Source organism: Dicentrarchus labrax, unplaced genomic scaffold (genome assembly GCF_905237075.1).
Source record: "Dicentrarchus labrax unplaced genomic scaffold, dlabrax2021, whole genome shotgun sequence".
In the NCBI taxonomy this organism is placed as follows: Eukaryota; Metazoa; Chordata; class Actinopteri; family Moronidae; genus Dicentrarchus; species Dicentrarchus labrax.
The window spans coordinates 13,729,334-13,842,601 of NW_026136714.1; the positions used below are offsets into that span (position 1 = coordinate 13,729,334).

Here is a 113,268-nt window from a genome sequence, read left to right on the forward strand (position 1 = left end):
ACCAGCTTTTGCTCTTTATGAGCCCTCGCCCCTTCTTCTTCTTGTCTGACTGCCTTTATGATTTTCACATCTTTTTACTCTCCATCTGTTCCCCAATTCTCTCTCCTTTCTTGGCCTTTTATTTGTCTCTTTTTGCTCTTTTGATAGCTCCGCATCACTCTCAATTCATTTTCTCTCACAGATTCAGAGAACTCAGGGGTCCCTCTTTCTGAGACCTTTTGTTGAGTCTGCAGCTGATCTCTAGATTGCAACAGAGATATGATATACCCACTGCTGCTTTCACAGACAGACTAGAGATTGAACCAGAGGAAGATCTCCAGTGAGTTTTTAGCAAGAGGGGAGAGGGACTAACTGTGTATTGTAAGCCTGAAAGCACAGTCTAATGTGTGTCAAAAATACAGCTAAAATCTGGGGCACACTGTAATGCAATATAGATGTTATGTTAACATGAATATTTCATGATACAACAATGTACTGTAATGGAATAATGTATGGGTATTGACTAAACTGAGCAACAGAGGTGATAATTTGATGTCTTTATATTCTGTGTCTTGCAAAAAACTGAAATCTTTTAGCCATCATCACGATAGCGGCCTCAAACAAAGAGCAAACATTATTCACTCAATTCAACAGCACTTCAATATTCTAGCATGATGATTCAATATTTTAGCATTTTACCCCACTCAAAACTGGAAATGAGTGATTTGCATTTTACTTATCATATTTGAAATGCACCAAGTTGTACTTTATTCTGCAGATCTCTCCTGGTTTTGAGCGCTAGGAATCTCTGTGGTTGACACAAATTTGAGATGGATTTGTCTAGATGTGTTTTGACTTAATTTGAGCTCAGGTCTCTTCATCATCAGATGCTTTGGCGTCCTTCTTTGTCTGACTGGCTCCTCCTGTCTGAGAAAATGTGGAGTGAACTTGCTTAATGAGGAGACAAGAATATTTTTACATGATTTAAACAGAGATCACAGAGCAGACGTCCAGAACACATCTCTCTCAAACAACACACATCTGATAACAAATCCGACACTGTAGAGCATGTAGATTAAAAACATTTACCACAGGGAGCTTTTCTGTCTCCTCTGCTTCTGTCATAACACACTACACACACACACACACATATATAAAGTGATGTCCAAATTCACTACATGTGAGAAGGAGTGGCATTGACAGAGACATTTCTAACAAGTATACAACTACAAGTGCAGACTTTATATCACCTTCACTTATATTATCCATAAGTTAGGTGAATATCGTGTTGCTAAACACAGTTCACTCTAGTTGATCCCATATCAAGAATCACATCATGTTTAAACACTAAACTGTCCATATTTTCTACAACATCTAATTATCTGTTCGTAGTAAAATGTGCAATCCAGCATTGAAGGGCTATGACAGATTGTTGAGTTACGGCTGTTGAATATACCTGTAATGGCTCTCGTTGGGCCATTATCCTCAATGATATCAGGTTATTATCCCTGTCTGATTTATACTGCTTCTGTCGACCCTCACCCACGGTGACCTACATTCACTTTCATCTAACCCATCAATCATTCAGCAGTTCAAAGCCGAGGTCTGTCTGTGGAGGAACGCAGAGGGCTTGATCATAATGGCATTAATTCTCCAATGACAACTTAAAAAAGTGCCCAATATTATGTATCTAAATGTGCTGTCACTGTACCGCTGTGGATTAAACGGAATACAAACTACAAAACATCAAGAGAAGTTAAATGGGAAGCAGATTGTTTTGGCAATTGTCTTCAATGAGTAGAGTTATCCAGCTGGCATCAAGGCCTGCAGTAAATGCAAATATAGTGGCTTTTCAAGGTCAAAGACCAATTTCAACAAATGATTCTCCCTCCTGTAATATGGACTTCCCATCCATTCTCCCCCGAACCACAACAAACAACTACTGTGAAGAGATAAACATAAACACAGACATAGACTGATGGACAGGCAGACAGAATGGGAGATGGAAAGACAGAGAAATGCCCTGGACTGAAAAATAGATGAGTACTATGGGTGCGTAAGAAGAGGCTGGATGACTTATTCAGTAGGGACTGTGTGTACGTGTCATTAAATCAGCTGCTACACCCACATCCAGCCGCCCAGGTGAAGTTAAAACTGAAACTCAGGGAGAGAATTGAGACACTGGGGTTGAATCTGGATCTGGATTTGGACCTGGATCAAGATGGGAATAATAATATGCAATGTCAGGGGAGCAACTGCTTCCACTTTGTATGCCATTGTAGTTCTTCGGAGCTATACTGTGCTCTGCAGCATCATTTCCTCATAAAATCAATTGCACTCAACACCTCATAGGCATTCGTAGGTGAAACAAGGTAAGCAAAAGTACACTTGCATGGTGTGGCCACAAATATCTTGCTTGCTCATGTAAAGAGAGCAAGGAGGTCAGCTATGCTTCCTGCAAACATATTCGATAGAATGTGGACAAAGTTTTCAAAAATCAACAATAAATAATATTGTTTTATGAACTCATACCCATAGATACATCAAACAGGTTAAGCCACTACATGTTTGCCTGAGGTTGTGTCTTGATTGACATAATATGAGAATGGGATAAGAACTGGCAGAGGACAGATAAGTGGCCAAAGATGAAGCTGAGCTGCAGTAGCGAGGGCTTGTCTGGCCTGTACTTTTCCACAGCTTGTCTGGCTATAAAAATACATCATGTCTTCAAAGGGGTTTGAAGCTGGCAAAAACTGGCAATTTATACTTCACATCTTGTTAAAGTTTCTTTTGGCGCATCAGTTCCCCCACACAGCAACTGATAGAGGGAAAAAAGAGAACATACAGGCCCAGACTCAAAACAGGATATTTGATAAATTATTGGTAAACAACTGACAACAACAATTCAATACACCCCATCGTGATGGATACAGCTTAAAGCTCAGATGGCCATGACCACTTGTTATCACTTGACCAAAGTTTCTTACATACCGTAGTTCATGTGATAACACTTCCATCCGCTGAAAAATGGAATATGGTCAACATTTCTGGAACATAAAGGAAGTGAACCTTGACATTAGAATATTTTGTCAAACATAAATTAGAATTATCCCAGTTTGTTTATGTGATGACCCATTTTGTATACCTGAACCTTCAGTGGTATTCCCTCTCCACCTGACGTCGACAACCTCTTTCTCTCTCTTTCAGACCTCATCAGCAGCATGATGTCCATTTGTGAGGTAGATGAGAGAAGGGGGAGGACACAGGCTCACATGCACTCAGCCCCCCACCCCACCCACACCCACACACACTTACACACAGACACACACTGAGTCCCATCTGAGATTCTAGAGACTATGCTCTCTAACTGTCACTCCTAGTTACAGACCTATCATGCAGAAATGTTGACTTATTCATGGCTTTCATGCAAACCTGGATGCACAGAGGAAACTGAAGCTGGCTGGGGCGAGGCCCAGCAGGCTGGTGTGTGTCTATGTGCGCATAGTCTGTCTTACAGTTCTTTGCTCACTATACCTTACTCAGTCATGCTTTACATCATTTTGCCATTACAGGTCACACAAACACACACACACACACACACACACACACACACACACACACACACACACACACACACACACACGCACACACACACACATTCATATATATGCTGACATAGATGCCTCTGGCTTACACTATGAGCCACTTTCTAATAAAGCTTTTAATATTTTGGCAACTGATGACAGGATAGAAATGCAGTTTTTGCAGTGAGTAAGGGAGAATAAATTCTATCCCTGTATTATCTCATCGTATTTTCATATTACAGCATATTCAGAGCATGCACCACTCAGATAATGACACCTCTGCTGGTTTAGAAATGCGCAGTCAAATAAAGTCGGCTACTGTTAGTTGCCAGTATGCAACAATAAAGCAGCATAAAATTGATGCCAACAGGTTAACTTTAATTAACGGTGTTAAATAAACATTAACATCAACCAAAGTTTGCCTACTTGTTGCCTATTCTTGGCAATGTTTTGAAGTGAAAATAGTGATAAGTAGTTAATGTTTATGTAGCTGTATGAAAGTTTAGCAGCATTCAATCATCTCTGAATACAAATCAGTTACTCAAAACCTTTTGCCACCAGCAGTGCTGCTTGAACGAGTAGCTGATGGAGGGAAAAAAAGATTCCCTCAACTAGAATTTTCTTGGAGACCAATTAAAATGGTGTGAAAGTGTTGCTTGCCAATTGGATGGCGCTAAAAAAATGTGAACGCTCTTCCTGTGACACTGGGTGATTCTTATTTCCTGTTATTCTTTCTTTGTGTTCTAATTATTAGGATACGTAACCACCAAAACTCTCTCACTCTCTTTCCTTATATATGTATAAATGTATATATGCATATACATATGTTTATATATATACGTACTGCACGTATACTGTGTGTGTGTGGGTGAGGGAACATTAAATTCATATCTAGGGCAACTGACTGTCACTCTCTTCAGGGTTTTCTTCCATGTTCCAAGCTCCACTTACAACTTCAGGTACTGTATGCATGCATGTTAACCTGTGTCAGTATGCATATGTGCACACATACATGCATATAAGTGCACATGTGAGTGACATCTGTCTACTGTCAAGCATCTAATGATCATAATTCAGCTGCTGCAGTGTCTCAGTTTATTCTGTTATTTTTATTTCCTGCCTTTATGTAGAAACTGACACTCCAGGATCTGTTAAATATGGCTCTTGATGTGAGGTATTTGACAGTCAACTCACACAGAGAAGATGACATATCAGATGTATAGTAAACATAAACGCACAAACAAAATAATCAGAGGAATACACAGAGTATCTGCCAACCAATTCTTTGTTTTGTGCAGTTATTGCTATGTACATACATATATATACACTATCCACATATATTTATATATATATATATATATATATATATATATATATATAAATATGGATGTGTCAATAGACTATTTTACATGTATAACTACTTCTCTGTCCCTTATTAACAGGAGTTATGTAGCTAATTAAATCAGATTCAGCTTTGGATATTGTAATACAATAATTGTGGGCTGTGTGCTAATTGTTAAAAAAACACACATTGTGTTAAAATACACTTAATTACACTTAATTACCTCAGTTCTTGCTGTTTAAACACCTATGAATTATTATTATTGTATAACTTCTAGAGTTCAGTTCATTTATTAGTTCAGTTTTAATATTGTTTGATGAACCTCTACACCTAGAAACAGACTGGAGGGTTTTGCAGTGAAAAATGCACATGTGACAACAGCTAAATAATATCCCTTTATCAAGCCTAAGTGCCTGAAATACAGCTGGGACACCTGTGTAGACTGCTGAGAAAAACACTTCATTTTACTATGCTCTGTGTGTGTTTGTATAATTATTTATTTTAAAAGTTCTGGGCTCCACATTTTCTGATTTGGTAATACACCACAAACAGCACATTTAGATGGAAATTTCTTCAAAATATCTACAATATGGGACACTTTGGCAAGTATTCCAAAGAACATTTGGGTCCTGAGAAAACTGTTTCTAAAATGGAAAGGACAAATGAAGTGAATGATGGAACTATGATTTAATTCCCATCAGTCTTGGTATCTTGTGATTGTACAGTAGTTGAGTATTTCTTGACGTGTTTTTGACTATTTTAGCTGTTTTCCCCTTATATTTGGTAGCTTATACTTGGTAATATATGACATTTTGGCAGAAGGATTTTGTTAACTTTCCAGCTGTCCAATCACATCACAGACTCTGCTGATAAACTGGCCTGGTGCCGTTTACAGTGAACAACAGTCACTCATTAGGGATGCATCGGGCCAAACATCGGTATCAGCCGATATATTCACCTTGTTGACTGACATCGGCCTATCTGCAAATAGGATAGCGTTCACCAAAGTCAGTGGCTGATATTTATCGGGTATGTTGCATCAATTCTGCACTGGCAAAATGTTGCGTTGGTTATTTTCAACTCAGATACTGGAGAAATAATCACCTCCGTTTTGCAGCACTGGCACAAATTGCATGCAAATACCTATGTGCTCAAAACAGCAGCACGGATGGTGGGCGACTGTTCAGCTCTGTGTGTCACATCTTGGATGAGAAGTGAAAGAGACTGTGCTCCACCGAGGCAGAGATGCTTATCTTTTTAGATTTCTTGGTTTCCCTGGTGCAAAAGAGTGAATGAAAAACAACAAAAAACATCGATATTGACATCAACTACTGGCCAAAATTTTTTTTTACAATGGTTTCGGCCCAGAAGTGGTGCATCCCTATTACTCCTATTTGATTTTTTTTTCCAGATTTCTGTAGTAGATTTCTTCAGTAACACTTTAAATTAGCTACTTTCTTTTTTTAACTGAATTTTACTTTAATACATATATTTTCATCCTTATAGAAGTGCTGCAAACTCATAATACAGTGTACTGAACCAATGTTTCCTAAAACCCACAGTATCGCTTTCAAGCCTGTAGCTATTTACCAGAGTTACACTAGATCCTTATAATCCCCACTTTTCTGTCTGTTTTCAGCATGATCCACAAGTGAATATCAATTATGAGATGACAGAAACAGCAAAATACAGGCCATGCTTTGAATACAGATACAGCTGTCGTGCTCCCAGAAGCCCCACATGGAAAGGTTTAGCAATCAGCAGTATGTTAGCCACAAATTTTAGATGTAACTCCAAGTTTACTCTTTTCCACTTTACACCCTTTGGGGAAAATAAACAGGCCGGAGTGCCCATTAAAGTACTAAGAGGAGAGGTAGCAGACAGATTCAGTGATTGGCCTGCAACAGTACAATGGCAGTTACCACTGTAAATGGGCTCTGTTCCTTTCTCAGCTTCCTGTATGATCCACAGGTGAGCAGCAGCCATTAGGACTCATGGCAGCAGCAGCAGTGGCAGTTCTAACAAATGATGCTCCTCCAGCGGCCCAGCTGTAAAACACACAGCTCAGCAGGCTTCGAATAGACATCCTATCACCTACATCATATTGTGATATAAAGGCACAACAAAACTCCAGTGACTCCAGCAGGCTGAGCCCCCAAACCTGCTGAGGCCCGTGGTCTGGCTGTCTGCGGGTTTATTCTTTCTTAACAAGCTTTTTCTGAAACTATTAAGGTTTTGCTTTGAACTATTGCACTCTTTTTTTTTTTAACCACAATTCTGTCACTTGTTACGTTCAGAGTCTGATTTTACCCATAAACATCTTATCAAACATAATTTATTGATTAAACTACCCAATAGTATATACAGTTATAGAGATTAGTTCTACCTTGACCAGCTACGAAAGTAAATGCTTGATGCAGGCATCAGTAATAATAAAACAATAAAAACACTACCTTGTATAATGAGTAATTTTACTTTAAGTATATATTACTGATCATACCTCAGGATTTTGAATGCAAGACTTCCACCTGTAGTTAATTAGTTTTACATGAATGTATTGGTACTTTCACTTACAATATGAGTGCTTCTTCCACCACTGAGGAGAAGAGGGGTGAAGTGTCAGAGGCACAGGAAATTGCTGCATGTTGTTACAAAGATTTTAATGATACTCACTGTCTAGAGGAAGGTGGGCGCAGTTTCTTTAGTATCATTTCAGGCCAGCACAAAGGTGTGAATTAGTTGTAGGACATTGCTGGAAGCCAGTAAAATGAGCAGGAGATGTCTGTGACACTGGCAAAGTAATGTTTAGATCAAGTTCCAGGGGTTGGACAGGAGACAGGCGGGTATAAGTGCAGCTGTAGTCTAGTCTGGAGATGAAAAAAAGCCTGGATATGGAGCTGAGCTGAGTCCCTGAAGAATGGCTGCTGTGTGCATGCTGTCTGTCCCAGCCGGGGATGTGATGGTTGCTCTATTTCAACCGCCTCTCCTCCACACAGTCCTAATGCGCCTGGGACAACTTTAGCAAGATAAGCGAGATAAGCTCTGACACGAGCATATTTCCAGAGTTCAAACTAACTGGTGTGTATCTTGACATTATTGAGCTCGAATTATACCCTGCCCGCCTCCCACACTTAGCAACACTTCCACTTCAAAGTGTGTGTGAGAGAGTGAGAGAGAGCGAGGGAGATAGAGAGGGAGAGATTAAAGAATATAAAGACAGTGTGCGAAATACAGGAGGGTTCTATAGTTTGTTTTGGTTAGAGGCTTGCAGCATTTGCATGCCTATTGATGTTAGCAGATCAAAATGCTTTTTTCGCATCTGCTTTTGCGTATAGTATCCATAATGGTTCACCTGTATGTGCCGACAGCAGAGGGTAAACTTGCACTCAAACACATCTCTCACACAGAATTTTAATGAACTCGAAACAAGCCTGCAGTACCTTATACTGTAAGACGAGATGTATGATATATGAATGCAATCCAGGCTGTTAATTGCCAAAGAAGGTCTTGTATTTGCATATGCCTCAACCACGGTTTAAATAGTCTGTTTATGATAAGGTATTTTTAAACATATTACACAAACAGAATCCAAGTCTGACAGAGTGAATGATTTAAAAACCACTCAGTGATTATGTTTTCTCCATCATGTGCACATGCCCTTCGTGATGGTTCAGTTGCACAACCGTAAATTACTTTTGTTTTTAAAGCAAATCAAATGATAACAGATGAAGAAAGGATTGGCAGACATAAGTTTACATTAAAGATCAACAGTGTAGTGTTTGGCATTGTGCCTGTGGACGCAGCACTGTACTCTGTACTGAGTTGTTACAGTAACAAGACAGCAATAGTGCCTGACAGGCCACTACTCAGGAGCACAATTACACACACACACACACACACACACACACACACACTCATGCTACTGCTTTAACAGGTGGTCTATTTTTATATAATGATAAGCCCAAAGCCTCACACACGTTAGCTCTGTCCCACTAGAGCTTATATATCTTATTCGATCTGGATGTCTATACTCAGGTGTGTGTGAGCACTGTAATATAATGTGTGTTTGTGTCTGAGAACATGTGCAAGTAGTTACGTTTGTGTTTTGTGGCAGATTTGCAGTTTTCAATCTAACAAATTGATGTTGATTTTGGCTTGGTCTAAGGCTAGGAAGGTGTGTGTGTGTGTGTGTGTGTGTGTGTGTGTGTGTGTGTGTGTGTGAGCATTCATCCCTGACATCGGACTGTAGTCTAAATGTACCATAAATTTAAGCAAAAACTTTTTGAACTTTACTGTTGTTTCCAAAATATTTACCCGATGGCCCCTCTGATGAGATCAGGGCCAATTAAAGTAAGGGCCCATTTGTAAAAACTCAGCGACTGTGGGAGGCATGTGTGTCTGTGTGCATGCGCGCACATGCCAGCCTGGGACCAGAAGGGACCACCAGGGAAGGAAAGGCGGTCCAGAGACCAGAGACAACAGACAAGAGAAGCTTTGAACCTGGTCATGACATACCGATTCGCATCGGCTGCGCACAAAAAAGGCACAAAGTGCGGCAAAGGAGGACCTGCATCTTTTTTTGTGTCTTTCAAAATTACCACTGACAGTTTGCATGACACAGAGCCAGCAGAGCAGAATGCGTCTCTACAAAATGACAGTTAATCTTATGTGAATTAGCAACTAACCTTTAAACATTTACCATTCCCCCCTTGCCAGTGTGAAAACTAGTAATCGCTTTCTCCTTCTCCAACGCGCATTCCTATGAAATGCCGCTGCGTAAAAATAGAAATACAGTTGTCCATAACTGGCACCCATTGACACAATGCCTCCCGTTCCAGAGACGTAGCTCCTCCCTATGTATGTGTGAGAGCGTGTGTGTGTAGCGGGTGGGTGACAGCTGGGCTCGCTGCGCTGCGCTCCAGTCTGGTAAGAAGCTTCATCTCCAAATAGGATGACCGTCGGCTTTTGTGGAAGGGACTGCATTCAGCTCCGTAGCTAGTTCTGGGACACCCGGTTGGTTCCGTGCATTCAGTTAACCTGAAGGGGAGTTTAAAGGCCAAATAACGTCGTTTCTTTTCCCTCTAGTGTGGATTTCGGATGGATATTCCCATTTGAAGAGGTGTGATTTCAGCGCGGCATGTAACAAAAAGAAGCGCAAGAGAAAAGTAGCGCTCGTATTGTTATTCTGAAACGAGCACCGTCTGAACTGCTTTGAGAGCCGTATCTCATGGATTACTAAAAGACAGAGCTGTGAAACCACTCCGAGGCATTACCATTCATGAGCTGAAGGTAAGATTTCTTTGTTTATTTCAAACTTTAGGTGCGCTTATAGCCTGTACCAGTCTTTCTCGAGCCCCGGAGGCTTGTTTTATGTACAGCCAGGCTGCCGGGCGACAAGTGCACACGATTCATAGGGTTACTTTATCAACTTAGGTTGGTTTCGCGTATTTATATAGCATTTATAAAGTTATAAAAAATTTGAAAGTGCATATTTTTTCCAGTTAAAATGAGAACTGAGATGCTTTCCTTCTCCCGAAATAAACAAACCACAGTTTAGTGCGTAATCCCTCTTATGCTGTTTACCCATTTGGAATAAAGAAGTGCCCGTCAAGGAGGACCTATTGCGGATCGCATTGAGTTTAAACAGAAGGAAAACAATGTCAGTATCATTTCGGGTAGCAGGTACATGTACGGCAAATAAGAAATATGCTATGGGAACTTGCTTGATGGGACTCCGACCGACTGTTGTTCCCTTCCTCCTCCGTCTAGCAGTGCTTTTTTCAACCTCACTGACTCTCTAAATATGTTGTAAAACTACAGCCACTAAACTGCCAGTTGTACATTTTGAATAAAAATAAAAATTTTACTCATTATAAGAGCCCAAAAACATATTCATGCCGGATTTGTTGTGAAAACGCACAAACACTGAAGCGCTTGCTCCATTGCTACAGTGCATGATGGGATTTGTATTTGCCATTTTTTTCTCACATGATTGGAAATTCAGAATTAGAGCATCAATTTACACGTAAAGTAAAGATACAGCCTGTGTTTGCAATCTCTCTTTCTGTTTTCATTCTTTTTATACAGCTCTAATCTTAATCACAGAGATTCGATGTGTATTAATAAGTCATTTTACAGGCAGATTCTTAAGTGAGTTGCTCTGCACGCTGAGACTTTTCCTCTGTCTGTTTCACACACACACACACACACACACACACACACACACAGACAGACACACACACACACACACACACACACACACTAGGGTGTGTTCAGGGATGTCAAGCTACACCAGGAGGCAGAGTGGTCACTATTACTCTGGTCCGAAAGATCAATCAAATGTTTGTAATTCTGACCAGGAGACAAAATTGCACCAGTCTTCAGAAGTGGATTTGCCATTAAATGAAGTGCTGCTTCACATTATTTCTTTAACAAGCTGGGAGAGGAGATAGAGGCCTCAAAACCACATCCAGCAGCCCGATTGCCAACACCCAGTCACTGCCACTGGTTTTTCTCTCCTCTCCTCTTCCAGTATGAAATACCCCCCCCCCCCACACACACACACACCCCGCCCCAGAGGCACTGGGAAAAAGCTGAAAAAAGGATTCAGCAACTCTAAATGTAGGTTATAGATTATCAAGTGTGCAAGGGTGATGATATAAATGGGTGAATCTAAGGAGTATTGAATGCCCAAAGCAAAAATGTGCCTCTTGTCAGCTGATTTTCAGCAGCAGGACATGGTGTTTTGGAAATATGATTCCAGTATCAGCCTTTACAAAAATAAAAAAAAAGATTGAGAGATTTCATGCCAGGGGAAAGGGTGTTGTATTTCATCTATTTTTCCTGAAATCATTGGGAAAAAAATGGTAGGCTGCTCCTGTATGTTGCAGTTTTTGTTTTTGCTGTCAGTATACATATATAATGTGCTGAAGATTACACATAGATCTTGAATATGAAATAGCGTCATGTTTTAACATTTTACCACTGCTCCTCCTACAACATTAGCCTCAAGGCATTCAAATGTCCTGGAGGCATTTTTTGAGATGCTACACAGGCTGTAAATCCCACCACACTGTTTCATAAAGGCTACAACACCACAAACCAGAGTGCAAATCCTGCTATTAACACATTATACAATGACATGTTGTGGTACTGATACACGAATTACAGCATGATTACCTTTGTGACAGCAGCCTGCCTGTTCTTTTCCTGGAGAGGCAGAATAGAGCAGAGCGACCAGAGTTGTTGCTTATATTTGGAGCAATGCCCCATGGAGCGTTTGATCTGCCGATCCTTTAACAATAGCAATGGGGATGGCATTGTGTGTGACTGATGTGGATTTGTCACACTGTGTGTGTGTGTGTGTGAGAGAGAGAGAGAGAGAGAGAGAGAGAGAGAGAGAGAGAGAGAGAGAGAGAGAGAGAGAGAGAGAGAGAGGAAGAGAGGGAGAGTTTGTATTTACCTTTGTCAGTTAAGGACAGATACAGATGCAGCCTGAATACAGTAGCTTTGAATAATTGATAAATGGCTTTGCTCCTGTTCAAATGAATTGGCCTTCAATTATAAACACCGAGACCGGTCAGCTGCTGTTAACCATTGGTCCCCATTCAGTCGGTGTCAATACCAAGCATTCAGTAGTGTGTGTATTTATGCATATTTTATAAAAAGCCATGTTTTATTGATGCGCGTCCTACGTGTGTGGGCTGCTGTTTTTTTTTTCCAAACAATTAGAGTGCGAGAAATCATCAAACCCCACTCACTCATCTGGATGTGATTTATTGATGCTTAACCCATTTTCCAGATTCCACATCTTTCTAAATTGCTGCCGCTTCAATTACACTGCCTGAACGCTAAATGACAAACCTGCTCCAGTAGCTGAACATTAAAAAAAAAAAAAAAAAAGGATAATCATGAGTCTGCGAACGTGTTTTAGCACATTTCTATTTAGAAATACAGGTCAGCATAATCAAAGAAGCTTGTGCTTTAATGGAACTGTCGATCACAGATTATACACGGCACATTCACTGATTTTAGCTGTTCTCAAGTTGGCTCTCTTTTCTAAGTCAGTGTGAGTCTCTTGTGATTCAGGAGGTTGAAAAAAAAAGATATTTTACCCTACTGTAACAAATTGCACAACCCCCCCTCTGTATAAACATTTTACCTAACCTCTCTCATTCTTTTTTTTTGGTTCTGATTTCTCTGACCCTCTTAAATTGAACTCATTATTTGATGAATGCCTTTTATTTGATATAAGGAAACATACTGCGTTATACAGGATTAGAGGAGATGGCAGAGTATGTCTAAATGTCCATGTATCTGCTTTGTTGATATATTTGATTTGCTAAAGAGCCTGCAGTGTATTTGCTCACTTCCCCCCTCCCATCCTTTCCAGTAAAGTTGGAACATATCACCCACTGTTTATAGGAGATGATAAATGATATTCAGTGTACTATAGAGACCTAATACATCTCACCATGCAGTATGGTCCAGTATGCTCTATGCACAGCATGGCTCATTGAAAATGTAATCACTCGCTAATCACTTGCTTCAGCGTGTTGTTCCATGTTCTCTGTGTCTTTCACACAAACACACATACAAACATACCTACACCTACACACACACACACATGGATGGATGGATGGATGCGTGGTGTTCCAGTTTCCAAGTTTCATTGTGTTGTTCTAACTGGCTGCTTTCCTCCACTTAGCCTTAACCCTTCCGGCTCCCTATAAATGACTCTACAGTGCTTCCATTGAATTAACCGTCCATGTGTTAAACACTCTTCATACTCGTTACATTAGCATAATTGATTGAGCGTGTTGTCTATGCCAAGAAAGCCAGAGGCATGAAGGACCAGGCAAAAGGCTTATTTGGGCAGGGCGCCGCCAGTCAGTGGTAGAATTGGCGGAGTGTCTGTTGGTGTTTTGGCTGTTGGTCCTTGGCAAAGCTTTGTTGTTAGAAATTAAGTGAATTAGAAAGTGATAGCCAGCCCATCTAGGAGAAAATTGTTGAGGAGCCAAACTTTACTGCATGAGTGCCAAATGAAAACACAGCAAGAACATTTCAAATCAGCTCATAACATCAGGTTTCTCTCCATCCAATGTTGTATTTTAAATACTTAGTACATGTGACATTAACATGCCGTAATACCTTTGTTACAGCTGAGTTTGGTTGCCTGTCATTACTCAAATGGAATGGAAGGGAAATGCATTTGCAGGGATAATCCAAAAGCAGCAGGGCTTTGTGTGATTGCCTGGGAGATGGATGAATGTCTGGCCTTGAAAAGAGCCAAGTCTTGTACTACAGATCAGATGATGTAAATCGTGGTACTCTGCGTAAAAAAATATGATGTCCTAATTCCCGTCCTGCTGTTGTGCTTTTACAGGTGAGAGCAACCAGCTGTGAGTCATGGAGACAGCCACAGTCTGTTAAGACTCATTAGGGCCGCATCCGCTGCTGAGGCTGTGGTTATTTCTGTGGTTAGTTTGCTTGTTGGCAGCCAATAAGTAGGTGTGTGTCCTGGAGATGTTAAGCATCGGAAAAACTCTGCCGCCTCTTCGTTCGCTCTTTCAGCCCTAACTCTTCTGTAATGCATGTGTCTCTTTGTGGCGTGTAAGTCAGACCCTTTCCCATTTTCTGTGTGTATATTACCACAAAGCACAGAGGGTGGCTAATGGTGGGGGGGTTTGAGCGTGTGTACTCAGTGTGTGTACTATGCGTGCATGTTTACGTGGCGTTGTTTGAGTGCATCTGTCCCTCCTCCCCAGGCCCCAGCGATTGGCACTGCATCTCTCATCTATTAATCATAGAGAGCGCTTGCTCTCTCATTCCGTTGCCATAGTTTCAGGACCTGAGACAGTGTTGGGGTGCCTGGCTGCCTAGAGAGAGGAGAAGAGAGAGGAAGAGGAGCAGTAGAGAGGAGGAAAGGAAAGGAGAGGAAAGGAAAGGAAAGGAAAGGAAAGGAAAGAGGTGTGACTATGGAGGAAAGGAGGAAATTATATAAACATTGTAGCGAGGGCAAGGCGGAACAATTGAAATAGAGCAGAGGAGGAAAGCGGGGAAGTGATTGAAAGAGCAATGGCAGGCTAACACACCAAGCAGGTCCTCACACCGTGGATGAGTGTGCTTCAAGAACCAAAATGGATTCCATTTTTATCTCAGCAGTGAACCCTCTATCTCCTTTTCAGTCTCTCTCACGCACACACATATAAACTCTCTCCATCTCTGCGTTCTCCTTCCTAAAGAGAGCAGAAGAATATTTTCACAGTAGGCATCATCTTGTGAATAGCGCGCTCTGGGGCTGGTGCATCTCCAGTGTGTTACAGTACATTGAACGGCTGTTATTTCACCGTGCTTTACAATGGAAAAGCCTTCCACTGGGCTGAGATGGAAGATGGGCCAGGGCCTCCTGTTTCATGCTCAGTTGGATGTTTTGATGGTAAATCATGCTGAATTCATGTGTTATTCAATGATGGATTACAACGGAAATCGACCACTATGGAAATTTCCAAGGCAGGGAATACCTCTTTCTATCAAGCCTTGTCTCCCTGTCTCTGTCTCTCTATATTTATCTGCATGTCCTTCTCTGTCTCTTCCTTTTCCTGTTCTGTTTTCTTTCTTTCTACCTTCCTCCTCATTTAGATTTTTTCCCCTTCCTATGCACAAGGAACACTAAACATGTGCCCTTACTTTCAGAGAGAAGGGGTTCTTGTTTTGGCTGTAGTCTTTGTACCTCCCATATGATCTCATAATCTCATTTAGGTCTTTTAATGGCTAACCATGCACTAATGTGGTGGTTGTATTATCGCCTTGTCTCATCACATCATACCCTGCTTGTGAGAATTTCCAATGGGAGCTTTTGGCAAGCAAGCAACCAGCAGTACTGCAATCATGGGATTCTCAGCACACACAACCACCTTTCACTAAAATGCGTGTGCACAATTACAGATGAACTCACTCATACACACAAAAGACACATGTGAATGCACACAAATTTGTGCACCAGGGCAGTTTCTTTCATGTCACTAAGAGGGAAGAAAGCTCACAGTCATTGTTACAGTGTTGCACAGTGAGTGCCAATGGGCAGAAACCCAAGAATACCTGATTGTGGAGTACACTATGTAATTCTCCCTTCACCGTGTATGGACTTTCTGCAGGGGAATTACCATTAGGGGACAGAAGGACAAAGGAGGAAGTGAGAGGGTGCGTTTGCTCTTTGTGCTGATGGCACCAAGGCGCTTTTGTTGCCTTTGAAGTGATGGGATTGCAGGTGACATCATAGCGGGCACATTCTCAGGTGCAGCAGGTGAATTAATCCAGGTGGGGGATGAGGTAAAGGTCTATGTGTGTCTGTATGTGCAAATCCGCCGTGTTAATGCTCTTGAGTATCTGTGGAAGCAGGCATGCATGGCTGTGTGTGTGGATGTGCATGTGTGTTCGTGTGTGTGTGTGTATGTGCATCAGTCATCAAAGCAGAGGAAAGCCAGTGTGTAAGGTGATCTGTATGCTCATGGCAGAGCAGCAGTCATACTCTCCCAGAGGCTATAAGCCTCACTGAATGTGGAACAGCAGCTTCTTCTTCCAAAAGCCCCACTGCTGGTTTCCATGTGAGGGCCAAACGAGGCTAGACAGATTTAGTTTATTATCCATGTTTTTTGGATTTCCTCCACAGCAACATTTCTGTTCAACTGATCTGTCAGCAGGGATACAGTTTCACATAATCTAATATTGCTTTCTATCTCGTGATGCAAACATTTATTAGCAGGCCCTAAACCTGGCAAGACGAGCTCAGCTCAAATAAGCATCGATATTCTAGACAGCAGGTAATTTGTAACAACCATCCCTAGCTCATCTGACACACTAATGATGATGATAGATTGCTTGTAATGGGCCCTGCGTGAATATTAATTCTTTCCAGGTGACTGGTTAATCTTTACAATGACCTGTAGTTATTCTGACATAAACATGAAACATAATATGGAAAGACTTTTAGATTCAGTCATATGAAAGCAATCAAAACAATTTGGATGCTTTCAAGTTGTACATATTAGTCGCTAATATCTAAAACCTTACACAACCAACATTATTTTAGTTGATATCCACAGTGTTCCTCAAAGCAAATAGAAAAATACAGACTACACGTGTTTCTTCAGAGTTTCCCTCAAACCTTGTTAAGAAATCAGCCCTCTCCTGGTCACAGTGGCTGGCAGACTACAAGTGATTCCCCTGAGGGTCCTCTATTTCAGAATCCAATCAGGCAGAACTCGGAAACAATATTACCTCTGTGTGTGTGTGTACATTTATTACATAGCTAATGAACAAATTGCAGCCATGTGGCATGGCCTGGTGGCTGGTGAAAAAAGAAACACACACACACACACACACACACGCATACACAGACTCACACCGAGCACACACTCCAGTCCCCAGCCACCGTCTTCTCCTTTTTCCCTCTTTTCACCACAATACACACACATGCGCCCAACCACAAGGCCCCCAGTGTTCTTGGCCTGTCTGTCCATCAGCTCATGCGGAGCGCTGGGCTGGGAGTACTTATCATCCCTCTGCTGAATGGAGGCCTCACAAAGGCCCACTCACATCACACACACACACACACACCCACACACACACACACACACACACACACACACACACAGACAGACACACGCATGCAATTCAGTCAGCTCAGGGAGACTGCCTACTATAGCTAGGCTGATTAAATGTATGGTGTGACAGCAGCCTGAGCCAACACTGGGAGGAAAGGAGCCTGATAGGAAAATGGAGACTAGCAGGCAGGTAGACAGGTAGGAGGGCAAAGCTATCTCCAATGAAAAAAAATGTAAATACTTTTAATTTGCTTTGCCAAATATCTCATGGAGGAAATGTAATTGCGGTCTGAATTACATTCACTGGGAATGCAATCCAGGAAGTGTAACATCCTTATATTGCTGAGAAGTGAAAAGGTCAAGGTAAATAGTTGTACATGCCAAACCCAGGAGTTTGACACCAGTAGTCCTGTAGTTTAGGCTAATAAAACACTTGGTTTATAGAAACACTCTCTCGCTCTCTCAGTGCCTCATGTTTCAAGTCAGTGTTGACTTTTTCAGTATTTAGCCTGACTTAAGGAAGTTACTGCGTCCTGTAACACCCCATAAAACCACAAGGTATCTTCAGCTTTTGCACAGGTTAAACAAACCAAATATAATGTGTTAATTTGGGAAGATTTGGTTACTTTTGGACACAGACAGACTGTCCGTTTCCCCTGTTTTTAATCTTTGTGCTAAGATAACCAACTACTGGCTGTAGTTTCATATTTACTGCCCAGACATGAGATTTCCACATCTACCTCCAGGCAACAAAGAGACTAAGCATTACCCAAAACAATGCCTTTAATCATGTTTCAGTTGCAAAGTTACAATACAAATATGTGCAATATGCAATATTTTAAATGTTTATTTCTATTATATTTATATATTTGTACAAAACATATTTGTTAATGTAAATTATAAATGTAATTTTTAGGGAATTCTGGGAAATAGACACACTGGAAAAATGTGAAAGAGACAGACAGTGATGGAGATATCCAGTAGAAGCAGATATTCAGGGGTTTGGGGGCATAGAGGAATGTACAGACTCACTAACTAAGGTAACTGGCATATTTAGGTAGACAGGCACAGGGGAAGACAGCCTACCAGAGAGAGTAATAGAAATAGGCTGGACAGTTAGCAGGAGAGGCAGTGAGGTTTTGAGGCTCATGCAGAGTAAAAAAAACTCCACACATCTCCTTTTCAAAATGAATTCTTGTGAAAAGAAATCATATTTCACCTTGCCTCCATCCATGCCCCTTTAATCTGGACAAAAGGTGCTCTGTATGTGGGCAGGTAATCAGGCAAGCAGGTTGATAGGCAGGAAGACAGACAAGCTGTGAGGCAGCGAAAGAGAAGTTGTGCCTTGCATGATAATGTATTCATTCATCCCCCACTCTGATAATGTTCACAGCATGTTTGGCTTGATTCATTCATCACAGTCTACTGGGGGCCTTTTTACGTTATTTGTTAAAAAGCTTCTTTGCTTTTCTAAACCTCTAAAAACTTTTGATTTGTGTGCTTACTGGGTTATTCAGGAGGGGTTTGCTTTTGGGTTTGTGGAGGTGTGTGACGCTATGTGCATGTATTTGAGTGCCTTGTTTGTGTATGTATGTCCTTGCATGAATTGGTATGTGTGGAGACTAGAATGAGGCCTATTTTGGTCTCTGAGTAGTTTAGTTTGATTGGGCAGTGCAGCAGCTGCATACTGAAACGCTGTGTCTTTTGATCTACTCACATCCTCAACTAATCTGGGACTGTCTCATCTGTTTCACTGATAAGTTCTCTGTATTTGTTTCTTGTGGGATCTGTTTAATTTCATTCAAATAACCAAGAAATCCTCTGTTTATTGATTGTGGTGTTATACAGCAATTGAACCCTTGATTATTTAATTGGGTTTGGAGTCTGAGTGAGGAGGCATGGCTATGCGCCCAGCTCCTCTGAAGAGAGTTTGATGAGTCAAAACTGGTCAGAAATGCTCACAGAGAATTATTCCTATTTTTGGAAGAGATTATTAGAATGTGTGGTTGTGTGTGTGTGTGTGTGTGTGTGTGTGTGTGTGTGTGTGTGTGTTTTCTCAGTATTGAATCATGTTTGCATAAAGGATTTAAACTGCTGCTCTCAGCTGTTTGACAGGTAGAAAAAACACAAGACAGCCAATTCATTAGTCACCCCCTCTTCAGTTTCTCTCCTCCTCCCTATCTTTCTTTCTCCACCTGTGTGTCAGAGTACATCTGAGCTAACACCGGGTGCATGAGATCTAGTAATGCTAGCTAGTCTAGTAATGCTAGCCTGGTAACTAGATAGGAACAGAGGACTCTAGGTGAGGCTATCTAGACCAACTGTCCGTTAATCATTTACATGGTGTAGCTGGGTCAACGAGGAATGGCTCTTTTTACAAATTTACTCTACTAACTTATATCCACATCATGAAATTTGAGTACACGTAGCCAGGTTTTCAGCTGTTTTTAAACTTGGATTCCAGGGTTTATCACATTGGGAATTAGAAAACCACAATCTTTCTAGGTTTTGAAACATTATTTTTTAGTTACTCCTCAATGACTCAGTTATTAGAGAGAGTAGTGCTGCTATGAGTGTTTTCAACAGGCAGCTTAGCTACCTGGTCTCCATCTTGAGTTTACACTGTAAAGTTACAGTATGTTACATCACCGAACATGACAACAAAGAAATCACACAGCAAGGAAAAGAGATGGGATGAGTCTTTGGAGGTGCAGCTCTGACCTAGATAAGATTTGGAGTTTGAGTTGATCCTGTGGTGTAGGCTTATTGTTGTCATTCAGTCTGTACCATTGATCTTCATCCTTCCCCTGTGCTGCGGTGGATTTGCGTCTCTGTTCAGCCCTGTGAGGAGCAGTCATCCAGGTCCGGCTGAATTCCCTCAAGCTGACGGGTTGATTGTTGCAGACTCTATCTAGAACAAACAGGTTTTCATGCAGCCAGCCGATAAGATGGGACATGGTGGTGTGTCCACACTGGCGCCACTGCAGCAGTCATTTGTTTCACACATCAACAGGTGAAGGACTTAGTGTGTGTTTGCAAGTGTGTTTGTCTTTTTGTGTGTGTGTGCTCTTGCGTTAGTCAAGCTGTCTAACTCTGGGTGACCCAGACTTTGGTAAATGAACAGACACAGATAGCACAGAGTACTCAGACAAAGATGTTTGATTCATTACAACGCTGTGAAGAATGAGGACATGGTTACAAATAATTAGATCATTTGTGTACATTACCAATGACGCACTGTATACTCATATACACACAGGTCTACATACTCCTTACACACACACACATAGAAATGCACAAACAAACATAAACATGTGAACTCAATAAAGCAAGACCTAAAGGCAATAAACCTGTGACAGCTGAGCAATTAAATGATAGGTTTGAAATACATCCCATGGTTCCACCTTTTTATGGCTACCATGATTTTATGTGCTTCTAGTGGTACATGCTGACCATAACTTCGTACTATATGTGGTGCAGTTGTTCTTGTAGAAAATAATGAGAAAAGCTTATTTAAGCCATGTACAAGCATGTTATTTAAATTTCATAGAGGTGACTCACTCACCTATAGTGTAACACTTGTAATTCCCTCTTTTCTGATATTTGAATAGTTCATTTTTTATCTGGACTGTGAGATATGCTGATTACGGAGGGCAGACCACTGCGGGGTTTCAGCTATTTTTCACATTTCCACTTTACACCATTGTCTCAGTCCTGGCGGGGGTGATTGTCTGTAAGAAGCAGCCTACATGGCCTCAATTACCTTGGGAGGCTGTATTTCTTACCTCCACCACTTGCATAATAAGGCGTGACTTTCTATTTGAGTGCTCTCATTGCCTGTCCCACCCTGGAGGCAGTCAGATAGTTATTCCTTCATCACGGGGATTTCCATGCTTGTAACACTAGGCTAATTACTATAGTAAATACTGCCTGGGCTGTGACTACAGCATCAACTGAATGGAAGGGGTGAGCACAGGGGAGATGCATTTAATTAATTGATTGTTATTTGGAAACCTCTCCGAATGATTGGAGTCAGTCTGACACTATTGAGGAAAAGTGGCACTATTTTTATCCAAAGCACCTTACTGGATAGCAACTGAGTGGATTTTTTAGCATGGATGAATCAGTCCGAACCAGTTAACAAACTGCGGTAGAGTGCAAACTTTGGATAGGTGCTAGGGTGTAGTGGCAGTGCTTCAGTCAATTTAGGATAATCCAAAAGGAGCAGAGTCTTCCATTCTGTTCTGACTGAGCAATTTCTCATCCGCTTTTCATCCTTAATTCTTTGTGCCACTATATTGAGATTAAATAAAGATTGTGGTTGGGGGAGATATTGATTTTAGTGGCTAGAACGTTAGCTGATTCTCAGGAGCTTTTTATAGCCATTAGCAATAGTTATTCATTCCCTGGGATGCATTGTGTTACATCTAAAGAGGGTGTAGGAGCGGATGGCAAGATTGTGATCAATAGCAGCATTAATACTGTGTTTGCCCTGCATGTCTTTCCTCTTCCTCCTCTTGACCGCTGCCTTCCTCTTTTATACGAAACTGCACCTATCATGAGTTCAGCTCATCGTTCAAATGTGCTTGAATACTGTCATCATATGATTTGGTCATAAGAGTGTAGTTACTAAACCTTGGCGGAAGGTTAGTCATAGGAACAGCTTGCTGACTACAGTAGGCCTGCCATATGCCTCAAGTAAACAGAGCTAAAAGGAGATATTATTCACAGTGGGATGTAATGAGGAGCTGAATGCAGAGAAAAGAGGGGAACCCGACAAGTGAAGAGGCTTTGGTTACCCTTTTAACTGATAGCTATCTCTCAAATGGACAGAGAGAGAAGCGCACCTGTATTGCAGCCATTTGTATAAGAGGACAAATAGCGTATTTTATTACCTGGAGGATGATGGAACTTTATCTACCTCTGAGGGGTTTTATGGTGGAGTTTGAAGAACAAATATGTGTGAGAGATAACAAGCTTTAGACAAGCTTTTATGGCATTTTGACGGTTAGCCGGATATTCTAGATGATGTGCGCGCACACACACACACACACACACACACATAGGTACACATATGCATATACACACGCTTAGGCATGCGGGTATGTGCACCCAAGCAATCATATATCATAGATACAGCCTCTCAATGTCACACACACATCCAGAGCTTCACAGCAGCACACATAGCCTCAGGGTGAAGACACGCTATGCTATGGGCTGGGTTGCCTATGTGTCCCTCTCTGGTATCTACTATCAGGGTTTTGGGCTGGGTTCTGTGTATCAAGTGTCGGTGGGTCGGACATGTGCTGGGAGTCAGATGACTCTGTGGTCAGATGAAGATCTGATCCGTGAGAAGCCTGATTCTCTGACTCAGGTTTTCTTTGTTTTGTTAGCATCAGATGCCGGCTGGAGACCACAATTAAATGATGAAAAGAAGTCAGCCAGGATGTATGGGTTAAACTGAAACTGTTAGTGGATTAATAGATTTCAGTCATTTTTGTTCCAGCTCTTTAATAATGAGGATATGATGTTTTTCTTTGTCATATATGATAGTAAACAGAATATATTTTGGTTTTGGACTGTTGTCCCCTTGAGTTCTGTGAAATTATGGTGGCATTTTTCACAAGACAAAATGATAGATTGATCAATGGAGAAAATAATAAGTGCAATATAATTAATCTAATGCTTTAGGCTCAGAGAGACTAGTAAACCTCACACACTTAACAGAAAAGAAGAACAGAAGATTCTTCTGCCTGATGATTTTTGGCACCATTACTCCCTACAACTCAACTGGGAACACTAAAACAAGGTATGAAACAATATTGCTGCATAATATAACACTTTGTCACACCATCTGTTGTTTGCAATTTCTTTCAATTACAATATGTTTGTGAATTTGAACATCAAAGTGCAGCCAAACTAAGAACATTGAGTCATGGTTTCTAACAGCATGACTATTTTCTCAATTACAGATTTTGGCAGTGTGGTCAATGTAGCGTTTCTCTCTCTTTGTGATGTGATGAAAAGACATGTCACACTGAGTGTAGGTAGATCTGATTGCAGGGTGTGTTATGTGTTTCCTGGATTGAAACATATTATAGATCTGATTTTTCATGTTCAAACACAGAAGAACATGATTCCACTGAGTGCTGAGTTAAACGTTCAATCGAACCAATCTGATTGTGTTTCTGCCCACCCACCCTGCAGGCCAAAGCCGTAAGCTATAGTGGTCGATCACAAAGATCCATTCAACAGAACTTCCTCCCCCAAACAGATCAAATGTATAGATAACCTAATCACATGATATTTCCCCCTTCTCTGTTTCAGTCAATGTTCAGTTCTTTTGAATGTAGCAAGCCTGTTCTCTCCACCTTTAAGGTATAGACATGCAGAAGAAAGTATCAGGTCACGAGACAAGCTGAACTACCTGCCTGCAGGGTGTGAATTCCAGTCACCACAGGAAATATTACTAACATTTACAGTTTGCCCTTGTGCACGCACAGATATTTTGACCAGGTAAGACAAGACAGGAACATATAGTGAAATGTTTGGTTATAAATAGTTAAGGCTGTGCTGTATTTTAATGATACATTTAATCAGTTTAATTACATTTCTTTTGTTGCTCTCAGTCTTTTCAGCTACTGTGTGGTAACTTGTGCTAATTGCCCAGTTCTTTGTCTGTGTACTCTATACAAACCTGTTGTCAGAACCACATCTATTGCTGTGCATAAGAGGATGTTTCCGAGACAAGGTCCAACTTCCACTGGGTCTTTAGAAAAGCAAATTAAAAAAAGCTTTCATGAACAGGGCATAGCTTAATCAGAAATGTTGTAGTGGGCCGGAATCGTAGCAAAACAAACATGAAATTTACATGAAAATGTCTGAAACTACTTTGCAATAGAAGAAGTACCTGTTCTTTTCCTTCTTAAAGATTTCCGTTGCTGACACACTGTAAGATTTGAAGTGTTTCTGTGATGAGGAGGTGAATGAGGACAGAAAGAGAAATAGATCTGCCTTTGGTGGAGGTTGGCCTCTGAAGTGAACAGTGTGGTGCTCCTGTAGTTGAAAGTGTGTGCATGTTTTTGTGTGAACACGTGTGTGAGTGTCTGTACATCAAAGTTTTTGTTTCATGTATTTTCTCTGTGCTTATGCCCACCCCGCTGTGAGTGGTGTGTGTACTTAGGTGTGCGAGAGCGAGTGTCTTTGCTGCTCTGTCAACCCCCTATGAAGTAAATATTGCAGCGCTGGGAAAGCAGAGCCAGGAGGACCTGGCCAGAGCAGCAAAGGCAAAACAGGGCAGGCAACCTGCACACAGACCCTTCTTTATACCCCATTAATAACACAGTTCCACGAAGGACAGCCCGAGGCCAAAGAAGGTCTGTCAAGGTAGTTCATTGTGCGTTAGGAAGTGAGTTGTTCATATGGTAATAGCTGCTGGAGCGGGTTCCTTCAGAGCCTGTTTGTTTTAGTGTAAGTTGTAGTCACTCATTGAGGGGGACTGGATGGAATGTGACAGGGTGCACTGCTGTTTAGTTACTGTAGCTTAATTGACCCTGAGAAAGGCGAACGAAGGCGGGGGAAAGAGGGTGGGAGGAGGAGGAGGAGTAGGAGGAGGAGGGTTAGTGCAGAGAGAAGTAGAGGGAGAGGAAGAGGGAGGATGAAGGAAACGGACAGAACTGTGGGGGGGGGGGCAAAAAGGGAAAGCAGAAATTGATAGAGACAAAAGGAAAGAAAGAAAAGAGAGGACGCTTCATTATGGCAGAAGTAGCTCTCTGCTGGAATCTGTTTATCTGTTCAGTCGACAGGAAAAGTCTTATTGGTGAATGCACTGCACAATGAGACGGATTCCTCTGAAGTCCATTCTGCTAATGAGCCAACTTGTCCAGAATCATCATCTTTTTAATTATTTACTTCATTTTTATTTACGGTTCCATTTATGTTTTTTCTATTTATTGCATGCTGATCTGCTGTTTTATTTTCTGGGTCAGGCAAAAGCTGAGTCTTGTCTTTCCTCATTAAGCTACATTAAGATAACAGTCACAAAGATGTTGTGGCTCAGCAGGAAAACATGTTTGGAAGGTTTCTGCAAAATTGGAATTTCCCACCTAGATGGGATCATGGACCTGTACTTACAGAATGTGGTGCTCAGAGGAGCCTGACTTCATCTAGAAGTAGTCACACAAGCAGCTCTATTAGCTATATGCTAATGTCAGCATACTTAACTCCTCACAATGAAAGGCTGATGTGCAGTAATGTTTACAGTGGTCACCACCATCTTAGTTTAGCCTTTTAGCATTTGCTAATTAGCACTAAACACAAAGTTCAACTAAAGCTGATGGGAATGCCATTAGTTTTGCAGGTATTTAGTCACAATCTATTGTTGGTATTGGACAAATTATATATTTGACCTGATGGTGATGCTGGAAAAGGCAGGGGCCTGCTGCCTAGCAGTTCATCCTGTGGGGAATGTGAATGTGTATACCAGATTTTATGGGAATCTATCCAATACTTTTACTCAGAAGCAACTCATCTAGCGTCTGCTCGTAGTGCTAGATGAAAAGTCAGAGGATCACCAAAAGTCATCGGGATTATTCCTCTGGGGACCACGAATGTTTGTACAAAATTTCCTGGCAATCTATCCGATAGTTTTCTGAGATATTTCAGTCTGTACTGAGGTGGTTGATTAAACAACAGATTAACATTGCCATCTTTAGAGCCATGACACATGGCATACCATTTTTGGATGGAGTCATTACTGTTTTTTTCTATTACTACAGTAGTGTACCCACTGAAATCATTAATCTTATCTTAATGTGTACTCAGTCTCTGCTGCACCAGTCCCTTAGGAAGAGGAGGCTTTGATAATGCTTTATTTGTCTAAGCTTTCATATTCAATGTCAAGCTGTTTTTTTTTCTTCTAAAGAACACAAAGCATAAAGTGGACAGAGATATTGTGTGTGTGTGTGTGTGTGTGTGTGTGTGTGTGTCTGTCTGTGTGGGTGGGTGGGTGTCTGACATTCCCCTGAAGCCATTACTAGGTAGGTTTAATCTGACAGATGTGATGGATGATGACAGAGAAACTCCACACACACTCATACTTGGACACACAATACACACACACACACACACACACACACACACACACACACACAGACACACACACACAAAGACTTGTTGTGCGTGGGCTGCATTGCCACCTTACTCAAACATTCACCAAAACACTAGTTCAAGGCCACAGATGGCGACAGAGAGAGCAAGATAGTCAGTCCTGTCCCATTTTTCTATCTTCTCAGTATGAAATCTCTGTTCTGTCTCTGCTCTACCCGGAGGTCACTCGCTAATCAAAAATGTGGAGACCTCCACAGACCTTGGTCAGCCTCCCCATTATTTGGGTTAAAGCTGAGCTGCAATCGGTGGAGCTATTTTAAGGTGCTGGCTGCTGCTTGCCCTGTACTTCCTATATCTCTCAGTGGGAACACGGAGTCATTGATCTATTGCCTAGCAGCCCTCCTGCACCCCACCCCCCTCTCCCTTCCTCCTCTCAGTGAGAACCCACACAGCATCTCTACCCTGCAGCTTTCACCTTCAGATGGCATACCAGCTATACTGTGAGGAAATAAAATATCAGCGTGAAAGAAAATCAGTTGAAAATGCTTTAAATGATGCCATCAGCTTCACATCACAACACAATGAACGTTTTGAAAGACATTTCTGCTTAGTGTTTTGGGGACTATGAATTGTAGTTCATAAATCATAGACCCTGAGACCCTTGTCCTGTGTGGTGCTTGGGAATAGAAAAGTATTTCTCAGGTATGTGAACTGAAACCAAGATAAAATGCTGCCTGACTCTCCACCCAAGCATTAAATAGCCTGGCTGAGCACTACTGCTGATGATGATGAACAAAGAGTCCATGCCTCTCTCTTTGAGAGTAGATATTTTTCTGTTTCTGTTTTGCTGTGTAGCTGCTGTTCAGAGGGGAGTTGGTGGTTGTTTTTTAATCTAACGACTCTTTGGAGTGGATCATTTAACTTAAGAGTGACACACACATTTTCTGTGTTGGATAACTCGTTTCAGATGATTGGATTTAAAACAGTTTCTGTGGAAAATACACAGCCAAATTACTGATTACTTCATACGTTTTGGCAGCATAGTCATGTTTCCATCCAAATGTTGAACAAATTTGAACCAAACTTCCAGATCTCCAAATCTGGAAAAGAAAAAGCGTGTGTTTAATGTGCGTTTCTATCCACTACCATTATGCGAATGTTAGAAGTTGGGCGGTTTGAGAATAGCTGATCTGAATTAAAAGAACACCAGTCAAACCTTCAGCGACGGTAAATCATATAGAAAATCTGAGGGAAATGTGGCATTTATGTTTATGTATCAATTTCTGGAATGTCAGGATTTATTTTCTGTTGGGTTTCCATTGAGTTTTGTTGCATTTTGTTCAACTTTTTCACCTCAGCCAAGCATAAAAGCATTTTCTGGTGGTTCCACTGTGCTCTTTCAGTTCACTAATTAAGATAAATGCACATAAAAACAGGTGGATGGAAACACACTTATATTCTATATAACTCACAATAATACCTCTCAGGGGGTTATTTCCTATCATTTTGAATGTTTACTTGGGCAGATATGAGGTCATTTTGCAAGCTTCACCTGTTCTGGCAGCAGGAGAAGGGATTGCTGGAGAAAAAAAAAACGTCCACAAATATCCCACATTCATCTTCCTCTCTCTCTCTTTCTCTGTCTGCCTCAGTCTCTCTCTCTCTCTCTCTCTCTCTCTCTCTCTCTCTCTCTCTCTCGAGTTATGTTCTCTAAGGTCTCTGCTGATGGTCAAAGAGGTGAGAGAAGAAAATGCCACGCATAATCCTGGAGTGTGTGTGTATTAGTGTGTATTAGTGTGCTTAGTAAAAGTTGGTGCCAGACTGTCTGTGTGCAGCTCACACGTCTAATCTCTCACATAAAAAGTCAATAGAATCTAACAAATAGACATGGACTTAAGGGATGTTTGAATGTTAGAATAGTTGAAACGCAGAAGCTAAGTAATTCAAATAAAATCCTCTTGAGTCTGAGTTGAGATGTAATGTCTATGGATCATTTTGACTCATGAAAGCATTTACCCAAACTACAAGTTGGGAGAAATTTGTCTTTTCTGTAAATGCTAGTACTGAAATGAATGTAATCAGATGTCTTTCAAAACCCCTTTTTTCCCGTTAAAAGCTAATCCAGCCATAATAAGCAGTGGGGGAGGGGTTCGCTGAAGTGATAATGCAACTATTGAGACATCTCGTCACTGTGACATGTGTTTTGGTTCACCAGCAATTGAGGTTGTTCATTCAAAAGTTCCCCCTGTGCCTACTCAATCACCACTTTAGTTTACATAGCCTGTCCCTGCGTCTGAGGCTCCTGCTGCAGACTCTCCTGCTATGTCTTTGTTTGTTTTGGTAATGGATTCCAAGTTGCTATTGTTGTTTATGTCACTTGGTGATTGATGGGAAAAAATTCACCTTCTCTCAACCCCCCTTCCCTTCCAAAAGCCATCCTTGTATGCCTTCCAGGATGAACACACATTGTAAAGAACAAGTTCCATCCTATTCTCCTGACAAAGTGACTCACTGGCATCCGGATGCTCGCTTTTTTGGACCAGCGGGCCGTGCCTTTAAATCAAGAAGGAGACCTTTCTGAAAACAAGGTTGCATCTGTGTGGCTATGACAGTGCAGCCTCCAAAGGGAAGACTGAGATTATATGCGTGGACGGTTTGGGGGTCCCTCTATTCATCGGCCGTGTCACCCCATGGGGGAGGACTAATTGGTGGCCCCAAAGAGCCCCCTGTTTTGTCCCCGGTGCTCACAAAGACATCGGGGTGCGGTCGCGTAGAGGATGGGGGTGGAGGGAAGCAGCAGTGGGGACGGAGAGAGGAGCAGGTTTCCCATAGAATAGTTGGCTGGGATGAACTGGAGGGGGGCCTCGCCACTGGGTTGCAAGGGGACACGACACACTCATTCACTCACACACACTCAGTGGGGGATTCTGGTGCCAGTTGCTGGCCTCCTCCTCTACAAATGATCCAAGGCTGACCCACATAGTCAGCCATGTGTGAGGCTTCCCTTTATCCCGCAGCCCAGTTGAAACATTGAGTTATGGGTGTTCTCTGGTGCTCCCTGCCTTCTCGGCTGGGACTGCACTGGGGCCCCATGTGGGCTGACATTGTTCACCCCGACCCAAGGACAATGAAGCTGTTGGCTGGCCAGAGAGAAAGAGGGAGACAGGGAGAAAGAGATTGAGATGGACAGAGTGAATAATTGAGAGCGGAAGGGAGGGAAAGGTTGAGAGGTACTGATAGAAAGTGTTTGGGGTAAAAGCGACAGAGAGAGATTGCATCTTGGGTAGGGAGGAGATAAGAAACTTAGATGACAGAGGTGAAGGGAGAGCGAAAGATAGGCGTGAGAGATAAGAAGAGTGAGACAGATGGTGAGACAGACAGCGAGCAAAAGACTGAGCCAGTGTAAGAAAGTATTGATCGTAGCGTGTGCTGGGTGTCTTCAGCTGTCGTAGCTGGATCCAGAGCGAAGTCGTTAGTGTCTGCGAAGCATGGAGCCACGGACATTAGTGGCTCTTTAACAAACTCTGTATTGATTGGGACTTAGAGGAAGACTTACATGTATACCAAAGGATAATGTCCTGTATGTAATTAGCACCATTGCTCTAGTGACATTGCACAGGATATACAGGCTGGAGTAAAGGGGGGAACCATCATTTACAATCAGGAAGATTGTACTTTTTTTTTTTTCTCCAAAGTAAAAGCTTAATTTCATCATTTCTCCCCCAGCAGCTTTTATGAACCTTTTAGCCTATTCACCCTCACCAATATTCAGTCTAGAGTCAGGCATTTTATGCGGTTAAAAGCAGCTGATGAAGCTAATACTAATAGTTTATCTTAAAGGCATAAAGAGGATAAATCAGGGAATGGGAGCTACAACTGTGTCATGGATCATTTAACGCGTTCTCATTCTCTCCTCTCTCCACCATTTCTCCCTCTCCATTTAACCATGATTAGTGACTGGCCCGGCTCTCAAAGAGAGCAATATAATTGACAAATGACTTTAGCTAATCAAGTGATTGGTGGTGATGATTACTGAGAGAAAGTGTTGCCTTATATGCAACGTAGCAGGTCAAGCACGCACACAGTTAAAAAGTGCAAGTAGTACCTTTAGATGCAGATGTTGCAGGGATTTACATGTCTGCTGACCTGATATTACACTATTTGTTCCCTGCCATTCAGAGGGAATCTTTTTATATCTCACACAATGTAATGACGGTATGTGTATGATTGTATGCGTGCACACTTGCCAGCATAGCCACACATATGGAATAAGCTGTTTACATTACCCATCTGTCAGATCTCTCTTTGTTGAAGTAGTCCCTCTGAGCTATTTGTTTTGACATTTTGCAGCATTGGTGTCCACATCTATAGATGAAAGATGGTGCTAAATCAAATGATTAAAGCTGCCTGCTTTCGACAGCAATCTGATGCATGTCGGCTGTCATGTTTTTAGGTATATCTGCAAAGATGAAACACTTGTTCATGTTGGACAGTAAAGACTTTGTGCAAGTGTTAGTTGGCATCTTGAGTTTTGTATCAAAGCCTTTGTTGCAGTTAATTGGTTGTAGCATGAAAGAACGTATGGCTAAGTATTGATTTGCACGCTTTTGTTTGCTTCAGTCAGTATCTAACCCTTTTATGTTTTATTTCCTTAAAGTTCTTGTCTTATTCTCGGCCCACATTCCTACTTTTACTCACCGTAGCTCCTAACTTTACTTTTTTTTTAAAAACAAAGGATTACATGGTTCTGACTCAGTGTGTGTGAGGGTTTGTCGTTGATGAACAATCCTCGTATGCATCTTCCAGCACACACACACACACACACACACACACACACACACACACACACATACACCACACCAAACCAGTAGCATGTCATCAGAAGCTTAGACTTAAGCGCTGTGTGCGCAGCACGCTCGCTTCTGGAACCCATTTTAGAGTGGGGTAAAACCACATGAAAGGTCTACCCCTATCCTTCCGCCCATACCCCCATCACTCCTTTTTTTCCCCCTTCCCTGCCCTGCTGTTCGAAGATTAGACAACTTTACTGGATCTTATAATCAGTGATGTCAACCGCAGATGAAAATGCCCAGCCAAATGCATTTTGATAGCTCCCAAGAAGAAGGAGACATATGCAGGCCATTACGCTTTTTCCTCAAAGACAGCTGCTGCCTCTGGATCTCTGGACTCCCTGAAAGTCTCTGGCATAAATGGAAGGTAATTACCATATCAGAGATCAAGACTCTGGGCTCTGACACCACTTTTTCAATTACTCAGACAGGTTGTTAAGATGCAAATTCAACAAAATGGCTGAAACCCCCAGAGAGGGATACAGTTTCACACCCAAAGCTGCTTCTTGAGTTTCTTAGCTCATCAAATTTTGACAGACAAAGAGAGAGCGATAGAGAGAGAGATAGAGGTTGGGTGGGTTGATGCAGGATATCTATAATTCATTCTATTCGTTAGCGTGACAACCCAACATCTCATCTGAGTGTGTTTTCATTTCTAAGCATGCAAGATCACCTCATTCAATCTTGATTCAGGTCTAATTTTGTACTGATATTTTGAAGAGTTTGAAGTCTTAAAACTTGTACATGTCTTTTGGAACTGGAACTTTAATCCGTCCTCACGACATGAGTGGCTCTTTCATCAAATATACACATGGAAGTTTGTTTGTTCTTAAACAAAGATCTGTATTTTCCATTTAAAACTTGTCACTGGTATTCAGTTAGTGAGTGCTTCCATGCCATTGCATACAAAATCACCTCATTTAAATTTAATCTGTAAGTTTGTTTTCAGAGTCCTAATATTGAGTTTCCTTGGATGATACTTTGTAATGCAGATAAATTGTGAATCAGCAATGTCCAGAACGGCACCTCACTGTCTCCTGCCATAGCTATGTAAATCTGGGATTCTGCCTTCAGCACAAGTTCAGAGGAAATGATCCATAGTATATGTAAGGGAACATTTTATATAACACATGGAATACATGTACTCATGACAAACTGCACACAGATGAAAGAAAAATGTTTGCATTGGACGTGAAAAGATATTCTGGATGTGAAATTTCTAAAACCAAAAGTGGCTTGAGCTGACCACCTGATTGACATTCATTGTCGGCATCCTCATAAGCTCAGCGCTATTGCTTCTGTGGACAGAGCAAATATATGAATGATGTGAGTGAAACCGGCATAGCTTGTGTTTCTGGTCTTGGTCTGGTCATTTTACAGTTTCCAAGAGTTGAATAAAAGCAGAAAGTCAGTTTCAAACATGTCCAGGTAGCTGACAGCAAAAAACAAACAAACCATTATATGTCTACATTAGATATGATTGGACATTGTATTTTATTTCTTGTGGCTCCCCGTGGAATAAATACGGCAGTAAAACAGATGAGGGGAGACCCAAGAGGGAACCAATAAGAACAGTAATCTGGTAGAGCAGCCTGGTTTGACTGGCGCTGCCATGAGCACTGGAAGCACTGTGTGCGTGTGTGTGTGTGGGTGTCAGGGCCTGGGGGAGGGAAGTCTCTCACTGAGGTCATGCCATCTAGGCCTCTACACTGCGGCCCACCCTGCCACACACACACACACACACACACACACACACACACACACACACACACACACACACACACTGGGGTTAGTGCCAGATAGGGACTTGAGGAGACTCTACGGCTCTGTGTATGAATGGCTGTCTGTTAACTCTATGTTGCCCTCATCATGACGGCCTCATTATGATGGAGCTGAATTGTGTGGGTATGGGTGTAGTGTGTGTGTTTGTATAGTTGGAGGAAGAGTGAGAGAGAATGATACATAAAGGCCTTCATGTGTGTTCATGTGCAGCATGTTCATTTATTGTGTGTGTGTGTGTGTGTGTGTGTGTGTGTGTGTGGCCATGCTATTCTTATGTGCTGAAGTGCTGGAGTGTATCAACAGGATGTTTCTTCTCAGTGAACACTTAAGGTGGGATGTCTTCATACTGCGAAGGAAGAAAACTCCTACAGTTTCTAGGAAAGCACTGAAGGGCTTTCGTAATAATTCATTAGGACTACATATTATGCACATATACATAAAGTTCGCTTGCTTTCTATTGTTAGTGCCATGCCCAATTTTCCCCTTGACAATCTATACACAGGACTCATGCATTATGCAGATCGCACAAGAGCACTAGTTTGCTGTGTGAGGAACGAGAGAGAGAGAGAGAGAGAGAGAGAGGGGGGAAAGTATGACTCCATAGCGAATTATTATAGCACACACACATGCCACACTGTTGTTTACACATTCTTACATATTCAGAAAGAAAAGGCAAGATAAATGCGATGACTGGACTGGTGTTTTTTTTTTTTTACTTCTCCCTTGCCTCCCTCCATCTTTCATGCTGCTTTTTAGAGTTAATAAAAACACTTTGGTGGCAAGGGGGGATTTATTTGCATTTCCATGCCATGCTTTTCCGTGCCAGCCTTTGTTTTCCTTTAAGTAAACACGAGTGTATCCTGTGTGTAGCGCCCTCTCTTTCCTCACCCCTTCCTTCACCATCCCTCTCTCCTCTTCCTCCCCCCTCTCTAGTCTAGCACTTATCTCATTACTCCCATGTGTAGATTATTTGTGGTGCCCCCTCTCCTCACCCCTCTTCATCCCCCACACATTCACAAGAAAATTCTCATATTTACACCCCACTCTCTGCTCCCTCATGCCCTACTTTCTCCTCCCTCTTCTCTCAAGTAGTGTCATCCACCTTTGTATCCCATGTGCACACTCCCCTCTTTCTCGTCACCCATTTGTGCTATTTCCCTGTGGACAGAGCCCCCACGGCCCCACGTCTCCCATTCACTCACTGGTGCCATCGCTGCAGCATAATAACTTTTAATCGGCAGTGCTCCCAGTGCTCCCAGTGTTTCATTATGGCCTTGGCTCTGCTCCCGCTCCGAGCTGCTCTCAGTGAGCTTATGCTGGCCTCCCACTTGATTAGAAGAAAGAAAGAGTGACCACATGGGAGACTGAGGTGAGAAAGATAAAGACAGAAACTGAGCAAAAGATATATTTGCTCAGGGAAGAGCGTACTGCAGAGGAAGAGAAAGAGAGACAAACAATTAGAAAAGAGAAATGGCACCTCACACAGAGTTTGAGAGCGTTGGCCGGCCTGCACAGCGAGCCGGCGATAGACGTCACCTTTGCTTTTAAAATAGTTAATCTGCTCCTGGAGGGACAATGACTGCTTTAAGTCCCTCTCCTCTCTCCCTCTCTCTCATTTAAGTCCCTCCCATGAGCTAAACCCCTCTGAGGCACATTGCTTGGATTAGCTTGTGTTGTTGTTGCATCTCTTCAGCTCTATAGCACCAGCTCTAGATACAAACACAGCAGTTATATATGCTAGGAAAGCCAGTATATACATTATAAGAAGTCTGTGCACAGAGGGCGGTGATCATTTGGTAATCTGATCATGTATACACTATAAAAATAAAACCTAAATCTGGTGATGTTAAAGCTATTGAATATTGACAAAACATATGTTGTAGTATTGCTTTCAAAGGAGCAAACAAAATTTGAATGCTTCAGTCTTTGCTTCATGTGTCTTTGTTACACTTAGATGAAAAGCAACAAGAAAAATAGTTGAAATCACAGCTGTATTGCAATCTGTGGATCTCACATAATTTCACATTCAGTGTGTGCTCTCTTAAAAATAGTATTCAGTGTTCAAATAGAAGTCTTTGGGTACTCGCCCAGTGATGTTCTCTGGCTGGTTGGGAGGGTAATTTTACCCTGACCCATCTGAAAAGACAGATGTGGGTGGTTGAATTCTGATTTACATCACTTCTACAGCATTGTTCAGTATACTGGATTGCTTGTGCTGTCATTTGAGAAACAGTAATATCATTGGAGATAATGAAATGAACTGTACTGACATATCCTGTTTTTAAAACAGAGATTAGATCTTGATTATAAGAGATTATCCTGTCCATTTGGATTAATGTGATACACTGTGTGCATTTTAATGATCTGGTCATACACTTACAGAGTCACATGTAAATACACTGTAGGGACCGTTCAAATCTACAAGTCCTGTCCTCAAGTGGCCCTCATCCAACCCTGTCTCCTAGAAATTACGTTTATATACTTCTAATTTGTTTTTCCAATTATGTTTTGTACAGAAACATAATTGCTGCCTGAATTATGTTCCCTGGCAACGTTTTTTCTAGGAAGTGCACACAAGTCATAGGAAGGTGGTCTGGGTTAGTTGCTATGAGTAGATATTGTATGCAAGAGCAAATTTACACAAGTGCAGGCAAACAAGTGAAATATGTTGTCCGTAAACATTTTGCTGATACCTTCAGTATCAACATTTTGTGACTTGGCAAATCCGTTAATTAACAATGTGTTCTCATTATGCTGATAAATAATAAGTGGTTAGCATTACGTTTGTTTCAAAATGTATATTACTGGATTGCAGTTGTCAAATACATACAAACAAAAAAGTACAATATTTTCTTCCGAATTGTAGTGGAGTTGAAGTGTAAAGAAAATGGAAATACTCTAGTAAATTCCCTTTAAAATTACACTTGATTACTTGAGTAAATGTTCTTATCCACCATAGTAACTGTAAGTAGTATGGTTTTTACCTTAGAGTAAACTCTAGTGGGGCAAAAAGATTGTCCACTATACAGTTTTCCATGTTAATATAACATTTTTCCATGACAGCCTTTGTCTTTGAAACCTGTATACTTTACTTTTTTCCTCATCCAACCGCCCTCCAGCAAGTCAGCTGTGTATCCTCGTGGCACGCTCTACTGCTACAGCACGAGGGGATTAGCTGCTGCTACCCGTTGATGTTGTCTTGTCCAGCAACCAATCTCATCAGCCAGTCAACAGACAGTAAGGAGGCAACAGTGGACTTGTAGTTGATCAATGCTGCAGGGCCATTTTACTTCACATGGGCAGTTTTGACAGCACTTCAGTTGTCAGCTTCTGTCTTTTGACAGATGTAGAAATGATGTCAAAGGGGAAACCAGATGTCTGTGTGCTTCTGGATACATGTCAGACGTAGGCGTACTGTCCTGGACTGTTTCTACAGAAATGGCTTAGATTCAGTATGAAGTAGAAATGCAGACACTGTCTTTTTATATGCTTGTCACTGTATTCCCAAGACAGAAAATGCTTTGAGCAAGCTTTAATTCGAAGACAAAAGGTGGCCACAAAACATTCTCACTAGCCTCTACTGTAGATAACATTTGATATACAACCAGCTCTAAAATACAGTTCCCTGCCGGTTAATACTATGTAGACATACAAGGTCTGTGGTTGGACCTTCCTACCTGAATACCTTCCGCTACATCACCTCATAAGCATTCATAGTTATTGTCGCCTAACCTGTCAGTGCCTGGTTTTAATTCATCACATTAATATGCCACAAGAGAATGAATCTCTACAGCATCATTTCACAGATGGCTTATCTTTGCAGAAGAAAAATGAAAATGAAAAATGAAGTCTTCTGGAATGCTGCACTGAATTGGTTCCTTTGGAAACTGCCGAACTGAAGTGACTACCAATTAACAACAAGAACCGAGAAAGAAACAAAGATAGTGATTAGATGCACTGTATATAAATATGTTTTACACATGCTAATGATTTCTGTCTATTATAGTTGAAGTTCTTATCTTTTGGAATGATGCAGGTGTATTCAGGGCTTCTTGTAAAAACAGGCTTAGAGCAGAATGATTACTCGGTAGGGGACTTGTGGTTGATACCAGTCATGTCAGGATTGTGTCTGCAAACAGCTAAAGATAATATTCTAGTATTGCATAAAACTGGATTGTTTTTATACAAAACATTTCGCAACTGCTGGCTGCGGTTATACCAGCATCTGACTGCTACTGACTGTGCATGGGGAGTTCCGTTTACTAGTTATACACCAGATCTGTTGGATGTCATAGAGTCTACTGCATATATTTTACATTATTGCACAAAGGCAGAAAGCAGTTACATAGCTTGTCTCTTAAATAAATAAATAACACATATGTAACACTGAGACAGACCCCGGGTAGGTATTGTATTGTTCTGGGTAAGATAAAGTCCAGCTTTCATACTAATTATCCCATTGTTGTATTATCCTTCTTTTACACAGTTTTAAGGTCAAGATAGTAATCCCCAGATCCTCCTTCATCCACAAGACTAGATGCTGTGGAGGATCCGTACTGCTGCACTTCAGCTTAAGAGTCAATTACACAAAGACAAAGTTTGCATTAACTATAACAAGCTACTCTGAGTTTTGGTTTCAGGGAAAAAATGATGTTGAAGTCCGTAAAGAAACTTCACGAATTAATAAAAAACTCCCAAAAAAAGCAACTTTATGATTGCTAAGTTTGTTTCACATAAGTAGTCTTCTAAATTCTGCAGGAGTATTTTTGTTAAGCCAGCTTGATCAGGGTATTAAGCCTTAGCATTGTCTGACAAGATGGCTCCTTTGCATTGTTTTCTGTTTAAAAATTGCATGTTGTTGGAATTAAATGCACAAACAGTTAAATGGTTTAAGTTACCGGATGAGCAACTTGATCCTCTTATGTCTTTAGGGACCCTAACTATGTCAGTAAAGCACAGATTTCATTGTTGCAGCTAGCAGACTGTAAAGTGCTGTCTTGCTGGCTTTCTCTGTGATTGCGTGCATGTGAAGGTGCGTGTGCATGTGTGTGATGCTACAGGCCCTTGGATTAGAGATGGTGCTGGTGGTAATGGTTTGGATGGGCTCATATCTGGATGGATGAAAGGAGGATTGGAGGGATGGATGGATGGACGGGGAGGAGCGGGTTACCCCAGGGACTCATCAAAAGAAGACAGAATGAGGGAAACAAGAAGAAAGAAAAAAAAGGAGGACATTGCCTATCCTCTTTTTTTCTCTCCAAGGCCAGTGACAGCAGCTGAGGCCTGCTTACTGTTGTTGCCTTTTAGCTGAGTGGATATTTGAACCCTGAGCAACCCTGTCCCTCTCCTCTATCTCCGTCTATGTCCTCCTCCCTCCTGCTCCTCCTTGCTCCCTCATTTTGTGTCTTCAGTTCCATTAAGTTGATTTACATTATTCAGACAAACTAATTAATCACATTCTCCCGTGGATATAATCTGCTTGTCAATCTGAACCCTGGCGAGGGTGAGGAGAGGGAAGCAAAGAAAGAAAAAGAACGATTGAGGTAAAGGAAAAATTAGGTAGACAGATGGATTATGTTCTGCTGGAAGGTTGCTTGGGCTAAACAGCCAAACCAGTGCAGTTCACAGTGATTATGCTCATCTTTATAGATATTTTGTCTGCGTGAGGAGAGCCAGACTTGTGTTTATCTCAAGAGCCAGATAGACATGAGAGTGATAGAGAGAGGAAGGGAGAGGTAAAGACAGAGGCGGGGGCAGAAATGGGAATAGAGAAAGAAACTAGGAACTAGAGATGTGGAGTTGAGGGAGACTCAGGCCACAGTCTTTCAGTCGATGATGATGAATTACTTTGACAGAGACAATCAGGATGAAATGTTAATGCGAGTGTGCCAGAGGATGCAGTCACAGCCAGACTAAGTCCTCCTATGGGGAAATGAGATGGTTAGTTAGAGAGCACACACACAGACATACAGAGGCAGACACACTCAACTGTTTGCCCAGATATACAGTCATGCAACAAATCGCTAAGGAAATGGAAGTTATATTTGCTGGTGGTTCGTTCATGTATATATCAACGCAGTGAGGGATGAAATGTAAGAAATGCCACTGCTCTCCTGACCTTTGTACACAAGTAGGTGTGTGTATGTCTGGGCAGTGTTTGCTTCTCGAGCTAATATTCATACAGTGTACCAGAGGCTGCGTGGGCTGCTGCGTTTGTCTACAAATCCATATTTTCCATCTCAGGATGCGCTGTCACAAAACAATTGAACACTCTTGGGTACCGACATCTCTTATGCACTCTGTTTCCTCTCATTTTACTGTATCTCTTTCTAATGGTGGTAGTTTTGCAGTAGACCAGTGGAATAATGGCTACTTGTTTTACATGTTTGTTTTGATAAATACTGGAGAGGAGTGGATTTGGATGGATTAAAATTTTGTACAGTAAATCATGGTCCCCAGAGTAATAATCCTAAAGACTTTGAAGATCCTCTGACTTGTTCTGCATTGTAACAATATACCTTAAGCATGATACCGTTAACATTTAACTCAAAGCACTGCTTTGCATAAGTATAGCCTCACAGAGGCCGCTACCGTGGCTGTAGATTCTTAGTCTTGTTTAAGAAATCATCATTCATCTATAAAAGAATGTACTGCAAAATAAAGGTGTACAGGCCTGCTGCTGCGGCCATGAATCAACGTCGCCTGGCTCTCAATCATTTAAGTTTGATTCTTTTGTCTCTTTCAAATACCGAAGTGTTTGAGAAAAAAGGGGCCTCCCTCCACATGATTTATCAAACTCTCCTGAAAAGTGAACTGACATGATAACTCTCCATCCACTGAATAAACAGTTATGATAGATGTGTCTGCTTAAGTCTCTCTTAAATCCGCCCCTTCTGTAGCACACTTCAGCAACCATTCCCTAACTTCTCTTTAAACCCCCTTTTCAGATCTTTCCATGAACTAGGAGAGAGTATAATTAAAGAGAAGCTGGTTTAAAGCATTTTATACCTGACGTACTGTAGGTTTGTTGTCTGGCAGTCAGTCAGGCAGACAGAGTGGGAGACAAAGAGCCAGGCAGACAGGGAGATATATAGCTACATTCTTTTCTTGGTTTTGATTGAAAGGACGCAGTAATCTTGGCATTAGCTTAACATCACGGTGAGTGGGCTTGACAGGCTCCGGTTTCCTCTCTGTGTTTCCGCTGTGTAAAGCCTGGGAGCTGCAGGTAGGCACACGCCCACCATCTGACCGACTGACTGTAACACAACACCTGCAAGGGCAAGCACATAAGCACATGCTGGATCGCACAAACACGCACAACAGCCCATCACTGCGGTCTCTTTCCTCTGTCTCTTCACACTCCATCCTTCATTATCACTCAGACTGAGAACAATAGGTCAGGACTGAGGCTCTTGCCTCCTTTAGTCTGTTCCCTTTGCTCTTTTTTTCCCCTCCTCCGTCCTTATGCTGGTAGGAAGTCGTAAAAGCGGGTCTTTAGATGTTGCCCGAGTGGGGAAACGGAAGAGGTTACAAGGTTACAAGGTTAAAGATGAAAGCCGGAGAAATTGGTTGAGGTTTCAGGCAGAGGCCTCATGCATGTGGTATATTCTTATAAACTCTTTGCCTGCTTCAAGTGGTTGAAATTAAAGGTTCTTTTGGAAGTTTTTTCCAAAAAAGAAAAAAGAAGTAAGCATTATTTGTAAGCGTGAAACGGGAGGCTGTTAAAGCTTTTATCACTTGAGAGGAATAACACTTAGTGAGTAATGGTGTGAAAAAGAGAAAATAGATAAAGAATAATATCTTCCACCTTCCAGATTGCAAGTTTTCAGCAATTATGCAGAGTTATCATAAACTATAAACAGGGTTTTCTTCCAGTTCATTGCTCATTTGTACTCTGGAGATTGTTATTACTTCTACAAGTTCCATTTTATGATTTGGATTATGGATAGATTATGATGCATCTATTCTTTACTATTGACAGCTCATATTTTTCACTCTTGTCAGCCTTGATCAATAAACAAAAACAAACTGGTTTTATCATGATGACTGTTAATTTGAATGTGACTGCATAGTTAAAAAGGCTTATCCAATCCAATGACTGTAGAATTACCTTAACCTATCAAGTAAGTAATCCTTTAATTGAAGTTAAGCTTACAGAAGACTTTTGTTTTCCAGGACCCAGAAACATCAACATCAACAGCAGAGATTCTTTTTTTGCAGTACGTGGGCAGTTTTTAATTTCTATCTTTCTCTTTTTTGGTCCTCTCAGGTTATGAAGAAAGCATCAAACACAAACAGAGCCCTTTCATTTGTTGCCTCTTCCTTGAAAGCTAGCCTGGTTTGGCCTGGCCTGGTCCAGCTCAGCTCTAAGACCCCACAAGGGAAATTTACAGCCATGATGTATAGCCGTAGCCACTGAATTAATGCAACATTTCCATTAGAGAAATTGCATGACACAGCTGATATAAAAAGTTAGTGATCACAAAGAGGCTGTGACACAGCATGGAAAATTACTTATCGGAGAACCGTCATCTGCGCTTTGCTGAAATTTGTGACGGGAGGCAGAGACAGAGACTGCAATATATACGCCTGTGGAAGGGCAGAGCTGAGGGAGTCAGATGCTGAGGAGGATCTTGTAGCTTGTAAAAGTCTTATGTGACACTTAAAATAAATTTCAACACAAATGTCAATTAGGTTCTGCATATTTGAACACTTATAACATTGAAAGGAGGTGATTTGGATGTAATTTCATACTGTTCTCCAGCAGTTAGTTTGTGATTTTGATGTCTCTGAAGTACAACCAGTGTTCATTGAAACCGTACACTGTAATTACAGCATAATTACTGTGCATATGAGAAACAATGACATGGTTCGAAGAGCTCTTGAACAAATGCAAGGTCAGTACATACTGTACTGTATGTCTTATCTTTGTCTTTTTTCATTTTATTTTCTATTGTAAAATCTCACTTTTTGTCAAGTCTGGGAGCCCAAAGACCTCCCTTAAGAAAACAACATGTATTTTTAGTTGTCACACGCTGTTACATTTACAATTAGCATGTGTTTCGCTCATACTACCCAACCAGCCAAGCGTTTAAAGTGCCATGGGCACTTGCATTACCATTACATCACTTACAGTAGGCAACAACAGAGGACGAATATCGGGAGAATTGTATTTCTTTTCCCTATGCTGATCACATAACATTTTTAACTTGATTCATTTTTATCCCGGGGCTGTCTTTTACACTGCTGCACAAATGAACTTCAGAGCTGCAGAGCTGCTTCTCTGTATTGATTTTGTGGTCTCATTATAAAGAATGCACCTCTCTTGTGGCACCAGTATTCATACAGCTCATTACATGAACTTGGCATTCAGTGTTTATTAACTTATGCTCGAGTGCCAGTCATGCAAATGCTCTCAGTTTTATAACATCTTTGAAATTAAAACAACATCACATTCTATTTATAAGTTGTTGTTGCAATGTTAATTATTGTCAAATGAGCTCATACAAGACATGAGGTTATGTATGCACAGTAACCTTAAGACATATTGAGTTAACCGAGGTTAACTAACAATCCAGCCGCATGTACGTACAAACCTAAAAGGATTTTTGGTAGGCTCGTAGCTAACTGTTAATGGGTAATTAGCCTACACTAAGAAGGCTTTGTAGTTAATGGGTTCAGCATTTTACATATAGATTTATTTTTATTGTTAATGGCTGTTCCTTGATTGTAACACAGGTCACGGCCATGTTCGAGACATAAATTACCTACTTTCAATAGATAGGCAGCTTTTTGGATTGGATTGAACATAAATATATTTGTTGCCCTTCGGAGACAGTTGGGAGAAATACATTTTACTTGTGGTTTACAAGACGCTAAGACAGGGTAAGAGAAAGAATTTAAATTAGTTTATTTTCTATTAAAAATGTGTATGCTCAAAGGCTGTCACTGAGTGGGAGCTTGCCTATTGCTAGTCCTGTTTTCCTGTTGTCATGATCGTCTTACAACTATCTAGCAAAAGACATGCTAGTCTACAGCATTGTGGGTATATAGTGACACACTAAGTGGTCGAATTGCACTGATTGGCTTGGCTCTAATCAGGTTTAGAGCCAGAGACATTAGTTCCCTGAAGGATTACACGCTTATATCACTTCTCTTATGTATCTTTGAAAGAATCTTTCAGATAATAGAGTATCTTCCGTTTCTTAATTCCTCTCGTTTCTCCATATCTTTCCTGCTGTGAAATTTATTGGCAGTTAAATTAAAACACAAGCAAGCAATAGCCTTCAAAAGTTGTTCCCATGTTTCAGTTGATCACTGTACTTCTTGTACTGCGTTACCTCATCTTGGGACATAATGGTAATGGCAATCACCATTCTGCCGCAGGCTGTCAGAATTTATTTGCAAAAGGCTGTTCTGCATGTTATACATTTTCTTTTCATACATTTTGTTTTGCACACTGGCGAAGCGTCTCAATGATCTGCCTGCCTGAGCATTGTCATCTCGTTCATTAGTTTAGAGCTGGATGTGAGCTGCATCACTCCTACAATATGGTCTGTGGAGATAACAACATTCAGACATATTCATTCTGTATGTTGGCAGTACAACAGCTACTGTGGTACAATGTGTTGTCAGTCAGTGACTGTGGCCTTGTGCAGCAGCAGGATTGAATGTCCTGGTTTATCAGAGATGATTCATAATGCTATTGGATATGATGCACTAACAGAAAACAAGATACTCTGTTATCAGTATCACAATATCACAGGATAACAACACAGAACGTAATTGTGTTTAGTTTATTCCGTTCTCCATTATAAATATATGTTTCCTGTCATAGAGGAAAATGGAGAGAAACATCTGTGGGATGAGGTTTTATTCCATTCTGAAGATGTATGTGGTGTTTATTTGCAGGGAGGGCAGGGGAGCTGAGAGAAAAGAAAGAGAATGAGAAAATGTAATGAACAGAGACTGACTGCACAAGGTGGTTTGTACTCAGTGAATAAGAAACAGAGACGGATACTGAGAGAGAGAGAGAGAGAGACTAAGAACGTGTATGCTAGTGTGCTCTGCCCCGACCTGTAGCCAGCACATTACCTTAATAGAGATTAGCATCATGCTCAGTCAGATCTGATAGGCCCGTCGCTGTGGAACGGAAGACCAGCTAGCCAGTTATCAGTGAGGACACAGACTCAATCACTTAGCATAATGGAACCTGCATCAAATGAACTGGGAGCTCAACAAGAGAAATACCATTAACAGAACTGAAATGATTCTCTGTGATGGTAAAACAGCAAATGAAATCATGCTTCATTTGCAGACTTTATGACTGTAACAGATGCACATGGTATCTTGTGTTATCGAGCAGCATTATTTACAAGGTAACATTGCATTTTAATGGCTTTCACTTTCTTTCTTTGGTCACAAGTACATATAACTGATTAAATATACTTCCCAGAATTGCACTGCTAATCGTGCAGTGTACCAAAAATGCACAGTTGATACATTTTTGAAAAGCGGCAAAGTTCAACATGCTGCAAAGCTTGCTGAACAGCAGCAGATAGAGGATTGCATTAGGTGCACAATGAGGCACAGATAGAGATGGTATCACACCTTTTAAAACTCCGAAGCACACCTATTATGAAGAAGCAGGAGGCTGTGTGAGATGTGAAAACTGCACCAGATGGATACAACAACAGAAAACCATCACACCTCTTATTCAGTCCCTGCAGGCCACCCGCTTACATGCATTGATGCATATAATTTTCATTCTTCTTACATACATGCTGTATTGATTATAACTTTATGTCTACCTAGTCAAGGTCCAGCAAGGATAAAAAATTCCATTTATTTCCTCCAAATATCCTTGAGCCTGTTATATCCATAGTAAAAACCACTTAGTGAGCTGCCGTTAAATATCGACTTTGAGACTTTCCTCATTTACAGTCTGGGCCTGTCGAGGAAAAGGGTTTGCAACTATCCAGCTCTTGGGCCAGACAGCTATTGTTTTATTGATTCCTCATCCTCCTTTATTTGTGGGAAACCTACCCCAGGAACACGGTGTCCCTCTGCTTCTTCTCCCATACTCCTCTAAATACCCAAACTAATTTCTGCTATCACTCAAAGAACTTATGCATGAATTGCTTCAAGTCTATCAAGCTTTCCCCTCTTCCCCTTAGTGGACCAGTTTCTTTCCCCTCCTAGAAATGACATAAAAAACAATTTTAGGGCTCATGCATTTTGGATTTGGAAATACTTAACCAGAGACACACAGAAATGGGTTTCTCTGTTATGTTTCTCCCAGCTGATGGCTTAGCTGATGTTTACTGAGGACAAGAGCCTGAGGAGGATGTGCTTAACCCATTTCTTGAAAGCCTTATCTGCCCCTGCATTCAGTTCCTCCTGTATCGGACACACATTTCTAAACCTATTGTCATATGTTTTCAACCCCAGGCAGCCTACTTTAAAACATTACTTGACTCACCAACCTTGCAGGCTGGAAGTCCCAGGTCTGTATCATGACTAAGCATAGCATAGCATGGCGCAGCATCGCCTGAAGGCACCCCGCAGTCGGCCTTCATAATGCGAGTTTCCAAGTAAAAAGTGCATTATGGCGTGTGACAGTTTCAACACCCCCATTGCTGCTCCACAGGGCACTGTGCTTCAGTCATTCCAGCATCTCTCTCTCTCTGTGGAGTTAATGTGGCATTTAGCTCAGTGACATTCTGACATTTTTTGCTGGTATTTCTTCTCTGCTGCACCTCAGGAGAAACACTGAATCTCATTTTGTATCCTTCAGCTCCTTCTGCTCTTTTGGACAGGGTCAAACTCAACACTAGACAGATGATCTTTAGTCAATTTGACCAGCTACTGTATAGACTGACAAAAGTCTGGCCTTATGTTATGAGGTGTATAAAGAGAAAATAGATAAACAGGGTGATGTCAAACATCAAAAGGGCAGGAGTAGCATCAGACCAAAGAGATAATTGCATCAAACGGAAGACAGAGAAGGCTGTGTGCTACCAAGCATGTCCTTATCAGCAGCAATTTTCTCTGCTTTGCCCACACAGTTCTCTATCAGCTGCTTCCAGATTGATTAAATTGCCCCGCTTGTATCATCGTGAGCGATGATTGACAGACCTGGGGAAGGTTTTGATATTTAAATGTGTGATCTCGTTCTCTTTTTGGGGTCAATCTCTTAAGCAGCAGTTGTGTGTGTGATGTGAGTTGGGCTTTATGTAGTGTTTGGTTGTGTGGTTGAATGTGTGTCACTGAGAGGGGGCTTGTTTTGATTCATAAATGCTTTTTCCAGACAAAGCAAAGGAGCAGCCTGCAACACACTCACCTTTTTCTTCTTTGCTGCCATTCTCGGGAGTTGAAGAGAAGTGAAAAGAGAATTAGGAGGACAAAGATAGTGGAGAAAGGGAGGAATGATGGTGATACCATAACAAATGTTTTCATTAAGTCTGTGAGAGGTAGTGAGGGAACATAGAGGATAAATGGCTATGTGTGCCTGATAGACAGTAAACAAAACGTAGAGCTAGCAGCTCTGTGAGACTCAGGCACTGCAGTGTTTTAAATGCCAACAGTGACAATGCTCACAACGGCTAATATTCTGATGTTAATAATTAGAAATTATCCAGACGGGAACACGAATGTCCGTTCCAAATTGCATGGCAATCCATTCAGCAGTTGTCAAAACATTTAAGTAAAAAACAAAAATGTCACCCTTAATGTGGTGCTTGTGGAAAAGTCAGGGGATAACCAAAGTCCATTCATCCTCTGGGGACAACAAATATTTGCACACTTCATGGCAATAAGCCAAAAGTTGTTGAGATGTTTCAGTCTTGACCAAAATGGTGCTTGACTGACCGACATTGCCATTCCGAGAGCCACGGCTTAGCCATGGCTAAAAGAAAGAAACAGGGTCTGGGCTGTAATTGAACTGAATATTTTAAAACCCTCTTTTTGGAAATGTTTTAGTCTAATCTTACTCTGTGTAACATATTTTTTTTGTCTAGTGCTAAACCTTTAGCTGTCACATGTTCTCCGGAGTAATTTTCGGAGCTCATTTCAGCTCCAGCAGCCTCACAAGTTCTTGACCTACTTTCAAAAACAATGTAGTCAGTTGTAGGTAGTTATCTCCTCTCATCTTTCTCCTCGGGTGGATTTCTGCTGGTGGCAGGGTTGGTGTGATGTCAGTTTACTTTGGATCATTCTCAGACAGTGGCGACCCATTGACCTCCCCTCCTCTTCCCCTTTCTGGTTTGCTATCTTTTCCTTTCCTTTCCTTTCCTTTCCTCTCCTGTCACTTTTTCCTTTTTTATTCTTCTTATTCTAAATCTATGGTAATTTGCTACAAAGAGTGTCCTCAGTACATCCCGAAAAAGGATATTGCTTTACGACAGATAATTGTTTTTAATGATTAAGAAGCACAGAGGCATGTCCAGGCCTAATGGCTTTTAGATCACAGAGGCAGAGTTATAAAGATAGCAGCTTATCTCCAGTCACTGAATGTCTTTGTTAGGTTGCTGTTGTTCCAAGTTGGCACTTTGCCTCTGTTCTCTCGCTGTTCTTATGTCTCTCATTCCCTCTCTTTTCCCTCTCGTCTTTTGGAATCTTCTTTGGCCGGCTTCCAGAATCAATCCGTCACCTCTTTAAAGGGAGACGTTCTTGCATTTGGGCTTCTGTTTCAATAAAGGGCCTACAGCAACAGGGTGCCTCATTCATGTCCACTTCATTGTCTTTTAATAATCAAACCATGATGGATTACCTCCATACAGATATTCATTTGAAAAGGAACATCTAACGGATGTAAAATAGGGGAGGAAAAGGAAAACACCAGTATGCTTTTTGATAGTTCAAGGAGTATTTGTTGGAGTGTGCATGTGGATGTGTGTCTGTATTTGTGTGCTTATACTGGATGCTAGTTTGGCTCTTGATCTCAAAAAGACAGGCAGGTTCCTCCCTCTCGCTCCCTCTCCATTCCCTCTTCTTATCATGGCCTCCTGGGTTCAGGCAGACAGCTCCTCCTGTCTTTTCTCTCTGATTTATCAGGCCAGGGCTGACAAGTGTAAACACCTGCCAGAGTATCCTCCCCATTTGGGAGCCCCTAGGTGGTTGGATGTGTTCCATTTTTTATCCCCATTTGGTGGATCAATGCATTATTCTCACCTGGCTGTCTTTCCAATGTTCTCTGCTTGGTCCTTCTACTTTCACACCTCACCCAAAACCATTTCCTCCAGCCTGCCTATGAACATGTGTTACTCTGGATGGTGGTCCTCTGCTAGGTTTAGCAATATGGTATTTTTGTGTACAGTTTTAGTGTGGTCTGGTGTTGGGGGTGTTGTGTTCACACCCCCGTGTAAGGTCTGTTTCTGCTCTGTAACACTGTGAGATTGTCACACAGCAGAAACTTCTGAAGTTGCTGGAAGTTCCCTGCTGTCATGTCATCCACGTGTAAGATCACTTAGGCTTTTATTCAGTTCCAGCAACCATGAAAAGCAACTCACAGACCAACTACTTCTTTCTCCAACATCATTTTTACTACTTTTATTCATGTTTGAAACAATGGGTTTATCTCTAGTAGTATGGAAGCGTGCGGTTAGTTTTGATTTTATTTCGGCCAGGTTTTCTAGCTCCACTCAAACACAATGCAGGAGACTTGAATTGCTCACAGGATTAAAAAAAATCTGCAGTAAATTCTCTTTCCAGAAACATGTCTGGATAGTCCACAGAACATGTTGTGTACAGTTTTCTTTTTAACTACTTTCTACCAAAGAAATAGTCCTGTTGACTGTGATGTCTGTGCATTATAATGAGTAATAGGGACAAATATGTTTCCTCACAATTTGGTTGAACCAAAACATTTTGTTGCTGCTCAAAATTCCTGAAACTGAAACCAGAACACAAAAACTATGTACGGTATTCTGCTTGCATCATCTATTACAAAATTCGAATGAAAGAAACAAACAGCAGCATCTCCTCCAAATGTGGTGACTGTCCATAACTACAGACACGTAACAACACATTGCCAGTAAGCTATCCCCCTCTCTTTAGCATTCCTGTCATCTGTAAACCCTTCAGCACCAATCTGCGGACATTACCCAGACTGCCAAATATAAACACAAGCAGACTGCACTTGTATCAAAGCTGTCAGACAGCATTTATAAGAAGCTGCTACTTTAAAACCTTCATATGGAACACTTCCTCCAGACTAGACTACGATCAAAAACCCAATTGCAAAAAGACAACTTTCTGCCATTCTCAATAATGATAATGAAAACGTCATGTTGCACAATATGGTCATGCAACACTGCAATATCTTAAAACACAATATATAACCTTATATATGTCCTTAGGTCAACTATTCTGTACAGATTTGCTGTGTAATGCCACTTAGCAGCCACTCAGAGTATGTGACAAGGACTCAAGTACAGACTGATGGCCATGAAGCAAGCTGTAAAGAAAACACCAACAAATACAAACAGGTCCTTCAAGTTGTGCAACATTTTCTGATCTGATGCCACTATTGGCTACATCATTCAATAATAAACCCCATCATCTGAACTTACACAGCTGTGGTTAATGTTAAAAATAACTTGTTTAGGGAAAGAACAGCTGTCTTCTTTGTTAAAGTCTGACTTTTTATTAACTCGGTCACTTCCCTCAACAGACTTTGTGGCTCTGTAACAATGTCACGCTGCTTCCTCCTTTACTCCTAATGGACAACGCCGCTAGAGGGCTTAGTCACTTAGGCGTAAACATATGTCCTTTTGGACATTTGCTGAAATTACTGATGCTGTCGTTTTTTTGGGAGGACAGTTTTGAAAACACATTCACAAGTGTCAGTCATCATCAACAGGTTTACTCTGATGTAATTAAATAGCAGTCTCTCACTTCATTGCGCAGGCTGATGGCTGGCACAGTGGGGGCCTTCAGAAGATGAATGGCTGGGACCTTCTTAAGATTAACTCGTGTGTGTGCATGTGTGTGTGCATGGGAAAATCTGCCCAAGCAAGCTTGATTATGTGTGTCTGAACCTGTGTTTCTTGTTTGTTTGTGCGCTTAACTTGACTGACAAACTAAATGTCTAACTAAATGACGGGTTCCTTCCTTTTCCTCACCTGAAGCCTTCTGTGGCTGACCCTTTGACTCAAATAAACATGTGTTATTGTGTGTATGTTTAAGCTCCGAGCACCCGTAGCTAACATGTTGGTGCAACAGCAGCAATAACATCATTAAGCCTGATAATATGTTTATTGTTAAAGCTAATGCAGTTAGGGTCCGCTGTCCCCATGGGGCTGCTCAGTCTGGGGAGAGAAAGTGGCTAAGTGTGTTTGTGGTTTGTCGGTCTGCTGTGAGTTGTATGAATTTATTTGGGGTGAACATAGCTCGAGTTTATGTGTGTTTTCTTCAAGTTTTCTGATGCATTATGCTTCTTGCAAGGATACAAAGTGAGTGTGTGCACACATGTGTATAGTTATTCATAAGATGACGATGTATGTAGAGGGATTCTGGGGGGTCCTTGTGTTTTTATTACCTGCTGGTGGCCTCCTGCCAGCATCCAGCTTGATTAACTCAACCCTTTTTTGCTTTACACACACACAGATGCTTATGCACACACACAACCAGCTACTTTATCACTCAGAGTGCGCGGGAGGTGTGAGGGAATAGCAGCTAAGGTTCTCAAAATGTTATTATCTATTAAAAGCCTGAGGAGGAGGCACAGGGCGCCACTGTTACTCTTTATGTCTTCTCTTTGGTTGATTTCAAGGAGAGCTTTTAAAAGAGAGGAAATCCACACACTACCACCTGCGCAAATGTGGTTTTTGGTAGTCAGTGATTTATTGTTGAAGTTTGAACGTGTTTAAACCTTGATTCCTGGATACTGATGTTCTCAGTTCGTGTGTATTTAAACAGGCGTCTACAGTGCTGTACGACAGTAGCATTTCACATCAGGATTTAACACACATACACACACAGTCACACTCACAAGGAAGCAATTTGTTCTTTCACAAAAAGAGCGTAATTCGGTGAAGACAGACTGCGCCTAGCTCTCTCCTGTTACTCATGTGTGGCAGCTGGTAACGAAAGGGCCAGTGGAAGGCTTTGGGGTTTCACTTAAGTAATTTTGTGCTCAATTTATTTTGTGTATCACAGGAGGCACTGTGAGATGGTTCGACTAACAGTTTTTAGCATGCTATTATACCCCATTGATATAGATGGAGTATGTGGCTCGCCTTCAGCAGCCACTGACTCTCAATACGTGAAAGATACATTTCTGGAGTACGATTAACCCAGTGAGATTCATTTCAGCAAACAATAACACTACAACATTATTCATAAGGAAGAAACCCCTATTGTAGTTTCACATTTCACATATTCAAGTCCTATCTTAAAATTGAATTACAGGATTATTCCCATTTATTAGAGTCTAGTGAAGAGCCAAATCATGTCTTGTTTTCTTGCTCGGTACAACCTCCATCCATCATTCACTGTGTTAGCTCCCGCAGGGCTAACCTCTCTGCCTCATGCCACTTCCTGCTCATCAATCAGTCAATTACTGGAGAACTTCCGGGTCAAGGTTCAGAAGAGAAACACATTTCAGTCCTCTGCAGAGGTTTACTGTACTAGGTAGAGGGAAGAAAAAGCCAATTTTCATTGTAAATTTGGGTAAAGCCGGAACGCACAGTGCAACTGTAGCTCAGTCAACCTTCGCTGTATGATAAAGGTGAAGGTGGGGAAAAATCCATTTTAGTATTTTCTTTTCTTCATAAAATATAGAGTACAGGACAAAAAAGGAGTAAGGATAAGAGGAGTAGGCCAAGGAGTGAGAAAGGAGGGAGGGGGACAGAGCGGCTTGTGAGATCAAGGTCGTATCCAGGCTTTAGTATTGGTATTCTCCTCAGTGTTAAAGTGATTCTCCCAGTGAATAGTGTTTTCATTCCTCTCCTGAATGAGATTCACAGGAGCATGGAGAGAGAGAGAGAGAGAGAGAGAGAGAGAGAGAGAGAGAGAGAGAGAGAGAGAGACGTTGAGAGAGAAAGACGTTGAGAGAGAAAGAGAGAGGGAGAGACATGACAAAGAAAAGAGAGAGTAATTCCCCCTCTCTCCATCTCTTCCTCCCTCCTTCCTCCCCCCCGATCGTCTACCCCCCCCTCGGACATACAATAGCAAATGAAAATACAGCGTGGGATAAACAACTTTTATCAGACTGGAGCAAATGAAATCGAATATTTTATTCAATTCTTCATCCCTGAAGCATCCCTTACTCTATCTACCCAGCAACATCTCACCCCTGCAGCTTCAAGTGAGAAAAAAAGAACGTGCTTTATGCAAATTAAATGCTTTATTCTTGATTAGATTACAGACGCAATAATTGTCTTGGATGATTTATGAGTGTAATTTGTTGCCACAAACTGCAGTGGAAAAAGCTCAGTTGCCATGGTTTGTGCAATGAAGACATTAAATCAACACAATTTAGGGCATCATCTATAAAATCCACTTCACTGGTCACATATACATTACATTAGGAAATTAGCTTGTTGAGGACATTGTGTTTTCCAAGATTTTTTTTCCAAGGTAAATAATCAAGAAAAGGTATTTCTTTTCCAGGAAATTGGCAGTCGTCACACTTATTGAGTGAGAATAGAGAGTCAACAGTTGGCATTTAAGGTACAGCCAGAGTGCAATGAGAAATGAGATGAAGAGGAAAGAAAGGAAAGTACAAGCCTGCAGGTGGCTCTTAAACTATTGCTGTGGTAAATTGGAGTGTTTAATAGCCATACTGATGCACCAATTTAGCCGGTGGTAGTCATCGGCCTGTAGGAGTTAGAATGTGGGATTGCTACCCTTGTAGGAGACTGACAAGTGGGAAATTAGGTACTTGCCACACCATCCCGCCCCATCTCTAGGTACTGCTGATACTTTACAGCAGGCTAATCTCAACGAGAGCTCTCCCACTTCACTAAGACCCTGTCACAGAGAGAGAGAGAGAGGAAGAGAGAGGCTCTTCTTCTCTGCCTGACATCGATCTATGACGCATATTACCACCCTAATCCAATTAATTCTGTTTCGCTTGCAACATGGCTCACTTGAGTCATCAAAAATGCATATATAAATATATCTCTGACAGATTGCAATGGGCCGTGCAAAATGCACAAACAGCTAATTCAGATGGACTTGAATTTGTATGGCATACTCCTTCCCCCCCCCCCCCTTCCCCAGCTTCTACTTTTCTTTGTTTCACACAAAGAATGCAAAAAACAGAGCAGGGGAAGTAATTGAGGAGGCAGTCAGGTGAAAACAGATTTGTTTGACAAACTTTGTCTTTTTTCCCTCCTGCCTTTCCCTTCATCCCTCCCCATCTCCTCCTTCTCCTCCTCGTCTACCACTCTCTGTCTCCTTGTACAGGCTGAGGTAAATCTGTAGCAAGAGGACCAGCAGCAGCAGCAGCAGCAGCAGCAGCAGCAGCGTTGGTGCGACCATGAGGTCAGAGGCCTTGTTACTCTACTTCACGCTACTGCAAATAGCCGGGGCGGGCTTCCCCGAAGACAGCGAGCCTATTAGCATCTCACACGGCAACTGTAAGTATATCTTCCTCTCTTTTCTCTCTTTTCTCTCCTTTCTTTTTATTTTTCTTTCTTTCTTTCTTTCTTTCTTTCTTTCTTTCTTCATTTCTTCCTTTCTTTTTTCTTTCTTTCTCTTCTTGATCACCATCCCTCCTCTCATTACAAGTCCTCCCTCGCTCTCTCCCTGCACTCTTATGCCTCTCCTCTTTGTTTTCCACTTTGCAAATCCCCCTTTTGGTATCTCTCTCACTTGTTCTATCCCTTTGCTCCTCCACATCCCTCTCAACCCTTGCTTCCTCTGTAACCCCCACCTCCCCCTACACTGAATGCATTTTGAAGGCATGGAGTGTAATTTGGCGCCCAAGGATAGGCTCTCTACACACACAAAAATGAACGACTTAAAGCAGCATTTGAAACGGAGCCCACCCCACATCAAAGGATAATCCGCTATTTTTCTGTTGGGCTCCTAATGCTGTGTGTGATAGTCTAAATGCTGTTGCAGGCTATAAAGATACGGTCATTGTTCCCTCTGTTTTTCTCTGTGTTTCTCCCTCTGTCCTGCCCTGTCCTACTCTCTCTGGGGCTAAAGCTGTACCCAATGCCCCTGGCCAGGAGAGCCGAAAGAGAAGCCAGCCAGCCTCACATAGACCTGCTCCTCTGTCAGAGTGTTTGCACTTTCATCCAAAGCCGCTAACAATAGAACGATTGCATTTTACAGTGCAGCACATTTTTAGCCTATAATTTATGGTCACAGGAGGAGCTCAACCAACAACAGTGGTGGGGTTTGACACATGCAGGGATTCATTTGTGTTTTCTTCTTGCAGACACAAAGCAGTATCCAGCGTTTGTAGGCCACAAACCTGGCAGGAACAACACCCAGCGGCACAAACTGGACATCCAGCTCATCATGATCATGAACAGGACGTTATACATCGCTGCCAGGTGAGTGATAAGAGATATTTAGTCCAGTTTTTGAACATATGTTTTCTTCACACCCAGTAGGTCCTCAAATACTGTTGCCATTTCAGACAGAAACTTCCTGCAAGTTTGACTATTTTTCCTTCTAGAATAAAATTGCAGGCCGCTGTAGATTAGGATTAATTAAACTGAGCAAGTGTGCTTCCACCGGTATTATTGAATCCTTTATCATCCCCTCTCATATTACAGCTGCTGATTGAATTTGACTTTCAGCTCAGAATGATTCTCATCAATTATTGCCATTTGAGGATTGTGTGTACATGTGATCCCCTTTTAACTCGATAATTGCTGAAGGCTGTGGGATTCACAGCAGTTGGGCTACCGAACTGAACTTTGGAGCCCTGCTGTGCTGTTTTCTTTTAAAGTTTTAGGAATCAGGAGGGACTAATTCAGAGCAAAATGCTGAGACTTTAAAGCACTTTGCAGTCTGGACTTTTTCCTTCATTACGTCTTTGTTGTTTTCTATTTTGGGCTTACCGTCTGCCAAAACCCCCCTTTTACCTCGTATGATGTCCCTGAAGACTTGTGCCCTGTTTTGGTTTAACATCCAGACTGACATACAAATTCACCCCCACACACAAAGAGTTTCCAATTTGTTTTAGAAAAGACTACTTGATATTCTCCACATTTAGGGTAAGTGCACCATCTAGGCATCATTTAATGTACCTTCTGAGCTGTCGATACATAGTAATACAGGACTTATTGGGGAGTTTTGACTCCTTATTTGTTGGCAGCCTATTTGCCCTCGCAAATCGATTTTTGAAACTCTTTGTTTCTCTGCCTGGTTGTTTTTTGTCTGTCACCTGCCTTTATTGCTTTCTGTCTATCAGTCAATGTGTTTTTCAGTTGCTTGTCTTTATTTTTATGTGACTCAACTTTGAGAGATAATATAGCTCAATTACAGCATCTGGAGCCATGGAGAAAACCAGTATTGATTTTGCTTCCTCTGTTGTCATCAGTATTTTAGAAATGTTTATGTTGCTTCACTGCTGTAAAAACAGTCAGGTCCATGTCCAAGGCATCAACAGACAAGTTTACCTTCAGTGCAGTCTTGAATGTGAATTATAACGTTAAGGCAACATTGAAAAGGTCTTAATAAAATGGATCCTTAACCGTTTGTTCTGTTCCATCCATGGCTAATTGAGAGGCAGGCTTGATTGGATACTGTTAAAAGCCACAATAGGGGTCTTTCTTTGTTTTCCTCCCAAGCATGTCAAATTAAGTGGCTGAGAGAGGCTACTGCTTTAAGTGGCAGAGCTTTTTAACATATCTGTGGTCATTAAGAGGAGGTGTGGAGAGTGGGAAAGGAAACAGAGCAAGAGAGAGCCTGCGTGTGTGTGTTTATGTGTGTGTGGTGAGCCGCCAGAGACTTTGGTCTGCCTGTTGCCCACCTGCTCCACATGGGGTGGCAGGGACCTGAGGGGTAGGGCAGGAAAATGAGACACAGAAGGTTTATTGGAGGGGTGTGTACATGAGAGTGTGTGTGTGTGACCAGTTGTCGCATGGATTTAAAAGTGATTTCTTGTGTGTGCATATGCTTTTGGGATGGCAAACATGTGTTGGTGCATGTGCCTATTGGTGTGGGTACTACAGCCTCTGATCGTGTCTGCATATGTGCATGTGCGAGGTCACCTAGTTCGTCGGTCCCACACTTGCATACTTTCTTAAAGCAGACGGGAATCCTGACACATGGTCGAGGTATGTGACCCCTGAATAACTGGAATGGCTGCCTCAGATTAGACCGAGCCGGATGACCGCCATTGATCCTGACACAGAGAAGAATGTTGGAGTCGATTACATGGACACACAAATGACGGCCTGTGCACTAAAATCCATCGGCTCTAGCAGGATATCAATAAAGACATGTAAAAGTTGAATGACAAACAGTTTAAGGCGAACAGCGGAGACAATCACCACTTCAGAAATCAATGTGAAAGCGAGCCAACAGTCAACCCAGCAAGACTCGAGCCACGAAACAACGAACAATGCTGCAGAAAAAAAAACTAGGCAACATCAATAGTGGCTTTTATGATGGTTGTCCAGTCAAATGACTTGTTTATTCTGGGGCCAGCATCACACAGCTTTGCCATCATGCCTCTAGACCAGTGAGCCTCAGTTCTTGGTGTGCAGCAGCTTGCAGATGGCCACTGTGAACACAGTCCAAAGCTCAACACTGTTTCAGGCTGTTTTTTGAATGGCTGCTCAGTGTATTAAATCCCTTTGGCTCCTGTTTTGATGCTGGCAATAAAATCACAAGATTTTGAAGCTATGAGATGCATACAAACATAGCAACTGATGAAATTGTAAATAGACAAAAGTGGCTTAATCCATAGAGGGAAAGAGGCAATACTCTGGCAATGGAGTAACTCAGCAACAGATGCGGTGATTGATAATTCATCCTCGGGTTGGAGACTTGAATGAAATGTATTGATTTGCTGGAATCAGATGCTCTTTCTGCAGTTCTGTTTGGGCCATTATATGTAGACAGATATTGAAAAAAGTGTCATCTGTGGATGAGGTTATATATATTTTTTTCCAATATGAGACACATATATGCTGCCTGATAAGATCTCAGACTGCTGTCTTTTCATATGCAGGCTACAAAAAGACCTCTTGCTTGTTCAGTTTTAACATAGAGTCAGTATAATGCTGATTTATCCGACTTTTCCTCAAATACCGGCTCTTAAAAAGAGAGCATTGCACATTTTCTGCTAACAAGACCCTCTATAAATCACTCCATACATACAGATGCAATTTCACACAAAGAAAAATTGTTGTAAGTTACGAATCACAAGAGGTGTTTGTTTGTGATGGTGCTGACTACCATGAGATTCAACCTTGTATCAAGTTGGGTCACGTGCAGCTGCTGTTTCATACATTTTTATGGCAGCAATCAGCTGTACATTACCCATGATAAACTGAGACATGATGTATATTAAAGTACAAGTAATGAACATGAAAACTTCTTCATGCACAAGCTCAGTGGTTTATGTGTGTCTGCTGTCATGTGTGTTTTAGGTGTTTAGTAGCAGAGTCACGTTCAGTAAAAGCAATAAACTGTTCTTGATGCAGTGAAAGATGGACGCAGGAGGATTCCTATCCCAGCGGTCCATATTTCATGGTCAGGGTACACTATGTGCGGCATTCAGAGGGAATTCATCACAGTGCAATAGAAGATTTATCATTCTGATCACTAGAAAATATCTCTGTGAGCGTGCACGTCTGTGTGTGTGTGCATAAATATGGGTGTGTATGGCTGCAACCATAGCAAGGCATGTCATGTCACTCCTCTCCACTTTGAAGCCACTTTCCATGTAGAAGTCAGACAAACATATCCAAACTCTAATCTACATTCTCTCCTCTCTTTTTTTTGCTCATTGTTGATACCATGCGTTAATGTGAGATCCTGAACTCACACCTTTGTGAGAACTACTTTGACATTTAGAGTGTTTTAGAGTTTTAGAGACCTTTTCTTTTTTTCTTTTCTTCTTCAGCTGAAGAGGTCAAAGCTCCAGCAGCTGACAACAAAATTAAAAAGGTTAAAAAATATCAGAAGTCACCCATTTACACATACATATCAGCCACATATATGGGTGGGGTATATGATCATGTGGTTAAAGGCCAATCACATTCCCAAACTGGCAGAGAAGCAAGGGGTGTGCACAATAGTGGCCATGGGTGACTCCCATGCTCCCATGATACTTGATCCATAAACAGCAGAATCGCCTCTCTGGGGAAGTACTTAAGCTGGTATAGAGGAGGTGTAGAGAATACCAACAGCTCTCACTTATTCAAACTGCTTTGATGTTTAATATTTAGGTTACAAATACGAATTGGTTAAATTTCAATGTTTTAACCAAAGTGGGTCTTGTTTCTCATTTCTATCAGTTAGTATAGCACTGCACTCACAAAAGTAATTGCTGAGATGTGGTGACACTTCTGTACATACAAAAAGTTTGACAGGACAAGAGTTAGGTAGTCAGATGATTAGATATAAACAAGCCAACAGTAACAGTAACTTTATTTGGAGGTATACATTGAAACCAAAATTGTCAGTAAAAATCGCCCAAGAAAACTGTGTACCTGCACAATACAGTAGTTCAAAGGTGAACCAGGAGGTTGTTCTGTAAACATTTTAAACTGTTATGGATGTTAACAACAACAAATAATAATCTTTCATTTTTCCTATTTATTAAATTTTTAAGCAATATCACCAACTTTTAAGATCTGAGTAACTAACCTAATGTCATACAACATTATTATTACAAATATAAATTATGAATAAAACACAGGTTGTATGAAACCAGAATGTATCTTTGAGATTAGACTATGGTTTGAGGACATGAGGAGAAGAGACATGCAGAGAATGAGACAGTCCATACATAATTGTGCATGTGTGTGTGTATGTGTGTGTGTGTGTGTGTGTGTGTGTGTGTGTGTGTGTGTGTGTGTGTGTGTATGTGTGTGTGTGTCACTGTATAGCCTGCCTAGCGAGCATGCCCCAGGTCTCTCCACATGCAGGGCATAGTCGCCATTCCCGGCCCTCAGTCAGCTTTCACCATGGTAACACCAACCACACTCTGTTTACACCCCTCTATGAGGCTGGGAAGCATGGGAACCAGAGACAGAATGTATGTGTGTGTGGGAGAGAGAAAGACAGTGATAGACAGATCAGTGTGAGAGTGAAGGGACCCAAATTTGTAGTTGCCGTTAGCACTCACACAAGCACACAAAGATACACGCACACATACACACATACACACATACACACACAAAAATCCTGATTACCTTCTCTCAGTTGAGTCCTCTGGAACAGTTGTGCCTCTGTGACCGCTGTTCTTCCCTGTCGGGTCTCTTTGGGTCTCGCAGTGGAGGCCACTAGAGTCTCCATTATTGTAGCTACACCAAATCCTGTTAAAACCCACTAATGACTGGGATTACACGGTTGCCTCCTCTCCCTCTCCTCGCAGCACTAGCTACATCCAGCCACGTCCACACACTGAAACAAAGCTTGCAGCTCCAGTGATCATAATCACCTGAATTAAAAGTTGGAGCAAGTTTCCATTCAAAATATAACTGTAAAAGAATGTAGAATATTTTATTCTCATAAGGTTTTTTTAACAATTCATCCGGCAAAATTATACAGAGCCTGGAAATAGTCATTCATGCTCTCAAATTAGTGTCAAGTTATTAACAGCAGGAATAATTAGTTACCAGTTGTTGTGGCCCTTCTGGGTATTTAGGTAGGAGCACCCAGAGTGTTACTAGCAGTTGAGTTTTGATATTGAGGTTCTTATTTATTATTACTTATATATTATTTATATCTTATTTATTACATTATATACTTACTTTTTTATCTTATTTCCTTTATATCAACATTGTTAAGTTATTGCATTCATTACATTTGTTCTTGTCCCCTTGAAACTTGTTGCTATGATGATAGTTGCATTGTATATTGTTTCAGTTTTATTGGCTAGGTTTGGCTGCTAGCCTAAAGTTACTGCTGTGTGTAGCAATGGACAATGTCATCTAAATGAGTTGCTTGGGTTTTATTTTGAACAGAAATATGTAGATATACTTAGGATATTGTGTATTGAAACATGGTGTAATCCATGATATCTCTTTAGCATATGTAAAAATGTTAGCAAAATTACATAATGACATGTTGTGTTAGTTGGTGTGCATTTATGGTCACAGATTAAGTAATGGTTGAGAGCATTAATTACTAATTCCTTTACTTACTGGGCTGCCTAGCAATAAAAATGGTGATGTGGGAAACAATTTGATAATACTGGATCCATTTTAATCAATAAATGTAAAGAATACCCCATCTTTTATGCACTCATTATGCATGCCTGTCTAATTGAGCTAAGTGTGCATGCTCAAAACATGCCCCTCACCCCACTGAACCAGCTGCACACAAAAACACACATACACCCATATGCACAGACTCACAAAAGGATATGTGGAGAGAATGTAGAAAACCATAATGAGAGCTTCAACCTTCGAAAAGAACAACCTGCCTCAGCTTGGGGGTGAGTGAACTCTGGCTTGTTGTATTTCATGCCACCACATCACTGAGGGCCTCTCTGTGCCCTTAGCCCATTCAGAACCTCAACGACTCCCTTCACAGCCCAAAGGTGCCTGCTGGCTTCCTCAGTTCCCTCCCACCCATTTTGTGAAGAGGATTTGAACCAGGGAAAGCCAAAACAATGTACAATGGACCCTCCTCTACCACCCATGATCCAGTTATGAAGAGAGAGGAATATGGGTGAAGAGGGTGATGAGAGAGAAAGGGAGGGAGGTGGAGAGGAGGGTGGACGTGCAGGCATTTAGTTTGCGGAAAGAGGGGTGGTGGCAAAAGGTGCGGGGTGCATGCTAATCGCCTTCCTCTCTTTTCTGCTACTGGAGTGCAAGATAGTTTGACAAAGGCCCAGCAGATGGACCAAGCTGGTCCGCCGTCACCCTAGAAGAAATGCGCTGTTATGAAAACGACATTCTTCCACACAAAGCCTCTGTGTTCTCATGGCCACGCATGGCTACATGTCCGACGGAGACCCTCTATGTCACTCTATAGCACTCAATCTCACACTCTTGCCCACGCTCAGTTGGTCTACTGTCTTGCCTTGATCATTCAGCTCTTTCTCTCTGTCTGTACCCATCTTTTTTCAGTGCCTCCATATTTGTGTCTGAGAGGATATTTGCATACCTTCCGTCCTACTCATACATTTTTGTCACTGAATTTTCGGGAAATGCAAAGCCAACGCCAAGTGATTCACATTGACAGCCAATTGTCTGGAGGTTTCCTCTGAATCTCATGGTGTTTTGAATTTCATAATCCCTATATAGTAGACCCCTATGTTTTGGGCAACATCACTGTGCCATTTTTGGAGCATGTTTGATTCATAGTTTACAGCCGAGAGTGAGAAAATGATGGGAAAGAGAATGACATGTAGCAAAACATCTTTGGGCTGGATTTCAGTAAACATCACTCTTTGATAGGATTCAAGTAAAGGACTTCACTGTAAATATGAGTATGAGACAGATTTGAACCAGTTAGATTTGGGTCCAGTATTTGGCAAAGATCTGAGGTTTTCAAACATTGATTTGCGCCTCCCCAGGGGTCACTGGATAGTTGAAATGGGGGTGTGGAGGGAGCAACATGAGGCAAAGATACTGTGTAAGGTGAAAGGGACAGTTGTCCTCTGGTGTTCTAAAAAGTTAGTTATTGTAGTTTACTGCACAAATTTGGCCGGCTTACCAACCCGATCAGCAGTCGGAGCTGCAGCAGTGGCTGTGACACACAGTTAAGGACTTTAAAACCCTCAGCGCCTGATTGCTGCTATTTGTAAAAAATGACACTCGTTTTCTTTTACGTTTTCTTATGTATCAAAGTAATCCAGTGATGGTTGTTGTAAACATCCATGGGTGCATTTCACACAGGAACTGCTTAATGGTGTCAATTGTGCAATATATAAATAAATATAGGCTAAAGAAGAGGTCTCAAGTTTTAGCCCACAGGGATGGGCACAGTGGCAGACTTTGAAAGCCCATGGTATAGATTAATCATGATGCAGTTTGAATGGGCTCAAGACTACAGACATAAGCTTCCTGACAATTCCTGATAATTTTGTTGGACCCAGTCTGAAACATGTGGTGTGAGTGGCTCAAGATTCACCATGAAGTGTGACATTAACAGTTAGAGGGAGTTAAGCACATGGCGAAGAAGAGAATAAATATACTGGCATTGATTTTTATAAACAACAATTTTTACTCACATACTGTAAAAAGTATACAATTTTGAATATTCACAATTTATCTTGTTATGAACTTCATGTGTTATTACAAGACTTTATTTAAAGGAATTTACCTGATCAAAATGGCAGGTTTAGTCCACATATGCAAATTGAACGGAAGAACACTCATACAACATTTTTCATTCTCATGAATAATATTACAAGTGAAATGTAAATGTGTACATCTGTAATGTAAATATTTCTATTCCAGGAAACAATAAACAATAGAACAGTAATTTCTAAATTCCCACTGAACTGCTCGGTGCAATTGGAAACAGGCTGCTGCATAATAAAATTAGGTTGTTCTATTACTCTTCGCCACACTTTGGCCTTAACATGACAGCAGCTTTTACTCAGGCCAGTTGTTTAGTCTGAACTATGATCAGTGGGCAAAAACTTGTCTCGAAATCTGACCTCAGCTTTAGGCTGCTAGGTCAGTAGGTCGCCTGTCTTTTTTTAGGGTTTGAAGACTCATAACAAGAAAATATTTTAAAAAGCTGAAAAGATTAAACACTCGCCTATACTCTTCATGACCTCACTTTAGGTTTCTGTTATATATAAACTCCCTGTTGGTGCATGAGTGGAAAGTTTTACCAGCAACCTTTTTAAGGCAAGAAACTTACTTTACATTTAATTTTTCACCTCTTTTGTGATTTGTGATTTTGTTTCCTTCAGAGCTGTATTGATTTGTCGATTAGTTGATTGACTGAAGATTAATCAGCAACCATTTTAATAACTGATAGATTATTTCAATGCCAAATATTGTCTGGTGGCAGCTTCTCTCTCTGTTTTATGTGATTGTACACTGGATTTTTTCACAATTTTTTGACATTACATAAAATAAATGATTCATCGATTACTAAAAAGAAATAAAGAAAATAATAAGCAGATTAAATCAAAAGTGAAGCTAATTGTTAGTTTCGACCTTAGTTTCACAACTCCAATAATACTAATAATTTGTGAATGCAATCACATGTCACATCACACCTTATGACAATAATGTAACTTTGCCAGGAAATAAAGGCAATGAAATGTTGGCTGTGATGGATCGTGTATTTCAGGGTTTCAGCTCTCCGTAAGTTGATTTTCATAGGTTATTAAATAAACGGAAACCACCGGCTGCCTGGAAGGTAGGAAATCAATTTTAAAACTTCAGGTTTGCTTTGGAAAATGGTCTGCAATAATGTGAAGTATATTCACTCTGTAGTTAATGATCTGAAACATACAATACCACCAGTGTAGTCCTCGAAGACCGTGTCCTCTCTTGATGTGACTCACACACCAGAGGGAAGTGAATAAGTTGTAATATGAGTTCAGGTGCAGTGGTAAGGAGGTGAAAGGGTGCATGTGCATGTTTGTGTGAGTATCTCTCCTCCTTACACATGTGTGTGTTTAGAGAGCTGGTGTTGACACAGACACAGCCGCTCCATTGTCCTCCTCCATCTCTAGTCAGGATGTTTGAGGGACGCCTCATCGCTTGGCTCCCTCTAATCTCTGCTGGAACCAAAAACCCTGCGGCTGGAAGGCCTCGGCCCTTGAGGATGCTGTCAGCAGCAGGACAAGAGAGGCACAAGGCAGGGAGCATAGCTGGGAAGGTTACTGTAGAAAATTATGGAGCAGTCAATTATAGATTTCTCGTGAGCTGTTTTAAAATTGCAGGCAGTAAAATAACCCATGGGATTACACTAAATCCACCAAGTAATCCTCCGATTTAATAGCTTTTGATTTAGTTTTGTATTTTTAATATGAAGTTTGAATTTTAATATAAAGATATAAATGAAGTTAAACGAACAAGTCCCTGAACTTTAGGAGACATAGCTGAACATTATAGTGATATCATCCATCAGCGTTATCACCCATCATTTATTCCATTTAAATGTTTCTTCTTCTGTGTCTTTCCTCTATATTTGACGATTTACAGTTGCCATTTTAATAATCAAATTTACTGTAGCTCCATGACATGTATCCTGTTACCTTGGCAGCAAGGTGAAAGAAACACTGAAACACAGAAGGGCCGTTCAGGAACCCCCGGAAATTCAATCCAGATCAATTAGCCTGAGTAGTGCAATGGTAGTGCTAGCAGAGAGCTTTAATGAAAAACTTTTTTGCAGCAGAGTTTGCGGTTTTGAGCCTGAAATGCTCGATCTTTAGTCATGGCAGAGTGACAGTCAGCATCTGGAATTTGCTCAAGCAAGTGAACTTGAATCCAGGAAGGGCATGGGATCCATCTCAGTGACCTAAAGTTGACTTCCTTTTCTCCTTTCATGGCTGAATATTACATGAAAATGTTTTTGATTTCAGTCAGTTTCAAAGAACAGGATTTCTTTTAAAGACCGAATGGAAATTTAGTTATGGTTATCCATTGTGAGGGACCAAGCTGACAGGCATAGATGGATTTTCTATAAAAGAAGGTTTCATTTAACCAAAAATGAAGAAGGCAGTTTCCAAAATACACCAAAAAGTTCTGAGGTAGTTAAAGAGAAGTATAACAACAGAACTGAACTTTTTTAAAAGATGATGATAGTGTTATTTTATAGTACCTTAACTATAGCAACCTATAAGTCACATGACTGACCAATGCACTCTAAGGCTAGATAGCGTGTGTGATGTGTTATCATTCCCGTGTAGACATGGAAGGAAGGAGAACTGACAGAAAACACTGCAACAATTTCACTGACAGGTTTCGCCAATGGCCTCACCGGAAACGTGTCCTCTCCCACCGAGAAAGCAGTGCTGTTTTCTTAATTTCAACTGCTCTCAAAGATTAATTATTCAATTTAAGCGTCGGGGCTGATAATGTACAGTAGACTGAGTTTTATCCTCGAGGAGATGGAGGTTGCCCCCAGGAAAGCGATATAAGTGGATTCATTTCAAGATGCCTGTTCCTCCAAAGACTTTATTAGATTTAGTTAATGAGAGAGCAAGGCAGGCTGACTGGCTGAGCGCAGGTTGGGGAGCTGGAACGTAATTAAGCCGTGAGTCTGACGATGCCACTGTTATACACTTTGATTAAAAACACGTTCAACAGCTAATCTCTAACAAATTAAAGCAGCTACATCGTTTGGCACGGTCACCTTTGGTTCTCTCCTCAAACGAGAAAAATCTCGATTTCTTTCTGTCTCTTTTGCTCACACCACTTCTACACCTTCTACCCCCCCCAAACCCCGCTGCACCCTCCCTGTCTGCACCCTAATTCTCCATGGTAAGTAGGTGTAGCTACATGCCTGGTCCACCAGCCTGTCCGTCTGTCTGAGAGGTAGTTAACCCTTGTTGGTTTTATGTCTTCCATATGCCCTGCTGGGGCCTATATGGCTGGACTGTGTAATACAGGAGAAGCCTGTATATTTCCAGGCCAGCACACACAAGTCTTCTTGTCTGAGCTATAATGAGTGTTAGTATAGATTTCCTGTGGCTCAAACACTAGGCTTAATTGACCTGAACAGCTCTGAGTGACTTGGCACCTCCCGTCTCAACCTTCCCCTCCTCCCTTACACCCCCCCCACAAGACCTTTCTCTGGGACAAAGAGGCTTTGTCCCTGGGCCTGCGCCACAGCGCTCTAAACCTTTGTTGACTGTTTCTGTCTGACAGAGCAAATAGCTCTGGCCTCCTTTTGTTTATTGTCATTTTTGAAGTTTGAACAAAGTTTATACAAAGCCCCATTTTCTGACGTTGTATGCTGCCTGCAGGGGGAAAACAGAGGGAAGAAAAGAAATGGGTTTATTGTTTGTAGAATTTTTGACTGTCTGCTGTTGTCTGACCTTTTATCTTCTCATCTCTCTCTTTTCTCTCTTTCTCCCTCCATCGCTCGCAGGGATCACATATACACGGTGGACACAGACACTGCCAACAGTGACGAGATCTTTTTCAGTAAGGTGAGTGAGACGTCTGTCTATTTGAGGACGTGTTGTTCTCAGCATGCTGTGATTGACAACGTAACCCTAATAACCTGGCTCTGAGTGCCACTGTCTGTTTATGTGTGCACGTGGGTGTATATGTGTGCCTGCCAGCAGTCTTACTCACCCACTCACCGGTGTGAGCCTGCCGTGCTCGCCGTGCTGACCCCGTTAAGAAGATTATCCAATCAATCAGCTAGCAAAACGCCTGCGTCATTCACGCTCATCAGTGGGGCAGCAGGAAGGTCTGATGGGTGTGTAACGGAAGCTAAGCGGACAGTAGAGGAAGTGAGGGAAGAGGAGGAGGGGAAGTGGATAGAAGAAGATGGATCAGGAAAAAAAGAGGGGAAGAAAGGACAAAAAAGGGGGAAAGGTAAGATGAGATGAATTGCAGAAGGACGAGAAAGACAAGATGGATGTAGCCGGGAGGAAGACCCAGATTTCAAATTATTCAAAAAGCCTCTCATATTTACATAGGCCCTCGGCTGTAATAACCCACTCTCCATCCCATTCCAACCACTCCTCGCTGGCATCACTTGCCCTTAACGTAATGCATGCAAACAGAATTCAAACAAGGCCATTCTCATGTATACAACAACCCGCCTTTCTCTCCACCTCATCCACTTCAATGTCAAAGCCCGGCGAGTGGGTCTTAATGAGAGCAGGCTGCAGATGAAAGGCTGGTGGGAGACGCGCAGATTGATTGATGACTGTGGGTCTTTAATCAGTGGCCGAGCTCCAAACATGTTGTACAACAGTGGCGGGTACGCAGGTCTGAACCAGCGGCTCAGTGCTGACCCTCAGGCCACACAGGGGAGGGACGAAAAGTGGTGTGTGTGTGTGTGTGTGTGTGCATGGCTGGATACCAGATATAACTAAGCAATGACTGATAAGCGTGTGTGACAATGAAATAGGGCTTATAGGATTTTGTGTTTGTAGTTGACTGGCAGGTATTGGCCAGCGCTGACCTATAGGCCAAGGCAATGTATGAGTATGTGTGTGTGTGTGTATGTGTGTGTGTGTGTGTGTGTATGTGTGTGTGTGTGTGCAGAAGGATGGACAGCCTATCAATCCACAGAAATGAGCTCCCAGCTCTGAGGCGGGATCTGTCCTTGGACAGACTCTTTTCTGAACCGGGGTCAGCATCGTATTTCCTCCTCTCTGGGAGAGAATTAGAAGTTCAAGGAGGTAAACTGATCTCCAATCAGGGCTTAGAATAAAGTTCACCTCAGAGCACGTGCCTCATTAGGGGAATCAATGATGGACAATCTCAGATGATGATTATTGATCAAAGTATAGATTGGTTATTGAGCTCTATAGTGCCTTCTGTTTTTTTTCCCCTCTCCTGAAGGTTTATCTTTGTTGCTTTCTCTTCCTCTCCCTTTCTCTCATTTACTTCTCTCTTTATTTTACCAGAAAATGACATGGAAGTCCAGACAGGCAGATGTGGACACTTGCAGAATGAAAGGGAAGCATAAGGTAGAGCAAACACTCAGACTTCTGTGCTTACACCCTAACAACATTTATAGAACAAATGTCACCCTATTTCTTCACAAAACACTTAGCGAATCACACTTTATACAATGCAGACAAGGGGTAACAGATGTAATTTCTCACAGTCTCTGCTTCCTTCTCAGTCTCACACACACATTAACAGACACAGAGGACCCTGCAGGTGCAATAAAACATAACCTCCAGTAAATGTAACCTTCTGATATTGCAATTTATAGAGCACATCAGTGAGAATCTCCATATCAAATAGCAGCACAATTGTATTTCCTCTGGATTTACTGTAAGTTCTGACAAACTGTGCAAAATGAATAATGATTTCATTTTTGCTCTATAAAGACATGGGAAGGTGCATTGAAAATGCCTGTAAATATCACTTAATGTACCATGAGGAAATGCTACATAACACGATTGTATGCTTGATGTTTGTTAGAAATGCCTCTCATTTGTGTGTGGAGCACTACCTGCTGTACTTCAAAAGAAAGAAAAAGTAACATTTCGTTTCAAAAACTGCATGTGGCTTTCAGTGTAGAAGTGTCTATTATAAAAAGCACAAATGTCACAGTAGGTTTTCTGTTTTTCTTTCTCTCTTTCTTTCTCTCCTGGCTCCCTGAAGGACGAGTGTCACAATTTCATCAAAGTCCTCCTACAGCAAAATAACGACACCTTGTTTGTTTGTGGAACAAATGCTTTCAACCCCTCCTGTCGAACCTACAAGGTAGGGACACACACGCTCACACACACACACACACACACACACACACACACACACACACACACACACACACACACACACACACACACAGATAAACAGGTCTTTGGTGCTCTTTTCCGCTTTTTTGACCTCACTAATCTTCACTCTCACTTTTTCTCCTTTCCTCCATCACACACTCATACACACACTCAGGGATATTTTTCACATGCAACTTCAACCATGTGGGAGTTTAAGGGTGGGTTGAGCTATGAAGGGATGGACATAGATGGATGACTTTCATAACTCAGCAGACCCTCCTCCTGTGTCTTTATCTCCAGGTGTGCTTTGACACGCTCGATTTAGAAGCAGAGAAACCTAACTACCTTCCTTTTTGCATACACACTCACTTACTCACACGCGCACACACACTAAAGTGAAGGGCTGAAATCTGATTCAGCCCTCTCCTGTAAACAGATGCCTTGCTGGCCGTATTCAAGCGGGCATGTCTGGAATAGTTTCAAGATTCCTTCAGTAAAAAGCAAAAGCACCTTGTGAAGATGCATTCTTATGACCTCATGTCAAGAAAGTGCACAGGTAGACATAAAGATGGACTTGATGGACAAAAATAGAGGTGTCAAGAAAAGATAGACATTGGAGAAGAAGAGAAAGGAAGATTGGCAGACAGGGAAGCAGATGGACAAAAAAAGAAAAGAAAAACATACTCACAAAAAATAGATTTGAAGGCATACAGGCAGGCAGAAAGACAAACATAAAAAGCAGACGGGCTGTCATCAAACTTCTGATGAAAATGTCCCAATTCTTTTCTTCCCTAGTGACATAAATCTGATGTTTTTTTTATGCCTTAGTGTGAAAAGTGAGCAGCATTGCCATTACATTGAGTAAATCTTAGCTCATTCACAAGACAATTCTTCTGCAAGCTGCAGGAGCTGGACTGACCAATACATACGGGAAAAAAATTGCTCAGCTTAATTGGTAATTTTATTCAAGTGTCAGTGTGAGCTGTCATCCAGAGAAATCAGGTATGAACACATTGTACAGGCAAGAAAGAAAGAAAGATATAGGAACAATCACATGGACAGGCAGATAGTAAGAAAGACGGGAGGGCAGACGGAAAGACTCAGCAGAGGTTCTGTCCTCAAGGATGTTATTGTTCGGTTTGTTTGGATGTGATGCGATGGTCACAGCACATCTAGATGTTATCTAGGTGGCCTGTGGGGAAAACTCCCCTGCTTTGGTTCACTAGATCTGTTTACCAGAGAAACAAGACATCTCTGCTTCGTTGCCTTTGTGGTTCGGCATGCTAAGCACACAGAGTGGACGTCTTTCAATTCACTGGCTCCTCCTGCGGGGAAAGTGGAATTTATGTCTCTGCATTTATCAGGCGTGGTTAGTTTTTATAGGTCCTCCGGTTATGGTTTAAGGTTTGTGTTTTAGCTGCTACTGCGCTGATATTGCTGCTAGTCTGGTAAAGTTAAGGGGAAGTGTTGTAAAACACAGTGAGGCCTGGTAAAAGCAAACACACGCACGCTTGCCTGTGAATAAACATAAAAATCATTGTCCATAAATTACTGCACATGATAGGCAATGTTAACTCAAAATGAATGAGGAATGTTTGTGGAAAGAAATATTTAGGATGTTTTCGTGTTACAAATTTGCTCAGTCCAATCAGTCTTAATATATTTTAGTGAAACAGTTTAACGTGCGTCCAACTGCCCCTTAAAAAATAATTCCACTGACTACACTGAAATTATTTTAGCTGAATAAAATAGCATTTTTAGACCGGAAATAACCGGATCAACATTATATGTCTAAATAAATGCCAAGGCTGTTAAAAGAGTCAGATATTGACAGCATTTAAAATGTTGTAAGAATTAACACGGATCACTTGCACACAAACATGCAAATGCCCATACAAATGCCTGCATGGGCACATGTGTAGGGATGAAACAGAAGTGTGTACGCACCCACACAAATAGTGACAACTGTGCAAACAGGCAAACACACACATTTTACAAAATCACACACACACTGTATGCTGGAAGGCTGGCAGACTCTCTGGGCAGATACCAGGCCTTTTGATGGCGTGCTGGGTTCGTCCACTCTGCTTGGTCAAAAGTGTGTGTATGTGTGTGTGTGTGTGTTTGTGGTTAAATCCACCTTGGCCACAGTTTGCCTCTCCATCTCCCCAGTGTGACAGCGCTGAAAAGAGCTTCTGTTTCGGGGCCAGCCTCATCCCACATTAATCAACAACGCTGCAAGGGCGAGCGGGAGGGAAGAAGGGATGGAGGGGGAGTAGGAGTGGAGGGAGACAGAGGGGGCAGGGAGGGCTCCCGCCCAAACCAGCAACACCCCACGCTGTCTTCTGTTCCAACACCTTTCCTGCCTGGTTACCTCTTTATTTTTACCTCTGATTTTAGTGTTTTTTTACAAACCTACCAATTTTCTCTCTTCATTAGCTTCTTCTCGTTATCTGCCCCTTCACCTTGTGTTGGTAGTGTCAACACAAACACACACACATACACACACACACACACACACACACACACACACACACACACACACACACACACACACACACACACACACACGAAAAAAACACAGACAGACACCTTGGCAGCCATGGCACAGACCTCTCCCTCGGCACCTCACAGCACCCAACTACCCTCTCTTCTCCTATTCATCCTCCCTCTCGCCTCCTCTCCTGCCAGCCTTAATTCCTCTCCCCCTCCATTGCTCCCACCACTCCGCCATCTTTCCCTCTGTTGCTTTCTCCCTCTGTCACTCCCTTGCTGTGCTGTAATAATAAACAGCCCATCCAGCTGGGCTGATATATGGCTGGAGTCGGTTTCATCGCCTGTTGCCGGGCGAAGCGGGGGGAATCAGAGGGGAGGCCTGGAGGCAGTGGGTCCCAGGTGATGCATCCTCGACTTGATACTGGTGGACTGAGATGTACTGGGAAATTTCATCTGTGCCAAGTCTTTGTATTTGAAATATGATTAATGCACACAGAGGGATTTTTTGTAATCAACAAGGTGAAAATACATCCACACATGCCTTATATACAAACAGCTTTTCCAGGAGCTGTTTGACTGACATAATGGTCATTACAAAGAAAGACAATGGCATAAAACATAATTCATTAATATTTGTACAACAGTAAGGACACATAATTAACCCAATTATTGTCATATTTTTTGTTTACCATTCTTGTTACAAAAGATCAATCCTTTTAGAAGTTGAAGGTTTAGATAAATGGGGTTCTTCCTCTGTTGGCTAAAATAACACATTTCTTTCAACAGCTGCAAAGACTCCAGTTTCCTGCTCTGGTGTAAAAACTGGTCAGGGAAAGGGTTCATCCTCCCAGGGCTCAGAAACAGGTTGCAGAGAAATGGGCCATGACTATTAATCTCCCAGGGAGATGTGTCCTTGTTTGGTTTACACAACCGCTTCTGGCCCAGGTGTGATCTTGTGCTCTTGACCTTTATAGATGGTGAAGGTTGTGCAGGTGGAAATATGGACTGAATACAAAGAAATGTGTGGGGACTCAACACAGCTGCAAACTGCAGGACACCCATCTGAAAATGTATCAATATGCTAGAATCTGTAAAAGAAAGATTTTCCTTTTTTCCTTTGTAATGATTCATCCATCAGTGGTTTCCCATTATGATACCAACAAGTTGGTCAAAATCATAAATCCGAACCAGGTAACTTCTAATATTAATTTGGAATCGCTGTCATCCCAGAAATTATATTTGCATATGGACATGCCTCGGAAAAAATGCACTTCTTATGATATACAATAAACAAGGAAACTGTTTCAAGCAAACAGTTAATAAGTGGGACACTGGCTCAGTTTACCCTAAATTTGTCCTCAGGAGGATTTCACAAATCCCTCAGCAATGATAAATAAAGCCCATAAAGGACTCATAAAAACAACAGAGACGCAGAAGCAGAACATGTCCCTCACCCCGAGTATTGAAGCTGATGCTGAACCAATTATAACACTCCTGATGGGCATGTTTTGGATCTACATTGTGTTTGTCTAATTAATTAGCATATAGCCTATGGAAAGCACCAATGAGCTGTTGTAGTAATTAATTCATCTAGATACACAGCACCTCGAGCCAAGGTTACTGTACATTTGTCTGCTAAGCGACAGTAGATCCCTACAGAATGTTGTTAAGGCAGCGCTGACGAAGTGTGACAGCGCTACTGTTCCCTTCCCATTACTTTGAATTGTGTTTCTACAAAGCTGAAGCACTTCTTTATTTTTCGCAGCTAGTGGAGTTGACAGCGTAATACAGGTTGCCTGGTAAACAATCTAAAGACATCAAATTTTCTTTATGGTAATGTTTAGAAATGTTGTGGTTCAGCGTGGCAGTTTTATGGGTTGCTATTGCCTATTTTTAAAATATTGGATATTGCTTTGGACAAGGCTAACAGGAGCAAGGGAACACTCGGCTGTTGTTTTTCCATACATGCCAACTTGACAGGAGACAAGAGCTGTACGTATATCTGCGGCCGAGCTGGGAGTGTCCTCCTCTGCTCAAACGGCAGGAATAGATCGGTGACAGCCAGCCAAGTCCAGAAGACAGAGGTCACTGCCTCGGTGAGGGGATGGGGGGGGGTTGGGGGTAGCTGCTGTGGCGTGAGAGATATGCGAGTGTGTGTTTGTGATGTGTCAGAGAAGGAGGGAGTGTTTGGGTTAGGTAGCTGACACAGAAGCTGCTGACGTTTCAAGCTTAACCGAGTTTCCCTGTCGCTCTGTACATCCAGACACTCTGATTCAGTGGACGCACCTGACCTTCAGCTACTCACGTCCCTTATGATTAACTCAGCCTAATCTATAATTACAGTGTCCCCTGTCTAATAACAATATATATATCTTCTAACCAGCCTGCTTCCGTATATTATGCTCCTATAATTTCTGAAGAAACAGTAGGAATGAGAAATCGAGAAATGTGCTGCTGCTGGTGGTTCAGTGTTTGTTGTAAAAGGTCACTTGTAATTTTCTCTGCCAAATCAGCCTCAACAATTTCTCTGGCAGGCTTTTCCAGCATTGCGCCGGAGTGTGTGTGACCTTTTTAGTGGGCAGATGATAACCGTTTCCGCCGAGACAGGAATAGAAAACAAAATGACCTGTTTAGAGACCAGAAAAGGGCGGCGTAAGCAGTTTGCAGCCTTGGCAAGCTACGCTTCTCTTTGTCGAGAGAAAGGGAGAAAGTGAGGAAGCGAGGAAGTAGAGTAAGAGAGAGATAGAAACAGAGATAGAGAAGAAAAATTACTATGTATTGTGAACTCTGAAGGCAACAGTGTGTTCAGTAATCTTTCTTGACCTCAGCTTCTGGCCAGCGCAGTATGGCTTTTCTTCTCTTCTGTCTTGTGTGTGCCTGTTTGTGTGCATCTCTGGTAAGAGAGTGTCCTAAAGCATGCTGGGGAAGACAAGCCAACCCATGGTGGGATGATACTGACCTTTCACCCACATCTGATACTCCACCATGCCCCTGCCAATCGCACTGCAACCAAACTGGGCACAAAACAAGAAAATCTTGTCTAAATTCCAATTCACAGAGATCCCACTCAGCCCTAAACTAGACCAGTAGGGCTTCTTCAACAATGGACTATGCCTTAAAATAGCTCATGGAATTGGGACTGCTGAGTGACTGAATGACAAAATTAGCTAAGTTTGGATAAGCTACCCTCCCAGTGCTAAGAAAAGACAACTTTTATATTGTCCTGGTGCAGAATTAAAACAAGGATGTCTTCACCAAATCAGGGAACAAGTCTTGCCCAAGGGAAAGCTCTTAACACAAGACACAAGTTGAGGCTGCAAAATATAAAATAATGACTACTGTATGATCTACTATTTAAAGACTACTGTGGTTTAGCACAAATTTCTCACATTCCCCGCTCAGGGCCGTGTGCTCACCCACTTTTCCTCTGCCCATTTATTTCCTCTTCAAAGCAAAAGCTCAGACTATAGAAATCAGGGCAGGGAAGAGCACTGCAGTAAACGGGTTAAAGATCTCTCTTGAGGGTTGTTAAAACTCTTCTTTAACACCAGTACAGTTGACGAATAACAGAATGGCAGGGGGAAGCAAACCACATCCACCCATACTGTGGAACATGTTGCTGTGGAAAATGTTGCTGTGGAAAATGTCAGTTTTTTAAAAATTTCCCTCCTTGGCAGTTTCCCAGATACTCCCACATGGGCTGCTTTGACAGGTCTCAGTAGGACACCAGAGTGGCATCCACGGGATATTAGTTTAGGTCAGAGTTAGATGGACACACTCCTGGGCTGGGTACCACAGCTATTTTATTATGACTCACACCATACTTCTTCACTTTTCCACAGTATTTTTGTGGTAGTGCCTTCAAATTGTCATTTTTTTGACATTTCTCATTTTGCTCCTCTAGATCTTTTCCTCCAACTGGGAGCCGACATTGTCTGTCTTAGTTGTATTTCAAATCCATTGTTTGGTTTGACAACACTACATTGTCTTGACCCTCTGTTGACCTTTCACCTCATTTGCGACCCTAGATGGACACCCTGGAGGCTCTGGGAGAGGAGATCAGTGGAATGGCACGCTGCCCATATGATGCCAAGCACGCCAATGTTGCGCTCTTTGCTGGTAAGATTAAATGCATCTGTATGTGTCCAATTAACAATTTATTCATCCGTTTTCAAGTACTTAATTATATTTATCATCACTGTGATTTTTAATCAAGTCCTTTCCTGTGGCTTTACGTGAGAGAAACTCTTCACAAGTTTCCGTTAGGCAAAAATAGATTAAGTGTGTGTGATACTACTACTGCTCATTGACTGCCATGAGGCAAAAACATTCATCCTAATTTTCTCCTATCTGCACTCATTAAACATTGGAACACGTTTAAGCTAGATGGGAAAGTTGAGTCTATTTGAGCAAGGGGATTAGTTGCGGTTGTATTTAATATTGTTCTTAATGCCCTGCGGTTTATTATAATGGCAATACTCTGACAACATGTCAAGAGTGAAAGCCAATCTATGTTACATGCACTAGAGCAAATCATCAAACTCGAGGCCACATTTGCTCTGTGTCAGGAATTTGCTGCTTTTTAGAGCCATTTGGAAACACATCAATAGTATTGTGGCAACAGATTTATCTTTCTCTGACTTTTATTGTACTTTCCTGTCGACCACATTGTCTCTCGATCGCTTTCTTTCAAAATGCATAAAATTAAAAATAAGTCACAAACGGATGGGACCAGAATGAGTCAGCTTTCCATTGGCGGGGTGAGATTCTTCTGATGGTACGGAGCCACAGGCTGCTAAAGACATTTAGTCACCATTCATATTTGCTGTGAACCGATTTATGGCAGTATTGATGAGCTGTCCCTGCCTGTTAAAAGCCGAGGAGGAGAGTAAACGCCTTGCTCGACCAGTTAATGTGTAGCAGAGCTGCTTGGAAGGAGCTGGAAGCACTGAGTAATCAAGAGGGTTCCTCTGACTGCTATCCTTTCAATTATGTAGTTTGAGTTTCCACTGTGGTTATAGCCAAGGCAGGCTGAGGTCATGCTGGTGGTGGATTGTGTTGGTGAAGCATGTGTGTGTACGTACGTGTGTGTAACTGTGGCTTTCTTTGGGGCTCTCAGACTGTGTGTGTGTGTGTGTGTGTGTGTGTGTGTGTGTGTGTGTGTGTGTGTGTGTGTGTGTCTGTGAATGCAGGGCTTCAGTGTGCTTTTAAAGTGTGTTTGCCGGAGTGAGCAATTACAAATGTGCAACATGTTTAAGTGTGTGTACAGCCTGTTTGTTGTCCATCAGAGAGTCTCTTTGGTTTGCGTGATTCATTCATTTTCCAAGTCGGAGCCATCTGAAACATGTTTGTGTACCCAGCCACAGAGAGCAGGAGTCTCTGAGTGGCTTTATGTGTTTTTCTTTTGACTGAACCTTACTCTCTTCACCTTTTTCCTCTTTCCTTTATGGCTCTCTCTCTCTCTCTGTCTTTCTCTTTCCATTCTTCTTCACACACCATCTCCATCTTTCCTTCTTATTGCTCTTTTCGTCTCTGTATTCCCATTCCAGATGGCAAGCTGTACTCGGCCACCGTAACAGACTTTCTTGCGATCGATGCGGTCATCTATCGTAGCCTAGGAGACAGCCCGACTCTGCGCACTGTCAAACACGACTCCAAATGGCTGAAAGGTGAGTTGGAGACACAAACAAGTTCTATGTGGTTGGAAAGCACCGAGCTGATTGACAAGTTAGAAAACAAACTCGAGTTTCGACATGCATGCCTGACCATGTGTTTGTGTGATTTATGATTTGTGTGTATGTGTGTCCTTTGTGCCTCTGTGAATGAATCCAGGTATGAAGTGCAAGAGCACTTATGCTAATGCCACACGCTCTGTTTGATGCAGTACATTTTGCCAACCTGCCCTGGTAGAGTTGATGTAGCCAGGAAATTGCTCTGCCCCAGGGAGAAACAAGCACAAGTCCAGCCTGTCAAAACTCAATAGAGAGATCCCTCTTTCCTTGCATGCAAATTGTTTCGCTGATATGATGGATGATAGATTGAGGCACTCAAAGCTCACAGTTGGTGCTTTTCTGCATAATATGACAGATATTCCGGCTGTTTACTGTGAAATATTGTGTCAGAAGGGTTTTGTCACGGCGAAATGTCACTTTGACTCATTTTTTATTTCATTTTTTTTCCTCCCACAGAGCCCTACTTTGTCCAGGCAGTCGATTATGGGGACTTCATCTACTTCTTCTTTCGGGAAATTGCTATGGAGTACAACACAATGGGAAAGGTAAGCACAGGCTCCCTTCTTCTGCTATTGTTTGAACTCTAATCAGAGGTGACTTCCTATTTACAAGGAGAATCAGGAAGTGCCTGAGGAAACTAACAGGATATGGGTGTATCACATAACTGGAAGGAGGCTTTCAGGAGCTGTAAAGTGGCCAAACATTTTTCAGTAACAGATAAACACTGGGCAGGATGCAGGACCTAAAATAGAACCAAAAAGCAAATTCTGTGGATGTCTGGAGATCCCATTTTGAAGTCTAAATATACCGCTTGCATTGCACGTCCGCATCCGTCCGGCAGTGCTCCCGTTTGACCTATCGTCTCAATGTTTCCCAAGAGGAATTCCACCCAAGTGTCTCTGAGAAATGAGACGGAGTGGAAGAGGAAAGGTTGAAGAAGAAACAGGCTTTCCTCAGGTTTTACACCAGAGGGACAGTAACAGACATTTTTCTATTAATCTTCTCAATTCAGTTTTGGACCCTGCCCTCAAAAAGTTTAATTGGATACCAGGCAGGAGAAAATACATTATGGAAATGAATCGTTCAGTATGTATTTTTCAGAATAAATGAAAGGAAACACACGAGAGAGCGTGAAAGAGAGGGGACGAGATGAGAACAGAGCGGAGGTAACGGGAAACACAGACATAATGGATTCGCTGCCAGAAGTGACAGGCATGTGTTATCCAGAGCATGAATACAGATCAGGCCTCTCAATCTGCTGGGTGTTTTGAAAGCAGTGTCAGTATAATTATGCATGTGGTGGTAGAACTGATGGTGCAGAGCGCAATTTAACATTTAGTAAATTATATCTCTTCATTATTATAAAGGAGATTGGCCTCCCCTGACAATGTAAGCAGTCATTTGTGCTTTATAGCAAATTGATAAATCTACAGCAGCAGGTTGATGTTTGCTTTAGTTTGGATTGGTATGGTGTTATCTGGAAAACGCAACAGGATAAATATTTTACGAATTAACAAGTCTTGAGTGAGGTATTTGTTCTGTGTGAGTGATCTGTTTATTTGTACTCGTTTCTGTGTGTGTGTGTAGTGGCTGTGCCCAGGTAACACACAGATAAGCCAGAGTTCAACTATCTTTAGCGAAGAGAAATGTGAGAAACTGAACTGATATATGTAAAGCTGACATAATTCCACATTCAACTTGACAGTCTCACCTGTTCTGTGTAATACATTTTCTGTAATCTTGGTGCTCTTTAATCTCAGGCCCATGTGTGTGCCTGTGTGTGCGACATGAGTGAACGAGTATTTTCTGTGCTTTTGTGCATGCATTTCTTTGGTTGTAATATGCATGGGTGAGGGTGTGTTTATGTGTGGTTTTCTGTGGGTGTGTGTGTGTAGAGGGATCTGGTTTAAATGCATGTTCGCTCCCATTCACACTGTTTACTCTAGGTTGCAATTTCAGGTCAGGGTTAGATTTATTGCTGTTAAGTATAGTGTGACAACAACTAATTACAATACTGACTGTGTGATCTTACGGCAGAGTTGTAATTACAGCACCGGCTCCTATTTGAAGCTGTATACTTTACATTTTCTGTTGCCAGGTGCTGACTCTTTAACAGCATATCAAACACACCAATTTACTCTTCTGTGTCTTTAATTTGCTATAAAGTGATGAAACGTTGGATTAAGACACTGTGGTGTCTCCCAAAGATTTTGGTCATAACAGGGCCTTTACTGTGTTCTGTAGGAATCAAATTCCAATGTTTCTTATCCTCTGACTTTGGAAATAGCTGTTGAGAAAGAAATCTCACTACCAGGTCCATTTAGCAGCTGTTTCGATCATATCACATAATCTTTATCATAAGTAAGTGTTCGCCCAGTTGTCATGGAAATGTTCAAACTTCCATTTTAGACTGAGCACTTAATGGACTTCTCATCCATGCTGGCATAAAACCTTTGCTTTCAAGCAGCATAGACGAGTAGGCAATCTCCAGATGAAGATCATGTGACGCAGTAAGATCAAAAGGTCCAGAACAATTGCTAAATTGTGGTGAGATTGGTTTCTTTACCCTCATAAAGATGCAGAGTGGAAAATAAAAGATTCAGTTAAGTGTGTGTGAATTTTCTATTTATACAGGAAATTATGGTCCATTATGGGTCGTTTACAACCCATAACAAAAAACATTAGAGGCTCTTTAGATGCAAAAAAGAAAATTATTACATATCAAAAAGGTGGAAAAAGTGTGGAAAAAAGTGAATGCTCTGTCGTAAGATCACCCAAGTGTTAATTACTTTTGTTAAACAAGCTTCTAGCCTTAAAGGTGAACTACACCAATTTTACACATCTAAGTTTGTTAATGAGTCCTGGGAGGACTACTGTATATGTGAAAAAAGTTGTTCCAGAGGGAGCTAATTGAAATATGATAAAAGTGCCTCAGGTGGTTGTCGCTTTAGTTGCCGTCAGTTCATTGTGACTCCAACAATGTCATAGGAGTGCAATGCTGAATCAGTGGACTCGCTGGACTCCTTTGTCGGACTGCTAAACAGTTCAGTGCCAGACACTGAGACTGCAGATGTGACATGTGACATAAGTGACTGTTGATTGTAAAACTCCTGAGCTATCCAAATGTAACCTTTCAACTGTGTGTGTCTTGGTCAGGTGGTGTTTCCTCGGGTGGCCAGGGTTTGTAAGAACGACCGTGGCGGCTCTCCCCGTGTCCTGGAGAAGCAGTGGACCTCATTTCTCAAATCTCGCCTGAACTGCTCCATCCCTGGTGACTCCCACTTCTACTTCAACATCCTGCAGGCTGTGACAGATGTCATCCACATCAATGGGAGGGATGTAGTGATGGCAACCTTCTCCACACCTTACAACAGGTACCCTGAAGAAGATGAATCTAAATTAGGCATTGAAAAATCAACACACGTGTTTCGAACCTCAAGAGGTTTGAGGTTAGCAACAGATGGAAGGGATTTGTTGAGGTCATTTTATCCAGCTATCTTCTTTTCCCTTCTGTGAGTGTCAACAACTGTTTTGCACTTCCCATTCATTAACCCGATCATCTTTCTCAGTTTGAAATACTTTCATAAATGCCCTCAATTCATCAACATCATGACAGTCTGACCTTTGTTAATGTTAGTAGCGTGTGTCCCTGATGTGCCTCCTGGCAACATGTAATTTCTGAGACTTCTGGGTCAACATTTACATCTTCTGTCAAAACAATTTTTTGCCCTTTTGACATGCAGGTGTTTAATCTTATTTTCCCTTTTACAATTCATATTCAGAACTACTTTCGTATTCATAGGCAGGGGGAGTTGTTATCTAAATTGAAAATTACCACAAAGCCATAGAGCTTGGCTGATAGCTTGCACATATTGTAATTTTCCATTTTATGGCTGCTTTTTAGCAGATAAGACAATTGCTTGTGACAATGCAATTGAGCATGGTTAATGGACATTAAAGCCCAATGAAGCAGTGCCTCTGAAAATTTCTATAAGCGCCAGTTTTGATCCTGGCATTCATTTTCCATTTCATAGTCAGCGGGTGAAATTAGAAGGAGCACGTTCAGACTGTAGGCAGCTCTGGACACTTTGTGTCGTTTAATTGTCTGTCTGGATGTCTGGCTGAGTTGCTGCTTGGCCCAGTCACTTGCTAACTGGCTGCCCCACCATCTATCTGTCCTGTTAGCAGTCTGATATTAACAGACATATGACTGTCTAACTTTCTGTACATATCCAATACAGGGGGTAATTACTGTAATTTAGTAGCTAAGCCAAGAATCAACAGCTCTCTGACCTTGCTCTCTATAATACTGCCCTTGTGTATGCTGTCTCCCCGATGTCTACATGAGCTTAACCCATGATGCAACTGCAAGAAAATCCAGCCAGCTGAGAGAGATTTCTCTTTAAAAGAAAGTCTGATAAAGAATAAACAATTCCTAGTTTATGTTCTAAATTCTGAGAGCAGATGCATGAAAAATAGAAAAGTGACTCAGCAATCTGCTATGCATTGATTCACACACAGACGGAAAGAAGCCAGTGGCTCCGTTGCTATCACAAGATGGGTGTTTTTCCCCTTATATGAATGGCAATAAAAAGATAATCTGTTGTCCATATTTCTTGCCCAACAGTGGACTTTTGATGAACTTTGATGCCTTGAGGCTTTTGGGGAAACCCAGTCTTGGCGGGTAGGGTGAGGGAATGTGTGTCCTCATGAGGCTTGGCAGGCACAGAAACTGTAACTCATAGACTACTTTATGCAATAACACTAGTGTATGGACTGATATAATAGCACTGATAATGTAATAAATACAGAACAAGAATAATTGCTGCAAGCATTAGAACAATTAATCAATTCTACTAAAAGAAATTGAGGATTACGTTTTCACTTTAGGGGTATGCGGAAAATACTCTTTTTTTTTTAATATTGCAAAACCTTGACAACATGACACACAGACAGCATCACCCAGTGTAAACATGCAACAGCTAAAATGAGCCATCCTCGAGGGATTTAACCCACTCTAAAATGGGATTGTAAACCCATTTTTTTCTGTCTCCTGGTGATAGTCCAGACTTTGCAAGGTGTTTCTTTGATATATTCAGTTGAGAGGATTGTTTATGTTGTTGGGTTTTTTTCCCCCTGTCTGTGTTGTGGCAGTATCCCAGGCTCTGCGGTGTGCGCCTATGACATGGCGGAGGTGGCCAACACGTTCACAGGGCGTTTCAAAGAGCAGAAATCCCCAGACTCCACCTGGACGCCTTTTCCTGAAGACAAGGTTCCCAAGCCAAGGTACAAAAGCAGTTAATTAACCACAGCACGCACACACACACAGGCATGCACACATGGGATTTACAGTAACACAGTTGCATACACATACAGCACATTCAGTCACACAGTCTCTCTCTCTTCCTCCCTTTCTTCTCACTCCTCTCTCTCTCTCTCTGTCTCTCTCTCTCTCTCTCTCTCTCTCTCACACACACACACACACACACACACACACAAGATGTACTGGATGTCCCTCTAATTAATGCATAAGACTTGTTAAATTACTATGTGTTAATATGACCACATTTTTAACTCCTGTTGCGTCACTTTTTCTATACATACCAATGTCTTTTTTAATATGGGATTACACATCCTGTGTCACATTGCATCACAGCCACAGCCACATTCACACAGTTACAACTTCTTGTCACACTTGTACCTGTAACCCATTACCTCACCTCTCTCCCCCACACGCAGCTGCATTAAAGAAGGGCTCAGTATCAACAAATGAAGCATGAGATCATTTTACAGATGGCTGGCTAATTCAACAAATGCACCAGCCTGATCAATCTCCCGTCTATTGCTTGCTAATTAGTGCGCTAAGAGCTGCTCTTCTATTCTCCAGAAAAAAAAAAACAGATTTACCACAAAGATCTGGGCCATGATAATTGTTGGTACCCTTTGTGTGTGTGTGTGTGTGTGTGTGTGTGTGTGTGTGTGTGTGTGTGTGTGTGTTCCCATATGGATGAGGAGGCAGTTCCTCACCAAAAGAGAGCATGTACTGCACTGCCGGTGCATTCATCCCCATGCGTTGTGTGAATCAGTGTATACGTATGTGTGAGTTTCCCCAATTAGCATGTAATTACTTTATTATGTTCAACAAGGTCAGATGTTGAAGAGATCAGATATACCCGCCGTTGTTTCTGCAGTGACTGATGTGATTGATTTCATTTCCATCCTCTGGTGCATTCAGACCGTTTATCTGCAGGCAAACAGACGGAGAGTTGTAACAATGCCACCTAGGTCTGGCCCTGCAGCAGACTGTTCCTCCATGTGTTAGACTCTCATACTGAATCATTTACAGTGTTTCGCATTAAGAGATGTCTGTTTCCGTTCTGCCCTCCATATGTCCACTGACATAAATGTAGCTACACCAAAGAAAATGTCATAGGACTGGCTGCTACTGTTTCTTTTTTACATTGACAAAAGGTTCTGCTGACCCTTACTTTAACGATATCAATTTAGGTTGATTTAACATTAGCAGCAGTTGACTTTAACTTATCTGTCAAGGGGATTTTCTATATACTTAAGGCCAGAAATGCAGACCTTGAAGAGTTAAAAAGTAGTTTTCAAACTTTCTCTTGCAGGTTTTGAATATTCGTCTAAATCAAACTACATGTTTCTTCACAATTAGATAGATATGACATAGGAATTGGTTAGGAATAGGAATGGCTGAAGGATTTTTTTTTCATTATTGAATTCCCTTTATTCTACTTTTTATATAAAGGAAGGTTTTTAGGAAGATGAATATACTTTTTTCTTCAGTACACACGTACAGTATATATTTTTTAGGGCTTGGTCTTGACATGTTGACAGTGTCAGACATTCAGTGGCCAGCTGGCTAATATTTCTAGGACCTGGTGTGGATTATGTGGTGTGGCAGGGTATCAAAGAGCACGCAGTAAAGGGGTTTTACAAGCTCTCAGAGGTGAGATGCCTGCAAAGGGGATATGCTATCAAAAGCAGCTTCTCTTTTACAAGCAGCTCACCAACTCCCTGTAAAAGGATCAGATAGATAGAATGTCTCAGTGCTTTACCCCAAGTCCAGAGAAAGGAAGACATCTTGTGTCCTCTGCTCTGACCAAAATCTGTTGGAATGATAGTTTAGTCATTTAAGGTTGCACTCTCATTGATTTTAAGGAAGTAGAACTTTCTGTTTCCTATTGGAGCTCTGGCCTGAAAAATAGCTTATTCCCCCCACAGTCAATGTAGAGGTTTTTCTTCAGTACTTTTCCCTTCTTCTACTAACCATTTTTCTCTCCCATCATCCCTCCTCCTTGTTGCCATCCTCCTCCTGCTCTCCATTTGCAGGCCTGGCAACTGTGCTGGCACTCCAACCATGGAGAGGTACAAGGTATCCAACGAGTTCCCCGACGACACACTCAACTTCATCAAGATGCATCCTCTGATGGATGAGGCCGTGCCCTCTATCGCTAACAGGCCCTGGTTCCTCAAGACCATGGTCCGGTAAGTATTACACACTCCAAGTGCCGTCGTCATCAGAGGTCTACAAGCCTCTTCAGCCCAGGACAATAATTACGTGAAGTGCTGCACTGAGAGCGAGGCTCATTAAAACACAGTAGTACTCCACCACAAACCAGCCGCTGACCTATTTTCGCTGTAGTAGAGGAAACACTGATCTACACTGTACTATCTCTCTCCCAGAGTGACCGTGTAGTGATGTGATGAAGACAGAGTAAACAATTTGAATTCTCAGTGATATTTGTCTTAATGGGTTAGGAAGTCTTCATACAAACAGATATTTCATATGTACACTTAGAAGCCCTTATTAAGATGATTTTAGCTATGTTTAGTCTTTGTTGCAAAGTGCCTGTTTAGATCCTCTGAGGATATTTCAAAGAGAGTAAAAAGATTTATTTTTTTGTTCTGTTGTTGGCTTTTCTCCTGAGTCTCTGGATTTGAGCCCATTTCCCAAAAGCCAGTGCACTGTGGCTGATTCCGTTTGATCATAAAGGTCTGTCTGGCTCTAAGCTACACTACACAGACATTTCAGCAAGCCTCTGGGGGAATACGACAGTACACCGCCATCCCATTGACAAGGCAAAAGTAGCTGACAGAGCATTTGGTAAAACTTGAAAAAAAAAAAAAATCTCGGTTTTAATTTGGACCTGGTTCTGAATTGCAGCTGCTGGAGATTTAAGGTTAGGAGTGCTTGCCAGACCCTTGTCAAGCTTCAGTGTTGGTAACATCACTTTAACAATGAGCTACATAAAGAATTGTTCCTAGCTTTTACAAATTATTTGCATCGTATCACATCTTGCTGCTACTTTGCTGAGGTCTGACCTACATACTGTGCAGGCTTAGTCAGAATATGAACAGCTTTCATCAAGGTTATCCCTGCAACTCTCTCTGGTCATTAGTGTACTATATCATAGGACCACAATATGACTGACACAGGGTCTCTGTCTTTACATAATAAGCAATGAGACTGTTGTATGTGATTTAAAATGACACCACAGCGAGCAGAGCCTTGCATGCAAGTCGGAGGCAGTAGTTAAAAGCATTATGTAAGCTCAAAAAGCATCATGAAGGCTTATGGGGTGGAAGAGGAGTGTGGTTTTTTATGATATCTGTCACAGTCGATGTGTAATACTATTCTTGAGCTGAAGTCAACTGGAAACAAAATCAGTAATAGGGTTTGAACCTTGGATCCACCCTGGAGAGGACACCCCAATATCCAGCAAGAGCTTTTTCTGCAAATTTGAAAATGCTTTTCTGTCCTGAGACTTGCTGTGCTGTGGCAGGGACCTCAGCTGGCTGGGCACGATGAATCAAATGGAGAGGGGAAGACACTCTGAAGAATCCCCCTCTTGAGATTTTCATTATCCTGAATAGGAAAGACAGTGAATGTCTTAGTCCTTGAGATTGTATTATTTTGTTCAGATCAAATCCCATTGGCACAGTCCTTGGAGTTCCTCCTTTTATGATTGAATAGATCAAAATCACACTAGACCTTCAGATTGCTGTTATTGTTGATTGGACAAAGCCACTGACACACTGAGCATTTACGAGAGATATTTAAAGAAATCAGCAGTGGGGATGGGATAAGAGGATGTGGCCTTGTTTTTTTTTTAATGGGCTCATGATGTGAACTGTTCTCTCTAGTAAGGTTACATTTAAATGTATCACATCCAAAATAAATTCTGAACTTTTTCACCCATTTCCACATAGAGAACACTTAGTAAACCAATAATGAGGGTAAAAGTGGAGTTCCTAGATTTCCGGATAAGCTCTCATTTTTAATCTTTAAATCCTGTCTTCTTCAATTAAAACATCTGAAAACAAGCATTTGCATAATACACTCTGATGGGCAGATATGTACCTTTTTGATAACTTTGAGAGTTTGGCCCTGAAACTAATTGAGAGATAGATACCAGCATCTGTGATGCAATGAAATCAGATGGTAAAAGTAAATAGCTTTAAGAGGTATTTCTTAAAACATGTTTGATCCATCTGAATTTTCCTTCTAATGCCCACAAGCTCAATGGGGCACTGATCCAAAACACACTGACTGGCAGGTGTTTAATTTGCTAACTTGAATCTGCTTGGTATGTTTTTTTTGTGAAAATTGATTTTTATGCCCACCCACCTGGTGCTGAATCAAACTGTGTGATCAGCAGCTGTCAATCAGAAAATAAGTTGGGCCCGTTGTCTGTTGTCTGCAACTTGTGTGTAATGTTTTTCTTCTAGGAATCCACCTGACATGCCCTATGGCAGTCTGATTGAGTTTCTAATGAAATAACAGTTAATTAATGAGTTAATTAAGACTTTGTAATCTCCCCTGCTGCTCCTTATTCTTTTTTTAGACATCTGACGTGAATGATGGAAGGCACAGTAATTGATTGATAGATTATATAATTATTATTTGGGAAATTATAGTCACCCTTTGTTTGTTGTTCTTATTTGTTTCGTTTTTGTAGTTGCGAGTAGCTTGATGAAAATTTAATCTTACAAGTTTTTGAATGTGGTCCAGTAGAAAGAGCACTGCACTGGGAAGGAGTTCAAAACATTTACATTGAATCCCTGCGGGTGTTTTTCATCACCATCTGTTGCTCTTCTAAAAGGCAAACGTGACTAATTAATTGACTGATTGATTGGTTGATTTATTTTACTTGGTATTCCTTGTTTCAGGTATCGTCTGACTCGCATTGTGGTGGACAATGAGGCGGGTCCCAATAAGAACCACACAGTGGTCTTCCTGGGATCTGAGAGAGGCATCATCCTCAAGTTTCTGGCCAAGATGAGCAACGGCTTCCTCAACGATAGCCTGTTTCTGGAGGAGCTCAACGTCTATAACCCTGACAAGTATGTAGCTCTGGGTGTACGTGTGTATGTGTAAGAGGGATGGATAGAAATAGAGAAACACATGGATACAGTTGCTACAAATAAAGGAAGGTCAGTTATTGCATATGTGTGTGTTATAGAGAGTGCATATGTGTGTGATTTTGCATGTTTCCAACCATCTCCAGACTCAGCCAACCCACCAACCCACCAGCTCCATCAGTACCAGCCAGTTCCCCTGACCCAAGCTATATAGTGAAGCCAGCCAGCCAGATGGCTACTCTATCATTTAAAAGAGTTTTATCAGGTTACACTCTGCCCAACCGCAGCTACTAAATTAAAGACATAGACCCCAAGGCTCTGGATAACGTAGCGCTGTGGTTCACAACCACAGCGGAGCCCAGCTCCTCCAAAACGTTGGCTGATTAAAGGAAACACACACACACACACACTCACTCACACTCCAGGGTCTGTGTTTGTCTTCAGAGCCAGCCTGGGATCTCTCTCTAATACATTACACGGCTGTTAGTGCATGTATGGATGTGAATGTGCGTGTGTGTGTAGTCACGAGTGTGTGTGAGCTGGGCACGGTGAGGTGAGCGAGTTGAGTATTGTTGTGTATTTGGACTAGAAGTGAATAAGAAAAAATCTGCCACAGTATGACCCTGCCAAAACAAATATTTAGTCGAGGGGTAATGGATGAGGGGGAACGAATGGCAGTACAGAGGAGGGAGAAAGAACAGAGGAGAGGACCAGAGAAGAGAAATGAGAAGAAGCAGAGCGGAGAATATGTGATTGTGTTAGACAGCCGAGAAAAAGAAGGGAATGAGAGCAAAGACTTGACAGGGGGGCTTTCAAGGTTACCACTGTTTGTTATCCAACATGCTGCGGCCATGTGACGAACCGTATGGAGGGGATGAAGGGCAGGCCCTGCCTTCTCTCCTCTCCCCTCGCTGCGTCTCCTTGCTTCTTGTATCTTGTTTCCCTTCTCTCCTCTTCCCTGGCTCTATGGCTGGGGAAGAGCATTCGTCGGCTGCTGGCCATCTGGCTTTAGTCGCGTTCAGTAAGTGACTTTGCCCGCCTGCTTCCCAGGCCTGGCTGGCTGGATCAGTGCAGGCCCGATTGTCGTGCATTACCCAGTGTAGATGGTCTCTAAGCCCTAATTGAGAGCGTTAATGCGGGACCAGAGCACTGCGAACGGGAGATTAAATCCCAGGAGCTGGATGGCGGGATGGAGAGAGGAATGGATGGAGAGAAGGGATAGAAAGCTTGACACGCCCTGAAGGATTAGAGTGTGCTCCTGTGGGGCCGAGTAGACAAAGAAGACTAGCGGGGATGGAGGAATGGAAGAATGTGGAGTAGGGGGGAGGAGGGAGTTAATGTTAGTGGGGTTTACAGTTAAGTGCGGTGTTATTGCTGACTGCTCACAGTGCCCATCTGTCTGTTTATCTGTTGTATCTGTATCACCCCTTTCTTTATCTCTCTTTATCTCCCACTCTGTTCCTGACCCCACGTTCTCGAGTCTAGCATTATCTCTGTTCTCCCAGCTGACCTCACACTTTGTCTCTCTGCCACATCTTAATCTTCCTCTTTTTTTTATCTCTTTAGATGAACTCTGATCTGATCTTATATTTCTGCTCACCAACTTTTCTACAATACTTTGCTCCTAAATAGTTGAAGGAAATACAAAAAAATCCCTTTTTGTCTTCTCTCTCTCCTCTAGGTGCAGTATTGATGGTGTGGAGGACAAGCGCATCATCGGCATGCAGATAGACAGCAAGAGTCACGCTTTGTGGGTCGCTTTCACCTCCTGTGTGGTTAAAGTGCCGCTGTCCCGCTGTGAAAGGCATGGAAGATGCAAGAAGTAAGTTTGATGCATGCACATGAAATCCTAAAGAATACAGTATGATGAGGGGCTGATGGTGTGTGTGTGTGTGTGTGTGTGTGTGTGTGTGTGTGTGTGTGTGTGTGTGTGTGTGTGTTTGTCTCACATCCAGGTCTTGTATAGCCTCCAGGGACCCATACTGTGGTTGGGTGCCAGAAGGAGCCTGCAGACAGGTGGTTGGTAACACCAAGTAAGTATTCAGCAGTTTAAATCTGTTCATAAAACATGTAAAACATTGTGCTGGGTACATATTTGTAGCTGAGAGAAAGTAATTAACATGATGCTGGTGGTTTTAAAAAGCCTGAAACACATGTGTTTTCCAGGCAACTTTTATGAAACAGTATGCCACCTTCTTTGTCATGCCTGGTGGCATTTGTGTCTGAATGTGTTGTGTCTCTGATCTTTCTAATTTTATGGTGTGTAAGTGCAATTTCCTCCAACTGAAAGGGCTATTGGAAGGATGAATGGAAGGAAAGTGTTGTTTGCCCCAGGCTCGGGGGTTGGGTACGCAGGGCTGGGGAAAGCTTGATGGTCGCGGTAACTATAATTTGTGGCTGTAGTTATGACACAGAACCAGATTATGCTTTCTGAACAAACAGCATATGGAGTTTTGTGGTGGGAAAAACATTTTACAGATGAAGTCATAACAAAAGGACCACTGCTCCAGTGGCTATTTGACATTGAATGAATTTGATCCCCCTGCTGCAAAATGATTGGTCTGGCTTGCCAGTGCACCAAAGGCACACGTACCCACATGCACACACAAAAACACACACGCAGGCCATCCTATTATTATTCCGTAAAGCTGCAGTGGACTGTTCTGATTGAGTTTCCACTTTGGAGCAGGAGCCGACACAGGGGCATTAAGAGGGCAGATGACCTCGCTCCTTTACTGTACAATATTTCTGATTGGGGGGTGTGGTGGCGGTAAAAGTATTTTCCAGGCTGGACAGGATGGGGAATGAAGCGAGGGAGGAGAGATTCAGAGACATTTTGGTGTTAAATAAAAAGGTTTGGTCATACAAACAGGTCCCTGCAGAGATGAGACCTCTCTTTCTTAACATCAGTCTTTCTTTCTTACTTTTTCTTTTTCTCATTAAAATAAAAACCATGTTGCAGCACTATCTCTCCCTGTTTCCTTGTCTATTTGTTTACCTAACCAGCAACCTATCTGTCTTCTTAGCTCCGATTGCCCATCCCTGTCTGTGTATCTATTTTTATCCATCTTTCTTTTTCTATCTTTCCTCTGACATATTCTTTCTCTCTTGCATGCCTCTCCTCCTTTCTTCTTCCATCTGGCCTCAGCGCTTGTGTGCCAGCTTTCCCATGTGGAGTTATGCCTCTCATACCTACTGCCTATGTACAGCTTGCACTCTGGTCTCCTGCAATATGGTCCCCAGTCACCCCCTGCTCATGCATATAATCCCATATGATTCTATATGGTGGTTTTTATCTAAACTAGGTACATTGGTGTGTTTCACTGACAACAGATGAGCATATTAGTAATTGTTAATTATTTAAGCCATTATCACAGCCATCAGCCCTGACTCTTCAGGGGTGGAGTCTTGCACTGATTCAATTTGCACATATACTTACTTATTTCCTGGTGAAACCCTGATTAATAAGGTGTGAGTTTATTGCAGGTACCCTTTACTTTTAAATTTAAAGCCATAAATCAAAAAGGAATAGGCGACTTTGAGGAAACATTATGCATACTCATTTTACACTGCATGTACAGTATATTAAGTCCCTTGTTGCCCGTTTACTTCTGATATGAATAATTAATGCTATTATGCCTGACCTGCATTTCAGCAACCAAGTCCCCTCTGTGCAACCACACATCTCACATAATTATCACATCTGATGCAAGATAATATCAAATGTGGCCCTTTGCTGCCTCCAGTTACGTACAGGGAAGTTTTAATCTAATTTAAATATGCATTATGTAGTTGTAGTGGGATGCTCACCCTGAGCTGAACTGTCTGTAGTGTCACATTTGAACACACTGCACTTCTGTTGCTATAATGCAGATGCCATGGGACCTGAACCCTTTAGCCCAGGGTTCACACTATGATTCATTCACTTTCACATGTGCCAAGTAAGGCCCAGACACTGCATGTGTAGTGTGACTACTCATTGTTAATTCATCTCGAGACCAATGGGATTTAAACCTTGTAATCTTCATCTCAACACAGTCTCACCACAGTATGTAATGTTATTATCAACCATGGAAACCAGGACCGCAAGGTTTGCCAGTGTTTTGGTCTCGTGAAAGAAGCTGAACAACATTTCGGGGCAGGTTGGGACGAGATGATGAAATCTGTGAGGGAAATCCAGCAGATACCATGAGTGCTTGGACAGCATTTATGCTTAGACAGGTTCACTTGTGCAACTCTGCGTCTGCTTTGTGATTATGGCTGTGTATGATTAGCAAATCAGATAAGCAGATTAAATGTACCCCCAGATATGAAAAGAGGATGCTGCTGTTGTTGTTTGTGAGGCTGTTATTGCTGTTGCTTTTGAAGGCAGGGTCAAATTTACCATCTTTATCCCAATTAAGGTTCTGTCGGGCTGGAGGAAAGATGAATACTAAATCGTAGCATGTCATTTTTCAACCATCTCCAGCATATAAATATACATGAAGTAAAGATTTTGGCTTTGTGTCTGATGTGAGAACAGAACAGCAGAAATCCAATTCCTCCTAAAATCTCCTGTACTTGTCCCTGTTGTCAGGTTCACGCTTTCGACTCTGATCTGGGGATAGGGGGGTGGATGATGCTGTTTTGGAAAATCATTCTTCTTCATGCTATAATTGTGACCAGTGGAGGGTGAGGAAGATGAGAGGCGGGTGGACAGGCAAGAGGAGGTGGAGTAGCGAGGGGTGGGGGCTGAGAAGGACTGTGAAAAGCTGTCATGCGTGACTGTGATCCTGGTTGACAGTTGGTCCGCTCTGTTTCACAGATCTCCTTACTGCCTGCTTGGTGGTCTTTCAGGAAGAAAACAGGTCTCAGTGCAGATTGCATCAGAAAATAACATCTCCGAAACTCTCTCTCCCCCCTCTTTCGCCCTCGCTCCCTCTGTGTCATATGATGGCCCTCAAGCATGGTTACCCCTCGCTGCCCTGGTCTTGGCCCATGTGATTGGGACTACAGCCTCATATCTCTAGTGAACCTAGATGATGTCAGATACAGAGAAATAGGAAAGAGGATTGAAGTGAAGTTCTCATAAAAACATGTTTTTGTACCCTTTTTTTTTTTTTAATGAAACATTTTGGAAAAATTTACTAATTTGCTTTCTTGCCAAGAGTTAGATGAGAAAATCAATACCACTTTCATTGTACAGTAAGTGTGAAGCTTGAGTCCGAATCAGGTTAGCTTAGCTTAGCACTAAGACTTGAAACAGCTAGCCTGCCTCTGTCCAACTGTAAGAAAACAAGCACCTCTAAAGCCCACTAATTAATACGTCATATCTTGTTTGTTTCATTTTATGAAGAATTTTTGTGCCTGACTACTTCTTGGCCCGGGACCAGTAACTTTCTGGAGTCTCCGCTGGTTGCCTGGCAATTGCTCAGAGCCAAGTAATAGTCCAAGAAGAAGATTAACTTTATTAATCCCCAGTAGGGAAATTCTCCAACACATGACCCCTCTAAAACAACAAATTGTTGTTTTTATACTTTGGTTTTTGTGTGGATTAAACCATCACAGTTACTGGTGATAGAGTAGCTGTTTTCCCGTTTCCAGTTTTTGTGCTAAGCTAAGCTAAGTGGCTGCTTGCCATAACCTCTCCCATATAACTCTCAGCAAGAAAATAAATAAACAACCCATCCCAACATGTTGAACTACTCCTTTAAAGCTATGCAACATATAGCAGTTTGTTTTTTTTTTACAGTCAAATAAAACATGAATCTATTTGTATCAACACTGCTGGCAATGAGTCCTGTGCCAACTATGGATTTACTAGCCTGCCAGCATTCCTCATAACCACTGATTTTAGGCCTCCAGGGCACCTGCTAGGTGTTCTTTGATTTTGTTCCAGTATAGGGCTTTCTGCAGCCTACACTGTGTGCAAGCTTAGGGAACGCTGTGTTTGGGGGTGTTTTTGTAGTAGGTTTCCTATAGCTTTGTTACTTTGTTAGGTGTGGCGAGCCTGCATGGCCTGGCCTGTTTTCCTCTGCTGACCATGATGTCTCTGTTCCCCGCAGATCAGTCTTTGAGCAGGACGTGGAGCATGGTAACACAGATGGCCTGGGAGACTGCCAAAGTAAGCAGGCCCTCTTCACTCTTATCTTTCCTCCTCTATTCTATAACCCCCCTACCATTCCTCTCTTCTCTGTTAACTCAGTCTCCCTCTTCTCTCGGCCCTCGGTTTCCTTCTTCGCTGCTGTCACCTTTTTCTCCCCCGTCTGTTCCGCCCTCACAATCCTCTCTTTCAGCCTCTTCCATCCATCTGTCCCTTTCGGCTCTCATCCTCTTCTGTACTTCTCCCGCTGTTTCTCTGGTCTCCTGGTCAATGGAGTGTTGTGTCCACTTGGGCAAAGACTGGGTTCCTTCTTGCAAATTGCCACAAAAACACAGGACAAACTTTCAGTGACATACAGGGAAGGGATTTTACTTGTGAGCAGTCACAAGGCTCATTTAGAAATACAAAACAAGACAAGGCTCTCAACCCAGTCAGCCTCAGAAGTCTTGAAAGGTCTCTTTCACTCCACAACACAGAGAACGACACATATGGAGAATGTATATTTGTTCTTTTCATGCCCAAAATAACAGTTTGGATTTGTCAAATGTGATACTCTGTTGATATTTTACTGAGCTGCTCAGCTAGCTTACATAATAAACTTCAAAACAATTTGACGTTATATCACTCATCTTAGTCCATTTCATCTCAATTTTAACTATTTACTCAGAGTAAATGAAGGCGGTGCTTTTTCCCTTCAATTTCATCAGTGTGTTTAGTCAAGGGAAGCCAAAGCATTGAACCTTCATTAGCTGTAGAAACCATAGATCACATCTGATTAAAAGTTAGGAGAATATCGAGCTGCCAGTCGATTCTGAATTACTTTAAAAGTCATGGCTTTTGATCATGTTAAAGCATAAGCTCTCTTTACTGCAAGCAATAACACCTTTCCCCTCATTTCTTTTCTTCTCCTTCCAGACACCTTTGTGGCACTGAACGGTAAGTATCCCATATATACTGTAGAGGCAATTCAATAAAAGACAGGAGCTGCATTTCATCTCCCCTGACTCTTTAACTTCAGCCACACCTCTTCATCTAGTCAATCAATCATTCCCTCTCAAGGAAATGAAAACTCCTCCCACATGCGTAAATACGGATTATTAATGACTCAAGGTTTTAACTGAATTAATTTCATTCCTTCTTTTTTGATAGACAATCCCTCCAGTTCCGAAGGTAATGAAACATTACAGCACGGTCGGTCAATTTCACCTCTCTCATCCAGCCCCTTTGGTGTTTAGAATAAAGGACGTAGAATTTGAAATCAGAAATGTAGAATTAAAAATCTTTAATGCTGATTCTGATTCTATTAATTCTAGTAGGCCTCCTCTCCCTTTTTGTCCACCCTTCCTCTTTATCCCCTGTGCAATATCATCGATTAGCGCTGACCTTTGGTTCGCTAATTGGATGGATCTGGTTGTTGGTGGTTTAAGGCCTTAATGGTGAAGAAATGCCTCAGCATGCACATTAAACAGGACATGTGTCAACAGAGAGAGAGAGAGAGAGAGAGAGAGAGAGATTAAAGTGTTTAGAGTAAGGAAAGATCCGATGTTTCTTCCAACTGCAACCAAGCATGTGCACACTCAAAGATTGTTCAAAAAGGCTAAGGTAAACATGGACAGACAGTACATGTACGCATAGTTCCAGTGCCGACTTCTTCCTGCAAATATGTTTACTCTCCTAATCACACAGCACACTATCACAATCACACTTCACTGCTGGCTGATAACATTTTTCATCAATCAAGTCCTTTTAAAGAATGATAAACAGATGTGATTAGCCTGCAGCAAAGTCACTCTTATCCAAAGCACCCACACCTACGCTCACATCCACCTTATTTTTATCTAATCAGAGGGCGCATTAGTTTGGCTTTCAGTGAATCTCTCTCTCTCTCTCTCTCACACACACCACATACCTCGCAGCTGCCAGATCAAAACAGTCAGATCCATACAGAATGACAAGAATAGATATTTTGAAGTCGTTCCAGAAAACCCATCTCTCTCTCTCCCACCCCCCTGTGGCTGTACCCCCACTGTGATTCTCTCTCCTTTTGGACATCCAGGGTCAGAAAAAGCATCTGTGTTGGTGTGCACCCCTATAGTGCTGAATATGCTCCCACAGGCTTGGCTGTGTGTTTTCCAGGCACAAACACACACACATAAACACACACAGACAACACCCAGTTTACAGTACAACCCGCCAAAGAAAGTCTCAGCCATTGCCCCAGCCCCTCTGTCTATCTGTCAGTGGTTGATATGGATTTGAAGATAAATAAATGCCCCTCTCCATTCTCTTCTCCTCAACTCCAGACCAGACATCCTCGCCTCTCTTTTAATCTGTAAAAAAAGAGGGATGTGCATCCGTCGGCAGTTTAGGGCTTTTTTTCCCTGAGCCGTGGAGGAGCTCTGAGGCTCCGAGCTCTCTCTCTCTCTATGTGTGTCATCTGCCTGAATTGCACTTCCCCTGGCGGTGGGGGAATGAATTATAAAATAGGCCTGTCACACTAATCTCTCAGCCTTGGGCCAATAGTTAAATAAATCATTTTAATGATTGCCACGCCACACAGAGGAGGAGGAGGAGGAGGAGGAGGAGGATCTGGGTGGTGTTGTGTGCGGGTGTCTGTTGTGCCTATAGTCTACCAGCAGCATAAACGTTAGTCCCCTGGAATTCCACCCCCCTCTTCAAACACAAGCATAAACACTTACTGAAAACTTGCACATCTGCAAACACACATACACATACGCACACACACACCGCTGTCACCTCCTCCGTGGAGAGAGCGTGTCAAAATGGGAATCAGGGGTTGAGCTCCACAGAGGCTGTTGATAAAAGTGTTGTCACTCTTCATCAAGGGATTTTATTTTATTTTTTATATTGTGTGACTTAAATACATTATATTAAATACAATATATAGCTTGTGCAAAATTGTGTAGGGTGGCTTAAGTGTAAGGCTGTGGGATGGTAACGTGATTAGCATGGTTAAAAAATAAACAGAGAAAGCTTATGCACAAGTACTGCTTATGAAGGAAAATGAGAAAACTGAGATAGGCGGATGCAGGAAAACAGATTGTCTGAGAGACGTGCACTGATAGACGAAGAGCAGATAGATATGATCCAACAGCCACAGATGAAAGAGTGCTTTTTTGAAATTGTCAGATAAAGTCAAACTTTAAGGTGGTTGGTTCCACAGAGAGATACCCTGTGTGTGCTGTTCCTATTAAAGTCTCATCATCAGTGTAACTTCATGGCTCTGTTACCCTCTGTTGGCTAGTAGTTCATTTAGCCATTAAGACATTTAATTACAGGGAGGAGTCAGATCACAGAAGATTCATTAACTCTTAATGACATATTTCTGATGATTGATCTAGCCATGTTGCTGAAGGCCTTGCTAAATAAATATTACTGGCGGTGCAGATATGAAACATTTTAGAGATATTTGGTTTCAAATAAAGAAAGGAGGAAAAAGACAAACTATGACTACAACTAATGACTGTTTTTGTTGTCAATTAATTTGCCAATTATTTTTTTAAATAATCCATTCGTAATTTTGTCTAGAAAATGTTTGAAAATAGTGAAACATTAAAATTTTTCACAGGCATAATTTCTCCGAACCCAAAACACGAAGATATTTGGTTAAATCTCACATGAGACGAAGAAAAGTAAGGCTAGAACCAGAAAATAATTAAAATGATCAATGTATCAAAATAATCAATTTTATTTAAATGTACTATTTGTTCCATATTTAAAACAGATGTTATGCTTTAAAGTGTAAGAAGTTAAGGGTGCACATCAAAATGAATTGAACATTGCTTGAAAAGTTAGATTGAAAGTAACAGGAAGCTTGAGAAAGGTAGCCGGGAAGAGCATGAACAGAGTTAAAAAGCGCTTTACAGTTGAAGAAAAGTTACAGGCAGACTTCTCGACAGGAGCGATGGAAAGAAAGTTTGTCTCTTGTCCTTCATATCAAACGCTGGCACCCTATCGTGAGTGTGGAGATATACGATTGTAGTCTGCTCTGCTCTGACAGGCCCAGCGGAGCTTTGACATGTCAGTCAGAACAGGAGGGGAGAGAGTGAGAACGACAGAGAGGCAGAGAATAACAGAAAAAAAAGCTCCACACACACACACACACACACACACACACACACACACACAGATACGCACACAGACACACACACACACACACACACACACACACACACACACACACACACAGACACACACACAGACAGACACACACACATTTGCTAATGAGTTTCCCCTGGTCACCAGGGAGGAGCACTGTGTTGCCTCACACAGCCCAGCAGCTGTCCTTGTGTGTGTGCGTGTGTGAGTGCATCTGTGTATGTGTGTATGCTTCAAAGAAGGAGTAGTGTGTATGTGTGTGTGTGTGTGTGTGTGTGCGTGCACCCTTGCTAGCCTGTGCTCACATGCACTGAAGCCTGTCTGCCCCGAGCGTCGGTTAACCTGTGTTGTGTCCGGCAGGCCACCATCACCGCCACCATCACCACACCCTCTCACTCCCCACCTCGGCCCTACCCGAGGCCGCAGAGGGCCCCCTGGGGCGGGGCCGCATGGTGGAGCGGAAGGACCCCCCCATGAGCTCAGACAAAGGGGAGGACCCCTACGTAGCCGTGCCCTCTCAGACTCAGCCCGAAGCCAATGGTAAGCCTTGGAACACAACAGTGAGCAGTCAATTTGGTCCACTGTCACCTGTGGCAAGGGAAGGGGGGAGTATAGGGAGGAAGGAGAAGGGAGGGGTTTGTGTAATTGAGATTTACGGCTGCCTTGCTGCTTCCAGCTGACGAGGTGTAGAGATAGTAGATCACTTTCCCTCTAGGGGACAAATTGCCTCACACTGTGCACGTAAACCCCCCACAGAAACATACGCAAACACACCTACTCTGTATATATACATATGCAGACACACACATACTGTGCTCATTGGGCCACATGTACGCACACATAAACACTCAAGCGCACACTCTGTAGGATGGATTTATTATCCGTGGACCGTAACGTCCCACAGGAGATGTAATATCCAGACCATTACACTCTGAAAAGGAAGATGGCGATGTATTTATTTCCTCGAGAAGATGGCCCAGTCCCTGGCTCTGTCATGCTTTGCGACACAGTGACATGACATTGAACGCCCTTTTCTCCTGTGTTAACAACCTGCCTAATGCTGTACCGCCTCAAGGACGGCTCGCTGGATAAATGAGACAGGGAGAAAAGGAGAGGAGGAAAGGAGACGAGAGGGACGTAACACATTGGTGGAGGGTAGAAAAAAGGTCACTGCATTGCTGCGGATCCATGTTTTGTCCCCTAATAAAAGAGGTAGACCCATTACATGTCCCAATAAAACAACATGCAACATGTCCCTGCTACATTATATACAGTAGTTCATGCTATTAGAGGCCTGGCCTTGAGGAGATATTGATTATTAATAATGGTGATACATCATGCGTGCTAGCATAGCAGGGACTGTCTATAGACATAGTGTATATGAAGAAAGAGACAAGAGAGAAAAACAGAGCAGCTAATGAGATTAATTAAGACACAAAAATACCCTTTCATGTATTACAGAGTACAGTCTCTCGTAATTACAAAATGTGGTTCAGTCTGTGATGTATCTACTGTCTATGGAATAAACAGTGGCAGTGAATGCAGCATGTCAGCTGGAAGCAGTAAGGCACTAGTAGGTAGATCCAAACACAATGGTGGCAGAGACTTCAGACAGCATGCCTACAGCCAGCGTCACAACATGCTGTCGCTCCTCTTGTTGCCTTTACCTGAGCAGGAGTAGTACAATAATGCCATACTTTGAGTCACACAAAAAAAGCTAAACAGTTTTTTGTGTGTTTTGCAATTATTAAAGTTCCTTCTTCATTTTTTTTGTGGGGGGGACTAGGGGTGTTCCATGCTCAAGTAACGGCAACAGGGCTTCACATTTCAAAACAAAGCTTCCTGCTGTTTTTTCTGTATGATCATTATTGTTATTATTATAATTTTTATAAGACACCTTTGCAGCTTGTATCAGTATTTATCAGTTCTATTTCAATTTCAGCTCAACAGTCTTTTCTTTTTCCTTTTCTATAAGAGTCAGCTCTGATGAGATTTGTTTGATTTTCTTGTGTTGGTTTCTTGTGAGCAGTTCTTGATATTTTGCATGGCTTGGTCTTTTTTTTTTTGTTGCTATTTATATATTTGCCTTTTTTCCTGCATTGATTGCTTTGATGGTATGAAGCACAGTTTTGCCTTCATGCAGCTTAATGCTTTTCAGCATGGCAAATTGAGCACCACAGTCAACAGTATTCATTTCCCGCTCCACCCATCCTGCCTCCTCTTCCTTCCTGTCGCCCAAAGTATTATTGGCTTCAGGTATCAACTGTACTGTGAAAACTTAGCAAACTGCATATGTGAAAGTGAAAATTTAATCAGTATATGAAAAATTCTTATGAAGTCAGAAACTAAGTAAATGAGTCAATTTATCTGCATTTTAATGCCTCGGAGATAAAACCATGCAGCCCATTTTACAGAAGAAATGAGGGACCAACATTTAACCATACCATCAATCTCTCAAATTAAGTTAAAAAAAAAGTTTCAGCTTGAATGAAAATGTATTAGCTCATATCCAAAGTCGTTTGCAAGCTTGTTTGTGATTTAAAAGAAATTACAATTACTCTCCAACTTTTTCATTTGCAGTCGAGACATTGTGGAATCTTATCTGCTAATGAATATTACAGTGCTGCCAATATGTATTAGCCCGACACCACCAGAGTAATTAGAAATGCTGCAAAGTGATGAGTATTCACACACTGATGATATTTAGCACCCAACAGCATCATTATCCAGCATTCCAGTGGGGCCATCGCAGTTACCAGGTGGCCGCTTGTGTTTCACAGTACATTTGAGCTTGGTGTTTTTCTTTCTGTACGTCTGTCTGGGCCTCATCCGTCTCTGTTATATTTTCTTTCACTTCTGTCACTCTACCATACACCTCTCCCCTTTGCCTCCCATCGCTCACCCTGCCCCCAGAAAACCACCAGCCCTGCCACTTTCCACCATCTGCTGCCATTGTGATCAGTCTCCCTTCCACAGGACCTCTCATCTGACTGGGATGGCATGTTCCAAGGCTATACCTTACCTAGTGCAAATGAATTCCTGAACCAATTTATGGAGCCTCCTCCCCCAATTCCCCTCCCCCCTGCCTCTCTCTGTCTCTCCTCCATCTCTCCTCCTCCTCCCCCCTTGTAGTCTGTCTCTTCTCCAGTTAAAGTCATATCTCTTCCCCTGTCTGCAGGAATGAATCCTTGCCCTGCTTCCCCCCTTGCTCTCTCTCCTCTTTTTACCCCCCCCCCCCCGCACTCTCCCACCCTTTACATCCACCCTCCCCCAACACGACCTGTAGCCACCGCTGTGTTGCTCCAATTTATGGGTTCATTACAGCAGCTTTCCACGTTAGAAGGAAAGGGGAGAGGTGGAAGGATAGAGGGATGGAGAGAGACAATAGGGGAAGAGACATGGGAAATGAGGGAGGGGAGAGAAAAGCAACACACATGATAAAGATTTATTAAACAGAACAGGACAATAATGCAGCAGTGAAGGTTGGAAAGGAGAGAGTGGAGAGATAGAAGGTAGACAAACTGGCTGAACGATAGAACTGAACAAATGAGATGGAAGAAATGGGGAATAAGAGGCGGATATAAGATGTAGTGATATATTGTAGCTGAACAGAGTGAACAACAGTGTTTCTCTCTATCCCTCTCAGTCATTTGTTTTCATTCTTGGCCACAATTTTAACCCTGGACAGTCTATGTTCGGTTTTTTATGTTTACCCAGCTTACTAAACTGAGCTCGGTTGAAACACTGCTGGCTGAACATAAAAAATCTACCAGTGCATGTTGTGCAACCCTGTCTCCTAAAATTTAGAAGATTTAATTAGGAAATGTATTTATTATTTACTTGAAACTCTTTTAGGGTTGTGTTAAGGCACTCAAAGCACTTGGTTAAGATTAGGGAAAGATAAACGTCTTGCTTAAATAATGAAAAAGTCATCAGAGACTAGAAGCATGACTTCCCAATGCGTGTGGTGTATACACGCAGCATCACCTACTCTAAAAAATAAAAAGGTTGCCTGTGAACATAATCCATGCAAGCAGTTACACTTATTACCATGATGTAACAGAGAAATCTATTTAGTATTACATAAACGTCTGGTGAGATGGTTTTGTTTTCTTATACTCATTATAATTCACAGGAGGAGTTTCTACACGTGTCAGTTGACTGAAGACGATGTTACATGTTCATAACAGAAAGCTGATTTGTGAATTAAAATCTGAAAAACTGCAATATTCTTTCCAAAACAGCATTGTGCCATTTTGATAATATTTCTTTGTCATTAGACAAGAACTTTTGTAGTTTATTGAGAGATTTTCAACCATCTGACAGCTGCTCTGCAAGGGTTATTTTCAGCTGCAGGCAGCTCTCTGACACCTGTGTGCCAAAGTGGTATGATAGACGGAGAGTATGACCCCGCTCACACAAGGATGCAGCACTATTTTTTTTTTTTTCATGCCAGAAAGTCTTGATAGCCTGAGTATTTCACTTCATCTCGCTTTCTGGAAGGCAGGAACATTTCACCACCGTTATTAGGGATGCCATGTCAATCATGAATGTTACCTGTAAAAAAAAAAGAAACCCCAACTATGTCTAATACTAGTAGAAGAAATAATATATTTTTTTGTTTACAGTCAAATTATGTTTTCAATTTCAATTATAATTACTGCACTGCAAACTAAGCCAAAAAAATAAAAAATAAATGCCAGCTGGAACAAGGGAACATTCAGTGGCAATTTATCTTAAATGTGGTCAGTATATAAATATCACACATTACCTTTCAGCTATATTTCTTCTAGCACTAGTGAGCAAAAAATATAGAAGAGGGATTTCTTGGTTGTCTGATTATGGCGACATCTCTCCCTTCAAATAATCCTTCCTTGGAGGTGAGCCGACAAGATTTGAGGTAATAGATGCTTTAGTTTAACATGAACACTGCTCACTGCCAGATGATGCATTTGGCTGGTGAAGTTTTTCAGGAGTCTGTGAGGGGCGAGCGGATTGGTAAATTTAATGTCAGTAGTTTCATATGCCCTTGCAGTAGAATGATAGGATTTAGGTTAATCCTATAAAAAAAGGATGATAGGATTTAGGTTAAAAATAGGTGAAGTGGTCCTTTAAGGCAGGACAACTGCACTGTAGCAAAGAAAAGAAAAACTGCAAACTCATTTTTAATCAAGTAATCCAACAACTCATATTCCTGTCATTATAACACCTTAAATATTGCATTAAACACAGGATTTTGCTTTAGTGTTGCTTGCTGGCCAAAGATTGCGATAGGCCTTTGTGAGGCAGATGAATTATTCGCAGCTCATTGTGATTCACAATAGAAACAGTGGACTGGATGTTTTCCCGGCATTATGCACTTCCCTGACTGACGTCAAGCCATAAGCCATAATTTCCTCCACTGATTAGCTTATTGTTCTCTCACACTACTTTTGTTTTCAACACACATTTAATACTTACTTTTCTATTTTAATGTTTTGGTTATGCTTTTCAGTAAGATCTCTTGCCATCGCTGGTTCTTACAAAAGCTTTGCTTTGTCTTTTTTGGCCGTGTGAGACTGAATCTGATATCACGGCAGCTCATCCTTTTGTGCTTTTGAAGCTTGTCTAACCAACATTCAGCCGTCATTATTCTACTCTGAACTGAATTTAAATGGTCACGATGTCCATGAGTGAGCCACTCATCAAGTAGATACAAGCTGAGCTTTTGTTCTCTAAAAACATTTTTGAATGATTATCTCTGCCTGCAGTTATAACTGGATAAATTACAACACATAATGCAGCACACATTGCACTTTAGCCATCCACACAAGTCAGACTTTGCCACACACATTCAGCAGTCATAATGAAATACACTTCAGTGGGTCACCATTTATATAACAGTGACTTGTCAAGATTGATTACTAATTAGCAGGAGGTCAGACCACAGTTTTTCTCCATAGAAAAATCCACATTTTTATAAATTATGATTTATGATTCATTGCAGTAAACCTACACTAATAGCAGGGGGATTCAGAAATAATTGAATTAATTGTTTTGGCTGTGTTATTCATGCAGGCAGTGCTTTTTAATAAGTCTATAACTCATTAATACAAGCAGTAGAGGTGTCAATTTAAGGTATCAAACACCTGATGGAAAATGTTCCCAGGGATGTGTAATTTATCCTGATTTCCTGTGAGTATTAAATACTACTGTTTGTATGCAGGAAGGTGGATAGGTTAGGACGTAGGTGTTAATACCTGAGGTGCAGAACGATATAATTAAGGGTTTAATTATATCTTAACAGGCTCATCAGTATGCCGTGCAGTGACTCACGATTGTCTGATGAATGTTTTAATATTGAATAACACCATTAATGCAAGTGCCTCTCGAACATAAACATACACAAGACTTAATGGGATTATATCCTAACTGGAGATTAAATAGAACTTAATGAATTGCTGTCATCATCTAAACAGCAATGTCCTTTTTAAATAGATGACAACAAGCAAGTCCCTGGAAACAAATAAGATGTTTCTAAAGCGCTTACAGCAGTGAAGTAAATGTAAGGGGCTAAACATTTTCTGCTCCTCTCCTTCATCTTTTCTTCTACTCCATTAGTCGACAAGGTCCACTGTTCTGTCTTTCAACAAGTGACACGTCAGTCAGTGCAGTTAAGTCTGATTAAGATTTTTATCATTTCGCAGACAATGTCTTTGTGTAACAGCCTGCAGTCAGAGGTTAGAGCCCTCTCCGTAACCTCTCTGTGATGTTTAACTACCTTTGAAGTTTTCCCAACACCAACACAAAGACAAGCTCTGTGGGCTTAAGTCAGTTGGTGCTTCTGAAGAGATTAAACAAGTGTCTGTGTGTGTCAGACAGACAGAGAGAGAGCATTCACAAGTTCCAGTCACAGCAGATTACAATGTTTCTGATTTACAAGTGAGTGTTGCCGACCCAGGCTGTTTTGACAGCGAGAAATATCTGAGTATCTGAGATATGTGTTTAATATCTGAATGTTGAGGCCCGAGGCGATGTGAAATTCAAATCAATTCAACTGCTGAGAGAAGTGTCGAACTGCAGGATGTCTTGTGAGGCATTCTGGGGGCAAGGCAAGAGTTGAAACCAGAAGATTATAAGTCACTGTATAGTCAGAACCCCAACAAGATGAGACTAAAGCAGAAAATCTGTGGGTTTTAGCAACACTTTGATACTTTTCAAGGTCATGTTGAGAAAGTTTTTTAAAGTTTTGCTGAGATCACAAATGGGCCTCGAAAAATGAGCGGCATAGCCACCTTGATTCAAAACCCTGAAGTCCTGTGATTCGACAGAGACACCTACTGTGTCCTCTGTGGCTTCTATCATTCTCTTTGATGTTGGGATGAGAAACAATTCCTCACATGAAAGATAGAAGTCTTCAAAGTTTCCTCTTTTTCTTTCTTTCGTGTTTTACCCAAGGCCTTGGGCTAAGTACACACACTAAGTGGGAAGTGTGTGAGACATATGTGATGGATCGAAGGGGAAGAAAACCTGAGAAAGAGAATGAAAGAGTTTTTTTAAGAAGCAGACAGGAAGAGACCTTGGAGTGCAGGTTAAATAGGGCTTTAAGTCCAGCTCCCACACCCGGAGTAGAAGACAAAGATCTAGCTCCACGGTTTGCCTCCTTCACCAAAATGGACACCCGTTTTGCTCTGCTTTCCTTCGCCTTTGTTATTCAATGTGAAATCCAAATCCCCGGTCGAAGAAAGTTAACCTTTAGCGGCAATAAATTCACTGTCATGAAAATTCATAACAGTTTTGACTTGCTCTTTCAGAATGTAAGCACCCTAGACTGAGATGGATGGATGTATTTACATTTAACAAGGATTATGGAAGAAAAAAAAAGACGAGAGATTTGCCAAAGTATTTGTTTATGCTTGCACTTTCATTTTCTTAAGTAAATGGTTTTTGGAGATTTTTAGAGCTCCTCTCCTCAGGTGAAACTGTATTCCTCTTTCTTTTCTTCTTTGTTCACAGAAGCGCTTAGCCCAGCAGCTCTCAAACGGCACCCGTCACCATTGTCGTTTCTGCCAAAGGATGATAACTCACAAAGACCACGAGGTTATAATTACAGTCTTCCCAGTTTCCACTGAATAGGACACTTACCATATGGGAACTGAACAGCGTGAAAGAAAACACTCCGAAACAAGAAGAAAGTCAGAAAAGTGATTCATTGTTTCTGTGAGGGAGAGGAGTAGCAGCGAGTCGGAAGGAAAAAAAGATCTAAGTGAGGGCAGAAGAAAGGCAACAAAATGAAAGATAGCGCCGAGGAAAAGTATCTCTCTCGTTCGCAGATGTAACTGTACGAGATGGGAAGCAGATGTTTCGTCGGACAGGCGGGCCATTTGGTCACACGAGTCCACAGCATAACACATGTCAAACCTTAATGCTTCACTGTAGATAACACTCATCACTTCTCACACTATCTACACAGCAGGGCACGTCCTTGATAAGAAACGATTTTGGCCAGAAAAGACGTTTTTAAACCTTTTGTTTAACTCTAAATGAGATATGGCTGAGCTGCGTCTTGTCAGCACTCTATTAAAAAGAAAAGTGAAGTCTTGTTTTTACAATAAAAGAGAAATGATCTGTGTAAAAGTAACTGCTCTTTTTTTTTATCCAGGTTGAGCTTTAAAGTGAACGCAGAGACTCAGGCATTGCTCAGTGCTTTATTTCAGCTTGGAAAACTGATTTTAAGTCGTGTTTTTGGACTAATGAAGTATGACTGCAGCGAGTGAGGATTATGGATGTTAGTTTAAGAGAGTCTGGATTTCGGTTCCACAAGAACAGATTACCATGTTGTCTCTGTGTCTGCGTTGTGTCTTGCTGAGGAGACACAGAAAGAAAATATTCTCCGAGTACGTCCTCGGTGACACAGCCGAGTTGAAAAGCCTAAACATGATTATCCAGCCCCTTCAGGATTTTACAGAATTATTGCAACTAACGCTGTATTTTGTGGCATCTTCTTTTTGGAAATTACAGAGCAAATTGAAACACTTGATCTGCAGAAAAATGATTGGTGGAAAACAGCAAACTGTGAAAAGACAGAATTGCAACAATCTGCTTGTTGACAATTGTTGTTGGTACTGTGTTGTGTTAAACTTTGATGTTCGCAGCTCAAACTAAGGTATTTTTGAATGTATTTGTTTAGTCAATTTCCTGTGTACGGTGAGTGTTTTGAGGAACAAAATGAATGTTCATGTTGCTGTTGTGTATTTAAATATCTGTAATATTATTTTAGGTATTCTTATTTTATTGACTCAGTTCAGTACGTCACTTTTCAAAATACATTTCATTTGATTTTCCTGTTGAGGAAATAAACAGACATAAGAAAGATAGATTCGTAAGAGATTAACTAAAAAACAAGATTTTATTCATGCAAATCCTTGAGAACTGAAACAAAGAAGACACAGTCAAAGGCATTTTCAGCCACTTTTATGCAAATTCCAAGTAAATGAAAATGTCTAGGATTTCTGAAAGCTGTTATACAAATCATATCACCCACTGAGTGCTTATTTAAGAACATATATTCACTGTAAACACACCTCCTCTGTACATGACACACACCGGCATAATGGATGGATGCTGAATTCCATTCATACATATGAATATTACATTATTGTCCTTAGCCATATCATCCACTGAAAACTTCCATCTTTTTTCTTTTTTAGCATTTTACAGTTTTTCAGGTTTTTATGACCTCCTTGGGACACAAACAGCATGTGTAGTTCACATGTGTAACGTCACGTTATCAAGACCAGCGGTGCACTGTGGGAGCTTTTCTATGTGATAGAGCCCACCTGCCTAATCCTCTGTCTGTGGTAACTGATCTGTGTTGGCCACAGGTCATGTGTGAATGCATTATAAATCTCTCTGCTGTGGACTGGTGTGTTTAACCCAAGGAACAGAGTGCTGCATTAGATGTCTACATTCATCAACAGGCTGGAGGTTATCATGAGCATGTGTGTGTGTGTGTGTGTGTGTGTGTGTGATTGCGTGTGTGCGTGTGTTTGTTTGTGGTGCAGTGCATTTCTTCACATTTGTGTGTATGAATGTGCATATTATTGTTGACCCCGTTCTATTACACACAACCTGCTGCTCCCACTCTCCTGCCACTAGAAAACTTCATGGCCGCTTTTATTGAATTATCTTTTATTTGGCCGTATCGCAGCACGTCTTTGCCAGTCTTTGAAAGTGCCGCTTTCATAAGACACTGATGACACAGCTCATTGGATTTAGCGCCTAATCAGAGGCTTTTTAATGTATTCTCTGTGATTCATGAGATTGGATCCATTTATGAAGATTTATGAAAAGTCTCTCATTTGCATCTATGGGAAGAAAGGGTTTGGGTATTTCAGGCTCCTTTATCTGCGCTCCTATCTTTTTTTCATTTCAGCAGAGGGGTTTATCTGGGATTTAAAATGTGAATCATAATCACCCCTCCAAAACACATTTTCAGTCTAAGATTGGATTTTTTGGGAAATATTGAATGTTGCTACTTCAAGCTACCATTTGTGCCTGTTTTGAATAGGTGTTCCTTATGATGGGATAAAACCATCTTCATTTGCATGTTTTTCATGAAATTATTTAAACCGTTAATCTTTTTACCCAGAAAATATCTTTTAATTACTGTAATTCAATATCATTTTCTATTTTTTGGTTAGTCTAATAATAAGCATCTTTCCTAACAGCTCTATTTTTCTTAGAAGCCAAGAAACAAGTTCTCACAACACACAGCACCAGCAGTATCATGTCTATTTCTTTTAGTGTCAGTCTGAATGTCATCTCCACGTCTTCCTGCAGGTGTGATCCGTGAGAGCTACCAAAAGGGTCGCGACCAGCTAGTTCCAGTGACCTTGTTGGCCATCGCTGTCATCCTAGCCTTTGCCATGGGCGCCATCTTCTCTGGCATCATCGTCTACTGTGTCTGTGACCACCGGCGGCGAGACATGGACCTGACAGGCCGCAAGGAAAAGGACAGCCACCACCTTCACACCCGCCGGGGATCCATGAACAGTGTGACCAAGCTGACTGGCCTGTTTGAGACACAGGCCAAAGACGGTCGCCCCGAGGCAATCCTCACCCCTTTGATGCACAACGGGAGACTGAATCAGAATGGGAAGATGCTGATAAAAGCGGACCAGCACCACCTGGACCTCGCTGCTCTGCCAACGCCTGAATCCACCCCCATGCAGCCTCGTCGTAAGCCCAGCCGGGGCAGCCGGGAGTGGGAGAGGAACCAGAACCTCATCAACGCTTGCACCAAGGACATGCCACCAATGGGCTCTCCTGTTATCTCTACAGACCTTCCCCTCAGGGCTTCACCGGGGCACATCCCCAGTGTTGTAGTCCTGCCTCTGCCACAGCATCAGCACCAGCTCCAGCCTCATCTGCAGCAGCACCAGCAGTCCTACCAGCACGAGTACGTGGAGCAGCCCCACCACAGTGACCTCAGTATGGGCCACAGTGTCATGGACGACCAGGGGGCCACCCTGGAGTACAAGACAGTCAAGAGCCCCTGTCACAACCTCACCATGGTGGATCCTGATGCGGTGATGCCACCACGCGTTCCCCAACGAGAGGCCTCTCTTACTATCCCTCCGGCCGTCCCACAGATGGGCAAACGCCTGGAGGTGCACTCGTCAGTCTACGGGCTCCGGAAGGGATCGGCATCTGCCGCTTCCGGATCCTCCGTCCTCAAGAAGCACAATACCAATTCATCTAACTCCTCCCATTTGGCGAGACATCACAGCTTCAACCGTGTGGAGACTCCTCCCCCTGCACCTCAGAGGGTGGACTCTATACAAATGACAGCACAGGGCATATCTCTGTCAAGGCAGCCTGGAATGAGCTCCTACGGTTCACTGCCTCGAACGGGCATTAAGTATCTCAAGCCTGATGTCCCCCCCAAACCCTCCGTAGTCTCACTCTCGACAAAAGTCAAGTCCAGTGACTCCTGCACATAGTCAGCTAGTTTGCCAGTCAGTCCAATGTGAACGGACAGTAGTGAAAGTTTTTTTCTGAAAGAGAGAAAAAACGGAATACTGTACAACTTGCATCTCCTTTTAGTGTTTTTTTGTTTGTTTGTTTTTGGTGTACAGTACAGTGGAAAATGCAACACAGTTTTTTTAAGAAAACACTTTCTTTTTATATAAATATGTAAATAATATACAAATGGTTGTCGTCATTTGTTGCCGTCATTGAGCTCATGCTCTGGCTGGCTCTCAGTTCCTCTGTAAACACACATGGGAACATGTGCTACTGAAACAGAAGAAGATGATGCTGTCCTGAATATTTCAACCAACGGCGCCCTGTAGCATCCAAGGCGGTGGCTCTCTTGTTCGTGGTGTCTCTGGCCACTGAGACTTGACCTGATACTTTATCATGTTGGTATAAGTACATAAGAAGACAGCACGGGGGGTTGGAGAATAATTGTTGTACAGTACCTTGAGGACTGGGAAATCTGAGCGAGCAAACACTCAGAGAGATTGAGCTCGGACTGAAAGGACAGACAGCTGCCTGGGTTCTGTGAGAAACTGTGAAAAGCCTCTCAGTGTTACAGCAATCAAGTCCAGCCTGGGTTTGACTGAAAGCCTGGGCCAGAGGAATCTTCTACTGTACTGGTTACTGAATAACACATGACTGTTAATACTAATAGCTTGTTGTATTTATTTTTATGAAGTGCTTTTGAAAAAAAAAGACTGACTTTTTAGGCTCGGAGAGAGAGAGAGAGGACAGAGAAGAGATCTTTTAATATTAATTAATCAAGTGTGAGAAAAAAAATAACGTATTTAAAGTCATTAAACTGGAGCCTGTAGAACTTTCTTGATGACTAAAGGTCCACTAGGTCTTACTGTGTGCTCAGTGGGACCTTCAGCTTGAGATATATGTGACCTCTGTGAAGAGGAGGAGATATTTATTTAAACTGTGCCAGACAGGGACTTTTACCTTCATGGACCAGAATTTCCATTGTTTTAGACCAATCATAAAAAAGACTTCCTGAATCTCACCCTTTCACTCCTCCAATGAGCACCACCGCCCCCTACCCCCCCACCCCAATCAGCACTGTGGTTTTGTGTGAGTCAGTAACATTTGTCCTGATTGGTTGCTGGCTTACCAGTGCCATCAAAGCTCACTGTTGCATGTTGCAAATATAAGAGAAGCAGCTGCAGCAACAGTACGGGAATCTCCATACACACATACAAAAAGAAGACGTTGCAAGCAAACAGCGCGATGCCTCCAATCTCGGAAAATAACGTTTTCTTGCGGCGTCAAGCAGATGAGCAGGTGAAAAAGAAAACTATAAAAACATCTGTAATGCCTGCTTCTTTTTCCACATGTAAATTTGTGCCTTACACCCTAAAGTAGTGACAATGTTTTCTTTATTAGCTGTTAACTTTGTCTCCTTGTAGTATTATTTTATTTTTCTTACGTCATGATATTTCCCTGGTTTGATAAAATGCAATTAAAGAATGTAGGTGTTATTGTTGTAATTCTGGTCCCTAGACATAACACACTTACAGTCTGGAGGGAAGAGAGGAAGGACGATTCCCTCTCTGCTTTCACTCTTTCTCTCTCTCTCACACACACACACACACACACACACACATACACACTCATCTTTGTGGTTCATTTCTGATTGTGCCATTAATGCGCTTAAAGCAACCCTTTATGTTGTGCTGGCAGTGTCGATGAAGACGTTGTGAGTGTTTTTGATTTTATATTTTATACAATTTAAAAGTCCTGGTATTTGTTTCTATTTTTTTTTTTTTTGCTGTCTGTTGGTTTGGAGTGATGGTTGATTGACTGATTAACTGAGCAATTAACATTTGTTACTTGAGAAGGCCAATGTATGTGTATCTTTCAGGTGCACTGCAATAATATTGCAACGTCAACACTAACAAACATACAGTATGAGATACACATAAGCACCCAGTGTACTAACACAGTTCTAGGCTTCTTTTGTGCATTGTAACACTAACTCAGTAGGCAGTTGCATAAACAGGCTGGTTCCTGTGAACAAAGTTGACTTTTTAAAACAACAATAATAAAAAATGTACCCTATTTAACCCCCTTTTTGTACGAGAAAACACAGTTTGAGGAAGTTTAGAGATGCGTTTTTGTTTTGCTTCACTAACTCTCATTATCAAGGCCGTATGAATGGCTGAGAGTTTGACTAATAAGACCTTTTTTTGCATTCACTTCCTTTTTACTTGAGGATTTTTATTGACCACCTCCCCTCCAACACTTAAATCAACGGAGCACTCCCTTAGTGTTGTATGTGTAGATAGGTAAAAGTTTCTTTGATATCAAGCAATTTTCTGTCTCTCAATGGAGGAAAGCCAACTATGTCTCAATCCACAGCTAACGTGAGAAGGACGTGTAGGATCTGTGACCTAACTAATGTGTATTGCAGGGTTCGGTTGCAAATGACAGGGTCATTGGCAACAGATTAGTTTGAAAGGAAGGTGCCCCTTCAGAAATTTGGTCTGGGTTCAGTTGAGACAGTTATCCTAGTGATTACTTAAAGCTATGATCTTCACAGTGCAAATGGTCCAAGATTAGTATGAAAGGGTGTGCTTACTCCAAACTTCCAGAATACCACTGCATTGTAGACTGGTTACTGGGCACTACAAGGCCCTATTTAAACCCTCCAGTGTATTGAGGAGTGCATAAACCAGCAACTTTCCCAGGCCTGGAATAATGCTGATCTACAACTAAATATTTCTTGTCTTGAAATGTTCCGTTGTGGTGGCTCTCACCTTGGAGAATTGCCTTGTCCGCACAGAATGTGAACAAGAAAATCTGTTGGGTCAGAGGGTTAAATGTCCACATCCTGTGTTGATGAGTCAATTTTGCTGTGGGTGCATTTAAGATTCTGTAACATCAAGTGTTTTGATGTCAGAGCAGGGTTTGAACATTTTTAAAGACTTGATTGGGTTTGACTGTGAAGTCTGCTGTGGACAGTGAGGTTCTTTGGTGTGTGCCTTTTTTGTCTTTCACCCTTGTTATAATACACTGCTATTAGATGCAAATCGACTCTCTTCTCAACTTCTCAACCTTTTGAACTTTGTAAGCTTGTAAGATATTGTGACGTCACAAAGTTTTTTGCCCTACTCTCTTCACTTCCTTAACATCTGATTCACAGCTTAATGTATGTTGTAAAGAAAAAAACTCTTTAATTTAATGCAAAATGTAATTAAAAAAATGAAAATAAAATTCTTGTCATGAAGACTGTGATATGTCCTTGAATTTTTCACTTGTTTCTCTGCCTGAGGTGGTTATCTCTATACTAAGAAGATCTTAAACACTGTTTGAGTTTTGCATTATGTGATGTGAAATTTCTTTCAACTAAGAATTCATTTTAAGAAAAAAATGTACTTGAGTGACCTCAAGTACATTTTTCTGCTTCCCCTCGAGATCCGAAAAACTTTTCTTTAGAATATGATTCTACTTCTGATACAAAGCACATCTAAGTGGATGAAAGTACTTTAAACTGAAGTGAAACTTATTTCTGTAACTTCATTTCTAAAAACTTGAAAAAAACACTAGGTTATGAGCAGAGGAAAGAGGCCTGCCCTATATTGTACTATTGATCCCGTCGGTTAAATGAAGCAAACTATTTGATGGAGCTTGGGGGCAGCTTTCCGTTTGGCAGATTGATACAGAAGGCACTCTAAATCACCTTTTAAACTACAATACCTAA

General features: G+C 41.7%; 1 protein-coding gene across 4 annotated transcripts; it reads left to right on the forward strand.

Moving 5' to 3' along the window:
• The first annotated feature begins 9,776 nt into the window (after positions 1 to 9,776).
• sema6a (sema domain, transmembrane domain (TM), and cytoplasmic domain, (semaphorin) 6A) lies at positions 9,777 to 112,794 on the forward strand. 4 transcript variants are annotated; one of them, XM_051422230.1, is made up of 21 exons: positions 9,777 to 10,194; positions 41,426 to 41,469; positions 53,663 to 53,835; positions 54,645 to 54,762; positions 66,407 to 66,467; positions 67,905 to 67,967; positions 68,614 to 68,715; positions 75,254 to 75,344; positions 76,775 to 76,894; positions 77,414 to 77,502; positions 80,114 to 80,331; positions 82,112 to 82,243; positions 84,311 to 84,466; positions 87,152 to 87,325; positions 89,025 to 89,165; positions 89,299 to 89,376; positions 93,388 to 93,446; positions 94,341 to 94,361; positions 94,575 to 94,595; positions 97,905 to 98,084; positions 108,366 to 112,794. In XM_051422230.1, the coding sequence occupies exons 3-21, from the start codon at positions 53,736 to 53,738 to the stop codon at positions 109,526 to 109,528; spliced, it is 3,087 nt and encodes a 1,028-aa protein (XP_051278190.1). In that variant the 5' UTR covers positions 9,777 to 10,194; positions 41,426 to 41,469; positions 53,663 to 53,735; the 3' UTR covers positions 109,529 to 112,794. The 4 variants fall into 4 exon arrangements, with proteins under 4 accessions (XP_051278190.1, XP_051278189.1, XP_051278191.1 ...); XM_051422229.1 differs by lacking the exon at positions 41,426 to 41,469; XM_051422231.1 differs by lacking the exons at positions 41,426 to 41,469; positions 94,575 to 94,595 and having other exon boundaries at positions 9,778 to 10,194.
• Positions 112,795 to 113,268: the final 474 nt, after the last annotated feature.

What these genes read in the sequence shown, in the direction of transcription:
- sema6a (XM_051422230.1), top strand. Translation starts at nt 53,736, where the DNA reads ATGAGGTCAGAGGCCTTGTTACTCTACTTCACGCTACTGCAAATAGCC. An exon ending in CAATGTTGCGCTCTTTGCTG is followed by an intron (nt 75,345 to 76,774) that starts GTAAGATTAAAT and finishes TTCCCATTCCAG; the next exon opens with ATGGCAAGCTGTACTCGGCC. An exon ending in TTCTCCACACCTTACAACAG is followed by an intron (nt 80,332 to 82,111) that starts GTACCCTGAAGA and finishes GTGTTGTGGCAG; the next exon opens with TATCCCAGGCTCTGCGGTGT.